Source organism: Vidua chalybeata, chromosome Z (genome assembly GCF_026979565.1).
Source record: "Vidua chalybeata isolate OUT-0048 chromosome Z, bVidCha1 merged haplotype, whole genome shotgun sequence".
NCBI classification, from domain to species: domain Eukaryota; kingdom Metazoa; phylum Chordata; class Aves; order Passeriformes; family Viduidae; genus Vidua; species Vidua chalybeata.
Window position 1 is genome coordinate 40,903,368 of NC_071570.1, and position 121,388 is coordinate 41,024,755.

Here is a 121,388-nt window from a genome sequence, read left to right on the forward strand (position 1 = left end):
AAAGACGGCTTGTGCTCAGGACAGCTGTCTTCCTGGGCTGGTGGATGGTATCAGGGAGCTGAATGACTGCCTGTTCTCCAGGAGGAGGCAGTCAGAGAACTGCTGAGCTGCTTGGATGTTCATAAATCCATGGGACCAGATGGGATCCACCCCAGGGTGATGACAAGCTGGCAGATGAGCTTGTGAAGCCGCTCTCCATCATTTACCAGCAGTCCTGGCTCATTTGTGAGGTTCAGGATGACTGGAATCTGGCCAATGTGACACCCATTCACAACAAGGGAGGGAAGGTGGATCCTGGTAATTACAGGCCAGTCAGCCTGACTTCAGTACCCGGTAAGGTCATGGAACAGTTTATACTGAATGTCATCAAACAGCACTTACAGGATGGCCAGGGTATCAGACCCAGCCAGCAGGGGTTTAGGAGGGGTAGGTCATGCTTGACCAACCTGGTTTCCTTTTATGACCAAGTGACCTGTCTGGTGGATGCAGGAAAGGCTATAGATGTTGTGTACCTGGACTCCAGCAAAGCCTTTGACACTGTCTCCCACAGCACACTCCTGGAAAAGCTGGCAGCCCATGGCTTGGACAGGAGCACTCTGTGCTGGGTTCAGAACTGACTGGATGGCTGGGCCCAGAGAGTGGTGGTGAATGGTGCTGCATCCAGCTGGGGACAGTCACCAGGGGTGTCCCTCAGGGATCTGTGCTGGGCCAGCTCTGTTCAATATTTTTGTTGATGACGTGGATGTGGGGATTGAGTATTTCATCAGTAAATCTGCAGATGACACTGAGCTGGGAGCGTGTGTCCATCTGTTGGAAGGTAGGATGGTTCTGCAGGGAGACCTGGAATGGTTGGATGGATGGGCAGAGTCCAATAAGATGGAGTTTAACAAGTCCAAGTGCCCAGTCCTGCATTTTGGCCACAAGAACCCCTGCAGTGCTACAGGCTAGGGACAGAGTGGCTGGACAGTGCCCAGGCAGAAAGGGACCTAGGGGTACTGGTCGACAGCAGGCTGGACATGAGTCAGCAGCGTGCCCTGATGGCCAAGAAGGCCAATGGCTCCTGGCCAGTATCAGGAATGCTGTGGCCAGCAGGAGCAGAGAGGTCATCCTTCCCCTGTACTCAGCACTGGTGAGGCCACACCTCGAGTGCCGTGTCCAGTTCTGGCCCCTCAGTTTGGGAAGGATGTTGAGGCGCTTGAGCATGTCCAGAGGAGGCAACAAGGCTGGAGAGGGGCTTGGAACACAAATCCTGTGAGGAACGACTGAGGGAGCTGGGGGTGTTTAGCCTGGAGAAAAAGAAACTCAGAGGTGACCTTATCACTCTCTACAATTCCCTGAAAGGTGGCTGTAGCCAGGTGGGGTCAGTCTCTTTCTCCAGGCAGCATTGACAGAACCAGAGGACACAGTCTCAAGCTGCTCCAAGAGAAATATAGGTTGGATATTAGGAAGAAGTTTTTTTACAGAAAGTGTGATGAAATTCTGGAATGGCCTGCCTGGGGAGGTGGTGCAGTCACCATCTCTGGATGTGTTTTAAAAAAGACTGGATGTAGCACTGGGTGCCAGGGTTTAGTTGAGGTGTTGGGGAATGGGCTGGACTTGATGATCTTGAAGGTCTCTTCCAACCTGGTCATTCTGTGAATTCTGTGATTCTGTGATGGAATAAATACCTTGCTGTAAAATTTTACCACATTTTACCAGATTAAAGGAAATATCCTGTGAGTCTGGCACTGGTGAAGAATGCCTGTTTTCTAATGCTTCAAACTGCGTTGGAAAGTTTCTTTTCCAGCTGATTTCGGTATCTGTCAAAATAATGTTTAGATCTCTGGAACCCAGAGTGACCAAATATTAATTGCTGCTTCCACTTACTCAGAGGCTCAACACCATTCAGGGACCTTTGAGAAAGGCATGGCTATCCCTGTCTCCAGAGAGAAAAGAATGCTATTAAAGTGGTGACAGCTATTTTGAATTAATCAGTGGAATACGAGTGAACAGGATAAAGTGGTGGCAAGCATTAATAAAATGTACCACAGTGACAATGTTTACTGGCATTTGGTCGAGCTTTTTATTTGAGACTATCTTGTGGAAAGTGTGTGCTAAGGCTCCACAACAGCCAGACATCAAATAGTGCCCAGGAACACCAGTGGCACCATTTTATCAGACTTAGATCAAGAATAGTGTGACAGCAGAGCCAGGGCCATGCTGCGACACTATGCGTGTGTGGCATTGCCCTTTGTGTCCCCAGAGCCGTCACTGCCCTCAGACCGGTGACGCCGCCATTGGCCTCAGAGCCACCATCGCCCTCACCTCTCCTTACTGCCCTCAGCGCCCTTAGTGCCGCCATCACCACCATTGCCCTCACCTCTCCATGCTGCCCCCAGCGCCCTAAGGTTGCCGTAGCCCTCGCAGTCCAGCCCTCAGTGCCGCCATCGTCCTCACCCACCTCAGCCCTCAGGGCCGCCATCCCCCTAACCTCACTAAACTGCCCTCAGTGCCCTCAGTGCCCTCAGCGCCCTCATGGCTCTCACCCTCGCCCCCCTCAGTCCCACCGCTGCCCTCAGCGTCCCCAGCGCCGCCACTGCCCTCAGCCCCGAGACCGTCCCAGCCCCCGCCGCCCCCGCCATCACTCAATCCCCTCAGTCCCGCCGTGCCCCTCAGCTCCCCGCCAGACCCCTCAGTGCCGCCGCTCCCTCCCGGCCGCCGCAGCCCCCACAGGTGCTCCTCAGCCTCACCATCTCCTCACAGGCTCCCCGCTGCCTCCGGCCCCGTCGTCCCGCTCAGCCTCGGTGCCCGCGGCAGCTCCGGCCGGGGCTGCACCTGCTGCTCGACCCGGCCCGGCCCGGGAGCGGCCACAGCGGCACCTCCGGGGCACTCGGCAGTGAGGGGGTCCCTGGGCTGTATCTGGGAGGCGAAGGGAGGAAATGAGGAGCAGGAAGGGCTGGGTATAACTAAGGGAATGCCATTGCATCCCACAGGGAACACAGCGAGAGGAGGGTGCTGAAGGAGACTGTGATTCCTGCTGATCAGTCTGACTTCAGGCACTTCTGTTATAAATTGAGGCGAATAATTTGTTCAGCCTGTTGAGAGTCAATCAGAAATTTATTGGTTACAGCAAGCAATGGCAAGCAAACAGCGCTGGGTGCAGCCGGGGAGTCAGCGCTCTGCCAACGGCTCACACCGTTTCCCCCTTCCCACAGTCTTTTTATACTCTCTTTCTTCCGTGTCTGCGGTATCTCTGGGTGTACTCTGCGCTTGCGCCCTCTGTTGCTAGGGGGTCTTCTTCTACTCTCTGGTGGCTGTTTGAGGAAGGCTCTTCTCTTTTTCTTTGGTGAAAGTCCATGGCCCTGTAATGGTCTTTTCCATATAAGGTTATATGTTATATGCGCCTAAGTTCTAGTTACACAATCAGCTTAAGTAATCAACATATTAGCTAGTTTCTGTCTTGCGGTTTTCTGTTATCTACACAAGGCTTCTCCTTTGGTTTTCTGTTATCTACACAAGGCTTCTTCTTTCTGTCTTGATGAACAAAGAGTCTTTTCTAACTTATCACAATCCCCCCTTTTTCTTTATTTTGTTCATCAAACCTTTTTAGTTCTTGTAAGCTAAGGGCTAAGGTTTCATTAGTCTCAGGATCTTCCAGTATGGGTTTATATTTGGCCCTTATCAACATGAAGTGAGCAGCCTCCAATCTCCTCTTTACTATGTTTATGATCCTATTAAAAATACACGGGCTAAAGGTTAGTCCTAAAATCAGCAAAATTAGGGGCCCTGCAATTGTGGACAATAGGGTGGTCAGCTACGGGGAACTGTTGAACCAGGTTTCATACCAACTTTGTTTGGCTTCTTTTTCCCTTTTTCGTTTCTCTAATCCTTCCCTTAGTTTTGTTATTGTATCCCTGACTACCCCTGTGTGATCTGCATAGATACAACACTATTCTCTGAGCACTGCAGATAGCCTTCCTTGCTATAGGAACAGGAGGTCTAATCCTCTCCTATTTTGCAAAACTACTTCAGATAGGGCTCTTACTGATTTCTCTAAGGCTGATATCGATTGCTCTATTTGCTCTAAGTCTTCGTTCACTGCTACCCTTAGAGAGTGAAATTCTTTCGTTTGTTTTACTAAGGAAGCCACTCCCGTGCTTACACCCGCTCCCCCCATGAGTATTAAAGCAGCCACTGTAAGTGTAGTAAAAGGTTCTCGTTTTTGTAGATGATGTGCTGAGGTAATTTGTAGGTTATATACATAGTATTGAGGGTGATATATAATTTTTGGGATTATGACTACTTGTATGCAGTAATCTGAGGTCTCATTGAAAATTTCTAGGGAGATGCAGGGTGTGAGTCTTCCTTTTGCACAGATCCACTTTGTGTTTTTAGCAGGGAATAACTACTTGGTTGGCTTATCCTCTCGTTTTGCTGTAGTCATTGTTTCCACAGGGACTCCATGTGCTGGGGCACTAGGCCAATGCATCTCCCCTTCCCTGTTACTGAAGCTAATGTGATTCCTTGCTCCCGCGAATCTTTCTAATTATACAAAGGGGGGTTACTGCCATTTGCATGTCTTGCCTTTTCTGATATTCTAACAGCTTCATAAAATGGGGGTTTAACATCAAAGCAAAGCTAACAATGCTCTGTAAGCCGGGGGTTAGTTACATTCAAGACTTGGTATGCTCCCTCTACCAGCTTCCAAAGGGTGTTAAATCAAGAATCCTCGCTAGGGGGTACTATTGTCTGGGTATCAACAGTTGAATTTTCTATTCTTGAGTTACTTTGATTACTGATTATTTCAACATAACTTGGCTCTCCATCTTTGGCTATTACTGGGTTAGGGCCTACTGGCTGGGTATCTGGTGGGTTAGTCTCTTTCTTTATGGTAGACATGTTACCTCTGTCCTTACCGGGTTCCACGTACCGAAAACCCCATGTTCGTCCTCCTGTCCATCTTGGATCTGATGGTTTAATTACATTCAGATACACAAATTGACAATTCCCCTGATTGACTATGCCGCCCGACCAGTCCTTCTGTGGAGCTTTACAGCCATGGGGTCCCCAAGAAACAGTAAGCCATTGATCTCCTTCTACTGACTAATCTGATGCTATTGTTTCACAGCCCCAGTACTCACAGAAGTATTCCCTGGCGTAATTGCAATATCTCCTGGATTTGATGCTGGACACGTATAGAAACCTATTTTATTTAGACATGGTTTGATGGGGGCTAATGTGCATAATGACGATGTAAAACTAGGAGATCCGGACGATATCCGAGTTTGAATTTCTTTCCCATTTACTCGGGTTAATATCCATTTAAAGGGTTGATGTGAAAATTGAGAATATCCTCCTGGCAATAACATAATCAGAATTACAATAACGATAACTTGCCAAGGAGGATGGAGTCTTGGTTTTGCACTTAACTCATATTTTTTTACTATTCTCCTTTTAGCACGTTGCCCTTTTTGTCTACCCAGGTGGTTGAGTTGGTACCTTTGGGGAGATTATCAATACCCAGTTGGTAATATTTGGAGTATTTCTGCATTATTATACTTGGGATTGGGAAGAGCCTGGTTCTTTCCCCTCTGCCTCGCCCACCAACTCGGGTGCTTCGAGCCGTGGGGATTACCATCTTCTCAGCAGCAGCGGTACTCTCCAGCGCATCCATTCCCTTTTCCCTTTCTAGCCTTATACTGCTCCCAGTTCTTATCCTTGACCAGGGATGAGTCACACGGGATTTCTTTCAGTTCTTTCCGACAACACTGGTTTACAATATGGGCAACAAAGGGGGCAGGTTCATTCAGGTGGAAACAAAAATTTTCAGAGTTAACCCCTTTTCTGTAAACCTCTTACTACTCTTTCGATTTGAACCTTACCCACTTATTCTCCAATTCCCCTAACTCTAATATGATTCTTGTTAATCCTCACTCTAGCTTGTAGCAGCTGGAGCAAATCTCAGTAGGTGGCTTTCCTTTGCAGCAATGGACCCACCACTGTTCTTGGCAAGTTTTACAAACAAAGCACACAAAAGGATAACAATCACAATGTATTTCTTTACACAGTACTCTATAATTATCAGCCAAGGGGTAAGCGTATTTTTTTGTTCCCCTTCTTGGTCTATTTGGATTACCCACACTGAGTCTGTTAGTTCTTTTTCAAGGTGACCTTCAGGTTTCCGGGTTGGCTCGTTACTCTCCAGTGGTCAGCTGTAGTGATCGGTCTTTAAACTTGACTTGCGTGGGTCCATCCCTTCTCGGAGGTCTGAATTGCTGTCTCTGTGGTAAGTAAAACAACGAAGGGGCCTTCCTAACGAGGTGTTAAAGAATTTTCTTTCTACGATTTAATGAGTACTCTATCTCCAGGCTTAATCTTATGTATTGTTAAGTCTAACGGAGGTCTTTGAGTTAACATCCCCTTTTCCTTCAATTCTCTCCTTCTGTTCATAATTTGCACAATGTAGGTATTGATCTGAGAATCTTTTAAACAAGGGTGATCTACAGGGGCTTCCATGTCATAGGGCATTCCGAATAGCATCTCAAAAGGGGATATCCCCACATCAGTTCGGGGTTGAGCGCGGATATTTAATAGAGCCAAGGGCAAACACTTGATCTAAGACATCTTTGTTTCTAGCATTAATTTAGTTAACTGTTTCTTGATTTCCCCATTTATCTGCTCCACTCTCTCAGAACTTTGTGGGTGCTATGGAGTATGATACTTCCACTGGGTCCCCAGGGTGGTGAGAATATCTTTTGCTATTTTGAAGTAAAGTGAAGGCCCCTATCAGAATTTAGGATCTCTATCATCTCATATCTAGGTATGGTTTGTTCTAAAAGTATCTTTAACCACCGCATGAGATGTTGTTCTGGTGGTGGGGAATGCTTCTACATAGTGTGTCAAGTGATCTATTAATACTAACAAGTACTTATATCTCCCTATTTTGGGTAGTTGAGTAAAGTCTACTTGTATATGAGAGAAAGGTCTTTGTGCTAACTCTCTCCTACCCATTGGTCTCTCTCTTTGTTGTTGCTTGTTTGCCTTTTGACAGGTCAGACAGTGTTGGGTTACCTGTTTAGCCAGATTATAGAACCCTATACACATGTATTTGATGGCAAACTGATCGACTAAGGCCTGGGTGCCCCAATGGGTTTTATCATGTATAGCCTGCAGGATTCTCATGGCTACTCCTTTCGGGAGTACTTCTCGACTATCGGGTAATATCTACTTGCCTTCCTCCTTTTCCCGTATTCCCATTTGGTCTAATTTTTCTTTTTTCTTGTACTGTGAATGTTAATAAATATTTCTTTGAGCTATGATACTAGCAATGTTTCTTCTGGGGGTTATCACAAGCACATCTGATGGAATCATCTCCAAACATTTTCTAACATGACCAACACGGTGTTGTTCCTAAATCATCTCCACAAGCAGAGCAATCCTCCCTCCGCGTAACCTCAGGCTTATGTTTTAAAGTCATTAGCACAGCTCTCTTGGCCTCTTGATCAGCTAAATTGTTTCCCCTAATGGAGGCTCCCATTCCTGTCTGATGGCCACAGACATGCACTACTGTTATCCTTTCTGGATATCTGAGAGCTTGTAAAACTCGTTGGATTAATTCCTTGTGTATTAACCCCTTTCCTTGTGAGTTAATTAATCCTCTCTCTTCTCAAATTTTACCAAATGTGTGTACTACCCCATAAGCATATTTAGAGTCAGTGTAGATGGTTCTGGATTTTCCTTTTAACAATTCTAATGCTCTGAGTATTGCATATAGTTCACATGTTTGTGCCGACTAACTAGGGCTAAGGGGGCTAGATTCTATTATCTTGAAGGTTTTTCTATCTACCACAGCGTACTCAGATTTCCGTTTCCCCTCAACAACTTGAGAGGATCCATCCACATATAACTGGGCCCGAGTCTAGTTCTTCTTCTTCTAAATCTGGTAGTATTTTGGTTTGTTCCTTAATTTGTTGGAGGCAATCGTGTGCCAGTTCAGTAGTTGGTTCCCCATATAGGAATTGAGCAGGATTTTGTAAACTGGTAGTTTCTATAGTCAATTTAGGGGATGATATTAGGATTCCTTCATATTTTAGCAGCTTGGCATCCATTATCCATTTTTCAGTTTTTTGTTGCAAAATTCCCCAGATGTTATGAGGGGATAAGACCCGCAGCTCACTTCCAAAGGTTATTTTCCCTGCTTCTTCTACTAAGAGAGAAGCAGCTACTATTACTTGTAAGCAGGTGGGCCACCCTCTACTAACAGGGTCTAAGAGTTTTGAGAGATACGCCACTGGTTTTCTGTTCCTGGCCCAGTCCTGGGCCAGCACCCCATATGCAGTTCCTTCTTCAACATTAATAAATAGGAAGAATGGTCTTTTTAGATCAGGGAGACTGAGGACTGGTGCATTTACCAATTCAGTCTTTAGGGCCTTTAGTTAGTCTTCATCCTCAGGTGTCCACTTGAGTAATCCTTCCTTAGTTAATTTTTCATACAGAAATTTAACTTTCTCACTAAAGTTCACTATCCACTGTCGACAGTATCTAAAAAGTCTTAACAACTGCCGTATCTGTCTTTTATTCTGTGGAGCTTGTAATGAGAGTATACTTTGGACCCTTTCAGCATCTAATTTCTTAGTTCCTTTGGTTAACTTATGTCCTAAGTATTTAACTTCTTCCTCTACAAACTGTAGCTTAGACTTTGAAACCTTAAGTCCCTTCAAACTCAGGAAGTTTAGTAGCTTTATGCTTTCTTTTCTTACTACCTCCTCCTCCTTGCTTGCGATTAGTAAATCATCTACATATTGTACTAAAACTGTTCCTTCACCTAAGGAGTAATCTGCTAATATTTGTTCTAATGCTTGTCTAAATAAATTAGGAGATTTTGTAAATCCCTGAGGGAGGACAGTCCATCTCAGTTGTTGCTTTCGATGGGTGTCCAGGTCTTCCCATTCAAAGGCAAAATAATCTCTGGAGGTTTCTTTAAGAGGGCAGGCCCAAAAAGCATCTTTTAAGTCTATTACACTGTACTATTGATTTTCAGGGCCTAATTGACTTAAAAGTGTATACGGGTGAGCTACTATGGGAAATCTTTCAACAGTTCTTTTGTTGATTTCTCTCAAATCATGAACTAGCTTATAACTACCATTCGGTTTCTTTACGGGTAAGATGGGTGTGTTAAAAGGAGACATGCAAAGTTCGAGGAGACCTTGTTTTAAGAGTCTCTCAATTTCGGGTTTTAACCCTTGCCTCCCTTCTTTAGACAGAGGGTATTGTTTTACTCTCACAGGTATCTCAGGGTTCTGGATGGTTACTTCAAAAGGTTCGATATTCAATCTTCCTACAGTGTCGGAGGTGTACCACACTTCTGGATTGATTTTAGCTTCATCCGTGGTCTGTAGAGGACACAGTTTTACGCTCAATTTCTCCTCTATTACTTCCACTCCTATTCTTAATTCAATCATCAAGTCCTGTCCAAGTAGGTTATAATCTGCCTCGGGAACTAATAAAAAGGATCTCACCCCCAATTTAGAATCAGTCTCTAAAAAGACATCTTTTATCACAGGTACTCTAAAAGGCTCCCCTTTTGCCCCAACTACCTGTACTGTGTCAGATGAAATTTTACATCCCTGGGGAAGGTGATCTTTCCGCCCCCGAGTCCACAAGGAACTCGTATTCTTGCTGCTGGGGACCTATTTTTAGCTTTACCAGGGGCTCCGTTCTTTCTCTCACCCCCAGCAGATAGAGCCCCTGACTTTTTCATCAGCCATCCTTTGTCGGCATTTCCGCTTCGTATGACTCCTCCTCTCACAGTAAAAGCAGGTAATTCCTCTTTCCTCCTTCGTCCCATCAATCCCATCAGTCCGCCTTGGAACTCGCTTATTTCCCCATACGGCTGCCCCTTTCTGTAAAGGGGAGGGGGCAGTTTTCTGTCCTTCCTGAACTGCCGCTACCATTATCCTAACTTGCTTTTTATGAGTTTCATCCTCCCTCCTTACATAAACTTTCTGCACCTCTCGCAATAATTCATCCAATCCTCTTCCTTGCCAATCCTCTAATTTTTCTAGCTTCTTCCAAATGTCCACTCATGAGTTTGCTACAAACTGTGTTTTTAGCAGGGCCTCCCCCACTGGGGTATCAGGGTCTACTCCAGAGTATAACCGAAAGGTTTTTCTCAACCTTTCTAACCATTCTGTGGGGTCTTCATCTTTTTTCTGCTGTTCCCAAAAAGCCCTGTGAATATTCTGTCCTCAAGGGACAGCTCTTCTTATTCCTTGTATTATAATGTTCTGCAAATCTACCCATATGGGCTCTGTGTTGTGGATCCTAGTTGTTCCAGTCAGGGCGTTGCATAGGCTACTTGGTGTCTGCAAGGGGCCCTTGTTGGTGTTCATCATCCCATATTCTCATCCCTACATCTCTAATCACCCTCCTTTCCTCTGAGGTATATACTATGCCTAAAATAGATTGCATCTCATCCTAAATATAAACATTCGGACCCAGAAATTGGTCTAACCTTTCAGCAACTCTAAGGGGGTCCTCTAAGAGGTGTCCCATTTCCTTTTTGAACTCCCTCACATCTCCCGAGTTCAAGGGTACAGACACATATCCAACTCCTAAGATTTGGGCTGATTGCCCCGGTTGTCCTGCATTAGGATTAGGGACTATCCCCATTCCTGCTTCTCGGAGTGGGGGCAATCCCAATTCTTCCTGCCTTTTCCTAGTCTGGCTTCTAGTTACCTGCTGGTTATTCCCCTGGAGCTCAGCATTCAACTCATCCCCCTCCGAGTCATCTTGTACTGGGGCAGAGGGTTCAGGATGTTGTGGTGAATGTGGAGGTAGGGGTGGGTAAAGGTTCCAGGGGGGGAGAACAGGGAGGGGGGCATGGTGGTGGAGGAGGTGGTGGAGGGGGAGGAAGTATGTAGGGTGGAGGGGTGAAATCAGGTAGGTCTGTATCCTCTTTCCATCTTTTCTTCTTCTCCCTAGTACTAAGTGCAAACAACTTAATGCGAGTTTCCCCCACTATCTAGAGGGAGGCATACTCGCTCTCCTCTAAGTTCAAGGGCTCTTTAGAATTCACATAAATATTTAAAGCCTGACATATCCAATCTCAAATGAGCCAAACACTGGCCAGTACAAATGGTCCACTCTTATTTGTTTCCCTCCCCAAACCTCTATGCAGTAGTGCACCATTTTCACCTTGTCCTTTCCTTTCCTGGATGGGAAGGCATCCCAATTTTTAATCATTAGTCCTAATGGGCTATCTGGAGGAATTTGGGGAAGCTTTACAGGGGTTCCCCCACCCATGGGACCAGAGGGCTTGCTTTTCCTCTGTCCCATCTTCCAGAGTGCCTTCTTACACACACCTCTACACTTCCCTCAATTCATGGCCCAGCCCGTCGCCGGGTGTGGGAAATGCACTTCTATGAGGTCAACACTCACATCATCTCACAGAGACATCTCACTCATCACACTCCACGATCCCAACCCCAACCGAGCGGCCCCCGTTCCCTTTAAACGGGGCAACCTCAGTAGCCCCGAAGGACCACTGAAAGGTACTTACACAATCCTGTGTCCTCGCCCAGGACTTAGTGCACAAAGATTATGGGGTTGCCGGCTATTCTTTGCTTGCCACCGAATTTGGGTTCATCGGTAAGGGTCCCAGAGGGGAGACTCCTGAGCGGGGCCCGCTGCCAAGGCAGCGAGGGCGCCTCCCCGTGAGGAGCTTCCAACGGATAGCCCTTATCCAAGCCACGGCACCAGATTGTTATAAATTGAGGCGAATAATTTGTTCAGCCTGTTGAGAGTCAATCAGAAATTTATTGGTTACAGCAAGCAATGGCAAGCAAACAGCGCTGGGTGCAGCCAGGGAGTCAGCACTCCGCCTACGGCTCACACTGTTTCCCCCTTCCCACAGTCTTTTTATACTCTCTTTCTTCCGTGTCTGCGGTATCTCTGGGTGTACTCTGCGCTTGCGCCCTCTGTTGCTAGGGGGTCTTCTTCTACTCTCTGATGGTCATTTCAGGAAGGCTTCTCTCTTCTTCCTCGGTGAAAGTCCACGGCCCTGTAATGGTCTTTTCCATATAAGGTTATATGTTATATACACCTAAGTTCTAGTTACACAATCAGCTTAAGTAATCAACATATTAGCTAGTTTCTGTCTTGAGGTTTGCTGTTACCTACACAAGGCTTCTCCTTTCTGCCTTGATGAACAAAGAGTCTTTTCTAACTTATCACACTTCTGCCAGGGAAAAAGCACAGTACGAGAGAAAAGTGCCTAGAGTTGCACCCAGGAAGGCTTAATTAGAAAGGTTTCTTGTCCAAAAACTGTTGTCAAACATTGGAACAGACTGCCCTGGACTTTGGTGGTGTCACCATTCCTAGAGGGATTTCAAAAAGGAGTAAAAATGGTACTTGGGACGTGACTTAGTGGTAGGATTGGTGGGTTTGGGTTAACGTTTGGATTTGGTGACCTGAGAGGTCTCTGAAGACCTCCCTCTGTGTTCCCTTCACTTGGGGATTCAGGGCCCCATCACTTCCACAGGAGCGATTTGTCACTGACAGGGACTCAGGGAAAACTCCCACTAAGTGACATTGCCCTCACCCAGCCCGTTTGCAGCCCTCAGCAGGCCTGGAACAGGAGACCGCTTTGGAGGTCTTAACGAGCCCCGTTAGTGAGCAGCGCATTCGAGAGCGGAACCTTCTGGCGGGGGACAGCGGGCCTATGGCGCACGGACACCGAGGACACGCAGACGCTTTTAAGTTTTGCTGGCCTTTATTGGCATCTGCAGCCCCGTGCCGCGGCCAAGCCCTGCGCTCAGCTCAGCGCCGGCGGCGGTGTCTGCGGCTGGAGCGGCGGCGCCGGCCGCGGCCGCGGCTCTGGCTGCGGCCGCGGCTCCTGCGGGAGCGCCGGTGGTAACAGGCCATGCTGCGGCAGAGGCGGGGGTGGCGCGCCTGCTTTTATAGCCGAGCGGGGCAGCCTCGCCGTGACTTCAGCGGGGACGTCGCCTCTGCGATGCTCTGGCATCACAAAGGGCTCCGCCTCAGCCTTACTTCCGTGGGAGACATTGATTCCCACAGAATGAAATCCTGAATTACAGAGTTTGTTTTACCTGACTGTTGTATTGTGGTTTTACAGTTTTATAATTGTTCTGAACAGCACAAGTAGCACAGCTGGTGTATCTAACCATTAACCAACGGATGTTTTGCCTTCTGTTCTGACTAAATTGCTGAGGGGGGAAGGTGCTGTTAGTGTTACACATTAATCATATCCACTGTGGACTGGCTGATGCCATCAGTACCTGGAGTGGGAGCTTGACACCTCAGGGGAATTGTCACCCCAGCTCCAAACTGAAATGAACAGGGCTAATGCCTTTATTAACATTCAGCTCTTTATTAAAAAGATCAGCTGGGCAGGGGGCTCGACACAGAGCTCGCCCCCACAGTCGTAGCTTTTCCAGGCAGCCAAAAGGAAGGAGGCATGCAGAGTCTGTCACTGGAGTCCCAAGCAGCAGCTGTCCTTTCTTCTTTCTTTGTGGCACACCAGTGGCCCGAGAACGAGGAGGTGTGGCGTGCAGAGTCTGTTGCTAAAGTCCAGAACAACAGCTGTCCCCACTCCTTCCCTGGTGGCAACACCAGGGCTCTCTATTTCCCTATCTCCCTGCTTCTCAGAGCCTAATATAGTTTGTTCTTTCTTAGGTGATGGCGACGGTTAAAAGTCAATCATGGCGATAGTTAAAAGTCAATCAGGGGATGTGTTTCCCTCTTCCTCAGCTAGGGCATTTGTCTAGACTCCTCTACTGTGTTCAGTATTTGATTTATAGTCCTTTTTATCTCCTAAAAATACTCCCATGATCCTAAGGGGTTTTTATTTGCATGTTAGTCCCAGAATGGCAGCGTGGAGGGGTGGGAGGCCAGTTATCTCCAGGTAGTTTAGAGAAAACAAACAGAGCAATTAGCTAATTAGCATTTCAATATCGGTACTTAGCTAGAGTTAGTAGTTTCTGTTAGTGTTGCCATGGGAACTAGGAAGGCCCTGCCCGGGTCTCTGGGGAACACGTGGAAACTGTTCATTACACAAACCAGTGCTGCTGGGGGCAAGGAGTCACCCATGCCAACTCAGGGAGGGAGTGGGAATTCTGGGATGGATGGGTGTGTGGTAAGACAGAGAGGAAAAATGCTTGGAGGAGAAGGCAGCAAGCCAGCAATGAATAGCATAGAGGCCAGGGTTGTCCTGTCCAGGCCACACATGGGAGTCTTCAGACAGACAATCCTCAAACATTTCTTCTCCTCTGCAGAGGCGCTTGGCTGGTCATAGGGCTGGCCTCAGCCGATGGACACACTGACTAAAATTAGGGCAGGTACTGAATAAACAGGAGGCCTCCTGAGTAGCTCATTGGCTGCTCCTTAGTGCTGGCCTGAAACCCAGGACAGGATCTGGAGGGTTGCCTCAGAAAGAGAGGCAGAAAGCAACAGTGGGGTGAGGCCATGTTAATGCATCCTTCAGCCAGTTTCTGTGCTGTGCCTGCTCTGACACCGCATCTGACAGTCTGATTGCTTGTACGGGCTGCTCAGCTTGGAAAGGTGTTATATTTCATACACATTCTTGTAATTCATTGAAACCCCCTTTGCTCTCATGGCCACTAGCCACCTACATGTATTTGATCCAAAAATAAGTGTTGTAGATTATAAATAGCTCCTGCACACTCTAGGAATGCATTTCAAGGAAATATTTTTACAGGATGCCGGAAAGAAGAGTCAGTTAGGAAAAGCAGCTTGGTTCAGCTAAGTGCCAACGTACGCATTGCTAATTTCCCCTGTTGTTCAGTGGAAATGAGTTACTATCATTATTGTTCCTTTGCTTGCTCTTTTTTTTTTCTGGCCATTATTTTTCAGACAGAAAAATAGATTACCTAACTTTGGTAAGTAATGGCTGCCAGAAGTATAATACAGAAACATCATTTTCTGGAGTATTGAGATCCCCCTCACCTCTTTAAGAAGTCAAACTAAATTAAATATCATTCTGCAATACTTTTTTTTTTTCTCTGTATGTCTGTCTTTTTTTGCATTTTGGGTTTTGTTTTTGTTTTGGTTTTGGTTTTGGTTTTTTTTTTTTTTTTTTTTTTTTTTTTTTTTTTTGACTGAAATACAGACCTGAAAAAAGCTATTGCTTGATATATGGCAAAAAAAGAGAAGCACAATTTTGAAATACAGTATTCTGGCTGCAAAAGAACATGTGGAATTGCAAGAAAAGTGTAACTTAATTGTCCAGTGTTTTGGTCCTTCCAGACCGCTGCTGAGAGATGCTGAACATTATAAAGCACTTTCATAGAGCTGATTGATTTATTTTTTCTTTCACAAGAACTTGGATTGCTGTTATCACAGTGCCCCAAGGCCTTAGAGACCTCACTGTATACTTCCTCAAGGACACCTGGAACATGCACATCAAGAATCACTGGGCACTGCCAGATATTTTGAGTGACCTTCTTGCAAGATGCAGGAGATCAAGCCCTGCCTGCTTGTAGTATTAAAGGACCTGCAAAGGGGCAAATGTAGAAAGAATGTATCTCAGATTCACTGATGTAAAGCAGGCATAATTTTTCCTTGTGGCAGATCAGCCAGCCAGTGACAGGCAAGGATTAGGACTCTTTTAGCCTGAAGTCAAACCAGATGTAAATTGCTTGTTTTGGAGAGAAAGGTCCTTCTCAAGGCAAAATTCTGTATTTATCCTAACAATTAACACCTCAATAAATGGACATCTGAATGTAGATTTTTCCCCTTTTCAAGGAAAATTATCTTTCCCAACATGCTCAGTTTGCTTCCTGCCTATTCTTGACAGACTCTGAAATCTCCCACATCCATCACTGAAAACAGAAATTCAGCATTTTACAAGCTCAAAATAATAGATTTTTACAATTCTTTTACATCATTGATTCTCTTCCCTGCAAGTGTCTCACACCACTGCCTTAAACTTCTTAATCTTTGGCCATAAACTGTAGGGATCAGGCCAGACACAGTACCATTAATCATGAAATAAACACTGAAAGATTTAGATAATTTCGTGTACACTTCACACAGCCATCCACAGAATTAAGAAGCATTCACTGTTACTCATGGAGGGTGCCTGGAGATTAATTTTCCTGCAATGAATGTGCCAGAGCCTATTTCTGAGTAATTTATTGTTGATTTATCAGAGTGGTCCATCCTTATAGAAGACAGTCTTTTATCTCTGACGCAACCAGCACAGCTTTAATGGGAAGGGACTCTTTAACCGAGACAGTTTAAAAACACTTGCCTTTTGACCCCTTTCTTTGAGATGTGATTGAATGTGTGGAGTGTTTTTGCAAGGAGTGCAGAATAAATAAGCAGTGAGTGAGCTGTCACAAGCTGTGGAGTGAAGGTCTTTTTTTTTTTTTTTTTTTTTGCTTGTGTTTTGCCAGATTAACTTCAATGAGATTGGTGACTGGTCTGAATCGAGCCCATTTCTGTGATGAGTTACATGTGTTGCTCCATAGGGCAGAATGAAATTCCTCAGTAGAAGCTGCATTATTTAGAAGGAAATCAGATGGAAAAAAATGTATCAGAACTAATAAGGCAACAAAACCATCATGCAGGAGATGAAAAGCATGAAACATACAACCATTTCCATGTCAGAGAAAACTGCAATGTTAGTGCAAAACTGTTACTTCCATTTCATGTCAGGTTGATTTTCAGTTTAAATAGCCTGCCTGAGTCTGTGAGTGTGAGGGGGTTATATTTGTATAAAGTTCATTTGCCCACTTATAAATTACATGCAAGTGAAAACATTCCTTCCTTGGTAGATTTAAAGGTGAGGGTCGAGGGGTTGAGGGATTGTACCTGCATGTATGTGTGACCCAGCTTTTCCAAGGAGGGCAGGTGCAGCCAGCACCCCAGGAGAGGCAGATTTCAATCTGTGGCATACCAATCTTCTTGCAAGCCTCCCTGCACCTGGCTTTGCCCATAGCTAAAAGAACTGTGGTTCCATAGCCACATGAACAAGGAATTTTTGCTCCCCAAGAGCACTAAAAAACTTTGGGATTTTTATCCCGTTGCACTCTGAAGAGTGCCCACAGCTCCACAGGAGCTTGAGCCTAAAACACATCTGGGGGAAGATGCCACAGCAGGGACACGTGTACAGAGTCTCCAGGCTGCATTTGCTTTGGCACAGGCTCCAAGAATTGCCATGAGTAGAGCAGCATGAGGGCTGCTTTGCTTCCGCCTGTGTCACAGGCTTTCCTCAGCCCCCCTGCATAGCTCCAAGCATGGGAGCACTCTGAAGGAGTGCTGCAGTGAGCTATGGAGAAGCAGCTTTCTCACAGGTGTAGCTGCAGTTACCTGAGCTGCCTGGAGCTGTGTCTGGCCATAGCTGCAAAACAGCTGCACAGCCCATGAGATAATGTTTCCTGCTCTGCAGGTGAGATGGTAAATCTGCAGGAGGCTGCATCTACATGGACCAGATACCTGAGCTGCCTGCAACTTGCCGTGGATGGGCTCATAACGGAAAAATGTTGGTTTAGCAGCCAGGAAGGACAGTGTGCAACACTCCTTGAGGAAATCTGCATTGGGAGCAAGTTAGGAAACTATTGGTACATATTCTAATATTCTACAGTGTGAAACATAACTTCTCTAAATATCCAGTATCTTTTCACTTTTAAAGGTGTCTATTTTATTAACTTGATATTGCCATCAGAACAAATAAATACTTGAGACTTAACATAAGCCACAGGCGTGGCTGTGTTCACACAAAGCCTTAGTCACTGGAACACTTTTCCTAACACTTGCAAACCATTGCAAGAAGCTATTTTCTTCTAGGAGCAGTATTCTCTACTACAAAATAAAGGCTTGTCAGTTAATGATATATAATTAAAAACAAACAAAATACCCCAGCCTTTATTTGTAAACTTTCAATTACCATGGATTTTTCACTAAGGTCTCCTCTTGCTCAAGCCTCTATGTCTGGTCTCTGCATTATATGGCATAGAGTTTGCAAAATAAACCCCAGCACCTTGCTGGAGATCCATCACAATCCTAAATGGGTTGATGGTGTCACAGTCTGGCCATTTACAGGCTGTTTCCATGGCATTACTCAAGACACACAGCAGTCTTGAGTATTGCACTTCCTTTGCAAACAGCTTGCATGCTAGAACAGGGCTCCCACAGCTTCTTTTAGTCAAAGGACACCTTTGGCTTGTGGAAAAGAAGGAACACTTCCCAGGACTATCTTCCTTCATGCTGCTGCCACAATATGCCTCTGCAAATAAAAGAACAAGTGCTCAAATTTTAGTTCAGTTTGTATCATCGGATCTAGTTTCCCACCTACTCGGGTTCTTCTACATACATGTGGGAAATGCCTGTTGTTAAAAAGCAATTTCTGGGTCAGTGACCTTCCTTCTCAACATCCAAGGCTTCTAGAACATGACACTGCCGTGAGATGTTCATCAAAGGAGCAATTTAGGTGGATAACCTTGTAAACTTCAGAAGCACAGTGCCTTCATTTTGACTCTTACAAAGACTGGTAGAAGGGGTCTGTTTATCTTGCTGTCCATGCACTTAGAGCAGTGTGCCAGGCCTTTCAAAGGAGCCCAGACTGAAAAGGAGCACATATGATCTGCAGAGGTCGATGGTGTTTGATAGCTGGGATTCCATGGAAGATTTCACATTCTTCAGCTCTAATCTCTTATAATAAAATGGAATTCAAACCTAACCCCCAAAAAAATAAGTCAGATCTGGTTAGTGTGATGCCATGTCCCATGTATGGGACATGTTGATTAGTGCTCTCATTTACGTGTTTTCTTCTTGGTCAGCAGTGTTATTGTTTTAGCTGATACTTTCAAAAGGTGTTTATTTTTGCTGCTAATCTAAGATGAGCCCTGTAATTATCTGTGAAACAGAAGCAATTCCTTTCCTAGCTGTGATGCTCTCTGGAGGCAGTGCCTGATGGTCAGCATTTCATGTTTTCTGACATGTATTTTTCCATGGCTATTTTCAAAACAGTTGCATCACATTTCAACTGCCTTAGTCCTTTGTTGATGTGTTTTACCAAAAATACCTCCAACAAAAAGCAAAACTTTTTGTCTCCCAGATGGATTAAGTGCCATTCTAGTGTTTGTGATGAGAAGTATCTTTCTCTGCCTCAATATTTTTATTTAATGCAAGTTTTATTGGGTATTTCACATGTTGGGCTGTAGCAGAGAGTAAGTCAGCCCCTTGAACTTACTAGGCAAAATAAATAAAATATTTTAACTTCCACAGTTTCATACATTTTCAAGTGGAAAAAGTACGGCTGGAACAAAGAGGTAAGAAAAATAACAGTCTTTCTCAATTTTTTAGCCCTTCTTCACCTTGTCTTCTGCTCTTTGCCTCCCAAACATAACTTGGAGCTGCTGTCATTATGCCACTGTTTTCCCACCTGTTTCTACATTCTTCCTGCTCTGATAGATGCTTTGCCGGGTGCTCTACCATCATCTTTCAGGATGTAATACCTGTTTACCCTGGGCAGACCTTATGGTTCCCTGACATTTCTTCAGACTTTTTTCTTCCCTAGATTTCCTCTTCTTCTTCCTCTCTTTTTCTTCACTTTCTCTCTCTTCCTTCCTGTCCTGGACCTGCGTCTGGGGGATCATTTCTGAGAGCTTTTGCATTAACTCCTAACCTTTGCTCTGCCTGTCTATTCCTTGCTTCATGCAGCCTTTTACAGACTGAGTAACTCTGTTGATCATGTAGAGGTTAGAAGTTTCATGTAGAGGAAGAAGTTTCACCTCTATCTACCTATCTAGAGAGAGATATAATCATTCAGGACCTTTTTTTCCCTCTCTTTGTTATCTGATTCTGGATTTTTTTCTGAGTTGGAACAGTGCTCTAGGTGCCTCCTGGAGTTCCAGTGGTGTGGGAAATCTTTATGCTGCCCAAGCTTGGGTGAGTGTGTAGCAGCTGAGCTTGGATTGTGCAGTATTCCTTGAAAGTGGAAGTCTGGATCTGAATTTCCAGGTTCAGTTTGGGCATTAGCCTGAAAGGGAGCCTAATCCATGAATGACCAACATGAGGCCTTTCAAAGTATCCACTCAAGATGTTCTTGAAAATCTCTGTTTTCTATCTGTTTACATCTTCAGCCTTGCTGTGATGTGCCCGAACATGTCAATCCTGACAGCTGGAGACCTGGCACTTGATGCAAACACAATGCTGTAGTAGGATTAAGACTATTTATGATAACTGGTTACTTGCTTTATGTTTGAAGAAGATGGAAAATACACCAATGAAAACATCATTTGTAAATGGATCAAGAATAATCATAGTGCATACTTCTGAAGATTGCAGTGAAACATCTAAAAAAACCAGCCAACTAACCAAAAAATTCCTGTGCTCCCCTACCCCTACCCTTCCTCCCCAAACATCATAGTCACAGCACTTTTAGCGGTGGGAGTAGAAAGGGAGTAAAAATAGTCTGTTTAGGATCACTATCAAAGTTTCAAATGTCTTCAATGTGTTTGTATTGAGCCTAATACAACTGCCCTGGTGGAGATAATTAATAACTGCTCAAGATCTTCATGCATGCAAACAGCCTCTGTATTTCTAAGGAGTCAGGGGTGCTCTGAACACCCTTCTCCTCAGGTTCAGAGGCTCTGCCTTTCCACTACAGAAAAAGCCACTTGGGAGGAAGTGATCAAGGTTTGCTTCTAGGATATTCCAATTACCAGTAATATCCAGAAAGGAACTTGAATTTGTAATATTAATTCAACAACATTATGAATGAACTACAGGAAACAATGCATCTTCTTCCTATGTAAACAGTGTAAATAAAACTTCTGATAAGCACTTTACTGCATTGAATTCCTCATTCTTTCCTTTGAGAGCATTCCAAAGTTTAGTGTGCAGCTTAATCAACTTCATACGTGCTTGAGTTGGGCAAGTCAAAACTAACATGACCCCACACAAGAAAAAGCATCCCTTGCACGAGAAATCCCATTCTGCTTATTTACTATATATGAAAACAGCCCCAGCCGTTCCTTCCCTGAGGCAACAGGAACTTTTCCATGTTTCCTTAACCACCATCACCCTTCAACACTTTTCAGGACAAAAGCCTTGTTCACAGGATGACCCTCGCTGCGTGGTCATTAAAGCTGAGATGGAGCTGATGAAGAAAAATTACCAAACCTCCAGCTTTAATGTATTCAGCTGCAATATAGTTACCAACTGCAAAATACAGTGCTGTTTAACCTCTCTTTTCTGTCAACTATTGACCACACTGAAATTCTTTTGAATGTAAAACTTTGGGCCCTGCTTTGGCAAAGAGTTGAGTACAGGATTAGCTTCACCTGCAGGTTGCCATCTTTAAATTAGCAAGGCTGTTAGCATGGGTTAAATAAATACATATATAAGTTAATATAATATTTTTTAATTAAAAAGATAGCAGTATGTTGATACAGTGCTATGTGGGTGGCAAGGATTAAATAACAGGCAGGGAGACAAGTTAAGTAGTTTAGGTAGTGAATCAGATCTTCACTGAGTGGCAAAAGTTCTGGAAAAAAGCCCCACCTTTTTGGAATATACTTATGCCAGGCCTATATTCAGGCCTTTTAAAATCAAAGTCCTTTGGCATTCATGACACTTGGGTCTGGGCTGGAAATCATCCAAAGGATTTTGGCTCTGTGCTCTGGGATTCAATCTCTTTTAAAAAAAGGAGCATTTTGGGAGGGTCGGTGACCACTTCTGGAATGTGTTAAATTAAATCCTTTGTTATCTATAGACAGACATCACAGGGGTTACAGCAGTGCAAACCTCTCTTCATTTCCAACCTTGTCACTGGATACTTTCTGCTTGGAGTGGGAGGGTAAGGAACATGATTTGGAGACAGGTGTCTCCTGAGCTCTGGGGCCCAAGCACCCAGGTCCTGCTTTTATTCCTGTTATCTCCAAATCAGGAGAGGCTGCCTGGGAGCAGTGAGGGCTTAACCCTGTAAGAAAGACCCACAGCTTTCTCTGGCTTCAAGACAAGTCCTGTCTTTGCTTACTCAATTATTTGTATAAAGGAAAAAGAAGCAATTATGAGAGAATAAACATCTGAAACATCCTCTTGAGAGCAAAAGCCAGAACAAGTGGGGGAAAAAAAGTCTGCCAGGCAGAACTCCTTTGCTTAACTGAACACAGGAGTAGAGACAATGTGCAGTGCTGCCTAGAGGAGGGAAAGACCTTGAAGCTGGCAGTTCACTGCACAGGCAGCAGACCATGATGACAGTGGATGATGTGCAAGTCAGGAAAAACTTCTGAAAAATCCCGTAATTTCCCAGTTCATCTATAGTTATTTTTTTTTCCCGAGTGCTAGACAAGATACTGAAGGGATTAACAGCTTAATCATAGCTGATTCATATATGGGGATCTGCACTGTTTATTTATTTATTTTGTTATCAGGAACTTCCTCTGAGAGACGTGGGAAACTGAGGCACAGAATGGTGAAATTACTTGTTTAAACAGTGCCTATGGCAGGGGGAAAAAAGAGAAACATGTTGCTCAAATCTTACACCACTTTATTACTCCTGTGCCGGTTTAACAGAGGAATTACAGTTCCTTGTATAACCCTGACTTTTCTGGCTGTAATGACACATGAGTACAATCCGTTGCTCACATTTCCCTGATTTTTCTGACTGCAAAATTAGGTCTTTTACACTGCAGGTAAAAGTACTAGAAAGGCTGATTTGCACCCCGTCATGTCCCCGGAGCTTTTGGTACTTGTGGGAAGCTACGTGGTGATCAAAGCCCATGAATCTGCCCAATGCTTTGCAAAGGCATGGTCGTTCTACAGGTTCGCTCCCCTGATCCCAAGCACTTTAACTGTGAAAACAGCATATAGTAAAATGGGCCGGACCTGATGCGCTGCTTTATCGGAGTCTGCTGTCATTAATCTCCGTCTTTATGAATGGTGGGGAAGCGGCAGCTGTACACAAGGATAAGCAGCCGTCGCAGCAGAGATGCTTTGAACTGCTCTGCTCCTCTGGGGAAGAGATTTGAGATAAACCCGAATCTGGAAGGCATCAGTGATGGTGCATCTTCCCTGTGCTGCCCGCAGCCGGGGGGTCGGGAGTGGAGCGTGGCTTTGCGGGGCTGTCTGTTGATGTCCCCTCACTCCCACCGCACATCTGCCGCGACCCTGCCACATCTGGCTGCCGCCCCGCCGCGGGGCAGCATCTGCCGGCACATCTGGGCGCGCGCGGCCCCTCCCCGCGGGCACATCTGTCGGCGGCGGGGGGCGGCCCCGCGGCGGGGCGGGAGGAGCGCGGGTCGACGCAGCCCCGCCGCCGGCCGGGGCGGGCAGAGCCGGCGCGGCGCGGAGGGGAGCGACGGCCCGATGGGGCGGGCGGCCGACAGCCTGGCCCCGCTCCGGCTGCTGCTACTCCTGGCGCTGGGATACGCCTGGACCTACCGGGAGGAGCCGCAGGACGGCGACAGGCGGGTGTTGCGATAGCGAGGCTGCTTCTGTGCATGTCCTCCCCATCTACCACCTTCTATTTATTTTTCCAACCTTTTCCCCGCCTTGCAGGGAGGTTTGCTCCGAGAACAAAATCGCCACCACCCGGTACCCCTGCCTGAAACCCACGGGAGAGCTCACCACCTGCTTCAGGTGAGCGCCGCAGCTGCGGAGGACGGGGGACAGAGGGGGCGCGGGGCTCACGCGTGTCCGTGGCTGGGGACTCGCTGTCTACGGGGAAGGCGCGGGGGGACACACGCGTGTGGGTGTCAGGCTCAGGGAGGGCAGCTGTGCTAGCTGTTTGTCTCCCCCCTGCTCTGTGCTTGCCCACCCGGGTATTCCCACCACCCCGTGGACCGCGGAGCAGGTAACTTGGTCACATCCCTCTCGCATTCCGCATCTCCCGTAGCAAGTCCTGCAGCTGTCCCAGGGAAGGGTTTCCGTAACTCGCTGCAAACGTCATCTCCAAGACATCGCTGTAGAGGGCACGTGTGGTTCTCATTGCTGTACTGAAGCCACCGATAGTTTTTGATACGGTGAGAGAGGCTTCCTCTGACCTGGGTGTCTGGGACCACATTGGAGCTATAGTTGCATCAGTTACAGGATAATCAGCAAGATCGTCTGGATTTGTGCTACACAAAATATATCCCAAGTTGGGTAGAATTGGTAACTCTCAGAATTGGTAACTTCTTCAGCAACCAGCTCTGGGGAAGAAATTTGGCAGAGGCCTCTCAAATTAAGTAAGATGAATCTAATCACGAGTTTTCAATTTTCAGCTGTGTGTTTGAGAAACATCATCTGTTTTAATGATGACAGCTGTCCAGAGCTGTCAGTGATTGATAGTGGATGTGCTTTTTTGAAGAGCTGTACACAAAGTATGAGCACAAACATACCCCTTCCCTGATGCCCTCAGGTTAGCCTCGTCCCCACAGACAAGATATTTCATGTATGAAAGCTCCTTCTTATGAGAGGCTACTTTGTGGAGGCAACTGTGCTCTGCCTGTGTGTGTATGCTTGCATGTGGCAAGGAGCCACTTCTGTATACCAAAAATACAGTAACAAATGTAAAAAGTGCTACAGAGAGTGTCCACTTTTCAGAGAGTGTCCATCTCTTCTGTTTGGCATTCCAAATAGCTCCAAAGAGTAGACACAACATTGCAGCAGCGTTGTCCCTCTCCCATGCTCTCAGGCTTGTTCATGCCCTCTGGCAGCCACAGTCACTTGGGACAGTGTACTGCCACTGCCCAGTTTTTAGGAGCATTAGCTTCCTCCCAGTCCCTGGGAAGGGCTCTGCAGAGAATGCAGACCACCCTTCCCTGCATCTGTTTTCTTCTCTCTCTCCTCTCCCTGTGAAGGTGAGGCAGAGCCCTCTTACAAGCAGCTCTTGAGGACCCAGTGGCAACACATTTTGGAGAGGTACAGTGTGAAGGTTTCGCAGGGAGGGTTTTGCAGGTTCTTGGCTGAACCTGCAGCATTTATCTGGTTTGGGGGGCAGAGCAGTGGTGTGGACAAGACTGCTCTGAGTGGGGAGTTACTGGATAAAGAAGCCAGAGTGGGAGCTGCTTAAGGCAGCACACAGATGACTATCCTGCTCCTTTGTGCGTGTCCCAAAATCCACCTGAGAAAAGTGATTCTCCTTTGTGTGACGTTGGAGGACTACACAGGCTCCACTGGCCGCTATGGACCGCTGTGCAACGAAAGCAGGACTCTGTCCAGCTGCCAAGTCCCACTTGTGCCTTCTTTAATCCTTCCTGAGGTATTTCTGACCTTTGGGCTCTGGTTGTGCCTCCCTCCCCACCTCTCCCTCTTCACAATCCCAAGCAATATTCACTGCCCCAGATCAGCACAGTCTGTGTGGATGAGAATTTGGAAATTGCTACATTGACCTCTTGGTTGTTTTAGTTCAAACATTTTCTGTATCTATGACTTCCAAGTCTCCCTTGTTTTAAAAGAGAAAAAAATTCCATTTCTGTGTAATCATGTACTTTAAGGTTTAACCTTTAGGCTTGGGTGAGGGCTCCATTCCTCACCCTGCAAGGTCTCTTTCTTGATGTCCATGCACAAGAGCAAGGCAGCAACTCTGAGAAGGAACAACTCTGCTCAGCAGAGCAGCTCTGCACCAAGCACAGACCTGAGCTGCAGTGTGCTGGCAGTCCTGCCCCTCAGAGCTGTGACATGCTCTGGCAAGGACCTGCAGCATCACCCTGGTGAACCCCAGGGGCGGAACAGCACCGCCATTGCTCCTGGTAGCAAGGTGTGTGCCCTTGGCAGAACACATTTTAATATAAGATTCATTAATATTTTGAGGTTGAGGCTGTTAACAAGATGTCAGGAAACTTGCGAGTGTTGACTAATCCTGTGGTGCCTCAAGGCAGATTTTGTTTCATAGAACATTCAGGAGCTTAAGGATTCAGTTTGCATCTCTGGAATGACAACCAACTCTTAAAGAACTTCAGCTTGGTAGGAATTCAGCTGTGGCTTTTAGGAGCTTTCGCTCCAGGTTTCATATAAATTTGATTTTGCTGTTCTACAGTTTATTCTTACAACACTTCATTTTTTAACTTCCTACACATCTTTATCACAGTATTTCATAGTGACAATAGTTATGTAATTTATATACATTGTTAGAGGTAGATAAAGGGATAGTTAATGTCAGCTTCTATTTACTATTAGCAGACACCTAACTTCTTTTCTAGGTCAAAGTACCATTTGTGTAGAAATTATACAAACTGACACAAAATTTATCATAACACATCAGGCATAAGGCAATATGCACCACTACTGATGATCTGTTATGCAATTAGTTAAATAAAATAAGGAATACATATGAAGTTAGATGTCAAAATTCCTCACCAAAATGCTTGATAGAAAGTAATATCATCCTTTTATTCCTCCTGCTGGAATTTGTCATGAAAATCAGCATGTTTTTAGGGAACTTCAATAAAAATAGCATCTTTTCATCACAAAAAGTATTTCTTGATTTTTTTTTTAAACCAGATTTACACATGATTAAAGATGATCCAAGTGGAGGACCAAGCCAGAAGTGGGGCCAAGCACTGAGAATATACTGGCATTTTTCCCTGTGGTCATAGCAACCACATACACAATCAGACATATTTTTTTCTTTTGAATGTGTGCGGTCTGGCCCTTGGTTTAGTTTGATTTCTATTTTTTTTTTATATGTCCTCTGTTTTCATAAGACCACAGAGGAACAGATGCAAAAAGCAGAATATTTTTTGTGGAAATATAATTTAAACTTTTGTATGTAACTGCACAAAGTACCCAGAACTAATGTCCCCATCAGGTAAGTATGGAGAAGAATTTCTGCAGATTTGTTGATAGTGGTATGATCCAATAAGACTTTGTATTCCTACTGTATGCCAAAATTCATCAAATTTTAGGAAATTTGGGCAGCATGAGAGTATGAAGCCCCAGTCTCTTGTTATTGTCTTCTCCAGTTGCTTGGATGTGATATTAACTGAAGTCTGTTTCACTCTCATACAGACTTCCAAACACTTTGTTGGCATGAAAAAATGCACAAATGTTGCATTTTTCTCCAGTACCTGTGACAATTCAGTTTGTGATCCTTGCAGCAGTCTTTTTCATTACAGTCCTTCCTTCATTTCCATTTTAAACAGTGCTCCTGTATGTTGTTGCTCTGGTCCAGAAAGAAAAGCAGCATCTGGGACAGTTATCCCCTTGCTTCATCCTGATTGTGGAGCTGAGTTTCCGTAAGGGAGTGGTAGTGGTTATGTCACTTCGAGTTCAGGAGGATCAACGTCTTATCTGGTACAATTTATTAATTGGGGTTTCTCCCTTTTTAAAAACCAACAAGCTTGATTGCCACAGAAACTGTTGTATATTAGCAGAGCTAAATATTTTACTCAGTTAGAATTCAGAGAGTGTAGTGAATTATTCAGAATTATTCAATAGGCATACTTAGAAACATTTGCTAGTGGGAAGCTGTTAGAAATTATAGGAAGATTCAAGCACGAAATATGGGAAAACAAGAATATTTTTATTGTGTGACTGTGCCTATCTCTTTGCCGACCAGACACTTAAATATTGTTGTGAATTGACATGAAAGAAATAGTCTTGCTCCTCCTCAGAAAATTTTTGTAAAATGTTAAATTAAGGAAACCGGCAAGCATAAATCGAGCAGATGAAAATTTGAACCTGGATCTGCACAGCCAGGAAGAACATTTTAGCCATTACCTTCACAGGTGAAGGGAAGATTTGAGGTTTTTTTCTTTTATTCAGATGAAACTGTTAGTCTAAATTAGTTGACAAAACTGATTATTTTTAAAACAAATAGACTATTGACATGGTAAGAGAAATTATCCATCTTTCTCTGGCATCACCATAAGTAGTCTCCTGCATTTTTTGCTGAAAATGAAGTGCACAAGGACATGTTATACCCTAATTTTGTGTGTATAGTGGTGGAGACTTCTCCTGGTCCTTCCTTCTACAGGACCAGCAAGGAGTAAACAGTTTAGAGTGCTGGAGAGAAAAATTCTAGCTAATGATGGTGAAATCTTTGTAAAGATGAGCCAAGTCTTTACATGTATCTCCAAATAAGCTCCATGTTGTGGAACTTAAATCTTGGCTAAGAACTTAATCTGTAACTTTTTTTTTAGTATTTTGCAAGCAAGACCTTTTAAATAGGACAAACACATTTCAGTCTAAGTTGTCAGCTTCTTCATCTGATAGTTAGCAGCTACAAGTGTTTTGTGTAAGTCCTCCCAGCACTTCAGGTTTCAAACCATGCTTTAAAAAAATTGTTCTACACTTCATAACAAAAAGACAATTCAAATGTATTGTGAAAGAGAATGCATATATATTTATGCCCCACTTTGTTCTGATGCTAAACAGAGATCACAAGCATTTCTTTTTACCCTCTTCAATGCTGATACTGCTGGTGAAGCCTACTATTTTTTATAGACTGTATAATTTTTTCACATTCTTAAAAGATAAAAGTAATTGCAAATAAGCTGGATTGTAGCTGTTTCACAAAGAGCAGCACTTTCACTAATATGCCCTTGGGGACCATATGCAATTCCTGGTTCCCAGATACTCAGCAAGCATGTAGCAGAGCTTTCCAACATGAGAAAAAATTGCTGTATATAGTTTGGGGCTTTCAGCTGGAGTAAGCAGAGATAATCTTTGGTCATCTTATCTTCTGACTGCGCTTTTCATAAATTTCTTTTTTATAGTTGCTTTTGCATTTCCTCTCTGAAATTTTGCTGACTATTCCATACCATTGAAAGAGCCCCAACTGATATAATATAACAGTTAAACAAGAAACGAACCTGATTAAAGCAAACTACTGCCTAATTTCCAGTTATCTTGAAGGGAAATGCAATCCATAGTAGAATTTTGCTGAAAATTTAGAGAGAATATGATTTCAAACTTTGTATTGGTTTCAGAAAACTAAACATACAGAATATACACTTAAAAAAAATCTTCCAGGGAATTGCCATCACAGGTAGAACTTTGTACATATCTATGAATAAAATTTTCTTCAATACAGTACTTTTTTTTACAAAACAATGTATGCTACAATGGTGCAAAGAGATCCTTCCTAGCTTTCCTAGATTTTTTTTTTCTCACTACTGCTTTGGAGGTAGCACCTTCAAGTTCTATGGTTCTGACTGCATTCAGTCCTGAGTTTCATTCATTTTTTCTTTGCTGTGATTGCCAAAGGACTAGATTGCTCATAGCTACTGAGACACAATGTGAATATCTGCTGGTTAAGGTTATCACCAATGCCACACAGTTGTCTTTAGGCTTCCATACTACACTTGGGTGGCCGTGACTTTCTGTGTCACTTTTCTGTCTCAGGTGCTAAAAATAACAAACCTAATTATTTCTGGTTTTTGGTGACATTAGGGACACCTGCGATCTCCGCAGATGTGGATGATACTGGCTGCAGCAGAGACTCTTGCAGCAAAATGTGATGCTCCTGTGGGTTTCCTATGCAGTGTCTCCTCTGTACAGCCAATTCACTACAAAATGAAACAATTTAATTAATGGTCTTAAAGAATGTTACGTAATTACTGTGAGTGGTGCTCTCAGGTACATATGCTAATTAAAGGATGAGGTCAGGCAAGTGGTCGTTCACGTAGTCTGGGAGTTTTTGATATTCACATCAAAGCAGTTTGGAGAATTTTAGAACTGTCAAGCCGAGAGCTTTATGATAAGTGCCCTGCTTGGTGGTTTGATTGATAATGAAACCCAGGTGCTTTACATTATGGTTTTCATCTACAGAATATAGGGTTAAATATGAACTGACTTTCCTGGCCGTGTTGTCCAGCGCAGAGACTCCAGACAAACAAAATAGTAGCCCCAGGGCCTCCTATGCCTGATACAAAATGTTCCCCACCAAAGGGAACATTGTTCATGTTCCCCACCAAAGGGAACATGATGTTTGTAATTATCTTAAGTATTGTGTATGTTCCATAAGGTCAGGCTGTTTTGTCCTTAAAAAAGTGGTTGTAGTCTCTCCTGCTAACAGCGGGATGTTATTAATACTTGTATTACTGTTCCCATTGTGGTAGACACCCATTGAGCTGAGTTGTGCTGTACTGATTGCAGACAAAACAGGCAAGACAGAAAAGGCAGGAATGGAAGGATAAAGATATGGAGCAGCAGTGAAGAGAAAGGACAAAACACCCAGGGGCACAGAGCAAGCAGAAAAAAGAACTGATACAGCTATAAAAAGACAAAAATTCTGTCTTTGTGGTGGTTTGTGTGACAGATACGTGTGTGACAGAAGGGAGGCAATCACTCCCCAAAGAAGTGTAATTTAAATGCTTCCAGGCTTCTATTTAAGTTTAACCCATAAAAACAAAACATCAGCCAAAATCAGACAAAAACCCACACGCATGCGCCCCTGGGAGGATTCCTGTTCTCCCAACTAGACTTGGAGCTAAGTTACAGGCCCTGATGCATCTTCTCTTGACAGCCTCTCCCCTTCCTTCCTTCCTCAGTCTGGAAAATCTCTCTCCCTCTCTGTCTCTCTCCGTAAAGTGTGTGTCTGTGCAGGGGCAGGAGGGACAACTTACAGGCAGATATTTAAATTTCCCTTTCAGTCCTAGATCTGTTCAGATTGCCTGCGTTCCTTGTCATGGCAAAGAGTTTTTGGGAAGTAGTTAAGCATGAAATATTTAAACTACTTGTGGAAAAATAGATCAGGCTTGCTAAAGATCCCAGGTAAGACAGGATTGCCCATATTCTGCTGTGAAAGCCATTGCCCAGTACAAAGAGCAGCAGGCTTTTTGAGACCTCTGCTGTGCAGGCCTGTTTTTCTGTCATTGCATGTGTGGAAGGGAAATTACTGTATGTGGGGAGCAAGGTCACATGAAGGAGGTATGAGGGAGATGCCTGATGTTGATATACAGATAAACAGTTGCCCTGTACCTGGGATAAATTTCATTTCAGGTTGCACTCACTCTTGTGCAGAACTGGTCATGTGGAGCAAACGTGTGATTTTGGGTTTCATTGAGATTGTGCTGAATTCTCACAATCCTGAGGTTTTTTTTTTTTTTTTTGGTTTTGGCTCCACCTCAGTGCCCTGAGTCCTGAGATGACTTTTGTCTCAAAGTGTGAGTGACTGCTGAGTGCTCAGTACCCATGTCACTCCAGCTGGAGCTGTTGGGGATGGCACAGGGCTTTGTCATAAGTCAGTGACAGGGAGATGGGTCTCTCTTCTCTGGAGACCTTGTGTTGCTTACCTCTCATACAGACCACATAGATCACTCCAGGGTTCCTCTTTTTAATTGTGCCCACCACCCCAGACAACCAAAGCTGACTTTGATTTGCAGTCAAAAAAAGCTTTCCCCAAAGTCTGCTCAGATTTTTTTTTTTCTGTGTGTTGTCCATTTTCTGTTTGCTTGATTTCACTTTTCAAACTAATAGGAGCTTATTTTGTAAACTAACAGTAGCAAATGTCACTCTGCTGCTCAACTTTGCCAGTTCTTCTATGTGGTTCCAATTGTAAGCAGAAACAATGGAAAGCAGAATCCATACAGTGCTGATTTGATTTCTTCTTGGCCTAGTAAAAGAAAGCAATTTGTTTGCATCTCCTTGAGACTAGCTCTGTTTAACAGTTGAGGAGAAAAACAATTTCAGTTTTAGATAGTAATCTCAGAGTTTAGTGTTTGGGAAAATCCTTCTCCCTTAAATAGTGTTTTCCATTGTGTTGTGTTGATTTCATTGCTGATCCTGGTTCAAAAAATGAAGTACAAGACTATCAAGCATTTAGCATACATCCAGCTATTGTAGATAATTTCTTCTGAGTTTCTTTGTTAGTTTCAAGTTCTAACCACATTAATTTTAATTGACAATCTGTGCTGTAATTGAAATGACGTGAAATACACAGTGTTTGTACTAACTGTATTAATTTTAGCAGCCACTCAGTAGTAAACACACATTAAATAGAATTCTCCTCCTTCCTTTTCAGATGGACTGGGAGATAAAGTGGTGTAGACACAGTGTTTTAAGTGGGAAAGAGAGACAAAATCTAAGCTATGATCCAAGTTTTTAAGTGGATCATTTTTGGAAAAATGAATAAGCATATTATAGGTCAATGGCAAGTTGTTGTAGAGTGTGAATTTGGAGAAATATAAAACAGTATTCATCTGGGCTAGAAAACACATTATTTCTCTTTCTATGGAAAATTATTGGTGCATAGCTTCCAGTGTAAAGTAGCAGTGTTCATGTTGGCTTCATTATCAACCCTTAAGGAGGAAGGCTGACCACCTAATTCTCTGTAATAAAGTGTGCATGTCCAAGAAGTTGTACTGGACAGTCTTCAAAATGGATGAAGAAATACATAAAGTATTATCATAATATCTTATGAGAAATGGATGAATGCTGAAAATATAGAAATTTATGAAAATACACCCAGAAAAAAGTGTGTTCAGAACTCTGTATAAGAGAGAGAAAATAACTTCATTGGATGCATTTTTTCTTTGTACGTAACTTCCTGTCCAGAGCTCCAGCGTCTCTGTGGAATGTTAATATTTCTGTGAACACATTCAACACGTTTAATGTTTGTTGTAAACCAGACATCTCGCCTACTCAATAAGATGCTATGATCATACTCAATTTTCACTAAAGAGTTTATTATCATAGCTGCACCAAAATAGTGGTGTCATTTCCTAAACACTGTTCTCTGGAATTCTGACAAAACCCCTTAGTTTAGAGATTATTGCCTTGGAGAGTTGAAACAAAAAAAGCCAAAGGGCTTTAATCTTTAAAACAGCATCTGTGGGAAGAGGAAAAAAAAAGGTGAAAATAGGGTTTTTGGTAGTTTTTCGTAGTTCTTAGTGGTTGAGAAGTGAAGAGTGTGAAAGAGACTCGAGGGAGCAGGACTAGAGCTACTGTTTGGTAAACGCTTAATCCTACTGGGAATATATGTTTTTAACTGCTGCTTCCTGAGGCAGGAGTAAGGAGCAGTGGCAGACAGACAATGTTGGTAGCCTGGGCTGACCTTTGGAATTCTGTAGCATGATGAACCCAGCTGCTGGTCTGCACAGTGGCCTGGACAGTCTAAGGGCAAGTAGTGCCTCAGACTGTGACTCTTGTGGTGCCTCAGACATTGATTTGTTGGTATATTACCTAATGGCCTGCTTGTATGCAAAATACTATGTTTGCTTAGGCAGTTGTATGAAGGTTATTTTGATGCATATTTGGATTTTAAAAGCTTATTAGGGTTCTTTTGTTTGTTTTGTTTTCCCTGAGGAAAGTGTATGTCTACAATACTGGACTTGCCTGGAGGCCTGGAGAGATAAGGTGTCTATTGCAAATAGGTCACTGGGGGCTTTGTGGTTTTTTTGATGTTTGGTTTGGGACTTTTTGCTTCTTTGTTTTATTTGTTTCTTTGTTTTGTTTGTTAGTTTGTTCTTTAGTTTATGGAAGTTTGTTTGTTTTTAATTTAGTGGGGTTTGGATTTTTTTTAGAGTTTTCGTGCAAAAGTATTCATTTCAAGCTCTTCTCATTTCAAAATTAAGAAAGATAAAATGGAAGTGGGAATGTAATTAGAAATAGAGAATGTGGGATTCATTTTTATTCTACCTTATCCTGCTGGCCTTCTAGCTTGTCTAGTAGGAAACCACAAGATACTGAACATGCTACTTCAAAGAGGGTTGCCCTGCTCAGTGTCACACTTCAGGTCCCTACATTTCTAACTTCCATCAATGCACAGTGAATTAGGGATAACAGAGGGAACTGGGACAATTTGGCACTTCCCAGTTTTCAGACATTTCTGTTCAGAGTCTGCTTTAGGAGTCCAGGCTCCAGTTCTTTTCACTACATATGGTCAATGAGGAGAAAGGGAAAGCTTGCTTCACAGCAAGCTAACATGGTATTTCCTCTTAGTTTCAAAACTTAAGGAGAAATGGAAATTTTGCTGTCATACCACCTCAACAAAGAGCTTTATCCACAAGGTTTTATAAAGACAGGCCTGCATTCCTGAATCTCCACTGGGTTTGAAGTAAATTCAAAGTGCAGTCAAACCTTCTCCTTGTGTTTGATCTTAAATTAGGCCCTTTTCCTGCAGAAAATTTCTGTGTGGCACAGGAGCTTAAGAATATTTTTTGATTGTGTCTTCAGGACTAGCCTTTTTTCGATTTTTCTTAGAAGCTCACCTCTGTTAAAAGACGTCTCTCTTGGTCCCTGCATGGGTACTAAAGAGGTCATATGAATAGATTCGCAGAGGTTTCCATTTCCATAGCTCTACTGACTTCCCTGGACCTACACCAAAGTGCTTAATAATTATTCTTAGCATTCCATGAAAAAAAAAAAAAAAAAAGAATGTAGATAGATGTTAAAGCAGATTGAACACATCTTACCAACAAAGCAAATTGTCTGCCTGGTTTTCCAAGCTGAGATTCTTGGCCGGACTCTTGTTTTTGCTGTTTGTTGTCCTCATGCTGACCCATACTTGAATTTGTGGTTTTATTGACCGTGCCTGGAAGGGTCCTGGACAGTGCCACTCCAGATTTACATCGGTAGGAGCACTGTGATCCAGGGAGGCAGTGGGGTTTAACCTTAGGAGGGGGTTGCCAGGTGTCCAGTTCTAGGTCCTGGGCTTAATTTCTCTGCTCCTCAAGGAGCTGTATCATGCCAAATTCTGCTTTCAGTTACCCACTAAAGTTTTATATAGGATGTCAGTATTACCTAATTCTCCAGCTATAAAGTGGAGGGGAAAGCCTAATTTATGCCTCACAGGGAAGAAAGAGAACCTGAAAGCTTATGCTGAAGAAGTAGCACTCCTGTTATAGCAAAGAAGATTGCCGTAAATCAAATGTTCAAATAACTTGCTAGACTTTGTTTACATTGGTGATTTGCTGTCATTCCAGTTCAACAAAATACTACTGTTTAAGATAAGAAGAAAAAAGACACATTTTTAAAAGTATATTTTTTCACATCCACCAAGAGACAAATTAGATTTTTGAGATGTTTTCTTATGTTTCAAAAGTATCCAGAATATTTCCACAGTGGGAGTAAGCTAATGGTACATCACTGGAACATTTCCAGTGAAAATAACTGGAGTGGCAGAGTGAAAAGAGTAGTAGAAAGCAAGTAGTCAGGAACAACAATGGCAAAAATACACATATATTTATTTATACATCCTTGTTTGCAGTATAGACCTCTGGATATTTTTAAATACCAGTAAAAGAAGACTTCAAACATTTTCATTGACCTTACAGTCATTGCAGTTATAAGTAGTTCCAATGAAAAGAAAACTCTTCCAAGAAATTTTCCTCAAGGACTTGAAAAAGATTTAATATAGGACAAATATATATTCAGGATGGAATTAGAGGGGAAACTTTCCTGTTCAGATTCCTCTTAATTGTGTATTAGGTCTGAAGACCCTGGCTGTATTCCATATTGTTCCATTTGTTGCTTGCCTCTGTAAGACTTCTCTTTTGGAAGAAAGAACTAAACAAATCTGGCAACCCTTTTATTAATTGCCATCTTGACCCTGCTTCCTGGAAATATAATTGGCCCAAAGGATGAAAAATTACAGCAAGTGTTTATTACTGAAATCCAGTCTCAGTTGTGAGAAGATTAAGTGTTTCAAAAGATTTAATATCCTTTTTAATATCACAGTTGCCTCATGCTTCAGTGGGATGCATGTGGAAAAGAGCTTCAAAGCAGCAGAGAACTGGAAATGGCTGTGTGATGTCTTGCTCTCTAGGCATGTGGTTGATATTTGTGGGAAATGCTTGAGAACATGAGTTTTAGAACTGGTCCTAACCACATCCCAATTTTCCGGTCGACTTGCAGCATGTATCCTTACATCATCCCAAACTATCCAATGGCAATGCAGAGATAAGCAGAGACTCCCAAGATACAGGTTTGGAAGTCGAGTGTCAAACTGGTCTTCTGCAGCTGGATATCAATATCCGAATGAAAAGCTACCCTAATCCTGATTTTTTGGTAGGAAAACTGTAGTTCCTAAGTCTATCTGTATGCATGAAAAAGTCTGTTGATGAGGAAGGTTTATTTGGAGAAACAGAGTCTTAATAAATAGAGAGGTAGATGCTAGCTTCTATTAGAAATAAGTTTTCTTTTTAAACGGACTGAACTGCAGATTTGATATAATTCCAAGTTTTTCCTTTTTCCCGGAGACAAAATGAAACATTCCCGATTTGAAAGACTCCCTGAGACATTTCGTGTATCCTTTATGAAATGTAGCTTAGTTTATTGGGCAGAACATTTCTTTTGCAGCCCTTCCTACTGAAATACAAGTTTTACAGGTACATCCAAGATGTTTTTCATTATTTGGTAGCAGACACATAGAGCACAGCAGATTATCTGCCTGCTTTACTCAGACTAAATGCTCATCTTTGAAAGAGTTTAAGAGGCACAGACACCTGCTGCCTTTGGTTTGCATTTTTTCATACTGATTTTCATACAACTTAATTTTATAAATTTCCTTCTTAAAGACTAATTTTTCCACAATGTATTTTTATGTTAACTGCTCTGAGGTAATTGATAGGCTACATTTGGAGGTTTCATCATTCCCTTTGTAAAGTCAATGTTTAGATGGAGGATTAGCCATCCTGAGTTTTTCCTTTTACAGTATAGGGTTGAAAACCAAAACAAAATGAAATTATTTATAAGCTTACCATCTCAGCTCTTGAAGTTAGAAAGATTCTGACAATCTTTTAGCTGTCTGCAGTGGCAAAGTATGGATTCTCTTGGAAGAAATTTAGGCTGAGATACGACAACATATACACATAAAAATGGTACATAAATTACTCTCTCATCCAAGTTACCATGAATACTTTTTGTTTGGGTTTAATGCCTGAGTACAAAAAAAAACAGCTAGAATCAAAACCTGTATTGCACCACTAGTGCAAACTGGATATAGTTCCATTGGATTTGATTGAACTTCTCTAGATTTATGCTGCTTTAAATAATGGTGAAAATAAGATTTTGTCCCTGAAATTCAACTTTTGTGAGGTCTCCCAATTCCCATCAAGATGATGTAATTTGATTATATTTAACAATGAGTCATCTAATTCAGCAATTGTTGTGTACGAGCAATTAAGTTCTGTTTTTTTAGAACTCTTCTGTCTCACCATAGATCTTTAAAGTTATTTTTGATCGTTGTTTATGCAAGATTAAAGGAAAAAAAAAAAAAAAAACAGCAAGAGAAAAAGCCCCAGTGAAAATCCAGCAAAACCCAGGTTTCTTGCATAATTTGTTTGGCTGGTCAGCACTTCTGGGCTGCTTCTAAGTATGTAAATTAAATATGTGCAATTATTCTAAAAAGTTGGAAATCCTCAATGAACTGATGTATCTTCACAAAAACCAATGAGGCTTTGTATTTTTAGCCCTGTCCTGTCAAGATCAGTGTAAGTTTATTCTCAGTCCTGTGATGCCCTACGAGATGGATGATCAAATAGTTTGGATGCTTCAAACCATTGAATTTGGTAGGACTCCAATGCCTGTATATCATCTGAGGACCTGTGCTCAAGTAGAGGGTATTTGGAATAAAGGAAGGAATTAGGAGGGAACAGTTAATTCTGATATGTGGTAGAACTTAGCAACTTGCTGATGTGAAAAACAAAACAAACCCAACAGGTCACAAATATCATTTTAGAATGTGATCAAGCCTATGTTCAATATCTTTGTCAGGTCAAATAGGAGGATGCTCTGTATTCCTTCACTTTCACATCACTTTCTCAGTTCTCTGAATTCTACTGCATTTATCAGCATCCCTGAACTGCAGAGAGTAGAAAAGATGCTTAATTTTAAGGTTGAGTCTCCTCCTTCCAGATGCCAAGGCAGAACATACACTCTCTTTTCCCTTGTTAATTATCCAGGAGGTTCAGCAGTGGTTCTTATTACACGTCCGCATTTTTCCTTCCTAGATGTGTCATTTTAATTAATGAAGTTTTGGGTAGATCCCTGCACAGTTGCCTCAAAATTTTCTTATTTATTTGCTTGCAAATACCATAACTTGTATTGTACATATTGTACATAAAACAGTGCTGCAAGTAAGCAGAGATATGGAAAACACTTCAGCCTTATTGGAAGTCTGGGGAGAGTGTGTAAGTCTGCCAAAGAAGGAATTGGATATGCCCAGGAGGGAAGCCCTGCCAGCATCGGAGCATGGCAGGATTACACTGTCCCTGCTCCATGCTGTGTGACATAGTACCATGCAGTGAGCCTGAGAGGAAATTAAAGACATGGATCTGATCACAAATGTAAAACTGCATTAGTGATTTTGATTTTGAACAGAAAATTATTGTGGATAATTTTTCTGGGACACGTAGATTTAGAAATATAGAGATGCAGGACAAGCGTCCCTGAAACCACTAGACTGTCATGGCAGTGACAAGGAAAAAGCCCATTAACTTGAATAAATAAGGGGAGAATTATGTCTTTGAAAACTTTTAACTTCTTGTTAGAATTCAGAGAAAAACAGAGTGCTTTCCCTGGGGTACCCAGAACTGTAAGAAGATGCTCTGAAGTGCTCCTTGTTCTGTCATCTGAGAAGAGCCAAAGGATATGCATCTCAGGGGAGAAAACTGCACATTCTTTCTGCTTTAGAGATGTCACTCCAGTCAGACTTTCTCCAGTGTTTTCTTAGAGGAATATATGCAATTGGTGGAATGTTTGTGCTTTTCTAACACTCTTGCTTAGTGGATCATCACCTCTGGTACTTAAATGTCTGGAAATGAGAGAAAATAAATAGTGGTCTAAACTTGGCAGCAATTGATCCCCAACAGGGATTACCTAAACCGTTTGCTGTTCCGTGTATCCTTTAAAGAGGCAACCTGTTGTAGGTAAAATAAATTTATCTAGTCTAGTGAGAGTGTTGGGGCAATTGTCTCTTTAAGGAGATGGCACTGTAAGTGAGAAGCTTATCAGCTGGGCAAGGCATAGGAGGAAAGGCTTGGTTACTGGACAACCAGGAAGTGGAAAAAGGAAAGTCAAGCATGGTGACACTACAGTCTTCATGGTGAAGTCTTTTCAGTAGTAGTGAGAAATTTTTAATACTACTGAGAAGGCATACCTGGCACTAGGCTTTCAGAAAGAGGGACAGCCTGATGGCAAGAGGGAAGTAGTCTAGAGATGGAAAGAAGCAATAGCCCTCTTGGAAAGGTAGAAGGCAGTCCTAGTTTAAAAATAATGTAGTTATTTGAGTGTCAATGAGTACCAAGCTTTAAGACATAGGTCTTGTTAGATGTAGCATCATATTTGTGTGAAAATCATCTTCTGGATTTGGAACTGGTTTGCACTGGGAATTCTGGACATGGTGATGACACCTTGCAGGCATCTTTATGCAAACATCCAACTTAGAGTTGTCTTCCTTCTACTGCATAGCTCAGATGCTTTCACTAGCCAGCAAAACTGTGACCTTATATGTGTCATGTAGCCAACTGTCTAGTGGCCAAGCTGAGCCAGCATATTCCCAGCTCTCATGGGAAATGCCAGTGCCACCTTCACATGTCAGAAACCAGCAGCCCCCTGTGGTCCTGCTTGCTCCAGCCTGGAGGTGTTTTGTGTCAGCACAAGCAGAGTGTTTGGGACACCAACTCAACCCCTCACACTTGCCCTAGTGCCTGTGGTTCTACCACTGATTACTTCAGCAGGATGGAAATGCTCAGGCTCACACAGTCATCATCTGGTGCCTTAAAATCATGGGCTCCTTCCTTTTTGGTGTTTTAGCCTTGTTATTGAATGTGGTGAATGTGGGAAATCTTATCGCTTGTCCAAATGTCTTCTATGGCTGTGCTCAACATCCTGTGATGGTGCTGTCTCTTTATGAACATCTCCCTTGTCATTGTTAGCATGGAACAAATAACCCTGGAAATAAACAAAACAAGGAAATATAGAAAATACTTGCTATCAACCAGAGCTGTGTTTAAAGTTAAGGTTTTCCCAAGGAGCTTACTAATACACATTTAGAGCAGAGTATTCTTTGTCTAGTCCTGAATGCTGATTTTTCCTTTTGAATCCTAGCAGGATAACATGGGGATTTTGAAATGTCAGGAGTCTCTTTCATGGATCTAAATAATGACAAGTCTTTTGTACAGAATGATTTAAAACCTGAAATGGATTTAGAGCCCTAATGTCATGATCATGTACAGATTCTTGAAAAATTAATTTTTTAATTAGTTTACATTATGGTGTTGCACTACTTTTTGAGGGTGGGGAGAAATGTTTGAGTCTGCTTTTCTCAGTACCTGATCAACAGATTTTAACATCAATTAGACAGTATCTCCAGGGAGACAGCTTTGGGTAGTAGCCATGATGTTGTTCAAAGAACAGAACTTTTGCTCTTTATGTTGTTGTTCCAAGTGGCAGTTTCAGGATAAAATGTCTCAAGACAAATGTAAAAAGAAAACTTTTTGTATGTTTTTGTATGTGTGCTGCCAGCTCAAATCTAGCCTGGAGGCTGCTGGTACACAAGCTGGAATAGTTTGGCTTTGCTATCTTCCCTTAGGAGAGTGAAGAAGTGGGTTGTCTTGTTAAGGTGATTTTCAGAGATTCTTGTTACCAGATAATAAGAGAGAGAAGACTTAATCTGGAGGTTGACTCTCCAGTGACACTTAAAGTTGGAATAACTGAGAAAGCAGCAGTTGCACCAGTAAAAGCTGGAAGTTAGCTGAGGGCTAAGAAAAGGGAGATTGTTGCTGTAAGAAGAACTGAACTGATGCCAGCAGAAAGCTGATACAGCAGTGACATGGGCAATATTATCTCCCCAACAGTCGTGACTGCGTTCCAGAGGCTGCAGGGTCAGACCGCTGGTTTGTTTAAGGCTACATGAAGACAAAATATATCCTTTCTATACGATTGTAAACAGGGATCTGAAACAGGATAATTAACATTATTACAATGAGCTCTCTGCTTTGTTGAACTTCTCAGTGTGTCTCTCATCCAAGAAAGACAGAAGAGTTTTTGAAAACTTAATTTCCACCAAGTTTAAATGACTCAATGGCCAGAAAGAAAGAGGCTATGGCTCTATTTCCATCATTTGTAGAAATTGCTGCATCTAAATGATTTTTCCAGGGGTAGGATTTTAATATGGAATGAGGATTTATAGGATGAAGTCAAGGCAAACCTGTCCCAGCCATCCACTCAATGTCAACTCAACATTTAGAGCTGTTTTCTCTCACAGCCTTCTGTATTTAAGGGTCATTACCACAAATGCCAGCAATTTTGGGGCAGATTCAGCTCTTTTTATTAGTTTTTAGGTCCTTGGGACATGAATGAAGAACAGTGCAATCATGAGTCATGGCAGCAGACCACCATCAAAGGCATTAAGATCACTTAACAGAAAGAAGCCAAATATTGCCAAGCTTGTCAAATATTTGCAAGTTACTAGCACATTTAGTCCTAGACACAGACATGGCTAATTTGTTAGAAATAGCCACCACATGAGCTGGTAACTGGTTGCCAGGAGTGCTCAGGGTGGTGGAAGATACTGGAAGGGTAATACAGCCTCACAGGTGCTTGGTTTTGGCACATGCCACATGGTGACAATCCTGTAACTTCATAAATAAAACAAAGAGAATGAAAAAAATGCAAGTAAATAAACAATACTAAGGGTTTGGTTTTTATCAGATTCTGATGAAATTATTCAGGGAAATTTAATATTCTGTGTCAGTTTAACAATCCTACTAGTCTTAGACCTGGAGGTACAATGAGCTAAATTAAAAAATTTATAGAAAAGCAAAGCAGTTGATTTTAGTTTGTGGGGATATTTTGGTTTTTATGTTTATTTTTCAAGAAAATAAGAATGCTAATGTGATGAAGTTATGTGCTGTGGGTCAATGTGTTCCCAAATGCAATTTTGAAATAAAAAAAATCCCACGCCTAATCTCCCTGAGTTTGGACAGAGCAACTTGTGGGAATACCAGCAAGCTTCACTGACACCCCAGTGCCAGTTGGCTGAGGAGCCAAGCCACCTTTTCAGATAGATCAGGTGGCTGGAAGTGTTTCCCACGACTGTATCCTATCTCATTCTCCATTTTTAATTCTACTGTTTGATTTGTTTGTTGTTTCCCAGTACAGAGATTTTTTTTTTTTTTCTTTTGTGCATGGCACCTAGAAAAGGAAAGCAGAAATAAGCCAAATACTTTTTCTGCCATTAATTGTTACAAGCTAAGAGCAGTTACTGTGTCTAGGTCAGGATCTGAAAATATAGTTCCAGTTCTAAAGGCAATAGCTGTATCTCATGCTGTTATTTTGGCAGGGATTTCCAGAGGGGGTACAGTTTAGCAAAAATGGGTGGAGATCTTAAGAAGCTTAACTTTCTTGGAAAAGTCTAAAATAACCAAACAGTATGGGAGAAAATGGAAGAACATGAATTATCTCCACTCTCTGGAGAGGTATCAGTAATAAGGTTTTCTCAGACAATATATGATCTTTTCTATTTATCAATTGAAATGAAAATCCAAGGGTAAAATCAGGGCTGGAAAGGACTTTGTAGGCTCTGACACCTCCCAGTATCTGTAATTTTTACCTGGGTAATAGGGAAATGTGAACGAGTATTTTCAGCTGTGACAGCTGTAAGCTTGCTATAATGTTTAAGAAAAGGCAAAACTACCAAAGAGCCACAATTTTAATAGATTTTAGGATCTCTGTTCCACTTGTCTTGAATATGATCTCAATTCACACTGCAGAGTGAAATCAGCACAGGAAACACTGGTTTTTAAGTGGAAACTGTGTACATTTTCTTACATCTTCAAACCATGCAGGATTTTGGGGGTAAAAGAGATGACTGTTGCTAACTGATATAAAAATAACTTTCTCCTGCGATATAGATTGCTGTTTACTGTCTTCCATGTAGAAGATTTTCAGACACTCATATGGCATTTGTTCATTTGTTGGGTTGGTTTGTGGTTTGGGCATTTTCTCCCAAACCAGGCTGGTGTTTTTAATTTCTGTTACATAGCACTGATGAGATAAATGAAGCACCACAGGGGCCCTGAGGTTACAACTGGTGTTTCATATTCAGAAAGGAGGCGGAGGAGCTGTAAATTCTCTAGGAAGGGCACTGTGAACACAATGTTCACAGATTATTTGTGAGGAAAATAATCCTCAGCCTTCCTCTCCTCAATGTCCAAGCATCTTTCTGGCTGCCTCCCAAGGGAAGGAGCTGTGGATGTATAGTGGGGATGGGGCACATCCCACTTAGGACACCCTCAAGAAACAAGTCCAAACCTATATCTGTGCCTAAAAAAAGAAGCCAGCTCCTGCCAATATCAGCATCTCCCATCAGCTGGCATCAAAACTAACTGGACGGGGAAGGGGTAGGAGGTTTCTTGAAGTGCCCACAAAGCTCCAACTGTGATCTGTTTTCAGGAACAATATAATGATACTGACTGTGGGATAGAAACCAAAATTGCTTGTGTTTTTGCTGACATTTTGCCAGTGGTGTTTTAGAGCTCAAGACCACACAAGGAAAATGGTGGTTCAGGATATATTGCCTCCTTAAGGAGAGGCTGTGAGACTATGACCTAATGTTTATAATTGTAAGAGTTATTGAGAGTCAATTGAACGTGCAAAATTCCCAAGTGACAGCATTTATCACTTGTGTGATTAGCATGCTTGTAAAGTATAAACAGCTGAACAGATCCAAATGGTTGATGAAGTTCATCAAGAGAAAGAAAATTAAAAATATGTCAGATACTGTTGAAAATATAGGTAAGGCATGATTTTAAACCCTGCTTAGAAAGAGGATGATCAAAGGGTTTTTTAATGGGCTTTACATTATTGCCGGTCCCCATAAATGTTTGGGCAAATAGAGTTTACTTGGAAGATGATAGGAATATTGATAGCATCAGTCTACTTCACAGGATTTTACACATTCAGATATGAAAGCTTGCATTATGAATTACTCCCATGAAAGTTTGGTTTTCACAAAATGCTCCTAAGACGGCTTTACTTTTAGCATACATATATCAAAATATTCTAAAATATATAGCATCATCTTTACTATGTTAATAATAAATTTTCTATAATACATATATAATCTGAAATATTTATGGGTTTGTATATGTATTTATATATATATATATATATATATATATATATATATATATATATATATGTAAATCTCTTCATCTTTCCCTAAGGCATCATTTCTTGCGTTGTATAAGTGTAGCAAAGGTTTCTTTAGGTGAGATTAGAGTTGGAAATCTGCAGCTTTTTAAAAATTACTTTTTAACTAGGTTTTCAGTCTAGGTAGTTGAAATCATCATGTCTTAGATGATAGAAGGTCAGATTTTTAATACTAGTTTGTAAAACCCTGAAGATCTGTTTTGTTGTAGATGAAACTCAATGATTTTTGAATTCTAGTTATTTCTTATTTTTACACTTTTGTTGGCTCAAGATAGACCATGAAATTATTTTTATTTTTGTTGAGCTTCCTTTCAAGAAGATTTATTATTTTGCTTTGGCTTAGGTTGGAGTTAGGGATTTTTATAAGCTTACTCCATTTCAATATGCCTGCATCCTGGAGAGGGATCTGGGAAAAGACAGGACAAACTAAAAATGCAATTATTGAAAGTACAAAAACTGAAAATTGCAGATAAGTTTCATTGACTTTGAAAGAAGTTTTACTTTGTGTTCTTTTGCCCCTTCTTGTTTATAGGGTTTTTTTAAGGCATGACAATGATAATTTAAAAACAAAAATATTTTTTAATTTGTTTTTTCATTTCATTTGGCAAATGGAGACTTTTTTTAAAGTATTCATCTGAAAAAGAATACTTTGAAAGGCACATTATTGGTGGTAACTACTACCAAACTTATTATCCATAATGTTATGACAATATTTCACAAGTAATACCTCCTATATCTTCTATATCTATATCTTCATTCATGAAGGTAAATTCTGCTGACCCAGAAAACTGCAGATGTCTACAAGAAAACCCTGTCTGGAAGGTGTTTGTTGAGGGGACAGCTTCAAAACAGATTTATGTAGCTTTCAGTTTGCATGAGATGGAGTTTGCTGAGAGGTTGGAAACAGTGTTTTTATTGGTTTTGTTCTGCTTTTTCTTTTGGCTGGTTTTGCCTGTCTTTTTTTCCATCAGCCCTGGGAGTGTGCTGTGGTTGGGACCCTGCACTTAACTCACATCAACAGTTTCAGTAAACACTTGGTTAAAAAAAAAAAGTTTTGGAATGCATTTTTATAACAGCTTTTACACCTGTATTACTGACATTTTTAACAAACACTGTATGCCCCCTGACCATAATCCAAGAACAAACATGCATTGATTTTGGAGAAATAAACACTCACAGACCAAAGGGACCTTTTCCATCTGCTCCCTTGTGCTGAGCATCAGATCTGCCCTTTGGCATTGGTTATGTTTTAGATGACTTTGTCATAAAACCCAGGGTGATGTGGAGTCAAATGCTTCATCTGCATGGGGAATGTCAGATTTCCAGAGTTGTGGTGGTCTGAGCTGTGGGGGCTGCCTCTAAAACTAACCTCTTCCACCAGCTAGGTGTCTCAGCTGGGCTCTACAAATGTGGTGGTTTCCTCGGTAAAGCCCATGACTCACATTTTCTCTGCTTAGTTTATGATTTATTTGTCAAAATGGCCATAACACGCATTTCTTGTAAATGGCACGTAGCCTCGTGAGAGAGGCTTGGCTCATCTGCTGTGGCTTTTGAAATCCTAATGACCATTTAATCAAGTAAATGTGAGATAAGCTGTGAACTAGGGCTGGTTTCATGGCTCTGCTTGCATTTAACAGTGTCATGGTCTTCAAACAATACGTATCCTAAAGCATGAAACCACGCCGGGCGTTGATGGCATTAAGCTATTTTCCATACCCACAGTCTAGCTGTGCATCTGCAACTTGGTGTGAATTGCCCCACAGTTGGGGAAGTCACAAATACCCGTGTATGCTGTCTTTCATTACACAGCTTAATGAGATTTCCACATCCCCTGGGAAACCAGCATGTCACGCAGATGGGTGGTATCCGCATTAGCTTTCTCTACAGCCAACACATCCCTGTACTCCTGAGATTCTTTCCAAAGGAAAGACATGATTATGCGTAACAGATTGTAAAAAAAGAGGTTAAAACGAATGTCAGTATTTCAACTCCATATCGTTAGAATGTATTTTAAACAATGGAAGGAAGGAATATATTACAATTTTGGTTCTTTTAGTTTGTTTCTATATGAATCTTCAGGTAATGTTGAGCAGCTGGTTTGTAGCTTTTGTTCTCCTGGCAGATACCCAGCAGGAGATAATTATCTTTCAAGAGTCTCTGGCTTCTATTTTAATAATTTAAAATAACTAGCCAGCAGAGAATAAATTGTTCCAAAGTTTCATGCTTGGAAAGAGATTTCCCAAACTACAAAGTTTTATCAAGAACAAATGAGATAGTAAACGAACATACAGGCAACCACTTAAGATCTGACTAAAGGAAAATTTTGCTCCAAACACAAAACTACAGGAATGTGTTTTGTCAAAGTCACAATTCATTGAATTAAAATTTCTCAGAGCTTACAGCTCTCCCCTTCTCTTAGAGCACAAACACAGAACATATTTTTCCAGTTTCAAACCCTCTGGGTCTGGAGCTGACACAGCCATCAGAGAGAAAGGAGCTTGGTCAAGTAGCTGTGTTGGGGAATATGAAAGTTCAGTTAAAAATTCATGTCAATTTACATGTGCATTGTGAAAAATAGAGTATCAGATTAGATAGAATTGAGAATCAACCAGATCACAGAAATTACAAGTGACTTTTATCTTCATATTTACAAGGAGGTATGAATAGGTCCCTCTACAATCACCAGACTGCAGTCTGTATTTTATCAATCTTAATAGAGCTCTGTTATTACATTTATTACATTAGTACAATTATTACATTAGCATTATTGCTTATAATGCTAATGTAATATTTTATACTTTGTATTTTATATAATCTCTTTTCAGTAATGTTCCAAAAACATTACTGAAAAAACCCTCAAATAAACCTTTATCAAAGTTTCTAAAGAGTTATTAAAAAAACCTCAAGTAAACCATAGAAAGGTAAATGTAATTAAATTCACTAAAGAAAGATGAAAAAAATTGTACTCTTTAATACACTCTTTCTTGTTTGATTGATAAGAAAACACAGACTACTTCACACTAAAATCATAATCTGAAGTTACGTAATTTCCAAGTATTTTAAAATGAAAAAATGTTTGGAGTAATTTCCTGTTTCCATAAGATGCCATACCCAGAAACAAGGGAAAAAATCTGGTTCTCTGCTTGCATTATGCATATCCAAAGGACATCCCCAGCTAGCCAAGCACTGTCCTGGGCTGTAATTAAAGTGAGACTGACATGCAGTACAAGTCTAATATATTGAATGTGTTTCGAGTGCCAATAATGAAACCAGATTTTCTCTAGATCTGGAATGTGTATTGCGATACATGAGATTTTCTATGGAATTGGTGCTCTTTTTAAGGTGGCAGCTCAATACTTTTACAGTCTGCGCGACATTTTGAATATAGGTGTGTAAAGGGTACGTGATTTGATTATTCATTCCTGGCCTAAGCACAGCTGGTGTTCTGTAACACCTGACTTTGGTTTTGTAGTGATAAATGAATGTTGGGCGGACACACGCAATGGGAAATGCGGTCATGTCCCAGACAAGACAGGACACTTTCTCCTTGGACATAAGCACAAGTCTGACCTTTTCTGGTAGTGGTGAATTAATACAGAGAAAGTTCTTAACTAGGAAATTTTTGTATGTACAAGAACTTTGTGGTTTTAAGCGTAGCCACAGGAAATGGAGTAATCATTAATGAATTTAGGGTAGATGAGCTGGCAAACTGAAAAATGAAGAGGACTCCCTGCACTTAAATGTTAGTCAACTCTGGGTGAAAAACCCTGTTTTGTGACATCTTCAGTAATAGTGGGCTCAGCAACATCAATTTTTGGTGGCTTTGTTATTACCAAAGGACTTGCTAATAGCACACAATTAATTAAGGATGAAACTGGATCCATAATCCTCCTGACAGAAGTGCTGCTCTTTAAAATTTTGCGTCCTGTGAATAGTGTTAGCCTTTCCAGTTTTGGACAAGTGTATGTCCATTACACAGGTCATTAATATTTTTCCTGTGACAGGTGAATCTTCACACACCAGTGATCTCCTGCGTGTTATTTCTCATTCAAATTTAGATTGCAAATTTAAAGACATTTTTAGTCTTTAATTCTGATGGTGCTTGGTAAAATTACACTGCAGCAAGGAATACAGCCCATTCTGTGTCTCCCTTAAGACTGCAGAGGCGCCTACAAGTTATTTTCTTACATACTTTCCTTGCCTCTGGCCTCTCTTTGGCCTATGAGTTAATTGATCCAGGATTTTCTGATATAATTATCTTAAGCTGTTGATAAGTCAGTTAAGAAAGCAGTTGATCATGTAAACAAAAAATAAACTCTATATGCTTTCATGACTCTTGCAATTAGGCAGCATTACTGATGGTTGGCTTATCAGGAACAACAGTGGGATTTTTTTCTTTTGTAATTGAGAATGAGGTTGTGCCTTGATGACTGACCACCTGGAACTTCAAAGCTCTAGGAGAGAGACCTCAACTATTATCCATGCTGTGATCATTTGGTGTTTCTCAGTGATGGCCAAAGAAAACAATGGCACCCCCGAATTTAACAAGTTCCTCAAGGCTTTGTGTGATGCTGAGAGAAAGGTTCATTATGAAGTTCAAACCAGAACTTTAACTTGCTTGGTGGGACAGAACAGAATCTTTGGCCTCAGTGATGTTTTCATGTCTTTTTCTTGTTGATTTACCATAGGGCTGCATATTTGACATTGTCAAAGAGGAGGTTGCAATCTGCCTTCAGAAGAGATCTGCAAGTGCAGCATCCTCACTGCTATGGGCTTTTTTGCAATTTCACATTTAATGTAAAGAAAATACATCAAAAGAACAGTTAATCAATAATTGCTATAAGGTAGAAACTACACTTTGGTTATGCTTTAGTATTTGCACCAAAGTCTTTTATCAGCCTGTAGGAGCAGTGGGAATAGCCATCAGAGTATAATTAAACTCCATTTAGAGGGTTTAATTTGTCCTTTGGTGCTGAGAGAGGGATTCCAAAGCTTAGACTTATAAAGGGGATTTAATCACAAAAGATTAAATAAATCCCAGTTGTATTTAACAAGCATTTCACTCTTCAGTAAGTCATATGATCCATAATTATTCTCCTAAAGCCTAATTAACTCTGTTCCTAATTTAAATCATATCTCTTTCACAAGACACTTCTGGCATGGCTTGATCTTGCCTTTTTGATGCATGTTTTACTAATCGGGCTTTTCATCCATCCAGTGAATCAGCCCTTCCCTGCCGTGAAGCCCAGCTGCTCTACTCCCTCCCTGCTCACCAACATGCTTTAGATGTCTCATAACCCAGCCTCAGAAAGCTTGTGTGGCCAAGTGCCCTGGGGCAGATGATAGCAGGAGTCAAAGGCCAGCACGATAGAAAGCAGTGTGATTTAAACCTGTCTGAAGAAACCTCTGAAGAAATTTTTGCTGAAGGCTTTTGTTCCACCTATGACCTCCTCCACCAGGACAGACACTCGCTTTATCCTCTTCATGGAAATTTTTATTCTCTTCATTTGAAACAATACCATTTCTATTTAGCTTTCATGTGCTTTTCCCAAGTGGGGCTTCTTAGCAGGAAGATCTTGCAGCATATTGCCCCAAGATGGATACAGTTTCGGCATCATACTGGACGTGTGTCATTCTGCCAGTGTACATACTTGGCTCAGAAAAAGAAAAATCAAATCTTTTACCTAATCAAAAATTCCTCAGAGTGCATGAACTTTTCCAAATACTTGAAATTATTAATAGAGATGCCTTCTGAAGTGTAATAGCAAACTTGTGTGTTCCTGCAAGCAGATATGTAATCTGTTCACATCTGTATAGTGCCGGATAACTTTTGTCAAGGTTCATTTGGGTACAGTTATCCCTTGTTTTTCCCCTTTAAAACTCAGCTGCAGAATTTCCAAAGTGCTTTCTGTTGAACAAAGAAATGAGGGAGCTCTCATGAATACTAATGTCTTGCATGTTTTGCCTGAAATCTTTAGTGGGTAACTGTGCTGTGCAGATGCTGTTTCCTCTGCACCAAGACCTGGTTTGAACCTGGATGCCAGTCCTCTGGAGAGTGATGTAACACTGCCATATTATCTATGGCTAAATTCCTAAAAAATAGGTTCAAACATGCCCATCTGTGTGTGCTTACTACTGAGCTAAGTGACCAGACTGCCTGGGAGCTCAGGTGTATAAACCCTGACACAGGTATCAGATCAATGCCTTGAAAATATGTCTTGATTCTACTGATCAGTCATGCCATGCTGAATTTTGTTATTTTGTTGTTTAATTTTATTTTATGGTGTTTCAAGTGGATAGCAAAAAATGTAGATGTCTAGAAAACCAACACAAACTCTGCTCTGGGGAGGAGGAGAGCTAAAATGGGGAAGGAATTGATTTGTTGTGCTGATATTGGACATTGTTTTCTCCATTTTGTTCAATAAGATTGCTTACTGAGGCCAAGCAAAAGCCCAGGCAAGGCGTGCATTCCTGTCCATGCTCACACAATGGTGCAGCTGGCCCCTCTGCTGCTGTGTGGGCTCAGAAGGGAATTAATGAGCCATGCTTAAGGGAGGCAGCAGGTCTTGGGTTCAGATTGCACCATCTCCACACTAGAGATTATGAGATATCTGTCTCCAGCAAGCCCTTTGGGTATTGTTACACTACCAGAGCTGGTGCTGATGCAGACACGGGGTTTCTGGCCTGACTGGAGCTCTGTGCAAATTGCCAGGGGTAAGAGTAGGCCCATGAGATGGCAATCACCACAGTTAGGACCAGGGAAGGCAAAGCTTATTAGCAAAGCCTGAGGCAGAAGGACCTCCTGGCAGCAGTGCTTTGGCAATTCAGAGCTGCCATGTGCATGGCCAGCACTCAGCTATCAACTCCTGATGTTTCTGTCCCAGTTTCTTCTAAGTGACATAAACTTTGCCAGCAAAAATCTCATTCAGTATGCACCAAATCATTCAACATGTGAAAGATTCCTTAAAATCAGCCTGTGCTCTCAGATTTATGCACAGAGAGATTTCCCAAGTGGCCAGAGCAGATGTCAGATGTTCTGCTTCTACCATCTTCCCGGTTTCACCCTTCCTTAAAGCAGAGGGGTACACTGAGATATTTCTTAAGTTGTAATCCATAAGAGAGGGGAATTACTTTGCTACATTTCTGCATCCAGAATGTTTTTCTGTGAAGCTATAGGATGAAATCAGTTTTAAATTTAAAGAAAGGTAATACTTTAGAAATGAGAAAGCCTGAGTTCTGAACCTGAAGCAGTCAATGGTGCATGGAGATTTTTATTCTCCTTACTCAGGCTCTCCTTATCTTGTGGGTATCTTATGGATACGGGTCTGAAAACAAGTTGTGTGGCCAGAGCTGAAGATGAGATGTAACACCAAAGAAAAAAGTATCTTGGCTAATTTATATGAGCATAATTTATAAGCTTTTCTAACATCAGCTTTAAACAAATGCGCTAAATTAAAATTAAGAATACAATTTTATTTTTTCAAAGGGATTTTAAAAAAGAAAGGAAAAGAAAAAATTGCCCAAGGAAATATCCTGTGTGTATAAAAAGCCACATTACTGCAAAGTGCACCTCTTGTGCCAGCTCCGCTTCCTTTGGACACTGCTCATCTCCTCATCTGTCCTGGAGGCTGGGACAGTCTGCATTGCTCCTTTTGGGCCCTCTCCCTCTGGCTTTGTGGACCATCTCCTTCCTTCCCCTGCACAATGGGCTCTCAGTAGTACGCAGCAGTGAGAAATTTCTTATCCAGCCTGAATTAATGCACTCTGAGTCAAATGTGTCACACTCAGCCCTGCTCTGCTGCTGCTATTATGTGTGCAAGGACCAAGCAATTCAGGTACAACCTTACAAAGAAAGATGAAGAGAAATAGGGACATAGTGTAAGGAATGAGGACAGCAAAGAGCTTAGGAGACGGAAAACTGGTAGCAAAACATAAAATTCCTACCTCTGAAGAGGCATCCCTTTGAGAGGCACTTTGCTCCTTCACACAGTGTACCTGTGCAGCTGCAGTTTAGTCCAAAATGGTGGATGAAACTGTTAAAAAACTTGAGGCCATTCCAAGATTTCAGAGTGGCTTTGTAAATGCAGTAAAGCCTTTGTTTGACCTTTCCCTGTAATCCCATGAGTGAAGCATTGTTTAATCAAAAATAATCATATCACTGTTCTTTGAATAGTTACAATAATAATAATTGCTATGTGACTTCTTTTTCACAATTTTTATACCAGCAGTCATTTACCAAAAATAGCTGAGGTGTTTACATAATTGAGAGCTTTTAAAAAGATGTTTTCTACATTGTCCTGGTCCATTCAAATTTTGAATAAATCCTGTGCCAGACAAAGCTTTGGGATATTTGAAGTTGTTTATGGTGGTAAAAGGAGATGAATCTCACTGGCCTTAGAGAAGCCAAGACTTTCAAAGGCAAATTAAATCTGCTTACTTATTTTTTTGGGTTAGAAGTCTGCCTCTTCTGGGATGGATTGGGGAATATGTTGAAACTCAAACCAATGGAGCCAGGACACAAAGATGTCTCAGTTCCTCAGCCGAAGTCTTTGCCCAAGAGGTGAAGAGCTGGCCAGGTTCTGGATACTCTGAGCATCATGAGGAACAGACAATTAGTTTATTGGTGGATGTGTGGGTTGACTTTCTGCCAACCATCAGAGCAGTTTAGGGTGCTTTAGGCAGACAAGGATGCAGCTCCCTGGGCAGCAATGTTGGCCCTGAGCACAGCATACAGGGACTGCACCTCGGGCTAGAGCAGAGTCCACTGCAACTCTAAGAGTTTTGCCACCTTAAAACACCTGCGTTTGGCTGGGATCATGCCAAAGCCCCGGCTCTGTTGGTTCTGGCTGTTAGACTCCACATTGTGTGTGCCACTGCATTGGAATGTCAGCTCCTTATTGCTAGGACAGGGATGCAGAAGGAAAACCATGTTGTGCTTGACTATTTCTATTTCAATTTTGATTTCTATTTCTAATACTCTTTAAGCTATTGCTTAAAACAGGGCTGGGATAGATGGGCTTTTGTTCTGACCTACCTATGGCAGTTTTGTGGTCTTATCATCACTGGTTATTTATGCTGCTCTTTTGTATAATAATTTCCAAAATAATCTTGTTTTACGGTGTTTCATCTTTCTGGGTATTTGGAGAACACATGCATGTACGTAGTGAGGTGACAGGCTGATTTAGTTTCTCAGTAACTTGAAAATAGAATATGTCTCTTAAAAAGCCATGAAAGATTTGAAGAGCCAAAATGCTACATTCAAAAATGACAAAACACTCTGAAATTTGTTTTAACGGTTTGGATGCACTAATACATTCCTTTTATCTCTCCTAAACTTCTTGGCTTACTAAAAAGATTCCTATCCAGATTGTCTCTAACAAATTCATCCTACACATAGGTTGCACAACTAAAACTAATTTTAATTGCTCATTGTTAGTCTTTCAATGATATTTTCAAATTCTGGATTGATTGTTGTTTTCTAATCTTAATTACAGTGTCATTTTAAGTGCACAGAGGGGCTTTAAAAATAATTTGAGCTGGTATCATGCCAAAAGCTGCATCTGGATTCCTGGCAGATAAGGGAAGCTTTGAATCAAACATCAGGCAAGTTTGCTGGATAGAGAAAGGCCAGCACAGTACTCTCAACCTGTGCAGTTATCAATGGGAACTCTTGGCTGCTGTGGCAGAGTTGCTCAGCCTTTCAGTTTCATTGGGAATCTTGTGTCCAAGGTCTTGATTAACCTGAACTGATGATTCCTGGCTGTCCTGAGGGAAAAAAAAAAAAAAAAAAAGCAAGCCAAAAGCATCAAGTGAAGGACCCCCAAGGTGTGCAGTATCCAGTATCCCTGTGCCTCCTATAAGCTGCCTTCCTCAACACTTTATACTGGTGGCATCCCACCAGTATGGTACCACATTACTACAGGCCCAGGTCAATCCTCACAGTTTTAGGGTCCAAAGAACAGCTTTGAAGACCACATCCCTCTCTATTGCTCTTATTGTATCTCTTTGATGTGACATACAAAATGGCCTGACTTTGGTGCTAGGAAATACAGTGATGCCAGCATCCTGAGTGTCCCACCGGAAATGCTGTTTTGTTCTGGTGTTTTTCAAGCAGAGCTTCATCCACATTTCTGTGGTGCAGAGTCCTTGCTGGCATTACAAATTCCTTGTGTCTCCCCATCCCCTGGTGCTTGTCCCTGCACTGCTCTGCCTGCACCGCAGCTTCAGGCTGACATCAAGAGTGTTCACAAGCAAACCTGTGCTTCCAAACTCACCCACTGTGAGTTTGCTTGAGTGCTGTTTGCTTGAGTAACCAAAATGTTTGCAGGGAAGAATAGCAAAAAGTCACTGGTTACCACAGAGTCCTGAAGCTCTGTGAATTTTCCCCTAAATGATTCATGTTCGATTCTACCCTTCATATCTCAGTCCTGAAGTGAACACTGTGAGACAACTGAGTTAATTTCAACTATTAGCATAAGGGTGAATATTACCTTGCAGGAGCATTAAGGTTACTTGTGTTTTGTGTGTGTACATTTAGGACATTGTATGCTAATGCCAGAAGGTATCCTGAGTAAACTTGGTGCTCTTCATGTCACCAAACTTAATTCAAAGTATTCTCTTTTAACTCCAAATAGCAGAAGTGTCTATTTAATTCATTCATTTTTATCATCAGAAGCAAATTGAACTTCAAATTTCTGCTTTCTGAAGTAGGATCTGAAATACTTTCCAAGCTTAAGAAATCAAATTGACATCTAGAAATAGGAAGAAAAATAGTTTGTGTCCAACGATGTTTGTTTCTAAAGACTTTAAAAGGGAAGGAAAGAAAAAACAATGTAGTTTTTGTGACCTGAGCCTTTGGCACCCACCCAAACCCATTTCCACGATGAGTTTGTCCATTATACACTTTGTCAAATCTTTCATATAATCCCAGTGTCTCTGCTCTTAATCTTAAATAATAGCCCTTTGTTTTGTGTATTACTCTGGAGGATAAGGAATAGGAGACTGTCTGCAGTGTTGTCAAACCTGGGTGGGCATTTTAATGTGTCTTACGCATTTTTTTTATTGTGTAAGGGCATTTGCTCGGTGTGCACAAGTCCGTTGGGTGTCCATTGTTTATATCCTCTGCTTGTGTTATCTCCAAATTCCTCCCCTTCTCCAAGGGAGTAGATTTCCCCACAACAACTTCTCTTCCAGGCTCAGAAAAGCTGTCTTTGTGGGGCCACTGGAAAGGCAAACAGCTCCTCTGGGCTGTCAGAGGGGTGAGTGCTCCTGCAGGGAGAAAGCCTATATTAAGATTTTTTTTTCTTTCTTTTTTTTTTTGTTTTTGTTTTTGTTTTTTTTTTTTTTTTTTTTTTTTTTTTTTTTTTTTTTTAAGAAATAATAGGAAAATTGCAATACCTCAGGAGGCAGAGGGATGTCTGGCTGCTCTACCAAGGGCAGATCATGCACGCCAGGATGTACAATTGGGAACTGAGTCTCTGAACAAATTGAAATCTGCAGCCTTCACTTCCATTATGATTTTAACCCATACTTTGTGAATTTCCCTGTTTTCTGTAAAGGAGATCTTAGGTCGCAGACACTGCATGCAGCTGTTTATTGCTTTGTGTTGATGCAATAAGTGATGTCAAGTCCCAGTCCATATCTTTGCATGTCTCAGGAGAGCCAGACAAATTCAGCTGTCAAAATATCACATTCCGGTGAGAAGGGAAGGGAAGACAACTTTAAGTCTGAGATTTGTTGAAACAGTGTGTCACCTATCCCCTCCATTTTAGCTCATGGTCTGAACAGCCTGGCTATGCTCCCTGTGTTGCTGAAATGCTGAAAAAAATGCAGGACCTTAGACACTCTGTTATTTTAAGCTCAAATCAACATTAAGCTCACCCACATTATGCAACTAAGAGCTGCATTTCATAGCTTAGTGAGTTTGTATACCATTAACCTTTTTTCATCTAACTACATTCTTCTTGTTTTTGCCTAATATCTGTTGTTCCAGGGTTATGACTGCTGATACTCTATAACATGTCATAGGAAATATTTGGAATTGTGGTTGGATTGTTATGGAAGTGATAAAAGAACAGATTACTCTGTGTCAGCATCTGTCCAGAAAAGCAAAAGGTATCAGTTGGTTGCCTGCAAGTCTCCTGTCAACTCATTATACATTTGTTTTTTACATAATTTATTTTCTGGGTTTTTTCCCCAGTAATGCTGTCGTCATTGTGCCAGCTGAAAATATTTTATATCTGCAGGTGCGGCTGGTCCCTGGGATCATTGTAGGGCCTTTGTTTAACAACCTGCCTGTAACTTGGTCATGCAGTGCCAGCATTTTGGTCCCATGTCCCTGTTTTTTTTCCAGGAATGTCTGTTAGATATGGTTTGCTTTTTACGAGCCACCTGATGGAAAAAAAAAACAGAACTGCAAGCTATTGCCAGAGTATATGTGAATATTGAGATTTAAGCCACAATAAATCCAATCCTTTACAAGCTGCAGCAGTGGAGGCTCTCTGTGTTTCACCCCATGAGGGCAGCTGAGGTGACACCACCAAGAGTGGACAAAGCCTGGTGTGGACATGGGCTTCAGTTCATGGGATTTGTAGGAACATGGTGTTGGGTAAAGGTTTTCATTTGTTTAACTGGTTTAACTTGTTCAGTTCTTTGGTTCCTGTGCACAGAAATTGCCTGTGCCTGTTTTTTGGTGGGTCCTCTCCACTCCTGTGTGATGTGATTACTCAGGGGACTGGGGTGAGCAGGCCGCAGATGCTCCTAATAGGCCTCTGCAATGACAGTACGTAAAAACTCAGCATTTCTGGCACCTCCTGTCCACCAAGCTGTGATGCCACTGCCTAAAGTGCTGCCTAAAACCACCAGTATCCTTGAGTTAAGTAGTGCTGATGGTCCACCAGTCCCAATATGTCACCTTCATGAGTTTCCAGAGTCATTCTTCTCAATACTCTACTGTAGTTTTCTGTAATTTTCCTCCAGTTTTCAACCATTTCTAATTCAGGGACTTAGAGAGCAGGAGACATTTTCTATAAATTCAGTTCTATTTAGTCAAAATAATGGATTATTCTTGTGTGACTTAATTCAATTTCCCCTTTGACTGAAGAAATTTTTATCATCTCTCAGCAAGTAGCTCCACTGTTCAAATAGCCATTGTGTGGGTAAAACTTGTCTTTATTTCATTTGCACCTGATTCTTACTAATTTCATCTGATGCCCCCTCTTTTCTGCAATGAGCCAGTGATTTAACATCAGATAGTACAGTGCAATCACACATTTTGAGACTTTTCAGCCTGGCAGGCTCCAGAATATTTTACAGACATTTATTTGGTAAAAGTTACTCCATCACAAAAGATTCTCCTATAAAGTCTCTGTTTCTAATCCCTTGTATTCCTTAAATCTGACTTCTGGGACAAACACCTCTTAAAACATATTTTCTGTTAAGTAAAATGTTTCTCATTTGTAGTGAATTAGGAAACAAATTATTGAGGGATGTACTTCACTGAGATTTTTGGCAGAAGCGGGGAGGAATTGTGGCCAGATTCAGCATAGGCAGGTCCCTATCTACAAAGCCTGGGGCTGTTTCTGCTGGCACAGGGTTGGTTGACTTCTCATTCGGCTCCCCAAAACCTCCTCACCTGACTGGTATGGCATTGTTATGGGTTTGTGGCTGACCTCTAGCCTTATCCTGGCCACCTTTCACCACTGAGGTGATGCATTTCTGTCCTCCAGCCCTGTTGCTGGTTTCTGTGCAAGGGCTATAACCTGTCCTTGATCTCCAAAGGGCCTCACTTTGGGTTGTGTGTGTGCTTTGGGTTGATACTGGTGGGATGCCACCAGTATAAAGTGAAAAAACACCAGAACAAAACAGCATTTCCGGTGGGACACTCAGGATGCTGGCATCACTGTATTTCCTAGCACCAAAGTCAGGCCATTTTGTATGTCACATCAAGGAGATACAATAAGAGCAATAGAGAGGGATGTGGTCTTCAAAGCTGTTCTTTGGACCCTAAAACTGTGAGGATTGACCTGGGCCTGTAGTAATGTGGTACCATACTGGTGGGATGCCACCAGTATAAAGTGTTGAGGAAGGCAGCTTATAGGAGGCACAGGGATACTGGATACTGTATGAAAGGCTGTACAGTGCCAACAGCCCAGCTCCAGGATTGATCCCCAGCCCTGGGTCAGCACTGCCTTGTGGTCATGACTGGGGCCATTTTCCTGCAGGGGTTTAACCCTGAACATCCTGACCAGGCTCTTTCCAGGGATCCCAGGAAACTGTTTCACCACTCAGCTCATGGAAAAAGTTTATCCTCACCTTTTCTTTTTGCCCAAAGCATGTCCAACAGGTAACAGGCAGGTTGTTTGGTTCTCAGCCCCACTGCTGGGCCTGACATTGCTGAGGCCAAGGAGCAGCTCTTCAGTTACCCATCCTTAGGCTGGTGTATCACCGTGCTGTGGCCAGCAGAGAATGTGGGGGCTTCTTCCCTTTGTCAGCTTCCCAGAGAGGTGGGAACCCATCAAAGCAGCTGCTGGTCCAGCATCTATCTGGGCTGGGTATGCAATGACCATCCCTGGAACAGATGCATATGGAGGTTAGGAAAGAGGAGGTGAGCCTGCTGTTAACTCTCCAGAGATGTGTTCTCTGACACAGGTGTTTTCCACAGGTGGAAGATTTACACAGAACAGAGATCATGGGATTTACTGATAAACTGTAGAAAAAGGGAAGAGCTGGTGAAATGAAGGCATCTTATCTCTGCATGATGTGGCATGCAACCCAGGATATAAATTATGGTTTTCACCAAGTACTACTGGAAAAGCCAGTCCTGAGAAGCAGAAGTAAAGCCCATGAAGCATGCTAAGCAGCTGTGAGCTTTTTAACTAAACTCAGGATAAGTGGCTCCTCAGATAACTGCTTAGCTTGAGTATCTGTCAGCTGTGGATGTCATTTGGGTGGAACATTGGAGGCTGAGAAAAGGGCTTATTTCTGTACTTTCTGGGATGTCCTCAGGGTGGCTGTGAGAGGCTGGATGCTAATGAGTTCAGCAGCTGCTGGGAGTGATGTTTTCCCACTGTCAGCATGGATGCTGTGTTACCAGGCTGGGTGTCTTTAAAATGAAGGATGCCTATGATGGATAGCAAAACTCCTCCAGTCTTCGTGGGCTTTTTCTTTCTTTGTCCCTTCTAAGATTTAAACCATGCTTTTACCATCTCTTTTAATTTTGCATGAGTATTTGACATCACAGACATAAACTGCATCATTTTAAGCTCTTGGAAGCATTCATTAGGTTTTGCTAATGCTCTGTATTGACCTTGCTAGTGGGTTGTTATCCCAAGTGCCATAGACACAGGCTGGTGGGCCAGCAGGAATCTGCAGAGCAAATCTCAGAGTGCCCATGTATCAAAGGTCTGTCTCTCATGTGGCCATACCCTCTTGTGATAACACAGGATAAATGTAGACCAGGTTTTCTGTAGACCTCTGTCGACCAGGTTTTCTGAGAGGTTCAGAGTCAGGTTGAATTATGTTTTCCCCCAAACAAGAGTTAACTTTTATTATTTCTAGAGATTCAAGCCTATTGCTAGAAAATTAATGCTACTAGTTTATCTTTCTTGAGGCAATGTAATATTTTCTTTGCTGTGTAACTTATCTTCCTGTGCAGTGAACAGATGTTCTCACTGGATTCCTCACATCTCTGAGGTCTCTTTCCTGGATGTTTTGCATTCAGTTAGAATTTATGAATGTGTAGAAACTCCTTCTGGGATGTGCTGCATTTCTTCCCAGCAAGTTTCCCAGGGCATTGGGATGTCTGTTGGCTTTCTGGTGTCTCTTGGATTTGTGTGAGTGCAGCTTTCCAGATTGCTTTGCCTGCCAAGGATCTTCCCACCTTATGCAGCTGGTAATTAACTTGCATTAATTATTATTAATAGCAAGGACAGGTCATTATCCTACTATTTCACTTAATGTTGGAAACTGCCAGTATTTTCGTTCTGAATGTTTCTCTCTATTTTTTAACTTCTTTGCCCATAACATAATGTCAGAAATGACAATGAATCATCAATTTTACATCATACTGCATGTGACATAATGAGAGGTGGTGGTTTGCTGGTCCTTAATCTTTCAACTTTGATATGCCAGGGTTTTTTGTAGGCATAAATATATGGCTGTCCCTCTGGATCAGTTTTAAGTTACTGCACTTTACTTGAAGTTGCAGCTTTTTGAAGCTGAGCATCTGCCATCTGTGACAAGCCTCACATGCCTGCAGTGCTCCATGAGCAACAGCAAGTACAGCTAATCCATGCCATTCCTCATACACTTTTCTAGTTGAACATACACAAACAATTTGAGCAGAAACTTCAGCTTGGCAGTGTTTTGGTAATAGCTCTGTGCATGGGACAAAGCAGACTTCTGCTTTGGAATTACCTCATGGGAGAAGTTCTTTGTTTCCTTCCAGTTTGGCCTTAGAAATACATTTTGGTTTAGTTGGTGAATTTCTAAAAATGAAGCTCAGACTAATAGGGCAATGGGTTAGACAAATGAGTTATAACAGTTATAGTTGTTCCATGCAACATCTTCATTATCATAGCTATGGAATAAAAAAAAAAAAACCAAACCAACCATTTGTGTTTGTTTTGTTTTTACTTACAGCACATGCTGAGAACTAATTCTTAAACCTACAAATTTAAAATAAATGTTAAACTCATGTGTTTACGATCAAATTTATAATTTTAGAGTGAAGAAGGGTTGCCTGTCTTCCCTGTCTGTTTTCTCTTTGCCTGCCCTCATGTTATCTAGGGAAGAGTGTAATATGCTTTAAGGAGGTCATTTATCTACTCTAAAATATTAAGAAAACTTGGCAAAGGGAGACATGGGTTGCCTGCACTGACTGCACACAGAGGATGTGCACTGGGCTGTCCCCCATTTCCCATCTTTTATCTCCCCTGGCTTTGCCATGCTGGCCCATATCTATCAGACCATGAGCTTTAAAGCTCATCTTTGGCACCTTTTCAGGCTCAGACTTTGCATTTCAGTTCTCAAAACTTCTCAGCACTTCTAAATCCCAATTTGGAGTCAAGAAGTGATGTGTATTCTCAGTGCTGAGAAGATAGAATGCATCTGTGTCTAGTTCAGGAAAATGCTGCATTACACCTTCTAAAAAGGAGACTATTTGGTTCAGAAGTGGGTCTTTCAATCACATTTGACCATCTTGAATCCTTCTAGAGTTAACTACAGCTGCTGGGCATCATTAGGCATGTTGCTTTGGGCTAATCCCAAAGGGATTTTGGTATTGCAGTGGCTGACTTCTAGGCGCCCGGCTACCTAATGAATTCCAGATCCCAAAGTCAGACATCCAGAGACATCTAGGGAATACAAAGCACCTGAATGAGGGAGCACCTTGGAAGCCCATGAGATGGAGAGGCTGCCTGAGCAAGCCAGTGGCAAATTTTAAGTTAAGATGTTGCTCAGTGTTGTACTGCCTGCCTTTCCTGCAGCTTTGGGATTCTTCAGGATTGCAGGCACCTTTTTTTAATGGGGAAAATAGAAAGATACTTGTGATGAGCCCATTTTGACAATGAGAGCCTCAACTCAGGCATTGGGCGCATGCCCTTCTGCTGTGTGTCCCTGGGGCCAAACAGCAGAATTGGTGTAGGACTTGCAACCTTAATCCCTAAATGTATCTCACCTTCATTGGGAAGATTTGTCCAACTGTTTTTCAAATGACTAGGCTGAGTTGGAAAAAAAAAGCCTTATGGATGCTGGATATCAGCAAGTCAACATTTAGACACTTGGCCTGTGAAGCTGCTTTAGCGTAGCCATCCCCAGCGCATAATACAGCCCTGTCAGTTCACAAGGCTGAAATACCTCTGCAAATAAAAAGCAGCCATGCTGGCAAACAGTCTTCAAAGGTAGCAAAATAATCCCTAAGGGGAGATCTGCTTTTGTGTGGAATTCCCCAGCAGACGGCTGGGAGATCTTAACAAACAAGGCCTTTTAAACTGCCATGTACTTTGAAGCCTGAGCGAGCATTCATTCCTTCCGCACAAAAAAAAACAGTAGAGAGGGGGGAGCAAGGGGTGGAAGGGCTTAGTCAAGGTGAAAATGAAGTTGGGTCTTTCCCCAAAGCCACTGTGGGTACAAATGAATTGCTTCACTGGAGATAATAAAAGATATGTTATCCCACATTTAATAAAAAGCAACAGTGAAAATACAAAGAGCTCATTTCAAGCTCCAGTTATCTGACCTTTATTGCACACAGGCATTTCTCCAGGTCAGAGACGCAAGGAGTGCATTGCCCTTTGAAGTGTGGGCTATGTGGCCACTTGCCCATTCTCTAGTTTATGGCTAAATCTCCTTGATATGACCCACTTTCATCTTTCCAGTGGTGGCAGGGGCCTCTGCAGAGGGGAGAGGGCAAGTAGCGTTCTGTATGTGCACTGGGGACAGGGCAAACTGGGGAGTGCTTCAGCCTTGGAGTTTAGGTAGAAAGGAGGATGCAGCATGAAGCGGTGGCTGGGCTTGGGGAGATGCAGAGCATCACAGCTTTGAGAAGAAGTCCTACCAGAAGTGGCAGGACTGTGGGGACCATAGGCTTTTTGGTGAAAAGCGCTGAGCAGGACTATTGTGGCATGAGTGTCTGCTCCCTTTGACAAGGAATAACACAAACTGGTCCTAATTTTGCTTACCCTGCTAGAATTTTCAGCTCTTGTTAGAAATCATTGAGTTATCTCTACTGATTAGATCATGGTATTTGGAAAAACAAGTTTCTTGACAGTGCACTTCCTGCTAACTAAGATACTAAACTCTGTGTAAGAATCCCCACTAACATCAACAAGGTTTACACTGGGGCCATAGTCCACTTCCAGGCAGTAATAAGATCTGCACATTTTTTATATCAAAAGCAATTATTTTACAGATGAGATGCAATAAACTGTCTGAGAAATTTACCTTTGTAATGCCATATAGGCAAAAAACATCAGTGGACTTGAATAACCATTATTTTAAAGTTTTCTTGTATGCAACAGTACTTTTAAACCTTATCTTATTTTTCCTTATGCTAAAACTTTTTGCGCCAGACTCATGTTTGCCAGCAATCTCAAAAATTTCCAGCAAATGGAGTGGATTAAGATAGTCTTTTTTCAAGGAACTGTGTTGTGAGCATTCTTAAAATAACATCTTTCTTTCCTCAAAAAGTAGATTGGTGTGTGTGATATCATTGTGCAGTCATGACTTTGAGAAACAAACTTATTTATATTAATAAAAAAATATTTCTGTTGAAAGCGCTGTCAAAACAATCTCCAGGAAAGTCATTGTTGTGGACTGGAAAGAATGCTCCTTCACATGTGTTTAATTATTGGGGGGAAAAAAATGAATCTTGTCTTGCATCACAAAAATCAATCTGCAATAACAGGAAATCCTGAGCCATTTATGCAGAGGTTCCTCTTTCATTGTAACTGGCAATTGGTTCCAGCTTCTAAAACCTGTCTACTTCGTAACTGCTACAAGAATACTGCCTCAGCTGGATTATACACAGCAGTGCTTTGATTGTGAGTCTGTTTAAATGCTGTAAACCAAAACCCCCAGCCAACAATAGAAATAACTTGTTGGTATACAGGGATGGTCTGCTGCTTTTAGCTTATGGACACATATGTGAGTTGAAACAGTGAAAATGTCCAAATCCATGAGCAAGAGGATGATTCTTATCCTTCCTTCCTCAACCTTTACACAAGCAAAGGGAGTAAAAGTGAGGTCTGGATTGTTGTTATTTGTTCCATCACAGCTGTGGTGGAGGATATTTGTACAACACAGAGAAGGAGGAACAGCCCCTTTGCCAAAATGTTGTGACTTTTGGGGTAGAAAGACAGCAAGATGAGGATAAAGATCTTTGGGATAGTGGAAGGGAGCCACTCAGGAGTGTTGGTGGCATGTCACTAGTGAGCCCTTTCAAAGTTTTCCATGCGCATAACAGCAAAGGGATTAGCCAAGGGGCTACACAGCAGCTGCTGCTTCCCAAATGTAAGACACAGGGATTTAAACCAAGACTGTGCAGGGTCTCCCTGATAGTGAGTAGCATCAGCCCTCTCATCAGCCCTCTCATTTCTGTGTCTATATGACATCTTACTTGTTACGAATTCATGCAGTGTCTGTATGACACCTTTTTGCAACCTCCAGAGGTCATTTAAGTAGGAAGTATCTTCACCAGCTCTCATTTGGTGTTCAGTGGTTCTTCAGCATACCACAGAAGTCTAACATTGACGCGTGTATCTTGGCATCAATGCCTTCAATCTTGTCAGTGGATTTACTGTATTCTTTTTGCATTCCTCTGTGTGTTCCTTGGTTTTCTCTTTCTGATCAGTTCTCTATAATGTGTGGGGATTTCTGATCCTCTAGTTTAGTTTTCTACCTGTCACAAATACAGAGACAGAATGCTTGCTTAAAAGAGTTCAAAATACTAAATTACTGGGATTCTGGCATAGAAATATTGCTCAGGTAGTTGAACCTCTCAAACAGAGAGCTTAATTCCTGTCCAAAAGTTGTCAAGAGGCGCCATTGCCCCAATGCCTGCAGTAGGATGAGGTGAGACTCCCCAGTATGCTGTGCTTCTCATTTCACACACTTCTTCTGGCCCTGTGCCACTGCATGATCCATTGCCACCAATTATCTTAAAACTACTTCTTGCTGCCCTAAAAATATCACAAGACTCTCCTTCATGACCATTTCCACATCTTCAAGAGCAATTCCTACTATTTGTCAGTATCTTTCCTGAATTCAGCTTTGGCTGCTTTGGGGAGCCTTTGGGACAACCAGATCCTCCACCCTGATGTTAATCAGCACATTGTAGCACATGAGTTGGGGCTGTCAGCTGGCCTGTGCAGCTTGGGGGAATCTCTAGCTGTCCAAAATCCCCTCCTGGAACCCCTTTGCAGCAGTCGAATAATGTGCTATGAAGCCAGCTAGCAGGTGGGTCAGGCCCCAGATCTCTTTCTGGGCTTTTGCCCTACTGTGCAAAACCATGGTGGGGAGAACATGACTACGCTGGAAATTAATGGTGGGTCTGCAGCCAGTGCTCAGCTGTACCATGGCTGCAGCTACAAGACAAGCTTGAATTTTATCCTTATATCAAAATTATAACTTAAATTCCATAGATCTTAGCCACCTGCTTTGCAGCCTGTGGATTGAAAGGCTGCTTGCCAGAGCTAAGGTAGATGTCTTCTTTATCACTGTTTGGTTGCTAGCTGAAGATTAGAAGAGAGAGTAAAGTCACCACCACAGGTACTCAAAGTGGCTCCAGGGGAAGATGATCTCTGACTATTTTCAGGTTCATTATGAAAGGCTTGCACACTGCAAACCTTGCATTATGAAAGGCTTGCACACTGCTGTGTGCTCTTTTACACTCCCTAAAATTCATGCTCTGTGTCAGCTTGAAGGATTGTTTTCCAGGCTGTTACATGATTCACATATGGTTTCTCCTTCCTTTGCCTGACCCAGTTCCTCAGCCTCAGTGTTTGCTTTTCATTTTCTCTGATGATATTTGTCCTGTATATTTGGAGAAGAGCATGACTGTCTCCTCTGTCTACCTGGGAAGGCATGCTCCTCATGCAAGGATTTAATGAAGTGAGAAGATTTCATTCAATCTTCTGCTTACAGAGACATCTTCTCTTCCTCCCTTTGCCAAGGAGTTAATAGTCTGTGTCCAAATGCTGTCCTGCAGCTGCAGCATCAGAATCCACCACATCTCCAGGCAGATCAAACCACTGACTGGCACAACTTGGAGAGTAAAACTGCAGCTATAATGAGATCACAGCACGGCTTGCCTGATGTCTTTATTCATCATTCAGCTACAGAGCCCCCTTTCTGATATTTGGATTCTGAGCCTGTTTACCCAGGGATCTATTGGTTTATCTGCACTGTGAGTCACTGCCTTCTGTTTGGAAAGCAGATGTGTGATGCTGCCCTGTGGCGTTCTCAGAGCTGGGCAATGGGGTTGAGCTACACCAGCAGCTGGTGGCACTCAGCTGCTTAATGTTTTTTTAATGCAAATGTTCACAAAACTACTTCACCTCACGTCTCAAATTGCACACGTGGCATCTGTCTATATTTACATATCATGTCCAAAGGCATGGGGAGACCTGGACTGTTGCCATACGAAGTTACAAGATGAAATTGTCCTTTCATGAGCTAGATTGAAAGCTGGATACAGGTTTTCAGTGTGACCAGTTACCTAGTTATGTCCCTAATGGGTGGCATTTTTGGAGGGGTTAGCGTTACCATTCTGCCACGTTTGAAAACCAAACCAATAGTATGAGGATGGAGAAAAATGACTGACTGCAGTGTGTAAATGAAGCATTGCTAGGTCAAAAATAACCCATGGAAACAGGACACTGTTGTTTGCAGCGTATGTAAAAGTAAATCACAGCAACCAATCTGGTCAAATCAGTGCTGGAGAATGCATGAATGGTTTCTCTGCTGAAATCAGTGGGCAAGCTCACAGGTAAATTACAGGCACTGAGAGTAGCAGGAAAACAGGCTTAAGTGTTTTGTTTGTAGGGGGAAAAATAAATCTCACCTTATCCAGATTCTTCTGAATAAGATACCCATTTTTAAAAGGAAAGATTTGGCATTCAAGTATAAATTAATCTCTTAGCTACTGCCACCAAAGCTACCTGAGTTATTTGGCAGCACCACAAGCCTGGCTGTAGTTTGGCAGCACTTGTATGTTCTCAGTCCTCTGGAGAGCAAGGCCTGTTGTTCATCCTACTGGGAGCAAACCCAAGGATCTGGGATTGGTTGAGCACAAGTCGGGAGCAGAGGCTAATTGTATTAAGGAGTTGACAAACAAATGTGTCAGAAAACAGGAAATAACAATACTTGGGGCATTCTATCTCCTGATTTAAGGACTAAAATAAGAATTTTAAAATATTTTGTTGCCTGAAACATTTCTGTGTAAGAAAACTTGAAATGTTCTTTAAATTATCTGGGATTTCTTTCTATTGAAAATGTCATCAAGATTGATACAGTCATGGAAAACACTTGAATTGCCATTAATCAGCATTTTTCCTGTCCTGGGTGTGTTGGTCTGGAGTTTCTGTTCAGGTCAGAGATAAGCAACTTAGAAGGGAGCTCATGAGAAATAGTTTTAAAAATGGGATTTCATTTTCAATGGATGTGCATGTATATAGATTTATTTACATGACACTGAGATCAGATTACTTCAAAAATTTGTAGAGCTGAATTAAATTGCTTTATGCTATAACACAGAATAAAATCTCACTTCTTTGTGGAGCACAATTAGAGAAAATACTTCAAGAAACCCCATCCTCTCAGTTATTATCTGTGACATGATTGTATAGTAATCATTTCTTTTGTGAGTAATAACCTTGTTGGGATCAAGTCAGAGATAGCACAGTGGTTAGAGGAGACTATGGAAGATGGCAGGAAGGAATAGTTTGGAATAAAACAAGTTGCACAGCACCACTGCAAAGCTGTTGTGGCAGGAGCCTGTGCATGCACCCTGCCTGCCCTACTGAGCATAATCCAAGATCTCAGCACCAACAAAGTACTAATAATAATTTTCCTGGGAGCCTGTAACACATCATTGTTGTACATAAAGGAAGGAAAAATAAATAAAATAACTCCTATTGTAGCTATTTTTAAATGCTCTGTCTGGAATGCTGCTTTTCAAAAATAATCTCTTTTGGATTTTTGCATGCATGTGAACTGATTCCAGCACTTTTCTAGTCAGTGCTGTTCAATCAAAAAATTGATAAGGTAATAGAGATAATCCCTTTACTTCTGTAATTCTACTGGTAATAATTTAATTATGTCAAGGATAACTGTTTTAATTATTGCATAGTAAATGAGGCATTAATAAGTCCCTGAACATTCCACCAGCTGCTGGATTGTGAACTTCCACTGTGCATGTAAGGGTTTGTTTTTCTTTTTACTCTTGGTTAGTGGTGGTACATGTTTGGAAGTAGTGGTAGTTCTGACACCTGTGTTAAGAATTCTCCAGATGAGATAGGGAGGTACATTAAAAATGCACCCTACAGTCTTTGAAAACAAAGTTTGAAAATGGCATCACTGGCCTGTATCACACTTTTTGAGGTGTATCTGAAACTCTGGATAGGTGGCAGCTAGAGACACAATAAAGTAGCAATTCCGGCAACTTCTGACATGATTGAAACAGTCTGTGTGTTCATGAGAAGCCCAATCCTTTTTTATTTACTATTTTTCCGCTGTTATTTATAAAACATCTCAGCAACATAAATATTCTACAAAAGAAGCTTACTGCATCCTGTTTAAAATAGTTATTTTGCTGTGTATTTTGCTGGATACTCAAAACCAGATTTTGCCGGCCAGTGCTTATAGGAAGATTTACGCTGACAAATGCAGATAAATGCATGTCTCTTGAGTGCCTGTACTGCTTGACCTTGGGCTGTAATGCACCTTTGCTGGGGGTTCCTTCAGGGATGCTGCTAGATCTAATTTATGCTGCTGAATTTTACAAAATTGAAGCATCTCCATCATGAGTGGAGCAGTAAAGCTGCCACGGAACAAGCGGTATTAAATGGATTACCAAAGAGCCTTCCTGCTGGCTGTGGTGCTCGCCTGCCTACCTCCTGGAAACAAGCATAAGAACATTTTTTCGGGAAGGGAAAAGAACGGAGTGTTTCCAGTGAAGTATCATAATTTGTCCCCTAAGGGTTCATTGAAGAATATTCTTTGGAGTAATTATTTTTCATTGGGATAAGAAAGGCTGTAGAATTTTAGATGTTGTGTGGGTTCTGGAAAAACCCCAGCTAGTGAACAAACTTTCTTTTCTCTTTGTGGCAAAAGCTTATTATTCACAGCAAAGAATTCAGCCTGACCAAAAACTCAGATCTGACTTTTATTTTAATAGCCCTCCTCCTCCTCCTGCCCTCTCTTCTAATCTGGCAGACTTTCACGTTTCTTGCAAAGATTTTCATTTTACCACGAGCTTAATTTCAAGATGCAATAACATTGTTCTCTTTTTGGGGTTGTTTTTGGTTGTTGCTTAGCTAGCAACCGAGGCTGGCATTTCTAGTCCCTGATGTGACTCACACTGGAGGAATACCCTGGCTGAAGATTTGCCCCAGGCCAGCAGTGGCTTTCCAGCCTTGCCGGGTCAATGCAAGGTGTATTTGTATCCCTTGCATACCCTCTGCATACTGGCAGTTGGCTTTCATCGATAAAGGACAGCAGGAGAAAAATACTTTCAGTGTTGGAGGAACACTTAACCTTTGAAAGTAAGGTAGAAATGAAGGTGAAAAGAGATCCATTTGTCTTGCATTTCCATGGACGCAGTCTAGGCTGAGGTGAAGTGGGCAACCTGGCAGTGCCAGAATGCTGAGCATCAAAGGGCAAGGTTAGGTGAGTGCCTCTGCCTTTCCACCTGCCCACAGCTCCCCACCACTCCTCTCCCACCAGAGCAGCTTTGGGCTGCCTCCATCCTTGCATAAACACAAGGCCTTGCTGGCATGTCACCCTCAATTATGGCCATGCAGCCCATGGTCTGCACTCATTAATCATTGCAGGGAGGAATGCTGGGGAGGCAGCTGTGCAGTTCTCTCTCTTGTGTCCTTGCTGATACAAGGTCTTCTCACATTCTGGTATTAAAAACATTACTCCCTCTTTATCACTGTCTGCAGACAGGGCACAGCTGCAGCCAGCAGCACCAGTTGTCCTGAGGTTCAAACAGGCACAGCCTTTTACTACCCATTCCACATTTGTGGGTGCAGAGGACAACCCAAGTGGAAATGTGTTTCCTACAGCACAGCAGTCATGGGCATCCCAGCCAGTGGCACAGGCACAGAGAAAGCTGAGGTGAAAGCCTCAAAGAAGATACAGGTTTCTGTGGCTTAATAAAAACAAGTAGAGGTGAGCTCTGTGCAGAACCCCAAAAATGGGTGAACAGCAGTGTGTGCCCTCCACCCCACCAAGGCTCAAGAAACTCAGCTCCCTGCAAGACTGGGCCCTGCAGCTAGTAAACACAGACAGTAAGTCTTGGGTTTTCCCCCTCTTCCTCTAGTGTTTTCACTGCCAAGCCCAAACTTTATGTGCAACAGATGGAGCCAGTCTGCAAACTCATAGAGCCTGCTCATCTCCCAGGCTTGACCTTTGCATGTAGAAAATGGCAGGGAATTCATATGAGCTATTTTAGCAATCTTTGACAGCTTGATTGATTTTTAAGAGCTGAAAAACATGTTTTGCATTTAAAGCAGAGTTCATTAGAATAGCTGGGGTTGCTTAGCATTGCAGTGATGTGTTTAAAAAGAAAACTAGAGAGAAACCTAATAGTATAGCTGGCTTTCTGCATTTGCCAGAGATTTGAGAAATATATTAAATAATACTTCAGCACAGAGTCAAATACAGGAACTTATTAAAACTCACTTTGGAGTAGTGGCCGTGTTACTGAGCTTTTAAAGTAAAAAGAAACAGGGGTAGCTGTGACCTTGAAATATCATCAATGTGAGAGCTTCATGTCCTGTGGTTTATGTTTCCCCTGTTATCCAACAGCATGAAGGGAAAGGAGATGGGGATCAATGCCTGACAATATTGTGTGTGCAAGTGTGTGAAGAAGAGAGGAAAGAAAAGGCACTGCAATGTACCAGGAGGTACCCAGGGCTGCAGACCCCTGACATGATGGTTGCACAGGAAAGGAAGGTCCTTCTTGGAGGTGGTGGATAAATGAGGCCATGCCAGAACATCTCTGGACAAGGCCAGCATCCCTAGAAGTGGGGTCTGCCCAGCAGAAAAGGGGGGGTGGAAGCTGAAATTCTCTTTTGTCTCCCTTCTCTCCTCTCACAGAGAAGATCAAGAGGTGCTTTTCCCTATGACCCTTTGTTTTTTGGAATGCTGGAGAAGAGCATGCGGAAATAAAGCAGGGGCTGCAGAAGGCAAAGCTTGGGGAGAGCTGGAGCTCACCTTCCAGTCCTTTCTGGTGGAAAAAATATTTTAAGCTGTCTTCTCAGTTGATGCCTGGCTTGGGACTTCAGTTTGCATTTACTGTAGTAGGTACCACTCACAGCTAGACCCAGAGTCAGTGGGAACCAGGTTTCAAACACAGAACAGCACAAAAACTGAAAAAGCAGCCTGTTTTGAGCACAAACCACTCCACAGTAAGTGGAGATTTTTGATTGGGTGCTTTTTTGTGTCTTGCTCTCCCTGCATTTCAGCTCACTACCTGGCAAAGAAAGGAGGAAACTCTCTTCAAATTTCACAGAACCTGCTTATTTTTGTGTGTATATAGAAGAGTGTGTGCCTAGCTCAATACATAAAATTTGCGATATAAAATGAAATGTTAGAAAACAGCTCTTGGGCAACACATTCATCTTTTCCAACTGATACAACCCTAATTCTGACTGCGCAGTCATGTTTTGACTTTAGTGCTAATTACAGGGTTTTTAATCCTGTAATCTTTCCTATTGGCTGCAGTTGCTGATCTCCAATCTGAGTCCTATAAAATGGTTTTTGGAAATGTATGCATGCTAGTAAATTTTCTTTATCTCTCATAGCAATAATACTTTCAAAAAATGCCATAGCACAGATAAGCATGTGCTGCACATGAATCTGTCCTTAGCTGACATGTGGGTTTGAAGTGTTTTCTTAGCCCCTTGGTAAGATCACTTCCAGTGTTTCCTTTGCATCTCTTTGTGCTTGCATCAGTCAAGAATTTATTGCAAAAGGTGAAATGTCTCTTTCAAAAATACAAAATCACAGATCTCCAGTCAAATGTTACAGGGAAATCTGCAAGTTCCATGCAGACCATATAACTGAAGAAGTAAATGAATCATTTGAACTCAGTGAACGGATTTTCTGGTCACTCCTGGGGTCCTTCTCATTTCACTGGGTTATTTCTTGTGAGTTCTTCCCACCTCCTGTCTGATGCCATTATTGTCACAAATGTCCAGCACTGAGGCAGCTGCCTGTCTGAGCACCTGGCAGCGACTAGCAGCGCTCTTACCTCCCTCTCTCCTCCTGCTGATCAACCCTGTCTTGTTTGTCCCGGTCCTTTCTGAGCTTTACTTTCATCTTGTGGGGCAGATAGAATAATCATGCAAGATATTTTCAGCTTTGAGAAAAAAACAGCAGTTCCTGTCCTGTGCAGCACTTTCAGCCTGCACTGTGTTATGGATGGCACCATGTCTCCTGCAAGCTGCTGGGATCTCTAAAGATGCTCTAACCCCTTGGAAGAGGAGAAATAATAATCAGCACCTAGAACTAGAAACATGTTGGTTATGGCACTGCTGCTACCTGTGGGGTTAGTATATTTTATCTGGTTTTTTCATCTGCACAAAGGACAGCCTCAGAGCAGCCCTGTTTTCTTTGGCTGCTGTGCTATCGCAGAGCTGTGTTTCTCACCAGCATTCCCCCCAGCCCTGTTCCTCTTTTGGGTCTAATGCTTTTGTCAAATGCTTCTTCACTGCTGATATTTATGTGGGCCAGGATGTGCTTAGGAGAGGCCCACCAAGATTTATATCCTATCATCTAAAGCATGTTTTTGGAATTAATGGCATAATTAACAAGGAAAACAACTCCCTTCTGCAACAAGCCAGCTTGTCATGATGGTTAGCACAGTGATCAGCAGCCACTGGTGAAATTTCAGCTCTTGAAAAATGACTGCAATATTTTTGATGTAGGGAAAGCTTGGCATGTGCCTCCACTCAATCATCAGAAGTATATTGGGGCATAACCAGTGCTTAGCTAGAAAAGGGTGTCAGTACAGCCATTAGCTCTTTGAGTTATTTGGTTTTGGATGGTGCTTTAAGGATTATTTCATGATTTTGGTTTCTGAATGTGATGCTGCTAAAAATATCAGCAGTTTTCTTGGAATTTGCAGCGTGTTGAGTTCTCAAGTGAAAGCTGAAAGTTGCAAATTACTTGGGAAAAACATCAGTATCTTGGGGATCTGAGCTGACTGGGGTCTGGGGTTGGGCAAGCACTGATTGCAGTGGTTTGTCAGTCACTTCAATGTGAGCATTTGCCACAAGAAATGTTGGTCAGAGAGAATGCTGTGAATTGCAGGCACCACAGTGCTCAGCAGCGTGTGGTCACTGATTTGCTGGGCTGTTTTGTTTCCCCACGGACCAAGACCAGCAACTGTGGCTGTCAGGAAGCCATGGCAGTGTTTGAGGTTAAGGACTTCAACAAGCCCCTGCTCTTTTTGTGTGTGGTGATCTGGAGCAGGGAGGTCCCTACTGATGTGAGGGCTTTGCAGTGAGCCTTTTCATCATGCTCACCATGTGGAAACCTGTGAGAATTGTGTTGTAGGGCTGTGCAATTGGGTGCTTAGCTCTGTGGGTACAAGAGTGTCTGTCTCTGAAGTTTTCCTAAGGAGAACAAGGGCTTGCCTGTTTTCTTACACTTTTAACTGTGCCTCTGACTCAATGTCCTGTGTCAGTGCACATTGCTGCCTCCTTTTTAGAGCTGATGATAAAGGCCTTCTGACCCAGACTTTGGTTTTGGTCTTTAGAGGCTGTCTCTTATTCCCTGTTAGCACACTCAATGTGGCAAAGCCACTACCCCATAATGTTTTCTCAGTTGCATTGGAACTCCTGGCTGTTTTTTAGACTTTCTGCCGACCCTACATTTCCACAGGTGCCATGTCAAAGGCAGATGGGGGTTTGGAAGAGCTCAGCCCTGGAGTTGTTCCATGTTCCAATGACCAGAATGGAGGTGCAGAAGCCCCTGGGTGGAATCTCTACTCTGTAGCTCCAGAGCATTAAGATCCAGGCAATTAAGGCTTGTTGCTTGTAGAAGTGCTGGTTCATCCATCTGTATCTGTCCAAGTGCATATATGTAGCATATGCTGGCCCCTGTGGGCCCCCTCTTGCGCAGTCCTTTAGAGCAAATCCAAACCTGACCCATGGTTCAGATGGGATGAAGTACAAACTGAAGTCCAGGCATTGCATGGAACATCTGCTGGTACAATCAACACTGCAACAGCCTCCTCAATCCACACTTACTTAGCACCTCTAGATTGAATTGTGATACGTGGACAATCCCATCACATACTTCACACATTTCCTGTTGACAATGAAGCCGTGGAAGCAGGCTGGTATCTATCCCCACTGGAAACATTCTTGTCAAGTTTTCATTCCAGGAAAATCATTTGGGTTGTTCTGCAAACTTCACTAAGCTGATCTGTAACCTTTTGTCCAGCTGTGCCAGGGACATGTAACACAACTGGGGGGAGGCCTGATCCCCTCCCTGCACTTCAGAACACTCTCCAGATCAGGTATGATCCAGGAATGCAGTTGTAATCCTCATTTGGTTAGAGACCATTTAGCTTGCTGTGTGACACCGTAATTACTGCTCCTTTCACAAGAGAGAGATTATGGCCATGTGGTTTTCCTTTCAGATTTGGGTCTTGGGTTCCATTTACAACTAGTTCTTGTAAACAGAGTCTCCCTGCTTCATTTTGTTGAAAAACTTCTTGTCATAACACTTGGGGGGCTGCTTTATCTTGCTTTCAAACTAGCCCAGGTAGCTGGCTAGGCTGAGAGTAAGCTGCTCTTCCTCAGCATTCCTGCTTGCAGCAAGAGCTTCAAAGCTTAGGACCAAAGGAAATGACCTCAAGTTGCACCAGGGGAGGATTAGTTTGGATAGTAGGAAAAATTTCTGTAACAAAAGGGTTGTCAAGCACTGGAACAGGCTGCCCGGGAAAGTGGTAGAGTCATTGTCCCTGGAGGCATTTAAAAGACAGGTGGATGTGGCACTCTGGGACATGTTTGGTGGTGGATTTGACAGGGCTGTGTTAATAGTTGGACTCAATGACCTGAGAGGGTGTTTTTGCATGAGCTTAGATAAAACGCTGGGAGGTGACAGCACAAAAGCTGCACAAGGCAGGATTAATGCTGTGCCTACCAAACATGCAGCTGGCAGCATCTCTGCCTGTCTGTGACAGTGGGGACAGGCAGGCTCGTACCTGTAGGGCTTACCTCACCCTAGCCCTTCCTCATGGATTTGTCTGAGTCCTGTGTGAACCTCCTTCATCCTCTAGCCTCCAACTCACCCCAAATATTGCAGCTTAGTGTTGCATGAAAAAGTACTTGTTATCTGTTTTCTTTAATTCTGCTGCCTCATCATTTCCTTGGGTTATCTTTGGACTTTATGAAGTGAGACATGGTACAGCAATGCTCCTTATCTGCCTGCTCCCCACCATTCTGGAGTTTCAGCCCACTGTTCCACTTCCCTTTCACTGTCTTTTTAATTATTTTTTTCACTGAAAACGTCTTGCCTTATTTGCAAATTTTCCTTGCAGAGTTCCATGCTTTTGAACATTCCTGTCCTTTTTCTCCAGACATCTGAAGATCTCTCCCCTGCACCAGCATCTGCCTCTATGAGTGTCTTCTGTTGAGCCCTTTGGGAGCTGGGGATGCAACTCACTTTATGTTTACAATTGCCTTCAGGTGTTTTGTCCCAGTCCTGTAGATCCTGGGAGCACCTTTCACCTGCCTGCAAGCTGGTGGGTTACAGACCATCAACCCCATAGACTCTTCAGGGGCTGCAGTGAAGGGAGGACTGCTGGAGCCTCAGTTTCCTGGATGATGCTGTGTGCAGGACATGCAGCAGCCAAGAGGTGAGGAAGGGGTACCTAGGATTAGCCCATCTCTTAGGGTATTCCTGTGCAATGGCTCTCTGTTCTGGCTGGGAGAAAACTGCTGGCTCCAAATGTGTTGGAGCCAAGGGAAGCAGGTTCCTGCAAGGAGGGAGCAGCTCTGGGGTGTCACCCCAGTCACAGGGCTGCCTCATTGTTCTCCTGCTTTCATAAGACAGTGCCGTTCTAGGTACTTTGGAAATGCTAAAGCAAAGGAAGTGGGTTATTGCCTTTTGGGGCCCCTGTACAGTCTTACAGCAGGGAGATGCTGAATTTCCCTACAAATCAAAACCTGCCTTTTCAGGTCATCCTACATGTGTTTTCTGGTTTTCAGTGCAACAGGAAGCTTGCCTTTTTTAAATACTATTTCCCTCACACCAGACCTAATTTCCTCACTTTCCTTTCTGCTTGCTGGCCTGCAGAGACAAATCCAGGTAGGCTGAGGTGGGGAAGGCAGATGGGGCCATGCAGCATCTTCTCATCTTGGTGCAGTTGCAAAGCCCTCCCTGCACGCCCAGAGCACATTGGCTAATCCAGGCTCTGCGAATGCAGTGGAATTCTGGCCGTGATTCCTCATCCATGTAAATAGCCCAGATTTTTGTACGCCGTGCTGCATCCAGGACAGGCAGGTCTCCAGGGCACCGTGTGTACAGTGCAGTCCAGCACCACAGTGATGGTTTTGTTCTTAACCACGCTGACAATCCCATTGTGTTATGTAAGCGTTTTGGCCATGCCTATGTGCTTTCAAGAGAAATGGTGCCATTCTCTCACCTTCCTTCTCTGAACTAGACATGCTTACATCAAAATCTGTTTGCTGAGTGAGAAGTCATTAGCATTTCCAGAGATGATCCTCAGTGCATTGCTGGCTGATGCATTTGTTCTCTCCTCCTGTGTTTCTAAGTAGCAAAGAATGTATAACTAAATAATGATTTGGGGGGGGAGAAATTGGTAATGAAAAAAATAACTTGAACAAGATTTGATAAAAAAAGCACCATTCTCATTCAAACTCATGGGTTACAAGCATTTCCTGCAGGCCAGTGGGAATTGGAAAACTGTCTTTGTGGGTCTTTGAAATCTTAAACATTTCAAAAGTGAGACAATCTCTGTGCCTGTTAGAAAAACATTAGACAGTAATTAAGCTGTATTTTATCAAACTGCTATTTTAGGTAGTACAACTAGCAGAACAAAATCCAGCCCCCAGTTTACAGATAGGCTACAGCACAAGTGTAATTTCTTTTATCCTGCCGTGGTGTTGCATAGGTTAATACATTTTTAACTTGTTGATTTTGAACCCATACAGGGATTACTGTGATCTCTTAATAAGCCATGTTGACTAGAGGAGATTAACCCCTACTATTAGAAGTTGAGCTAAATCTCTGGTGAAGGCAACAAGCTGAACCAAAAATCTGTGCCACTGGCAAAGTCTGTGGCTAACTCTAATTGGCATCTTCCTGTACTTAAAACAGACATGCTCTGAGAAGGAGTGTTTATCAGACCTGTTTTCCCCTCACTGGTTGAATGATGGACTACAGCTGCCAGGTCCAGGACCCCCGATGTGCTGGAATGAGGGGGATGAGTTGGGCAATCCTGAGTATGAGCCCCCAGCCTCAGCAGTTGGGGATGAGGAGGCTGTGAGCATTGCTGGGTGCTCCTACCTGAGCTCCAAGCTCACTGAGCCTGGCTGGACCTGCCATCATGACAGGGGTGAGACTGAACCAGAGACAAACAGGTGCAAAGGTTGAAGTGAACTGCAAAGAAACCCCAAACAATGCAAACTGGGCTTTCTCCAAAACACTAGTGCTTAGGGGCTTGGAGTTTCTTTTTTTGCCTTTGTGAAGCAGTCAGTCAAGTCTGATCTGCAAACATCACTTTTTGGTGAAGAACTGGAACACCTTGGCCCTCAGGTCCAACTTATATTTTTCTTAGAATCAGTCATTTCCTGAAACAGTGCTGTATTTCAGTTTCTCCCCTGCACTCCTCCAGTGAAATGTTTGTCATCCCAATAAAGAAAAAGAAATTACTCAGCTCAAAGCTTAGGCATCCTTGAGGCCAGAGGAAGTGTCGTAAGGTTTGCTGCAGCTCTTCAGCCTGGGGAATGCACTCTCAGATCCGCTGGGTCCAGCCTGGTGCTTCCAGTCATGCTTAGTTGCTAATTAGCTCCTCCAGCCCTTTCTCTGGGAATCACGATAATGAACATAAAGAACTGTTTATTCTAAATGAGGCTTCCCAAGCATAACAGCCTCCTCAGTGGCCGTAGAAATGGAAGGCAGGCCTGAGGAAACATCAGGGTGCTGTGGTTTTTGGCAGCAGTTGATAAACATTTCTTTGTGGATGGAACAGAGCATGTAATTTACTGCCCAGCTCTAATAAGAGCATCTTTGGCCATTTTGCTGTTCTTTTGCATTGCTGTCAAAATGCAACAGCTAAATACCAATGAGAAACTAAGCAGCTGACGTTTTTGTAGGTAGCAGCATAAAACTTACTGGACTCTCTGTGGAAAGTGAATTAATCATTTTTATAAGATCTCATATGTTCTCTTAATTGCTTTATCACTCATGGAGGGGCAGACCAGTCCTGCCCATCCTTCCATAGAGGATAGTTGTTGTGGGATCAGACAACCCCTAAACAGTTGCACAGCTTTCAAGGGCAGGAGGCTTCAGCTGAACTTTGTGCTGGTTTTGCATTGCACAGGTGAAAAAAAAGGAGATGATTTCAAGGCATGAGCTTGCCCCTCAAGCAAAACTATCAGCCATTTTTTCCTTCCTCAGCAGCATTTACTCCAATCATCCCCTGGCAGGAACTAATCAGATGGCTGCTTTACTGTGATTGTGGCGATAACAATAAAAGCAAAATAAAAGTCCTATTGTCCCTGTTTTATCCCCAAAGCCATAGAACAAGGAAATATATCAGCACAGAGGAATGCCTGGGCAGAGTGATGGATTCAGGCAGCTGCCCCACTTCCAGGCCCAAACTAGCATATTCAAAACTGGCTTGGGCACCTTTAAGCACTACTGCACTACAGAGTGTGTGAACAGTGAATTGAATTAATGAAAATTCAGAGATTCTAGCTGTGTGCCAGTGAGGCCAGTACCCATGTCATCAGGTAGTGATGACATCAGAGCAGTGCTTGAAGCTTCCTCACACAAGCTGTTGGAGAAGAATCAGGCTAGTTAGGGTCTGTGCTTTGGGGTGGAGCACCCTCAGCTCAAGGGGTTAATTCATGGACCCTGACATAGGTATTTACACTCCCCACTGGGCTAGAAAAAATCCAGACATAATGACCAGAGAGACATTTCCCACGAGTCTTCACCCCAGCCTGTGTTTTACAGTTGTCCCCCCTTAAACATCCACCAGCACTCTCGGATGGTGCAGAGTCCCATCCCAGGGCTGGCACTGAGCTGCTGTAGCAGCCCATGGTGTCTCGATGTGGTGCTCTGACCCCATCTTCTGCAGGACTGCATCACTAAAACATTCTGGCAGATGAAGTAGTTAAGTTGAACATTGGCTGAAGAAGTACAGGCAGACAAGCATAATTTCTGATGGCTTCAAGCAGCACTGAAAGGGAGTTTGGTGTGCAGGGAACGGTGAGCAAATAAAGTCACCATTGCACATGACAGTGACCTTGTGAACATGCAAAGGGTTTTGGCACTCACAGATGAAGAAAAGTCAGTGTTAACCACAGGCCAGCATATTTTTCACTGGACTTCTGTGGTTCTCTGTTGTGATTCAGCATTTAATTACATGATTGTAGTCTGGGGTTTTTTTCCCAGCTCTATGTCTGGAAGGGTTTCCTGAGAGGTCCAAATACAATGATGTTTTAGTATTGCACTCTCCCTGGCTTATGAAACAGCTGAATCCACAGGCAGAGTCAGAGGAGCTGCACAGCTGAGGGGGCGGCTGCCCTTGTTTCCAGCTCTGCAAACAGAATTCCCCTAAGCGGTCCTTCAAGGCTGACCCCTCTCTGGGGGAGCTCTGGGTTCACAATGCTTGGCTGTCAAAGCACAAGCACATACCCAGCCTCCCACATGGGGTGATGCATCTGTGCACAGGGGTGCTCGGGGTTGAGGAGGTACATCTGTGGGGTCTTCCCACTCCAGAAGGGACATGGCTGGAGACTGTCAGCAGAGTGAGCAAGGAGGCCACCTCCTCCTCTTGGTTGTGGTGCAAATTTCATCATTTCATGGCCTTTGACCACCTTCCCTAGGAGTGAAGCTCTGAAAGAGTTTAAAGAAATAATATAGCTCTGGTGAAAACTGGGGCATTAAAGCCCAGATTTTCTTTGCTTACATGTCTCAAGCAAGGGTTTAGGAGTTTTGCCATGCTACTGCCAAGCTGAGATGCTCTCCAGAAGCACCTGTCCCTCCTGAGGAATACAGAGGCACCTGTACTTGAACACATTTGTCCCTGTGCATGCTGACATGGTGGTTTTGATATGAAATTCAGCTATTTCAGAGGAAATTGTGTACAGTTATAATAAGGAATGTGATGACTTTGATTTTCCTGCACTCCCAATGTGCTACCATGGAGAACTCTGTCCTGGTACTTGCATCCTGTCATAGTTGAAAATATATTCAGTCAGAAATTATTTTTCTGGTCAGGGTTTGCATGAGGATTTGGGATTCTGGTTCGTGACAGGCACATTTTGATGTCAATCTAGTGTAAGCACCAATACTTTTGTTCTGTGAGAGAAAAAGAGTGGTGTTTATTTGGTAGCAATCTAAGGAATTAGAATCATAGAATTATCAAAGTGGGAAGAAAAAAAATCTAAGTGAGGAACTATCAATTTTCTTTATGTTAAACTTAGTTTCTATTTGCAGCATTCATACCCTAGTGGTTAACAGCATGGAAGTAAAAACATATTACTACTACTACCACTACTAATTAAGAGTGTGGAAAGGTCCAGAAATCCAAGTCAGAGCAAAATAAGGGAGACATATTTCTAAATGAATGTGTACATTTTATTTTGTGCCAGCAAACACCACACAAGTTCTGAGTAGAAGCTTCAAGCTCTGTGTGCAAACAGGAGAGTGTGATGCTGTTTTTAGGTTATGAACCCCCTCACAAATGATGGCAATCATTACTGCAGAGCACCAGTGCACTGGGTTTTGCTGGATCCTTAAAAGAATTAACAGAACTATGGCTTGGGGTTACTTAATGTCCTGGCATTGAATTGTTTCTCGGTGTCATGCATTGCTTCAGGATCTCTATGTTACTAAACATTGTGAATTTTTCTTCTGCTTGCAGTAGAATCTGAAACTTCACCTATAATGAACTATTCTGCTTAACTGAGCCTTAACTTTCATTCGATTTTTATTATTGCACTTTGAGAGATTCATCCACAGAAGTGTCTATGTGGGCAACAATAAAAAGCTCAAGTTAAATTCGAGTTATTATCTGCAATTGTGACAGATAAATAGATACTGGATTTCTGTTAGTATTGTGATTCATTTAAATAAAAACCATATGTCTGAAGTCAGTGCCTTGGAGATAAGTCAGACATCTGGCTGAGATTCCACATTTGGGAATGTAAATGATGCAGATGGTGAGATTGTAATGCACACTGTGCCCATCGGGCTGTAACACTGATAAACAAGCACTTCATTAGTAGAAAAGGTGGGAAAAAAATCCAAACCAATTGGGAAATTTCTCAAGGAATGCACTCAATATTGATTTCACTTTGAAGCTTGCACTCTTAGGTTTGAGAGAGTGCTTTGCGCCAGATGCCAAACCTTTATTCCGAATATGTTAGCATGAGCCAGTTATACTATAGTGTTTTCAAACAGCTTTACAGAATCAGATTGATATCTCAGCCGGTAAAAATGTTGGGTTTTCTTCCTTGGAGTGTCTCAGAAACAAAAAAAAACAACTTGTGAATAGAGTAGGAAATAAAATAGCTAGTTTGTTTTATTCTGCATAAAATACTACCTCTACAAAAGTATTCTGGTGCGAACAGTATCAGAGGCAACACACAAATATGACGTAGATAAATTGGTGGTAATGAAGAAGCAGTGCAAAGTGACACAAAATATTATATTATATTATTATATTCTGAGAGGAACAGAAACACAAAATGGATGTTCTGAGGTATGAATCTAGCAATTATAATCTTGTTTTTACTGATACTGATTTAGCTTCAGGTCTAAGTTTAGCATTGTCTTTACAGGCTAGCACAAACAGATTCCTTGGGTGTACAGTGTGTTTACCTGCAAGTCCACTTTTTGGACACAACTTGCACTTTCCAGGAAGAGCTAAATTTAATTCATGGAGAGCCAAAGTGACTGTCACCCACAGTTACGCCAGTCATGATAAGTAGCAGCTGTGTAACTTTTGTGTTAACAACACCAAATTATCAGGCTTATGGTGCCATTCCAGTGAGGGCTGTGCAGGTAGGTTCAGGTCCTACCACAAGGACCATCTTTCCATATATTTCCTAGATATGAACAGGCATTACAGTAGCAAGATATTTATGCTGTAATACCTTAAATGTACTAATGGTAAAGGAAGAACTAGAAGTGTGGCACCGAGCATTGTCAAAAAACAGCAGCCTGACCCAGACCACCAAAATTAGCCATCAAAAAAGTGACATTGTGAGAGAAATACCAAAAGCCGATGGCAGAGTAATGAGGAGAGACAGGTTCCCACAGGCAAACAAGAACATGACCAGCAGCAAGCACATCTTAAAACTGACACCTAGCAGGATGCTTTCACTCATTGTGGGTCACAGAAATAAGGCAGACAAAGCAAAGTCCCATCACTAGAAGAAAATAAACATTTGCAACTGAGTTGAAAAGACCTTGCAGTCACAGACAAAACCACTGAATGTCACAACTGGACTGGTGTGCAGGGCAGTTGTTCAGGATGATCTGCAGGAAGGGGGAACCTGATGAAATGAGACAAACTGAGGGGCCTACTCAATCTTCCTGGGTAAATTGGTTAAGAACCCTGACTCTGTTCTCATTCTGGTGTCGGGCTTTTTTGCTTCTGAGCCCAAATGTTGAGCCCATTTTGATGCTCCAAATGCCAGAGTCACTCCAGCGCTTGCAGCTCTGAATTGCTGCCTGGAACTGGAACTGCTGCACCAGCTCCAGCAGAGTCATCCCCAGTGTGCATTGGTTTTAGGAGAGAGTGAAGTAATACAAATTTGGTGAATGCCTGCAGGCACCAGTATCTGAAAACAAGACCCAGTTTTAATAGGAGGTGTAATTAATACAAGGGCACTTGCAAGTGCTGCAAGCCATCAGGCTTCCTCTCAGAATTCATCGCGCTTGAGGCTCTCCATGCATCCATCACAAGTCACCCTTACCAGCTCAGGACCACATCTTCACTGCCCATCTGAGGATGGGAAGGTCCAGGTTTGGGTTTGTGACCTTTCCTCTCAACTCCCTGGTGCATCCCAAAAGGTTTTGCCTTCATCAAAAGTCTCTGTTCCAGCAGCAAGGTTTTGCCCCACAACAGGTCTACTTCCCTTTGGCTCATTTCTACCTCTTTACTCTCAGTGTTTCATAGCTGAACAGGGCAAAATGTTTCTTTATCCTGCCTCAGGCTGCCTGGGTACCATGTCTGGTAGCAGACCTCATCCTTATTTTTGAAGCAGTGGGTTAGAGGGGACTAGGGAGGAGGAGAGTCTTTCAACTGGAACATGGCTGCATATATCAAGTATAGAATAGGTCAAGAGTGAAATGGGGGTGAGTTGTCTCAATAGCATTTCAGCATCTCATGGAAGTCTTGTGTTCAACTTCAGTAGGTAATTCAGAGCTAAAACCATATTCCAGCAGCAGGATGAGAAAGAAGAGCAGCTGCCAATGCCAGTCCCATTAAATTAGGCAATAAAAACAGGGAGTGGAGCTGTGGTTTGATCAGTTAGGGCATGGTGTGATCACTGCTGCAGTTAGTACATGGCTAACAGGTAATTGGCTTAGGCTGGATTGAAAGCTGAGCTCTGTGTAGGACACAGCATGGTGGGAAAATGCAAGGAAGTTTCTGAAAATAGCTTTGCTTTTTATGTTTAGAACGGTAATAGTGCCACTCATTTGCTTATAAATTAAAGAGTGGGATGCACTGGCTTTGAGGGGGCACCGCACTCCGTGCGAAAATCACTGCAGCCCATGGCTGGATGGCATTCCTGCTCCAGCCACTTTGAAGAGAGGAGCTGAATGCCCCATCAAAAAGCTGTTTTGTGAACTTCCTACTGTCTGCTGGCTGCAGCATAAGTGGAGTAGTCTCAGCTATCCAGGCATCTCCAACACCACTGCCACATCCCAGATACCAGGATTTCCAGTGACACCATATAAACAACTGCTCATTCCAGTAATGCTTCTCTACTTAGGAAATTGTTTAAAGGATTCACTCCATCCACCCCATCCTGCGACAAATAACCAGCAGATGTGTGGCTCCAAAAATAAACCTTGGCACTGGGGCTGTGGTACAGCCTCACTACATAATTCAACAAACTTTCATACTGCATTGTCTTAAAAATTAATTTTTTCAGTATGCTGGAAGTGGTTCATGGAGACAGATTCTGTCCTAAAAGAGACTACTCTGTGCTTAGAGAGTATTTTGCTATTATCTCTGTTGACAATAAACATGACTTGTGAGCATGTTATGTTAAGAATTATTTCTTCTCTTGTCCAATTCATTAAGTCTGTATAATAAATAAGTAGTTTCAGCATTTATAAGGTCCTCTTTAGGAACAATAAAACAGACGGGAAAAAGACAGAAACATCTGGATCAGTGAAATACTCTTGAAATATTATCTTTTGAGTATCTTTATAGATATTTCCAAGGGCTTGCACTAAGAACTTAATTCCATTGCTGCTAGTGATGTTGAAATTATATTAAAAAACAACTTCAAGTTCTTGTTGCTTAAATGGTGATGATAACCATCCAACTCTTCTGTTGACAATACTTTAATGAAAAAAATAGTATTGTTTGTATTTCATTCAAGTTTTACTGCCTTTTTTGTCAGTTTTTCTTCTTTTAAACTTCCATTGTGGAAATGAAGTGGGAAGAGAAAATAATGATAGAGGACCAAAGCTGCCATTTAATTGCAGTTTAGCAGATCACCTTTTTTTTTTCCTCAGCCTTTTTTTTTTTTTTTAGTTCTTTGTTGTATCCAATTTTTTTTTTGTATTTTTAAAGAATACCTGCTAGTGTTACTTTTTGACTTGGTTATGTGAAGTTTCATGCACTCACCAATAAGCTGGAGTTATGTGAAGTTTCATGCACTTACCAATAAGCTGGAGCTAACATGCTCAGCAGCCGGAACACGTTGTTTTCAAGGGGAGCCCAAGGGATCTGTGTTTGCTCAGTCTGCAGAGGAGGGAGTTAATTTAATTGGTGTCTCCCACTAACTAATGAGGAGTTACAGGGAAGACATGCTGGGGGTATGGAGAAGATGAAGCCAGACCTTCATTAGAGGTGCACTGCAAAACAACACAAGATAAGAGCCACAGGTTGCAGCAGGGACATTTTAAGCAGATATAAAGGAGAAAATGGGCAGTGAAGTGGTTAAGCACTCAGAAGAGGGTCCCAGAGAAGTGACGCAATCTCCATCCCTGAAGACATTCAACATGGGTCTGGGCAAGTCTCTGAGCAGCTCTCTGCTGTCAGATGCACTTGGATCACAATCTTTCCAAAGGTCCCTTGCCACTCAAATTATGCTGTGAATCTATTTTCCTAAAATTATGGGAGTTTTGTTTCTGTTGCTTGGCTGAAACCTTGCCTTGAAAAGTCCCCTCAGCTGTGCTGAAGCAGGGTCATGCCCCAGTGACTCTAAGCCAGTTCTGGAAGGATAAAAATCCTTAGGCATAAGGAGTTGTTAAGCACTCTTTTGTGATTCACAATATATAAAATTAGATTGCTTTGTGCCTTTTGCACAGTGTGCTCTGAAAGGAGGAGCCGTCACATGCCCCTTATCTATAGATGGTGTGGAGAGTGACCACTGAGATTTTCACATTGTCCCAGAAATCAGGAACAATCCACATAAACCTCTGTGCCCTGCATGCCTCTTGTCCTTTCACTATGAGTTTTCCACAGAGAGGCAGAGTATCCAAATGCAGATATCATCCTCCTCCTGTCAGTTTCCAGCCAAGTGCTGGAAACCACAATGTTGTCTGGACATCATGGAGAGCCAGTGTGGAGAGTAAGGTGCTCAAAGATGTATTGTTCTTTAAGTGTTTTTCCATGCTATTTGACTTCCTTAAAAGCTGAAGGCTTTGTGTTTGGCTCTCCCCACTTCTAGACTATTTAATTTGGAAGTGTTAGCCTGGTTAGACTTACTTACTTACCTTTTTCCTGGAGTGGAATTTCAAAAACCATTCAAAAACAAATTAAAAGATCTATTAAATATCTGAATTAAATGTCTGGGTCTGTGTCTAGGGTGTAGATGGATGGTTTAAGGTGTAGATGGATGTTGTGCCCAGAGGGGAGTAAAGGAGCAGTATATACTCCTTTAAAACCAAAAAGAGACTTGCAACTGTTTCAAAGACAAATGTCAGCAAGATTTGATCAAATTTATGTCTGAGTGATTTTCTGGAACTGGTTTTCCAAGAAATCCAATTGTAGCACATCCTCAGAGCTGAGCATGTTTTCACCCACCATCCTGAGCCTTGGTCATAGCCTGTTCCCAATCTGACACATGTTCTTGTCAAAGCTGCCAGGGATTGCAGCAGAACCAGGATCAGGCCCTTTAATATCATCAGACCAGTAAGTAAATGTAGATGGAGTGACTGGCTTGTCTCTGAAGGTTAATTGGGATTTATGTCCTGTTTGGAGATCTAGCTTTAGAGATCTGACTTCCTGGCACAGTTTGTGTGATGGTTTTTTTCTGTGCATGCGTGTGTAAAAGGCACTTTCCTTTTGCTGTTTACCGAAAGGAGCTTATTAGACATTGCTTATGCAGCATTTTTGTGATCTTGTTGATGAAAGATGCTATATAAACAGGGCTGCGTTGGACTGGATTCAGTAAGTCTAAGAGCTTGCCAGCAATTTGTTGCTGTTTGACTCCAGCGACCGAGCATCAGCGCAGCAGCCAGCCCATGAGTGCAGCTCCTCACAGCACTGCTCTGGCTCTGCTTTCCCTCATGAAATGGAATTTATTACTCCCTAATCTCACATGGACGCTTGTAGGAAATTGGAGCTACAAAATGAAGAGTCATGGAAGTTTAAAAAATTCAAGAGACAGGACAGATGTACTGTGATTAGTCCTGTACTCTGGCTCACCTTGGGTTAGATAAATAATTGAATGTGTGCCATCAGCAAAACATACTACTTGCAGACTTGGAAGGAAATTTGGCTTGCAGTCCTCTAATTGGAAGTCAGAGATGGTGGAAAAAAGACTTTTGCTCAATTCTTGTGCTTTAGATCTCAAAGCAGTGAGCTCTTTTAAAACTCAAGCTTAATCTTGGATCATTTAAACTGATATTTAGTAGGCTACTTGTTTGTAGAAATGACTATATATTTATGAGGATGCATTATACTTTGCCCGTTCATTAGACCTTTTATTAAATGCAGTGCTATCATTGTATAAAATTCCTTTTTCTCTTCCCCTCAAATTTCATACCTGTCAAACATTGACTTGATTCTGCAGAATCCATACCAACTTCACCTGCAAAACTAAACAAAATAATTTTCTTGATACAATGCCAGAAAATAAAAGAAATTTGCTAGAAAAGAGAGCAGGACAAACCTGACAGCTGAGTCTAAGCAGATGAAAACAGTCAAAAGCCTTTTTTTAATCATTCTGCTATTTTTGATGTGTTAAATCACATAAGTGGTAAACCACATGAGCATTCCCTTGTGTTATGAAAAAACAACTATGAAATAAAAATCCAGGAAAGAGCGGAAGAAAGTACAGTCTAGCACTTGAAGGAATCTCATATGTGATTTCAAAGATGATGTTTACATGCATGTAAAATACCCAACAAATGGCTTTTCCAGTGGCAGCCGAGGTCATTACTTTTTCAAAGTTGCATAATGTTTTCCTGCTGAGAGTTTCCTTCTTTGCTTAGGGGACATTCGCAGGCAGATTTTATTTAGTCATTTTTGGACACTAGTATGCTAAGTGACACACAGGCCTGATGGTTACCAGTGCTGCCAGTTGGGCTGCTCTGCAGAAAAAGATGCTGATTAGCCTGTGCTTGGTCAATACTTTTGCGGCCCCGTGGCTCTGGGTGGGCCAGGAATCAGTCAGGGAAAATGTTGGTTCTGGCCCTGTTGCACAGATTTATGACTTCCCCAAAAGCATAGAACCGTGGTCTCTGTCGCTCATGTTGAAATCCCAAGAGCATCTTTATGTTTCACAACAACAGCATCTTTAAGTTACACATTGAAAGGGAGGTCACAGGAAATGTTTCCAAAGGTCTTTTTCTTCTGCCCAAAATAGATACAGAAAGCTGAGGTTTAGTTGCCAGTTCTTTCTGCAATGAGCAGAAGCTCATGAGAATTTTTTTCTGTTGCGGCTGCCTGCAGGGTTTTCACATCAAGCCCTTTCTCTGCATCCTGAAGCCCTAAGAAAGTCCAAAAAAGATGGTCTCCTGGGAGTGCTGATCTGCTGATGCAGGGAGATGTGTTGGGAGAATGGTCTCCCTGCTTTGTTGTTGTTTGAAACTGCTACTGAACACCTCACCACATCTCATTTACTTAAGTAAAACCACAAACCCCATTGGGAGAGACATCCTGCACTGTGCCCATGGAGAACAGAGGCCTATGGTGTCCTAGAAAAAAAACAGAGTATTTTATTGGTGGCTAAATTTGCCAGACCTGTGAGGTTTTGTTTTTTGTGCATCTTTCAGTTTCACGCAGTTCAGCAACTCCAAGCCCCACTGATACCCATGTGGGGTAGAGAGCTTCTTCCACACCTCAAAGTACTTTTATTCTCTTTTAAAAAGGAATGAGCTTCAAGCATTCACAAATATTGTGCTCTGCAGGGGCTGTAAACGATCATATTGGTTTGGAAGGTCTCTTCCGAGAAGAAGGAACTACAGTTTATGCTCTGCCACCATAAAAATCCCTTTGACCATAAAAAGATGACATGAAACAGCACTTTGAGGAGGGGAAGGGTCAGTTAACAGTAAGAAGCAGCCAAGGAGTGTGTCTGAAAGCTTTCAAGAGCATCAGTCAGGGTCTCCCAGGGTAAGCACTGGCACAGTTCCTTAGAGTCAAGAGAGGTATGTGGCTTTTTCCAGGGGAGGATCTGGTCCCTGGCTTGTGTTCACACAAGAGGAGTCCAGGAACTGTGAATCTTATCAAAACCTTCCCATTAGCAATGACTGGAATGTGATTTCATTTCTGGTATCTGACTTAATAGCCACAGTTGAGCAAAAGAGCAGATAGCAGGGCGCCTTTTTTTTTCCCCTGCTAAGAGAAATAAAACCATTATATGTGGGCAAAATTATTTGACTTTAATAGCTAACAAGAAACAAGACTTAGTCTCAGGCATTACTTTTACCAGAAATCAGCTAGTAAACTGCAGTGACTTGCTCTCAGAGATCTGAGCTCCCCAGGGTTGTTCAGGCAAATCCTGATCAGTCAGTTAAAAGAAATAAAGAAGCACCAGCTACACACAGCAGTCATAGGTGCTGCAATATTGGAAGACTTCACTGTATTTGGGTTATTTGCCCTCAGCTGTGATGATGACAGGAAGAGCTTGGGCCAGCCTTGGATCTTGCATTACACCCAGTGTGAACATAAATTATCTCTTTACAAAACGGTGAAAAAGGACTAAGTCTGGAAATCACGGCAAAGTGTATGCTGAGCAAGTGTCTGCAGGGAGGCCATCCCCTCTTACTCAAGATTTCGGTATGTGTCCTACAGAAAGGCAAACAAAAATAAAGTGCATTGCTTCAGTTTTATACCATGTTGACATAAATCTTCTCTCCATGTGAATTACGGCAAAACTGTGCACAGCTACTGAGCTGCTGCACTTGTGCTGCAGATGGGCTTTGTCTGTGCATGCTTTGGCAGACAAACCTATTGCTCATTTGGATTTCATGTAGGAGAAAAGTGAGTTTTCTGGTTGGTTTTGTTAGGTTTGTTTTTTAGTGTACCTTGCTGGCTTGCATTTATAGATGTCTAATTATTTTTTCTACATTCATTTCTGTATTTTATATTTGCATTTTTGCTACACCATTTATTTCTCAAAGCCAGGGTGATCAAAAAGGAAACACCAGGCAGGAACAATAAGGAGAGGGAACCAACAAAGACCCTTTGTGCAATTAAAAACACTGTGCCAGGTGTAATTGGCAGGTCTTCAGAACACAGCACAAGTTCTTCTAAGTTCAAGTTATGATTTAGGCTGAAGGAGTCTGGTATTGAAAAAAGTCCTCTCCTTTCCCAATAGGAAATAGAGTTTTTATTAAAGACATTTCCTGAGTGTATTATCATTGCTTTCTACCAGCACCAGCTTGAAAGAACAGTGCTGATCTATTTAAATCTGTATGAAATACTAAGCATCTCTTTTGCCCCCTAACTTGCAACTGATCTGACATTCATAGGTCAGAAAGAGTGTTTTGGAGAGGAGGGATGTGAGCTGCCCGACCACCTATGGAGTTGCTGCATCTTCCAGTGGCATGACCTCAGGCCTCAGCTGAGCTCTAGAAACTGTTCATGTGTGCTCTCCTAGCCCAGTGAATGGGAGATAAAGTTCGTCTTCTTGAGCTACCACTGTCTGGGAGGAGTCAGCCTGGAGGCTGACTGCCTGTCAGCATTTTAGGGATAAAGTAAAGGCAATATTTTATCCTAAGAACTCACTTTTGGGCTCAGCACAGAGATTCCTCTGTCTGCTTTGCTCCGAGGAGGCAAATATTTCTTAGAGCAGACTCTTCTCTTTCTACTTTTGACATCTTTAGCAAGCACTTCCTTAACATATTATGTTTAGTCTGAAACCAGTATAAAACTTGTATTTTTCTTCTTCTCTTTGCATTTCCCCTTAGGGTTCCCTTTTTTTCAATCACTAAATGATGATCATGTATCTTTTTCAGCATGACTCATTGCAGAGATTTAGAGCTGCCTCTCCAAAACTTCAATAAATGCACGGAGCAGCTGTTGTTATAACCCAACTCACTGCCATGTTACTGCAAACAGATGCAGGTTAATGACAATTTAAAATGTTTATCCTGTTATTGTTTGCATTTCTGAAGATTTTCAGCAGCTGTAGGACCCTGAGTGACTCCCTCCCCTCTCACACAGTGGATTTATTTTCTGGGTTCAGCATGCCCTCATTGGTGTCTCCAGTGTCACTGTGGTGTCCCGTGCAGAGCAGGATGTGGGCTGGGGTGACGGCAGCTCTGCACCAGGTGGAAGCAATTATGGGGAAAAAAACATGGTTCTTGCTGGATGACTTACTGCTGATAGCTGCCAGATAAGATAACTTAATAAAGCAGTGGCTTAATTAAGCTGCATTCCTCCCATCTTGCCTCTTGTCCAGCCTGTCTGAGGCAATGCTATCAAGCAGCTACTGCTTTGCAGGATGGAGCAGCTGTGCTGAGGCACCCCTGTGTGTTGGGCACTCTGGAGGGCCTACGGGTGATGGGACACAGGGGAGCTCCTGGCAAGTTCAGCTTCTCTCTCAGTTTGCCAGGTAATAGGCCACAAATCCTGAAAAAAAGAGATCTGCCACTTGCCTGGTCATGGATATATTTCTTGGTATCAAAAGTTTGACCCTAAATCCCATCTTCTGGCATTTAGTCTTCCAGAAGCATCTCAAACTCCATAGCAGAGGAGAGAAGCACAATATATCCCTGCTTCTCCACCAGAAAAAATAGGGGGTGACTTGGCTTTGGGGGTGTCCTTATCACTACAGATTTTCTTACAACCACAAAAGCTGGACGTTGCATTAATCAAAATCATGGTACCCCAAACCGTCTGCCAGTTTGAGCTTACTATTCCTGAGTAAAGATTGCATGAAAATCAAAAGTTACTGTGTTTTTAATTGCTGAAGTACCCCATTAAAAGCTGCAACAGATAAAAGTCTGCCAGAAGCTTCATCCTTTTGATCCTAAGCCAGATTTCAGGTTAGGAAATCAACCTAATTTCCCCGGAGCTCCAGGTTTTAGCGGTGAAGCTTCAAACACACAGCTTTGTGTTTGTGTTTCACGCATAGCCATATGTACAGCTGCATAGCAGCCACCTTGCTGAAAGTTATCCAGTAAATGAAATTATCAATAGGAACCCCTTCTTACCTCTCATTATGTACAATGAGATTGCTGCTGTGCAACGTTGATTAGATATGTCAGCCTGGAGCTGGATGTCTGAAAATGAGTGTTGCTATTAAAATGCCTTTGCAAATGCTCATGTGTCCATAATTTTGACAGATTTCACTTTAAGAATGTAGAAAGCTAAAGCATGCAGGAATCCCAGGGTTGCAATGTAATGTTCAGAGAAACAGGTATTGTATTGTATTTCCTTTGCATTAACCCTAAAGTAGCGGTTTCTCTGGCAAAGTCATGCTGATAAGAGTGCTATTGAGTACAGGCTACACTAATGCTGTAACTTTCAACTGGGAAGAGATTATCATGTGGAATGTGGTCTGAAGGCATGGCATCCCTCTTCTAAACACTTCTTTAAGTATAATTTAAAACTTCCACAATGCAGAAAAACCTTCACACATCTAGAGAAAATATTTCAAAATCTCCTTATCAGAAAGGCTTGGGAAAATTCAAACAAAAATTTGAGAGGTATTGAAAACAAGGAAATTGTTTCTCAAAACCATCTTATCCCACTGTAGAACCCATTGCTGCAAGAAGTTGCTAAAGAGAGGGATTTTAGCAAGCACTTGGATATCAACCAGGGGAACATGACTTTCTGGTTGTTTTAAGTGAAAGCTAAAGCACAAGGCTGTGCTTCCTTTGGGGCAATGTCAGGGTGCCAGGGCAGCATTTAATGGCTGTAACCTGGCATGTGATGGGTTCTCAATGTATGGCTATGGGAGAAGGGCTTGATCAGGGCAAGTGGTTTGGCTTTTGGGAGAATCCAGTCAGGCAGATAAAACCTCACTTTAGCCACAAGAAAGCAAATGAATCCAGCCAAAAGCCATGACCAGACAAGCTGAGAGAAGAGAGGCAGCTCCTGCAAGGTTCCCAGCAGGTAACCCCTTACCCAGGAGCAGGTTATCACATCATCTGCTGACACAGGTCTTATTGGTCCTAAACCTGAAAATAAGGAGGGAATTCCATGGAGAAGGGTGCAAATTATGGAAGTTGCTGCTCCCTGTGGCTGGTTAGCTCTGGCTGGCACAACCCCACAGGTCAGCATCTCATGGTAGGGATGTCCTCCTCTCCTTGCTCATCTCAAGCTGGGCTGTATCTTCCTCTGAAGAGCAGCTACAAGGAAGCCTCTTTTGCAGATGGAAAGAGATCAATGTGCACTTAGAAAGCCATCAGCAGGGCTTGCAGCATATGAACAGCCTCCCCAATGCACCTTTGAACTCATTCCTCCTGCATTTGTTTGTCTTGCAGATAAAACTTCACAGCAGTGTTTGGAGAGAAGTCTAATGAGTTTGCATAACAAAGCAAGGCTTCCTCTTCAGATGTTCAACGCTCATTAGGCATAATTTATATTCCAGCTAATCTTAGGAAGAGGGTAAAATATGGAGCCAAAGTTTGTTTTTACATTGTTTGGAGAAATGCATTGTTTATTTTAAGCCATCAGTTGCAACTGATAGAAATTTAAATTCAACATAATGATGATTTGTGATGGCTGCATGTTGTCCAGGGGAATGTTGTGTCACTGACGGACATGGCTTTAGCACTCCTCTGCATTAGTTATTGAATCAAAGGAAAAGACAGAATGGATGGTTTCCCTATTTGGGAGATACTTCAGTATGTCCTCAAAGCATGAAAAAACTATGAATTTGTAAAATACAATTTTTTTTCCCCTCAGATTCATGTATACTTGATGTAATAATGCACTGAACAGCAGGTTTTTTTTTCTTTTTCAGCAGGTAGTCACCAACATGAGACCCTTAGAAAGTCACCAGGCCCTTGCAGTAAGAGACTCTCAGGATGATTACGCACACAGCCATTTGTAAAGGCTCCTGAGGGCTGAATGGAAGCCTGGGTGACTTAATGTGGTTTTCTGCCTAGAGAGAAAACCAGCAGGTTTAGGTGGATACCTAAATGTCATTACAGGCCAGTGTGCCAGAAACATTAATTTCTCAGCATTCAGACTTTGTTCATATCTTAGACACATGAAAAGTGTCTGATCCTATTGATTCTACACCACAGTTTTACCTCAGACTATATAAGATACTCTCCCTTACTCCAGTTGAAATACCCAATATATTGAGTTTACCTCCTCCAGGTTTATTAGAAGACAAGAAATTACTGATAACATTTATCCTCTGTGTGCTCCTCACTGAGACTTACCCCTTCCTGCTGGTTTACAATGTAGTGACAGATATTTGAGAACAGCCTTCACTGTACCATGAAAATGATGACCTGAGTTGTGTACTTGGACAGCACTGAGCTGTCCAGACAACATCCAGACAACACAAGAGGGCAGGATTTTTGGAAATTACTTGGGATGTTGGGTGGGTCAGTGGGGGGGGTACTCTGCCTCAGGCTCCTGAGGTGGCTGGACTTGCTGCCATGTGAAATTCTTCCTGGGCCAGGTGGTGCATTTCCTTGTTGTGTTCTGTAATGCTGAACTCCAGTTGCTCAGGATCTTCATCTTGTTTGGTTCATCACATCCACAATCCACTTATGGCTGTTTCTAAAGGCAGCACCAATCTATAGAGAATACATTTATTTATTCATTTATTTATTTTATTGTTTTTCAGGAAAAAATGCTGTAAGGGTTATAAGTTTGTTCTTGGACAGTGCATCCCTGAAGGTATGTGATTTCACTGTTCTTACACGTCATGTCCCCATGCACTTGTCTTTCCCCATCTGCCGTCTTCTCCACATTGTCTGTTTGGAAGAGCAATCTGACAAAAGCACAGGCTTCACCATATTTCATTCACTGTGGAGAGGAGCTGTTTCCCAGAAATTGTTTGGAAAATAAAAAGATCAACAACTTCCAAAAGTGCTGCTTAGCATGCCATGCCTTGATCCTCCCCTAAGTACACATGGCTGCACAGATCTTGTGCCATGACCTGCTGCCCTGCAGACAGAAGAATATGTTCTGCCATTGGCTAGGTAGCTGGGAGCACTCTGTGCATCTTTCATGGAAGATGGCTTTCCCCTTTTTTCCCTCGGAGCTGGTACAGCTGACTTGTCAGCGCACAGGAAGATGGTGAGTAGGTGAGTTAGTCCTGCCTTTAATTTCCCATGGGCATGGCTTCCTAGTCACCAGGGGCCAAGTAAGATGCAGATTTAATCAGAATAGTTCAGTGTGCAGTAGTAAAAATGGATCTGATTTGGATGAAACTGGCTCTGAATTTGTTGGACCACAGGAACTGCCAGGCAGGAGCAAATGTCCAGAGACAACATGCCAATAAACTTTTTTTTTTTACAACAAGTTAAAAAGTTGATCTATGACAACATATTCTTCTAATTGATGATATATGGAAAGCCTTGATTTGGTCTGAGAATTTTCCTAGTTTGTGACTGTGATGTTTTGGGAAAAAAGTGACAAATCAACATACTGGAGAATCAGCTGGTTTTGAGTTGCAGTGTCTAGCCTAAAGGGATTACAACCCAAACTCTAATCCTTGTGGGTTTGTTGTGGGTTTGTTGCTCTTGTTGTTTTTAATTTGTGTCTTCTTTGCTGCTGCCTAGAAACACTAAAACAATTGGTGGATTGATGGGGATAGGGACAGGGAGAAAAAAAGAGGGGAAACAGCTCATGATGACCCTGTGCCTGGAGGAGCTGTGTAGGGCTTGGGTGAAATTGGTGCTCACACATAGGTCCTCATCCCATGGTTGTCCTGTGAGCTTTGTCTCAGTGTGTGTAATATGGGTGACAGCTCCAGTGTGAGATGGACACTTGGAAGAGGCATTGTGTGTATTGGAGGCAGAATTCCTGAATCCTTTTAGGGTGGAAGGAAGCCAGGACTCTACAGTCTGGCCTCCAGCTTTCCTATGGATTTAAGATGTTAATGTACTGGCTACTCACTGAATATAATGGATACAGCAAGAAAATTAATAGGAGCAAAAATAAAATGAGAGCCATGGCAATTTATTACTTTGGCTTCTAATTCTCATCTCCCAAAATGTTAGGTGATTATGAAAGCACAGCCGACTGACTTTGTCTAATCCTGTCTTTTAACTGCATTTCAGTATGCTGAGAGTTTCTGCCCCTAATTCAATTCTCTGCTGGCTGTGGCTTCTCTCCCTTTGTTTCTCCATTCCCCCTTTTCAGCTTTATCTGTATTTTGCCTGGAACTTCAGAGACTACAGCAGTTACTATAACATTCAAGACAATCTCAGGCCCTTGGTGTAGGGACAAGAAACATGATTCACTGAAGTATTCATTTCACTCTGTTACAAGACATCACTTGGCTCCTCACACATTGTTTTGGCATAATCTTGACAGAGTAGCTGTATGAAATCCATATCTCCAAAGAGACACATAAATGCATTACAGATGTGAGTTTATTAGAGCACATCTGCACCTTTTAATCCAGTACTGGCACATTGAAACTGTGAGAAGTAGTTCCAGCCCCATCTTCTCTATGATTTAGCAGTGGCTGCAGGGAGGAGGGTTGACAGAGGTATAGATCCTCCCTTTTCCAGCCTTTTATAGCTGCCTGGGGAACACACCAATATCCTTCTGGGACAGCTGTTCCTTAAACAGATTCTTTCCCAAAGGTTTGTAGCTTTGTCCACGTCCCTTACTGGTTTTCATCCTGTTATTTTTCATCTGCCCTTGAAAAGGAACAGAAATCAATGTAGTATAGTATGAGTCTATGCCTCCAATTTCTGCATTTCATCTGTTTTGTACTCACCTTCTCACTGTGGCTTTCAGCTGCAGGACCGGGAAGCAATGATCCTCAGGAAACACTGAGTGGAGTTACTTCCATGTCTGATTCTTTCTGTAGCATCTCTTCCTGCTCCACCTGTTCAGCAAAGTGGATTAAAAAACAGCTCCTTGCCTTTTTCTCCTGTGTGATCTCTTTTTTCTTTGCTCTGGGGACTCACTGCTCCAGCCAAATCCAGTCTTGGGTCCTGTCTCATGGTGTCATAGAGTGAAGAAGGGACAGATGCAGTATGAAGCAGTTTATTTTGGAGACCACCCTTCCTACTGCTGGTTTGTTTCCTGAGTTGGCTGTGGAAGAATTCAGAGTAAAATATTCTCTTACAGGTCAACTATAGTCAGACCTGCTCTTTCCTTACTAATGTTGTTTCAAAAATTTCCTTGGTACAACTTTCCATGCTATATTGTCATTTCTGAGTTCATTGAAACTTATTCAGAAACATTTGTTATTCTGCTTTGACTTTTGTATTTTCCTAAAGTCTGGAACAGCCTGATCCTCATTGTATGGTTTTGATTCATCCTCAAACCACATTTCTTAGGCTGGCAAAAAAGGGGTTTGAACACAGGAGGGAAAGTTCACCTCCAGTTCTGCAGAGCACACACAGGTGGTGCAGCAGCTTTTGCCTAGTTTCATCTCAGCTGTGTGAACTGTTTCTAGGGAAGTCATGTTACCTGGGACCAAAGCCCTGGGGATACAGCTCTGGGACCTGAGACCTGCCTACAGCCATTATGTGATCTGGGTTGACTGTGTGGGACCACCAGCAGTGATATTTGTCCTTCCTGGACCCTTCCACAGCTTTGTGTGAAAGTAAATGAGGCAATGGACTTGATGGAGCTGTGCTGAAGTGGATATGTTCAAAGACTGGTTACATTAAATTTGGCGACAAATGGATAAAAAGAACTGGCATTGTTTAGTCTAGAAAAAAAGGAGGTTGAGGGGAGACATGATAAAAGTTTTTAGGTATGTGAAAACTTGCTGCAAGGGGGAAGGTAAACTGTTCTTTATGGCAGAGGAGAAGAGGGAAAAAATAATGGGCCTAAGTGAATGGAAGGGGAGTTTGGATTAGATATGAGTAAAAAGCTTTCTGTCTGCAAGGATATTTCATCTTGGGACTAGACTGCTAGGCAAGCCATATCCATCTCTTAAGGAAAACGAAAACCAGGAGATGTTTATGCAGTTACTCCTGCTTGTGATGGGAGATGACCCCTTCCAGCATTGTTTTTTCTGATTTTGTTAGGGCACATCTATTCATGAAAGCACATGGAGGCCAGAGCTTGTTTTACCTCTGCTCTGAATAGCTGAACATGGCACAGGCCAAGTCCCACACCTCAGTGGGTACACTGGGTAAGGAGCAGCACGTTCACCTCCATGCTGGACATACCATCCTGTTCTCACTCTGATTTTGTTTCAGTGGAAAACAAAGACTGCAACTATGCCTAGGAAAAATACCAGCAACGCTTTAAATTTGGCACTATTTAGTAGCGCCAAATGTAACAGGAGTTTACCACCCAGCATCACCTAAAGAGCCCAAACAACCCCTAGACTGAACAGTTTGAATGCAAGAGTTATGCTTTTGTTTCATGGCTCTGCACTGTTCATCACTGGTTACTGCAGGGGGTCCTAGCATTGCCATTCACCACCACAGCACTGTGGGCAGACTTCAAGTTGTGAAGCAAGAAGGAAAGAAAGGATGCCTGCTATTCAGGAGGTGACAAACAGAATGCTTGTCACTATTACAGTAGTATGTCTATTACAATAGTACATTTTTTTTTCTAAGGAGTTCTGGTGTGAGATACAGCATCTTATTAAGTCTCATTTTGTGCTTTTCTGTATTTTGGCATGTTGTCACTTTCAATCACAGTGCTAGGCATGTGGTCTATATACTTAGTACAGAAAATGTGTTTTCATTTGCTTTACCATCTCTTAGCTTATTTTAATTGTTTGGAGCAATCATCATACCCAGGGGTATCTGCTAGTCATTAGGGTGAGTCAATAATGACTTTTAATTATATGTATTGAAACACAGTGCTTTGCTGGGAACTTGCTTGAACCACTTAGATGTTGTTTGGACAGGTTTGGTCTGGAGCATGGATGAGATATTTCTGCTGTGGCCCCCAGTGCCCACTCACTGTATTGTCACAGCCACCTGGATGCTCTCTGCAGAGTGATGTTCTCTGAAATGGTCACAGAAACTGCCACTTGCTTTGGTGTAAAATCTGATCTTGGGCACACTGTGCCCAAGCTGGTTTTGAGACCAGATGACACTTGAGGTCCTGGTGTCTCCTGGCAGATGTTTCCAATGGTGCTGCAAAACCTTCACACCCATAGCTAGGAGCTGTCCTTCGCCCCCAGCCCTGCCACCAGCACCATGCCAGGTCACATCCAGCCCCAGGTCACATCCAACCCCTGATAGGACAGGGATGTGGGTCAAACCCCACTGTGCTCTGGTGCCCATCCCCGAGGCTTCATTTCTGCTGCTATACAGCAGTAAAAATAGAAACAGATTTTCCTTCCTTTGGGTTTGAAACAGGGAATTCAGTCTTTTGGGATTTCAATGACATACCCCAATCTGCACACTGCAGCTATTAAGAGAGATGATGGGTTTGTAACAATGCACTGTTTGCTAGGAGGGTTATATCTGGCTTTGAATAATTAGCATGTGATGTAATTAACTTTCCCTTGTGGTATATTTTCTGCCTGGCTTTGGCAGTAAACCTCATGGTTTTTCACAGTGTTCTGCATAGGAAATGTTGCTATCAGACTGAAAAATCTGTTGAAGAAAACTAAAAGAATGTTTTAGGCAATTTAATATTTCTGTGAAAAGAACTCCTAAAATCTGCCAAATGCAAAAGGGACCCTTGCTTAAAATACAGCTTTAAGAAATAGTCTAACTACTGTAAAGCTGTGAATAGCAATTACAATTTTAATATACTTCTTTGCTTATGTCTCATGAATGTTTTATATCTAGGTTCCTTCAGTCCTTAAAAACAATGTAACTCAACTTTGTATTAATTAGCAGAGAGGTGAAATGTTTGCAAGTATCATCCATCTACTGACTTTAGTATTTTTCCTAACCATGTTTATCTCTCCCTTAGACTACGATGTCTGTGCCGAAGCTCCCTGTGAACAGCAGTGCACAGATAATTTTGGGAGAGTCTTATGCACTTGCTATCCTGGATACCGCTATGATCGGGAGAGGCACAGGAACAGAGAGAAGCCTTACTGCCTGGGTGGGTAGATGAGTATGTTGAGTGGCTCCCTGGTTAATGATTTACCCTGCTCTCTTGAGTCTTTTAGGAGTCAGTTTGGATCTGAAACCTTTCTTATTCTCAATATTATTACGGAAGAAATGTGGGGGTTAACTGTGTTTCAAATTAAGAGATCTAGATGTCCCTGAAATTATTAGGAGGTATTACCTACAACAAGACTTGCACACCCAAACACTTTGAAGTGTTGCGCTGATGTAATTTTTCCTTTAATTCCTTCTGCTGGTTGTGAGCCATGTATGCTGAATACTGAAGCATTATCACCAGGCCTAATTACTAAAACTAATCCTTGGAGTTTGATTCAGATGGCCAGTATATAGTTTACATGTGGTCCTGCTGTGGCTATTCCTGCCCAGCCCTGCATGGTTTGCCATGCCAGGGAGCCAAGGTTTGCAGGATTAAGCTTTCCTTGTGAGATTTTCAATGCAAGGAGACTTTCAAACAATATTCATTGATAAAATGCCAAGTGTGTTAGTAATAATAATAGTGCAGCTTGCCCAGAGCTCCAGACCAAAGACTCCAGCTTCAATTGCAGTGCTCCAATTACTTGTTCGTTTAATCACAAAATCTCTTTTTACCTCTAAAGGAAGTCTTTTATTGTGTTGGAGGTCTGAAACCTGCAGCTACAGGACATTTTTAATTTCTGCTTCTCTCCAGATATCGATGAGTGTGCCACAAGCAACGGGACTCTGTGCTCTCAGATCTGTGTCAACACCGTGGGCAGCTACAGGTGCGAATGTCATGAAGGCTACATCCGGGAGGAGGATGGCAGGACATGCACCAAAGGAGATAAAGGCAGGTTTTAGTGCAGATTAAATGTCCTGGGACAAATGGATGCCTAAAGGGTTTATCTGTCATGAAGAGGAACTGCTCCCAGTGCTACATTTGGAGCTGGAGGTCCAAAGCTGGGATGTAGCTGATGCTCCTGGGGTATCTGGGCAGTTTGCTGGGCACCTGAGCACCTGTGGAGCAGCTCTGCTACACTCTCTCCTCCATTGCACAAGTACACTGGACAATGTGGAAGACATCTTCTCCTAGGGAGGAAGAATGGCTGAATTATGAAATTTACCACTACAGATTCAGTTAGAGCATTCCTGCTGGACCCAGTTGCTAGAAGCCATAGTTTGCTCCAATACCAGCCTGGATTATAACTTTTTAATGGTCCAGATCTAAGGAGACATAGGAAAAAGTCTTACCAGATGAAGAGCCTTAAAATTTTTCACTGATTTCACCTGTTAATTAAATAGTTTCAGTAACTTTAATTCATATTTACACACTCACATCTGAGATTAGCAAATGGCCCTGGGTTGGATGGCTAGTACGCACTGGCCCTTAGAGGCTCAAAAAATATGTGCTTGGGGGTCCAACACATTTTCCAAGCCTCGCTTAAATCAATTTCTAAACTAAATTGACCAAGACCAAATGCTGCTGACCTGCAACTATGTCAAACTGTGTGTCCTGTGGCTGGGGTCTTTTTTTTCTTTTTTCTTTTTTTTTCTTTTTTTTTTTTTCTTTTTTTTTTTTTTGAAAATGAAATGTAAGGGGAAAGGAGTAAATGTAAGGGCTTGTTCTTGCATCTCACTATTGGTTGAAAGTGTATACATGTGCTGTGTACAAATTAATTTAAAGGTTTTGATCTCATCACAGTTATTAAATTACAGCACTTAGAATACTACAGAATAAACACTGATATGAAAATTTAAAAAGAAAGGAGGAAGAGAACAGTGGTCTGAGAAAAAACCCAAACAACTTTTGATGAAAGGTTACTTACCACAGGTTCATCAATTAATGCTTGAATGTGGTACCACAGTGTGATCCAAATCCCACTGGATGGCCACAGCAATTTATAATTTTGATTTTCATCTGAAAGTGTGTAACTGGAGCCACTCCATTAACTTTAGTGGTTCCTTGTAGTTTTAATTTCTTTTTCCTTATCAGAGTGTGTGTGCGTGTATGTGATAAATAACCTCGATAGTCCCTCTACAAACAGTTTTTTAAAAATATTCCTCTGTGTAGTTCAAATTTCTTTATACAGCAAAGTCCAAAGCATTCAGGATAACCAACCATTCAAAATATTCATGGCTATGGAAATGATTCTGCTGTTTGAAAGCCACCATTTTTACACTGAATGTACACGGTATATAAAAATGTCAGTTCCAGCAGATAATCAGGAATGAAATACCCACCGTCTCTCCAGATATCTCCCAAAACAGCTGTGTGAAGTAAAGAAGGATGCCTTCTGGTCAGTTACCCTGCTGTACTCCACATAAACGTTACGAATTTTCAGACTCTGGTGAAAACGAGGAGCTGTGTCCATAAGTCATTCCTAGCGGTAGGGATGTGTAAGGAACCAGCTGTAGCGACGCTCCACCCCGCGGCCAGCCCCAGCCCTGCGCCGCATCCGTGCCAGAGCAGCTGCCTAATAAACACATCATTCGCTTTTCATCGCAGCCGGAACGTTCACATTATATTTTAAAATTTAGTGTGAGAGCGAAAAACACGTTACGCATCTCCATTTCTAACGAGGGAGCATGTTTTCCGGGAGACACACCACGATTCTCATCGTTCCATGCCTGAAGGATGCAATTCAGACGCTTTTTTGGCTCTGTAAGTGGCTGTAAGGTGGTCACTTTTTTTTGGCTCTGTAAGTATCTTGACAGAGAGCTTTGGGTTGGTTAGTGGATGTGAGAAGAGGGAGCATTTTTTCTGGCATCTACAGTCCTGTTTGATGGAGACAATACAGCTACCCATGCAGAAGTAGCAGATGAAACCATCTCAGCAGGCTGTGCCCAGATAATACAACACAGATGATCAGCTCAAGAGCCTCCCTGTGAAGACCGCCCTCAAAAGAGCTCCTGCAGAGCTCTCCCCTGCCAGCATCTCCTCCTCTTCCAGCATCAGCAAGGCATAGCCTCTGAGCCCATACACAAAGAAAACACAGCACTCCCACAAGCAGATCTCTTAGCAATAGGCGCCACAGGGCTCACCAGCATCTCACCAAGATTAAAGGACTCCCATCACATGTAAGCTAGACTTTGTGTTCTGAGAACCTTTATAAAATAAGGTTGTTTTAAGCCTTCTTCAAAATAATTTCCGTTTCCTTGTGTAGGTCTGTGCAATGGGAACAAGTTATATAAGTGCCTTGCTCAGTGCCGGCCCAGCTGACCCTGATAGGTGACTTCGGTTTCTGCACCATGCATGGGTGGTTTCATCTAATGGTCTTTTGCCTCTGCTGGCCTGTCCTAGGTGACTTCTGGCTTTATCCATACTTTATTCTGACTTTACTCGCAGTTTGGTCCTGATACAGGGTTGGATAGAGGTAGAGCGAATGTTTGATGGATGACTCCTTCCCTGGGCAAATCATCACCTCTGTCTGGTATGAGTTAGGGGGATTCCACCTCCCTCCTGAGACACAGCTCATGCTTGCTCGTACAAGGATCTTGGACTTCTTCCTCCAACAAGTCAATCCAGCTGGCTTTGCAGAAATCTCAGTGGTATGACATCTCCCAAACATTAGTTGATCCCCCCAGCATTCATCTCCATGGATTGTTACAGCCATGTTTTATCTGTACTTGTCAGCCCCATGTGTCACATCCTTCAGGAGGATAAAGTGGGTTTTATAATGAAACACAAAGCCAAATTCACCGCTTCTTAATCTGCATAAAATTCCACAGATTGTGGTGGGATTGCATTAGGTTTCCAATAGCAGAGGCTCTGGCAATTTCTCCATATGACTGTGTGCTGCTTTCAGCAACATTTCCTAACACAATGATAGAACTCATTTGGTGAGATAGCTATTACAAGAAATTTTTTTGCTGAGACTAGTACAAAATCCAGACTTCATTGGTCTTTGAAAAAGAAATTTTAAAAAGTGGATTTTTTTTCTAATGGCTCCATTTACATCCCTCTGTAACTCCTACACAGGTCCAAAAATGGACATGTCAAGACAATGGGGTCTTCTAAAGGAAGATGAAAAATTGGAGAGGGAGGAAGAACTCTGCAATAACTGACTTGTGGTCAAGAGCAAATTTATTTTACAGAAATGTAAAGTGGTGTCTTCATTACAGCACATCAATTCCCTCTTAAGGAAAAAAAATGCCCTGTATGGTGCAGATTATTTCATCTACAAGGGAAAGGTTTATGGTCAAAGAGGTTTTGGAGGGAATCAAAGGCAAAAAATGATTAGCATTAGGAATATAGGAGAGAAGAAGGAAAGCAGCATATACTGTGTATTCTGGTACCTTCACAAAAATGCTGGAGTTCCTCTGGGAGATCTTGTCGCTAAGTAGCCTTGCATCCAGCATAGCTGAAATTTGGTGAAATTCTATTCTGTGCTGTGTAGAGTGCATTGGAGAACACCAAGTAGTGCCATCTGGACTTAAAACTTGGAGCCATCTGAACACTGCACAGAAAGCTGATCAGGTACCAAACCTGTGCTGAGGAAAGAGCTGGGAAGGTCAAACAGCAGTGTGCTTGCTGCCATAAAAATGTCAAATAATATATGTAATATAATAAGGCTGTTGGAGTGCAGCCATGGGAACAGGCAGTTCGTGACTGGGGAAAAAAAACAGGCCCCAATTTTCCAATCAGTTCAGTACTAATAGCTGTCTTAATGTTCCTGGTTATTCCAGCATCTTGCCCTTACATCTCTCTCCTAACTGATTAGCAAATAAGGAGATTAGTTTTTGTCTTCTAAAATCAGTATGTCATTATAGCCAATGGAATAAATATACTTTCCTAAATATGTGCATAGGTGGTCCGTAGACAACCATCAGATAGTTGCAATCTTCTGTACTGGACCCTGCAAATATTTAAAGTCAAGTAGCACGTAATATTTTTAGTATTAGAATCTTCAGGGTTCATTTTAAAAAATGCAGATGTCTCAAAATCAACACATATTTTCGAGAAGACGAAGGGCATTTAAGGGTGTGTCCAAGAGACAAGTGCAACACAGTAACTCAGCACGATGCAGTTGATCCTTTTGAAAGACTTTGAAGATTCCCTGGCTTTAAGAGGAGCACCTGCAGAGTTTTTCCATTGTGGGATATGCTCTGAAAGGTCAGTGTTCAAGCACACTCAGCAACCCTCCCAGGTAACATCATACAAGGCTACATATCATGTGCAAAGCCTCAATAGACCTGATATTTCTCAGCAATGTTGAAGTGAAAACTCACCTAGAGTTTGCCAGTATGTGTCACTCTGTGGTTTGGAAACCAGATTTGTCTTTAAGCAAACATCTGTTACAACAATGCTTGTTTGCTTGCAATGCAGAACTGCTTGACTGTGTATGGTACTGGGAAAAGGACAAAAATAACATTTGCAATATCTCTCACAGTTTGAATAATTTAATGGATTCTTGAAAAGAATGCATAGTATCAACAGATGTGACCCTTCTTCTTGTGTGGATTTAAATCCCTGTCATTAATCTCTATCCCCATCTCTGCTCAGGCTGATTCCATCACATGCAGAATAACCCATGATGATAAAGAGCAGTTTCTGCAAAATGAGCAAAATAAGCATATTCTGAGGGATTTTACTGTAATTTATAGCATATGAAAATTTGCTCTTCAGGGGACTGTAAGTCAGTTCAGATCTATGGGGTTAGTCTACCCTAAACAAAAAGATAAAAGAAGGGGTGTGAACTTTTCCAGGTATTAAACAAATGAATTCTCTGGGGACTGTTAACTGGAAACAGCTGCTTTAAAATTGTGCTCAGAGCTGTTCCTGCAAAGTTTCTCAGCCTTACACAGAAATTCAGGGTCAAATAATTAATAATGGCAGGATTCCCTTCTCTTTTCACAGTCTGGGGAAATATAACAAACTTCAAGTTGCTTTTGCTATCACTTTATGAATTTCTTTCTTTTGGATCTTTACATATATAGTGGAAACTGCTTTCTTTCAGCTGGGCTTCCTGAGAAATCTGAAAATGTGGCGAAACCGGGGACATGTTGTGCCTCTTGTAAGGAATTACATCAAATAAAGCAGACAGTTTTACAGCTGAAGCAAAAGGTATGAACACTGATCACTCATGTCTTTACCAGACCTGCATGTTTTACAACAACTGAGGTTAATTTCTGTGTTTGGAGCTGTCACTGACATGTGGTTCTTGTACATAGAAAGAGAAGGGCAATATATTTTAAAATCATGTAGAAATGATATCTCTCCCTTATGCCCCTGTCCAATTTGTAAGCAGATTGCTCCCCAAGTTCATAGACCTGTGTTACCAAGCTTGTGGTAACAGAGTCTGACAAACACCCATCCCCGGCTTAGCCCAGGTTTCTTGGCAATCTGTGCTGGCCTGAGCTTTTCATTCAGTCTGAATGCACAGAATTTTGGACACGGTCCACCTCTAGAGTAATCACACGCAAGACATATCCTAGATGTGGGAACATGATTTTTCATTAATAGTGTACTGGTACAGGATTCTTGCCAAATAGGTGTGGCGGTAAACAAATATATCACTAGCTTTAAATACAACTTACCCGCTAAAAAAGAAAAACCCTCAGTCACAAACATTTTTATTTTTTCCCTCATCTATTCCCCTGCTAGTAGAGAATAATGCATTTAGAAACTTTTCCTGAGCTTTAATTGCTCACATATGTAGCTTTCTTTAGCATTTTAGTAGTGCAATAATGAAAAGAGTAGTAGTGAGATGATGCAAAGACACAGCCTCAGATTTGGAGAGCCATATGCAGGGATGCAGGTGTAATGCCTTTTCTGGTGACATCTCCTTTGAACACTAAAGTTCTCTCAAACTGAAGCTCTCTGTAGGAACATTCTCACCAGATCATGCTGACAGGCTGTAATTAGTTCTCCTAGGGTACTCAATTAATTTCTTTCCATTTGTCAAATCATGATTTGGTGTATTCACTCATTGTATTTGATGTTACTCATTTAGTATTAGGGAGAAAGAAATCTTCCTCATTAAAGTGAAATTCACTGAGGTTGGAGGTACTCTTTATCTCCAAAATCTCAAAACATCTTGTATTCCTTCTGAATCAGTATGAACACAAACATGGAAGTGACAGAATTTCATATGTGATGGAAATTCTGTTTTTCAAAAAAATGGTAGCACAGAGGTTAAAAAAGGATCCATGCCTTTGAGTGGCTGTTTCTCCAGCTGTTTTCCATGATGCTGAGCAGGCTCACACTGACTTCCAGGGAAGGATCTATGGGTCACATTGTTGGCCACATTGTTTGCTCAATAACTGATTGATGAAATTAATGGCAGTTTTTTGTGTCTAACTTCTGCTGTTAGATGCTAGTGTTCAAAACTCATTCCAGGAAAACTCAGACCATTGATACCTGTCACTGTGGGCATTTGTACAGTAACTGTGGACAAATTAAGCAGCTCACTCTTACTTCATAGCTAAATCCTGTCATAGTCCCTAACTTAATTTTTCCCCCCATATGCCCCTAGTGGGATTTGATCGACTTGGCATCTTCAGAGGGAGCCCACAGGGTTGAGCTCCACAAAGAAGGAGCTGAAAGAGAAGGTTCCCAATTGTCTTGGTTTGAAAAGACAGGAGTCTGTGAAGGAAGGCAAGGGCCTCCCATGAAATGGAAAAGGTAAACCCCCTCCCTCCAAATTACCACACTTTCAAAATAAAAAGGCTTTCAGGCAAAGATATGGGAATGGGAATAACAGTTCTTTACTAGGAAAAAACGAAATTTAAAAACATGTAATTAGTACAAAAAAAACTACTGATAGAGTCAGAAACCTGACACCCTGAGGACTCAGGGTGTTGGTGATAGTCCAGTTAAATGGTGGCTGCTCCCCCTGGAGTGGCAGAAGAAATGCTGCTGAAGCGATGATATAGTAGAAGGGTGTAGTTTTCTCTGAAGGTCTGGTGACAGAGTAGATGGGCCTGGTCTTCCTCTGGGAATCCAGTGAAGAGGCTGAGTTGATGTCCCAAGAAATGCTGATTTTATGCAGGTAGGAATTGGCTTGGCTCCTCCCTCTGGGTGGAGCATCTCACGATGGGATGATGTAACTCTCTCAGTCACGCAGTGAGCCATTCAATGTCCCATTAACAGAAGATATCTCCCCGCAGGGAGACATTGTTCTTGGAAGAGATAAGAAAACTGCCCAACGGATGGCAAATAGAATATATGCTTATTTTACAAGCCAGGACACCAATACCCTCAGCAACTGTTACCCCACAGAAAGGAGAGTTTTTGTCTATGCTGAATGGAGACCTAGCCCCATGGTGCTTCTCTGCCCAGGGAGACATCAATCCTGATGCTTCACAAGCCACTTCCCATGGCCAAGTCCTCCTGGGGAGGACATCTTTCAATAGTTGTGGTCAAAGCTGTTCTGTTTTGCATAGAAAAGTTCATTTCTGTCTGCCCGGGAGATGGTTTATGAAATGAGTCTTCAGTCTTGTGGTTAAGGCTTTCAGATTTTATGAACGTTATTCAAAATTGTGGTTAGCAGAAAAGCCTGCCATGCAATGAGATGCAATATCCTGATAGACTAGAGGTCTGTGAGCAGTCCTAGGTTGATCTGAGGCCTTGATGAAAGAAAGAAAAGTGGAAAGCTGAAAAACTGGGGAAAATATATCTGGCATGCTGACACACAGCCAACAATTAAAAGAAGAAAAAAAAAACGAATAAGCTTGATCCTGTTGCACAGATATGTTTAAACATCTTAATTAGAAAGCCATGTTCCACATCACTCCTGACATAACTGTCCAATTTTCTAAACCACAGACCTCCTAGAAACTATGCAAAACTCCAAATGCAGCAAGCAAAACAGCACATAGAAGACTTGTTTCTTTAGAAGTCTTTCTTTAGAATTTAACCTTGCTAATATTTGTATGCAAATGGGAAAAATAACCAAAACATTATTTTCCAAGGGCCATTAGGATTTGGAGCTGTAGATGGAGAAACCCAAGGTTACCCTGGACTAGGATCCTGGTTCAGTTAAAAGGTAAAACAGAGATTAGGCCAGTGAGTATATCCAATAGCTAAGAGAATGTGAGTCAACAACAGAAACACATGGTTTTGCCCAATGCACGCAACAACCATTTTCTGGCCAGAAGATATCAAAGAGCAATGAGCTAGACCAGAGCCTGGGTGTTTTGGCACTCCTAGTGTGTACTTCAAGTCCAGCTGAATCAGTGGGGAAGCATGCATAGATGCTTTCACTATGATTTCTTTTCTTAGTCAGTTGTTACAACGCCTGGCTGGCAGGAAAAAGTAAATAAGCATCAGAAGAGAATACACTTCCAAATCCACTTCATGATGAGTCTTTGCCACTAAGTGCACCTTTTTACTCCAGTCTGACCATTTGCAGTATAACCTGAAGAGTATTCATGGCCGGTTCTATGTACTAAGTGACATCTATTTATCAACTGATATAGCTGTAGATCCCTAGAATGAGATATTTACATGCAAGCTAAAAAGATGACTTCAATTAATCTGCCACTCAACTGTGGCCACCCCTAAGGAGAAGCAGTCACTGGTGACACTGAAAATATTCTCAAAAAAACTTCTTTAAAAATATAATACTCTCAGGTAGCCACAGGATTTGACTTTTGTCACTGCTTTATCTTGGCAGCATTGGAACCGCAGAGTTCTTGATTGATTTGTGTCATGTAGTGGAAGTTTTGCACCATGGTCCTTGCAAGCCTTTGCTTTGTATCCAGCCAGGAACCTGGTCTGGACAGGACACACCTCTAGGAAACAAAGCTTTGCTGACCAGAGCCAGCCAGTAGATCTTGCCATGCTGATCGCTGGCCAGTGGGGCTGTGAGAGCCCCTAGCTACTGAATTTTTTTCTTCAGCTCCAGGAGTAGGGTGTTGTGTCCCACAGAGTAGCCCACAGTTCAGCAGCCCACAGTTTGGTCTGTGCTGCACTGGCTGGGAAGTTGGCTAAGAAAGATGCAAGGTCACTGGTAAACAAAGCACATGTTTTCCTTTGAAAAAGCAGAGATGACAGCTTACCCCAGAGCTATAGGTGTGCTGAATCCCCATTTTCTGTGTGAAAAGCAAATTCATAGGAGTGAGAATATAAGAAACACCCTGTGGGACTTCTGTGACAATATGATGTCATCCAGCCACTGATTTCTGCAGGGGTGGAGTGAATCTACCAAATTCTTGTTAGACAAACACCATGATACTTTGATTCTTAATGTGCCTATAGCGCAGTCATCTGCTCTTTGGAACTGCAGTTCTCTGCAAAACCTAACTCACAAATGGCTGATAAATCCTTGTGTTCCTGTCATCACATTTTTAGTTCCAAAATCAAACTGGTGTTTCAGAAATGCCACCAAGAATTATATCAGCATTTTCAACTTTTTTTCCTGACATTTTTTTTTCTTCAGAAATGTCCTGTGCATTCAACTCCAAACTAAAAGCAGAACAGTCTGCCTTTAAGTTGTAATCCTTAAGCAATAACTTGTTTGCCAAAGGAAATTTTCCCAGTTCAAGTAGGTACTGCAGGTGCATAACACTGTGTTTTTTCCCTTTGCATTACAAACATTAGGTTTCCAGTAATGGCAGAAGAATGTAAGTCAAATAATTACAGAAACAGGTAGGAGGCTTAAGAACAGCCCAGCTCAGAGAATTCCGGATAGCTGATGAAAAGCTTTGTCAAATAGCAGGAGTCATCATCTATATAATTCAATGCAGCTCTCGCAGGCAAATGTTGCAAAATTCAGCATCAAATTATCCAATGAGCCAAATTCATTCAAAAAAGCAACAAAGCTCACCCAGGGATAGGTCTGCAGTGCTATTGCTGAAATAGTTTTCCAGTTCAGTTTGGCAGTGCAAATTACCTAAGTCTACATGCAGCCACTTACCGCTAATAAACTTCTTTCCTTACTGCACACAAGCCTCCTAGCTCCTCCAGGCATCCTTCAGCTGCCTCTTAAGAGATTAAACATTTGCAGAATATTTCTAAATATGTTACATATTAAATATATTCAACTGGATAGATGAATGTTTCATGGATAACTAAACAGGTAATGGATAATGACTGTTTAAACTGTAGTGTGCAATCCTGCTTGCATTCTCAGTTACTTTATCTTTGTGTCTCTGTGCAGAGCAGATCCAGACATCTGATGGGTTAAACAGTGTGGTTACTTTTAGGGCCAGATTTACAAAGGATTTAGGGTTCTCATTAAAACCTATGGAAAGTTAGTGGCTTGTGCAGCAATTCAGGACTTAAAATATCTGACGAAATGTTGCCCTGAGAAAGGCTTAAATGAATAGTGGAAATTTCAAATAGGGAAGAACAGGTTTCCTGAGAAGCAGTAATGAGACTCAAGTTTTTCAGAACTTTTTGCTGTATCTCTCCTGAATTTCCTGTGTCCTCTCTTGGATTGCCTTGCAGTATTTCCACAGTGACTTGAAAAGTGAACAGACTCACAGAATAAGAATGTTTTTCTGATTATATCAATCAAGGATATGAATAAAATAATTATATTTTCCTGAAATATTTAAATTGCTGTTTGTTCAATGAAAGCTTAAATAAGAATGTAATTTTTCTGGCTGAACAATGAAGGTCTTACATAGATTTTTTTTTTTTTTTTTTTTGTCTTGGCAGGTTGCTTTGCTGCCAAATAATGCTGCTGATCTTAGCAAGCAAATCACTGGTGAAAAAGTGCTTGCTTCTAATGTATATATCCCTGGCCCCCCAGGCCAGCCTGGCCAACCAGGCCCTCCAGGTAATACCAGAGGGGTGGAAATGTGCAGGATTGTTGTGCAAGAATGTTTAGGACTAAAAAAATAAACTTCAGTCTGATAGCATGATTTTATATTTCATTTAATATCACATGATTTCATATATTTCATATTTTGATTGATATGTTTGCATTTGTACTAAATTAAAAAAAAAAAGAAAGAAAAAGAAAAAACCAAACACAAAAACTTTATGGATGTTATGTCAGGCTCTGCTAACTGTCTGACATCATGTGTTTCTCGGCATGCAAGCTGCGTTTGTCCTGTATGTGTTAAATTTCTCCCTCTCCCTGGGATATCTCACCTGCTTCAGTTGTCATTTCCTGTATTTTAACCCTGTCTTAAAACACTCTCCATTTCATTTCAGGAATACCTATTGCTTTAGCTCACTGTGAGTAGTAGAGGAAAAAATGTGCTTTCAGCTCATAGGAGTTTGTGCCAACTCTTTTATTTTTCCTTGCCTGATTTGTGAGGATTCATCTGCTGGTTTTATGTTATATCCTAAATTGAAAGAAATTTGAAAAGAAAAGTATAACTGCACTCACACCTTCTTTGCTAAGTTATAGATTGAAACAATGTGAAAAACAGAGAGATCCTAAAGCCCAAACTTAATCCAGACACCTCACATCTGGTGGCCATCAATACTCAAAATTTTGCAAATTCTGTTGAATGCAGAACTAATTTTGGGTCAGCAATAAATCCAAGCATTTTGCTGGATTTCATAAGGATTCTTACAGAGTACTGGCAAATATTCTTTATGAGGACTGATTTACTCCCTCCTGAACTGAACCCCATCTTCCCATTTATACCCCCTTTTACAGTCTTTCTTTGTTTTCTGAGTCATTATCTCATTTTCCTGGAGGATGGGTATCTTCAGTCTTCAGTTCATCTGAAGTGCAAGGACAATATGTTTAGAGGTTCTGCAACAGACTCTAAAGGGTAGAGTGGGTTGCTTTGCAATTCCTCCAAGGTAGGCCTGACCCTGCAGGTCTCCCATCCACTGGGTTTCCCCTTGACTGAGCTGTCTGAGGTACTGTAGAAATCTGAAAACCACCCCTAAAAAAACCCTTAAAACCACCCTTGCTCACCTCCTTTGCTGCCCCCGCCCAGGGAGAATCCCAGGGAGTTGTCACTGAACTTGAGTTGTCTCCTTTTGAAAATCCTAACTGTGCGTATTCAGTCCTGCTGAATGCTTTTTACTCTCTGTCTTTTATTCTCTATGTTTTTCATGTGCCCTCAGTATGAAGGGAAGTGTTTCCCCCTCTAATCATGAAGTGTTTCAGCTAGTGACATTTTAATGGTCTTTTTTGTCTGCAAATGTTGTTTCAGGTGCCTGATTTTCTGGTTTATATTTCCTACTGTTTCTTTTGAGTTAAACATATGTTTTGTTGCCTGAGTGCTTCCTAAAAAGTAACATGCTCTGCTGAACCAGCAGAAGCTGAAAAGCAAAATGGAAGAACAGAGCCTCCTAACATTGGCTATTGCACTGGTAAAAAGAGAGGTGCAGCCCCCCACTGGAAAGAGCTTGCTTGTGTCAGTCATGTAGATGCCCATGACCCAAAATTCCCATGAGTTTTCTGAGGCTCTCTTTTTATGAGATGCTCCTAAATGTGATTTGTTCTTCTTTGTGTGAAAATGAGGCATTTGTGCTTTTTTCCTCATTCCCAGTCTGTGTCCCTAAGCACCTGGCAGATTCGAATTCTTGTTATACACAAGATATAATTGTTTGGTCTTCATCTCTTGTAGCTACTGTGACAAGGGTTAATGTTGTCTCAGATGGCTGCTGACATGCAGATGCAGATAAATTGGTTGTGTTGTTGTGTATTTGGGTGTGTTAAAGTAACCAGCCCACTGGGTCTTTTAAAAAAAGTCATTCCCCACTTCTTACACTGATGAAGTGTCATAAAGGCTTTCTCTGGCAGGTAACTTTTGCTTTTGATTTCAGGGGCTCCAGGACCTAAAGGGAGTCAAGGAGCTCCTGGATTACCTGGACCTCCTGGACAGCCAGGCCCTCGTGGATCAATGGGACCAATGGGCCCATCTCCAGACATATCGCACATTAAGCAGGGCAGGCGGGGCCCTGTGGTCAGTATTCCTGCTGTGCACTGCACAATTGTCCTTACTCCACAACTTCTCACACCCTTGTGAATACTTTCTTTTCTCTTGCAGGGCCCACCTGGTGCCCCAGGGAGAGATGGTAGCAAGGTGAGGAGAGGTACTAATTTCCATAAAATGGGCACATGCACATGTGAAGTGCAGGCTTGCTACAGAGACTCTACACACTTGTGGACACACCCTTTTACTACCTCATTTCCTTTGTTAAGATGAAAGCATCCTGTTGTCCCACTGCTTCATGTCATCTTTCTGTTATTTTGTGTTTGCCATTCCTAAAGTCTTGCAAATAGTCTGCTAGGCTCTATGCCACACAGAATTCTTTTCTTTCTCTGAAGCTCTTTTGGCTTTTCCATGAAGAAACATTGATGCTTTAGCCCTTTTTATTCATTGTGAATTCTTCCTGTTCATTGATTCATTTATTACTGTCCAAGAGAAATATCAGAAATGCCCCACTCTGCTGCCACTAGAATCAGCAGCAATTTCCTTGCATTCCTCCTTCACTTCCTTTTCTTTTTCCAAACAAGCATCAGCTGATGGTTCTTGATCTGGGGACAGTAAGTTAAGCTGCAGAAGCAAACTTTTTTCGTTCTCTTTAGTCACAGCAAACTAACTGAGGTGGTATTCATTACAGGGGGAGCGAGGAGCACCAGGACCAAAGGGGATACCTGTAAGTATTCCACACAGGAGGAATTTCCACACAGAGTGATGCTGACCACTAACCACAAGTCAGCCAAAGAAAAAGAAAAGAAAATTTTGTGCCAAGATAACAGATAATTTATATACACAGAAAATGTTGTTGGAAACAAAGTAATTACCTGTTTTCATCTAAATGTTTTTGCTTACAAACCTCTTCCTTTGCTGGGTGTGCAACCAAAGGCAGTAGGTGCACCTCTGCCTCACAGTGGTGCTTAGACACCATTAGAAGGCAGAACTATGCAAGGTGCTACTTAGTACAGTTCAACCTCTGCTCCCAGTGTGAATTTGCTCCCTGGAACCTTTTAAAATCCTGCCCTCACCTCTCTCAGATTTGGGAAACTAGACATTTTGAGCTCAGAAGAAGGAATGAATATTGACGATCTGTTTTCAGGTAAACTTGCTTAAAAAATCTCTGGGGTACCCAGCACAGGAAGGACATGGACCTGTTTGAGCAAGTCCAGAGGAGGCCACCAAGTTGATTAGAGGGTTGGAGCACCTCTGCTATGAGGAAAGGCTGACAGAGTTGGGATTTTTCAGCCTGGAAAAGGGAAGGCTTCAGGGTAACCCAATAGCATACCTGAAGGGAATCCACAAGGAAAATGGAGAGGCACTATTCACAAGGGCATGTAGTGACAGGACAAAGGAATGGCTTCAAACTGAAAGAAGGCAGGTTTAAATTAGATATTAGATATTAGGATATTAGGATATTCTTTATTGTAAGGGTGGTGAGACACTGGCACAGGTTGCCAAGAGAAGCTGTGGGTGCCCCATCCCTGCAAGAGCTTAAGGCCAAGCAGGATGGGGCTCTGAGCAATCTGGTCTATTGAAAAGTGTCCCTGCCCATGGCAGATGTGCTGGGACTACATGGTCTTTAAGGTCCCTTCCAACCCAAACCACTCTATGATTCTATTCTCATTGGCGGGTTCTATTTTCTCATTGGTGGAGTTGATTTTTAAGAGTGTGCCCGGCAGAGTGTGCTCAGTATTAGCAGTTTATTTTACAGTGTGAAGTCAGCCAAAAAGAAATAATGATTTTCTAAAATCAGATAGTCTCTGCATTGTAATTACCAATATATCTAGTAAGTGATGGACAGCAGCAAGGTTACATATTGAAAAGACACTTGACAAATAATAGCAGCCTTAAAAGAATTTGTTGATCAATCATTCTAAGAATGTAATTTATGTCAGTTTAATAAGCAAGAAGACAAGAAACCAAGTTTAATCTCCTCTGTTCCCATGAGGTCTGAAGACATTCTTATGAAGCAAAGGAATTGTTAGCTGACAAAAGGGCTGAGCATCTTATAAATGTAAGCTCTGTCTGCAAAAACATTTGATTCTTTCAAAAATTGTTTCCTGATCAAAGGTGATTAAAAAACAGACCATTAGCTTTTGGAAATTGATACAAAGCAGAATTTTACTGAACAACCCCTGCAGGAGTAATTCTATCAGCCACTTTGAAAACTGTAAGAGCAAGGTGGATTGTTATTAATGGCAGTGCCTTGTGACTGCAGGGCCCACCGGGTTCATTTGATTTCCTATTGCTGATGATGGCAGACATCAGAAACGACATCGCTGAGCTGCAAGAGAAAGTGTTTGGACACAGGACTCATTCATCAACAGAAGAGTTTCCATTACCTCAGGAATTCACAAACTATCACGACACAGTAGATTTTGGATCTGGAGAAGACTACAAACCACGGGCAACATCCAGGAGCACCAGGTTACAGAAGGCAGACCACCCTTAGCTATTCCTACTGAAAAAAAAAGCCTCTTTAGAATTTTTCAATATAAAAAAAAATGCACTGACAATGTTATACATACATACATACATATATATATATATATATATGTGTGTGTGTGTGTGTGTGTGTGTGTGTGTGTATATATAATTTCCCATTTTTCTTTCTGCTTTTCCTGAACCATGCTGCCTGTACTGTAGCTTTCCTGGTTCATAGTAGCCTCCTTGCAGAAATTCCATACCGCCAAGCCTGCACTGTGCATTGTACCTAGACTATCAAAAAAAACCTTCTTAGCATATAGCATGATTAAGGCATGCTCTAGCTAATAACACAGACCACAGCATTCCATCTGTCTAATTTGCATTCTATGTCCAAATGACCCAGTACACAAATTTTGCCAGGGACAAAGGGTTAGCTGAATATCATCCTTGAATGATGTTGATAATGAACACCTTGGTCCACAGTTACTTTATTAATGCAAATAAATTATACCACTAAACTCAAGTCTCCAGCTACTGTCCGCAAGCTTAGGAGAGTGTGAGAAGTGGACCCCTGTTTCACAGCAGAGGACATCTGTAAGTGAGACATGTCCTCTATTATGCCTCATCAAGGCAGAAAAAGGCAAAAAAAAAAAAAGTTGAAGGGTTAAACAAGGGTGCTGCTGCTTGATCAGGAAATTATTTGGCTTTTTATTGCTAGAGTATTGTTCAAAGACAGTCAAAAGATGTGTGCATCCTAAACTACTTTAGGACACACACAAACACTACTTTTTCTTTACCATTGTCCTACTGCTTAGTGTGAAGGCCAGTTGGCTTTCTCAACAGATTTGTGTTGGATACATTACACAAAGATAATCAAGATAAAGGGGATGTTTAAAGCAGGAAACCAAATCAAAAGTGAATCAAGCAGGATTATTGGCAAGAACAAAATATATCCCAGCCTTGCAGAAAGAGTCAGGTTCTGACCTCTTGCAGGTGCATGTCTTCCTTGGTGAAATTCTGAAGTCTGAGTGAAATCAAGAGCAGAGAGAGGCCTCATGTTTGCATAGAGCTTCCACCTGTTTTGTTCCTCTGCTGCATGAGACCAACCTAAATGGCTTTCACCAAACTGGAACACAGAGTGGCAGTGTGTTTGGCCGGGTGTATGAGGAGTGTGAGTAGGTGCAGGAGTATACATGACAAAATATTTCAGCTGGTACAAGGACGGCTAAGGTGAGGTACTGCACATGGGATCCTGTACTTGTGCATGAGGATAAAAGGGAGTGCCCTTTATTTACACTGGAAAATTGGATGCACAAATTATACCATACCTCATGGATGATGTATGTTGCCATTTCTTTTGGATTACTACAGCTGCTGAGGACTTTGCCATGCTTAGAATATAATGGAGTATATTAAGCTCAAAATTTCAATGTTGTGTCTGTGTAGCTGCTACTTTTACAGTATGTTTAGTGTTCGGTAGTGTCCATGTCACAAATGCAAAGAGAAAGTTGTTACTTTGCCATGTTTTTCAGGGCTTGCATGTTCTAGTAGAATAAATAGGGGTAAAAATATAAGAAGGGCTTTTTCAGATAACACATAAAGGTTTGCATTCCATTCCACATTCTCTGAGCCAAAAGATAGTTGGTGTAATCCCGACAGCATCAGTACAGGTCATGCTGCATAAACGGCTGGCTATCTAGACTATTCCATAACTTCTTTGTATTGTTTTAAGAGGATGTGTTCATTCCTAAAGCTGTTTCCCAACTTCTTGCTGCCACTAAGCCACAAGACAGGGCATTAGCTTTAAAGAACATGAGTGTTCTGCATTTCTTTTCACATTATATCTGTATCAGTATTTACAAAGCAATGCCTAAGTCATTGGGGATAGCTGAAAAAAAATTATAGCAATCTAACCCTGTGGTCCTTGGGCTTCTCCTCTGTCTGGGAGGAGCTCTGCCAGCAGCTGCAGATCCAAGTAATCTTGTGAATCACATAATAAGGGAGACTTGAGGAAGGTACCTGTGTCCAAAAGAGGGATGGTCTTATATGCAGCAGGCTGGGAAAAAAACTCAAAGATAGCATGAACTGAGGCATTTATTTTCTTAATTTCAAGCAGGCAACCGAGTATAAATTATGTCATTTATGGATATGCGATTTTAATTAAGTTTGTTAAATGTCAAATGTTGTATTTTTAAATCTAGCAAATTATGGAACCCTTGCATATGTTTACCACTGCACCCTGCTGGATCAGGCCGGTTCCCACTAGAGAATTAGTAGCTGCAGGTTTTTGACCATCTGAATGATCTAACTTTTGTTAGATGAGTCACTTCCTACATACAAACTAAATACTATTGCACACTGCCCACAAGGTGATGTATTCTAAAAAAGGCACTTGTTTTAGTTCTAAATTCTGCTTTTCAGAATAGAGGCACAAACCAAATGAGAAGTTCCCACAGTCTGACCATCAAATTCAGGGAGAGTGGACAACTGCCCTGCTGTAAAAGTGCCCAGGAAAGAGCTATTCTGAAACTGGACCAGAAAAGCAGATAAAATACATATTTTGCTGTAAGTACAGCAAGTTGTCCTACAGATTCATGAATATAAATATAGCACATGCTTACATGCCTTTCTGAATGGAAACCTCAATGACTTCCCTTTCTGGAACTAGCATCATTGGCTTTCACAGTACTTAAAAAAAGAAAAGTGACAGAATGTGTTCCTTGGGTTTGCCCTTGTTGTTACCCTCCTCTGCCCAGATTTCCTGCCTCAAAACTGTTTGAGTCCCAGCAGCAAGGAGGGAACACTATGGCAAACATCACCCGACATGACATAGGAATTCCTGCAGCAGGAAGAGCACCTCTGAGCACAGCTGGCTGGGAAGGGTCAGCCTTCAATCTGCATTCAGCTGAGATTTTTGCATGGAACTTCCTAATTTCTGATTACCTGTGTGGTAACTCATAAAACACTGTATCAGCAACATTTCCTTCAGATTTTGGGATAAACACATAAAGATTCAGAAAAGTGTCATTTTCTTCAGCACACCAAATGTTTCATCAAGCCAGAGCAGAGGAATCATTTCCAATCTTCACTTTTGTTACTTGTAGCCAGAGAAGTCACTACCTTGCAAATTATTTATTACTCTGTGGCTCCAAAAAGAAACTTCTACACTCATGGCTAGTCTCATTACCAGGCTCATGCACATGACAACTTTGTTTCATATAAATGGTATGTATAATTTTATTAGAAAGAAATATTATTTCGATGTTAAGATATCACATTATAAGAAGAAGGATAATAAAGAATCTGTTATTAATATTAGAAATATATTTAAAGGGAACATTTGCAAGAGTGTTTAGTGATAAGAAAATTCTAATTGTTAATAGGTTTAACAAAATAATGAATCTTGAAAAATGTTTTTTTTTCAACACTGTGCCAAGTACATAAAGATTTGGTCTTTCTTGCAATGCTATAGTTCTGACACACAAGAATTCCTATATAGTCAGGCTAAATTAGGAAAAGGAGAGTTGTAAATAGAATTAGGGCCATGCCTGGAGTTACTGTTAGCATCACAGCTTGCATAGCCTTCTGCCTAGAAGTATTTCAGAGTTAATGTACCAAGTCCCAGAGCAGCAACAAAAGGTGGGGATGGGGTCCAATTCTCTGTTAATTTTACATTTTAAAAAATCCGTATGTTTGTTCCTTTTACAAATTCCAATAGCTATACTGTTCACTTTATTTATATATAAAATACTAAAATGTGTATAAGATTACTGTGATTTTATGATGTATTCATAATAACAAAGATATTTTTTCTTACACTGTTGGTAGCTGTATTTATTGCACATTGACCTTTCTCTGAAACACAGTAATGTTGGCTGGAAGAAACAGATGGCAGGAACTCTCCTTATGCTGCCTTCTAGCACTTGTCTTGGAGCTGAACAATACTGTCATAGTTCTTTGACTCTGGGACATGAGCTTTTGCAAGCTGGGGTGGGTTTCAGTCTTTGTGGGAATAAAGCACACAGCCGCCTCTCCTCTGTGGATGGGTGGTGGCTCCTGTGCCACATCAGGGCTACACGAGGCTGGATCCAGCAGCCCCACACCACGCTGCCGGGTGTGCACAGTTTCTGCACAGCCCGGGAATGCAGTACGGGGGTCCGGAGCCTCTGGCATCCCGCCACCAGTAATGGGGAAAAGGGGGAAGAACACAGGCTCCATCAGGCCTTGCCTGGCCCTCGCACGCATCTAGTCGAGCCCCTCCCCGCAGCCCCAGGAACATCCTGCGGGCTGTGTCCGACAGCTGAGGTCAGCGAGGAGCCCATCGTCGCTGCAGAGCCCATGCTGCCTGCGCAGTGCCTCAAGGGCAGACGCTGAGCTGGCACCACGCCGGACGGGCTGTCATCCCTGGCAGGATCCCACTCCACCGCCAGGATCCAAGATCCCCGATATGCGGGTAAATGTGTATACAAACTAAAATGAAAAGTATCTATAAGTCATAGTAAATCATGGGAGTAAAAAAAAAAAAAAAATAAAAAGAAAGACAAAATGAGAAAAAGTTGGAATAGTCATAGTAACAACTGCCTTCGGTTTTAGAAAGTAGATAGTGAATGCAAAGTGTTAAAGACAAAAATCCATGGTTAGCAGATCTAGGAATGAAAAGGTAGACAAAGGAGTTCCCGGTTGTACTGAGGATCCCGCTAGTAGTATTGTTCTGTGACTGTATGAGAGTAACAGAACAGAACTGTCAAAAATTAATGGAAAGCAGGATCTCAAGTTACTTGACGTGTGCATTTGGGGAAAGCAAAATGGTAGTCGTATGACATGATCCTTTTACTTTTAACCAGTTACACAGCAGTGTGTTAAAGTCGGATATTTTTATATCTGCTTGTTTAATTAAATTACATCCGATAGTTTTAAAAAGAACTAACAGAGGACCGCCGGGACACTGGATCGCCGCGGCGCGGCTCCTTCACGTCCGCAAGCATCTCCCCGCTCCGCCGGGTCTGCCCCGGCTCCTTGTCCCGGTAAGACGTCCCAGTACGTGGCTGCGGGCTGAACTCCGTGAGGAAGAGCAGTGCCAGCAGGGCGAGAGAGGTGATCGTGTCCCTTTACTCAGCACGGACCGCTGTGTCCAGTTCTGGGCTCCTGAGCGCGAGAGAGACGTGGAGCTCCTGGAACAGGTCCAGTGAGGGGTGGCAAAAGTAATTAATGGGCTGGAGTGTCTCTTAGAAGAAAAGGCTGCGCGAGGTGGTCGTGTTCAGCCTCCAGAGGAGACTGAGAGAGGACCCCATCAATGTCTGTCAGTGTCTGCAGGGAGGGGTCAGGGGATGGAC

The 121,388-nt window shown here is 42.2% G+C and overlaps 1 protein-coding gene and 3 long non-coding RNA genes across 5 annotated transcripts; 2 read left to right on the forward strand and 2 right to left on the reverse strand.

Moving 5' to 3' along the window:
• Nucleotides 1-6,034: 6,034 nt before the first annotated feature.
• LOC128782305 (uncharacterized) lies at nucleotides 6,035-11,330 on the reverse strand. The gene is made up of 3 exons (XR_008428720.1): nucleotides 11,176-11,330; nucleotides 9,264-9,371; nucleotides 6,035-6,260 (listed from the first exon to the last, which is right to left on the reverse strand). It is a non-coding gene; the product is annotated as an uncharacterized LOC128782305 (long non-coding RNA).
• Nucleotides 11,331-11,444: 114 nt separating this feature from the next.
• On the forward strand, nucleotides 11,445-20,764 carry LOC128781882 (uncharacterized). 2 transcript variants are annotated; one of them, XR_008428549.1, is made up of 4 exons: nucleotides 11,459-11,531; nucleotides 19,249-19,292; nucleotides 19,842-19,911; nucleotides 20,106-20,764. It is a non-coding gene; the product is annotated as an uncharacterized LOC128781882 (long non-coding RNA). The 2 variants fall into 2 exon arrangements; XR_008428550.1 differs by lacking the exons at nucleotides 19,249-19,292; nucleotides 19,842-19,911; nucleotides 20,106-20,764 and adding an exon at nucleotides 12,596-13,092 and having other exon boundaries at nucleotides 11,445-11,531.
• LOC128781881 (uncharacterized) lies at nucleotides 16,417-17,970 on the reverse strand. The gene is made up of 3 exons (XR_008428548.1): nucleotides 17,909-17,970; nucleotides 17,458-17,552; nucleotides 16,417-16,516 (listed from the first exon to the last, which is right to left on the reverse strand). It is a non-coding gene; the product is annotated as an uncharacterized LOC128781881 (long non-coding RNA).
• Nucleotides 20,765-23,334: 2,570 nt separating the features above from the next.
• On the forward strand, nucleotides 23,335-116,164 carry CCBE1 (collagen and calcium binding EGF domains 1). The gene is made up of 11 exons (XM_053932054.1): nucleotides 23,335-23,435; nucleotides 23,527-23,607; nucleotides 94,437-94,489; nucleotides 99,671-99,805; nucleotides 100,499-100,636; nucleotides 105,744-105,850; nucleotides 111,392-111,512; nucleotides 113,471-113,610; nucleotides 113,695-113,730; nucleotides 114,272-114,307; nucleotides 115,847-116,164. The coding sequence occupies exons 1-11, from the start codon at nucleotides 23,335-23,337 to the stop codon at nucleotides 116,078-116,080; spliced, it is 1,182 nt and encodes a 393-aa protein (XP_053788029.1). The 3' UTR covers nucleotides 116,081-116,164.
• Nucleotides 116,165-121,388: the final 5,224 nt, after the last annotated feature.

Coding starts and splice junctions, on each gene's coding strand:
- CCBE1 (XM_053932054.1), top strand. CDS start 23,335: ATGGGGCGGGCGGCCGACAGCCTGGCCCCGCTCCGGCTGCTGCTACTC. Junction 100,637..105,743: donor ATGCACCAAAGGAGATAAAG/GCAGGTTTTAGT, acceptor GCTTTCTTTCAG/CTGGGCTTCCTGAGAAATCT. Junction 113,611..113,694: donor AGGGCAGGCGGGGCCCTGTG/GTCAGTATTCCT, acceptor TTTCTCTTGCAG/GGCCCACCTGGTGCCCCAGG.